General features: G+C 45.1%; 1 protein-coding gene across 3 annotated transcripts; it reads right to left on the bottom strand.

The window, feature by feature from the left end:
- Positions 1–98,974: 98,974 nt before the first annotated feature.
- XPNPEP1 (X-prolyl aminopeptidase 1) lies at positions 98,975–143,688 on the bottom strand. 3 transcript variants are annotated; one of them, XM_070432321.1, is made up of 21 exons: positions 143,590–143,688; positions 136,992–137,080; positions 131,459–131,583; positions 125,543–125,606; positions 124,284–124,388; positions 121,088–121,180; positions 120,622–120,765; positions 118,851–118,946; positions 116,673–116,754; positions 115,176–115,386; positions 113,384–113,473; positions 112,694–112,744; positions 111,414–111,472; positions 111,208–111,285; positions 109,551–109,622; positions 107,520–107,580; positions 105,986–106,055; positions 104,625–104,798; positions 103,710–103,786; positions 102,604–102,702; positions 98,975–99,517 (listed from the first exon to the last, which is right to left on the bottom strand). In XM_070432321.1, exons 1-21 carry the CDS (start codon positions 143,619–143,621, stop codon positions 99,389–99,391), a joined length of 2,001 nt encoding a protein of 666 aa, XP_070288422.1. In that variant the 5' UTR covers positions 143,622–143,688; the 3' UTR covers positions 98,975–99,388. The 3 variants fall into 3 exon arrangements, with proteins under 3 accessions (XP_070288422.1, XP_070288423.1, XP_070288424.1); XM_070432322.1 differs by having other exon boundaries at positions 137,004–137,080; XM_070432323.1 differs by lacking the exon at positions 136,992–137,080 and having other exon boundaries at positions 143,590–143,670.
- Positions 143,689–144,179: the final 491 nt, after the last annotated feature.

Genomic DNA, 144,179 nt, shown 5'->3' with positions numbered 1-144,179 from the left:
GCACACAGACAACTCTGATTCGGTTGGGCTAACTGGAACGTGAACGCTCTACACGAAGCGTATTAAAGGACCCGGGTTATTCTGAGACCCTAGCAACACAAGGGTCACCCGACTCAAAAGCATCCTGAGCTATAATAACCACTTCTCTCCAGGGAATTGTTTAGTATGCAAAGTTGAGTTCAGGGGCCAGAAAACAAAAAAGTTTGATGGAAAAGCAACATTATATCTGCAGAGGGGAACAAAAAGGATTAAGGCGTTCCCCTTGCCTGTAATTCCATACATCTTTCAGGCATCTCATTTAGGCTCAGGGCTTCCCCACTAACTATATAAATGGAATTGATGACTTGATTCCAGCAGAGAACGTAAAGTACTTAATTGGGTTGCGGGAAACGAGTTAAGTCGGCTCGCGTGAATTGCGCGTACTCCGCGGGAGCCGTCTTAAACTCGGTTCATATAGATTTGCGGTGGAGTGCGGGAAACGTGTAAACTCGGGCCAATTGTAACTGCGTGTTACCAAATATTTCATTTCAATCGAACCCATACTTCAAAAGATATAGGCATTTTAACGCGCCATCTTATATTTTGGCGGGAAATTCACCCGCAACCCAAGTGTTAAGGAAATGTTTCAGTCGGATGACACATTATTAATAGTAATGAGGGGTAGAAGTGTTTAGTACTATGTGGCCCTTTATTTGCAGAGAGCTTGGTGGCTTTCTTGCACACATTATTATTCTGATGGTCATCTTGTGCTTGAATGTATTTGCAGCATTTCAACAATAGTGATTATGGGTGACATTAACACTCAGGAAAGCCTGAAGCTGCCTACCCCAGGTGGTTCGGTGCTTTGTTCATTCAGAGAACACTTGCCTCTCCAGCTGAGAACCTTAAATAAACCCAAGTCTCCTTAACCACCAAAGGCTTCTGTAGGCCCTTTGGGGACCTAAGCCCTAGAACTCGTGTCTTCTGTTAGTAGAAACTTTGTTGATGCCCTAGTGTCCTGGACACTTTGACTCACTGAAAAATCTTAAGAAATATGCACCTCTGAGGCTAAGGGAATTCTGCAAAATATAAAAAAATTTGCTTCTACTTTCTCCGTGCTCCCACCTTTGGCCTCCCCAGTGTTCCCAGTCGCTCCTCTCATGTAGGAAAGTGGCCTGGGATTTTGATTCACAGTGGGTGTTGGTAACATAATGTGGTTACTGCTGTCACGTGGAACTAAAATATATGATTGCATGTGGAGGATTTAAGCTAAAGGGATGTTTCTCAAGTGGTAGAATTTCAAATTAAAGCAATGATCGTTAACCACTACCATGTTCTTACTCAGTCCCGGGCACCACATGAAGTTTTTCCCATATTATCCCATTTGTCCCTATATCACCCTTACACAGCAGATAACATGATCCCATTTTATTAATGGGGAAATGGTGATGGCTTACCTCATGTGTCACAGCTGGTGAATGGGGATGCACTCTGTGCTATATTCTTTCAGTTATCTCTCATGGAGAGCTCTTTCCTCTTCTCCTCCATAGGGATTTTTTGATTAAACATTATTTGGGGGAGCAGATGCCTGGAAAATAAATCACAGAGAGCTCATGTGGCTTGCCTTTGCAGTTTCTTCAGCGTACACTATAGGGCATTAGATCAAAGCTGCATGATGGTTAGTTTTACCTGCCATCTTGGCTGGGTTATGGTACTCAGTTATTTTACTCAAACACTGTTAGATGTTGCTCTGAAGGTATTTTGAGACCCTTTACAACCAGTTCATTTTAAGTAAAGGAAACGACCCGCAAAGGCATGGTGAGTCTCATTCAATCAGTTGAAGGCATTAAACACAACAACTGAGATCTCCCCCCCGCCCCCCAAAAAAAGAGAAATTCTGCCTCAAGACTTTAACATCAATTCCTGTCTGAGTTTCCCGCCAGCCCGACAAATTTCAGCCTCCACAATACTGTGAGCCAATTCCTTCAAAATAAATCTATCTGTATCTATAAACTGTCATCAAGTCCAGCCTGAAAATTTCAAAACTCTTGAAAGCACTCAGAGAGCTGCCAACTCCGGGAGCAGCAATGTTGCCTTTGCCTTGTCCCTCGAATGTTATTCTTTCATTCTCAGCATCCCCCGAGACTCTCTGGGTGCCGCTGTCACCTGGCTTGGAAGGTGGGAGACCACATAGTTGCGAGTTCTTCCACTTCTACCTCCATCAAGAGGTTAAAAAGGAAGAGGGCGTGCCTGAGCGGTTGCCACAGGGGCCTGGAGTTTTATGTCACTCTCACATTGTACAGCATGGAGCCCTAATGCAGACGCGATTGTCATCATCACCTTGCTGTCTTCCGTGTGGACAACACCATTTAGAGCCTCCGTCGCAGGGCTTCAGACTTGTGTAGCATCAGACATTTGTAGCATGGAGTCCAATTTAATTGGTTTCTCGGTTGGGTCCTGAGCAAAGATCATCGGAAGAGCTTGAAGATGAGCTTACTTGCCTCTCCTCAAGACAAGTTAGTGAGAACATTCAGCGGAGGGATGTGTAGGAGGCTGAAGCTCATAAATCTGTCAGCGAACTTGACTGACCGTGTACATGAAATTAGGCGAGGCTTTTCCCCCCTTACCCTCAATGTCATTTCGAATTACGGACACTGCACTGTGGCGAGATCAGCTTCTTCTTGGCTGCTGGCCAGGCTTTGGAAAGAAGGGGATAGATTTTATTTTTATATAAACCTGCTTCTGATTCAGAGTTTAAGGTGACATATAGTTGAGCATTAGGTAAAAAAAATTATGCTCAACAGGATATAGTTGGTGATATTGGCAACGCATGGGATTGCATTGATTTCCCATCCAAGTGGGAAACCCGGGCGACACTTTTATTTTTATTCCACTACCCTATTAGTTATGAAAAATTCTCCAAGGAAAAATTGTGTTAGTCATAAGTTCTTTCTCTGGATCTGCACTGTTTTCCTGAAAGACTTGACCTTGAGTGTAAATAATTTACCACTCACTGCATGCTGACTCTGCAGAGCCTCCATGAAATCCTCTGGTTTTGCAGTGCAACAAAGATGTCCGGCGAGGTGGGGAGCAGGAGCCGGAATCGCCACACTCCATTAGCCAAGTTGTCCACCTTCAGGAAAGGGCATCTTTTTCCAAGTCACCTGAGGGACCATGCGGCAGGCCTGCTGGGTCGTTTATATGCATGATTATATTTAATATGCACAAATTGTGCACCAGACAGAGTTATGAATATGGAGAGAGGGAAGATTAGGATGCACCTGTGCTTTTGGGCTGGAATTAGTGGTATCAGTATGAATTCATGATATTAATAGAGAAAGGGATAGACAAAGACATAAATAAATGTAGGTGTGTGTGTGTGTGTGGTGTGTGTGTGTGTGTGTGTGTATGTTTCAACTCTGTCTGCTTGGAATAAGACAGACTTGAGCTTTGGTCATATCATTTCACAGTTCTAACCCTCAGTTTCTTCATCTAAAAAAAGGAAAGAAATGAAAATGGGAATGGAGATATCTACTTCACAAGGTTATTGTGTGGATTAAATGAGATATAGCATACTCATCACGATGTCTGCCATGTACCATGTAACCCAAACTATAGCTCATGTGATAGCAGCAGTACTAATTCCTTATATTTTTAGAGTGTTTATCTAAAATGGTTGACAATATGCACATGCCCAGGACACCTGGGTAGCTCCCATCACAACCCTTGCTCGCCCTGCTTATGTTCTCCCAGGATGCTGAGCCACCAAAACCCAGCCAAGATTCCCCCAGGACCCAGATCTGCCATGGGAGGAGCTGTCCTTCTCAATGGGCCAGGCGAAGCCCAGGAGATAATGGCAGCATCAGGTCAGAGCGTGGATCAGCGAGGTGAGTCTGATCATAACTCTGAAAGCTGCCCCTGCAGAGGCACTGCCTGGCCAACCACTTCCAAGAGAGAACCCATCTCGCTTTCTCTAGTCATGAACTCATTCACAATTAGGAGATCAAATAGCATCCCCATCAACCACCCTAATTTCATGAACTATGTTGAAATGACTTTTGTCTCTGAGGCCTTTCATTAGGGAGGGCGGGGCTCATTTCAAGTGGATAGGACACATCACAAAATGCAATGAAACTCTTTTCTACTTAGTTCACCAAGCTTGGGGCCACCCCACCCATCAATGACACCATAAGCCCCAGAAGAGAAAAAAAAAAATTCAGGTGAAACTCTGCAAAGGGAATAATGGCTGGCTATCAAATCTATGATTCTTTGTTGAACTCCATATCCTCTCACCCTGGGCAGACTTAGTAAAAAATGACTAAATTTAAAAAGAAAAGTCAGACTATATATCCGTTGCTGGGCCTTTAACTGAAAGACTATCTGACAAGAAACCTGAGCTCCCACTCACACAAATGCCCAAGTTCCACGCCTTGCTGATGTGGAGGGCGTTGGGAAGGTCATCAGGAGAGGCTGTGTCCATGTTCTTGACAACTGCAATCTAATAAAGCAGTGTTCTTAGATCACTGAGGAGTCGTTACACACACAGGACACTAATTACACTCTTTAGATTTTTTATGTAACAAATTACATCGTAAGAATTTCCTTCATAAACAATTACTTTGGGGGAAAAAATTACAATTTATTAAATAATAATAGATTATATACAGCTTTACATATTGACTTCCACTATTTTGTTAGGATTTTAGGGAACTGCCTGAATTTTTTAATCATCTCAGTATGTGATCAAGAACTTGTGGGTGTTTTTCCAAAGGCAGAAGAGGCCCTTGGGTTAGGCCTTGAGAGGGGAAGAACAAGTCCCCCAGGGGAAGGCTGGTCTCTCATCTGAAGGGAAAATGCCCACCTTTGGATTCAAAAGAACATGGACTGTGGGTTAGCCAGGTAGGAGCTGGCTCAAATATCAGTTTAATTACCAGCAGGATATTGAAATTCTTGGCATGTGTTGAAAACTTCCTGAGCCTCAGGTCCAGTATCTGTGAATTGTGGATAATAGTTTCCACTCTGAAGTGTGGATGGGAGGATTGCCCATCAATGTGGGGCTTCTGATTGGTCCTAGTGCTCAAAGTTACAGGCTCATTGGACCTTCTGCAAATGGTGACTCAAAGCAGACCTGTCTCATTTGGCTGCAGTTTCTTAAAGAGCCTTCTCTACTTTCCTGGTGATCCAGTCCAATCACTGTGAGAAACTATTTGCTTTTGCAGAAATGAGTTTGCTTTGCCATTTATACACCCCATTTTCATTTGCAGTATAATTAGACCATGGGGAGCAAGAGAGCTGGCTATATATCTTTAACCCAGTTAAACCCAGGCTTGTTTACAAAAGTTCTGCTTATAAATACTTCCCTGAGAATATGTGTTGAGAAGAATAAATCTCCTTGGATATTTTAAAATACTTTCAGAAAGACCACCCAGTGTTCCAACTCTATTTCATAATTTCTAACTTATGACTCTTGTTTTTCAAAGCACATTATATTCACTGTACCATTGAATCCTCAAGGCAACAGGATTATTATTCCACTTTCTAGATTAGGAAAAGCAAATTCAAGAGTGTGTGACTCAGCAGCTACAAAACGGACATTAGGACATGGGGCTATTAGTGCCCAGTGCTGTGTTCCCAGTGCTTCAATTTCATCATATTGTGACCCATAAAAATACTCCATATCGTCCTATCTAATAAAGAGGTATATGCAAATTGACCATCCCTCCAACACACAAGATGGCCGCCCCCATGTGGACACAAGATGGCCTGCAGGGGAGGGCAGTTGTGGGCAATCAGGCCAGCACAGGAGGGCAGTTAGGGGTGACCAGGCCTGCAGGGGAGGGCAGTTGGGAGGGACCAGGTCTGCAGGGGAGGGCAGTTAGGGGTGACTGGGTCAGCAGGGGAGGACAGTTAGGGGCGACCAGGCCAGCAGGGGAGGGCAGTTAGCGGCAATTGGGCCAACAGGGGAGCAGTTAGGCATTGATCAGGCTGGCAGGGGAGGGTTTAGGGGGTGGTCAGGCTGCCAGGCAGAAGCAGTTAGGGGCAATCAGGCAGGCAGGCAAATGAGAGGTTGGGAGCTAGCAGTCCTGGATTGTGAGAGTGATGTCCGACTGCCCATTTAGGCCCGATCCCAGTCGGACATCCCTCGAGGGGGCCCCAGATTGGAGAGGGTGCAGGCTGGGCTGAACCACACATGCCTGCTCCCCCACCCCCATGCACGAATTTCATGCACCAGGCCTCTAGTCTACACTAATAAAAGAGAAACATGGTAATTGGCGTACGACCGCTACCCTTCCGATTGGCTAATCAGCGTATCCTTATGCAAATTAACTGTCAGCCAAGATGGCGGCCGGCAGCCAGGCAGCTGGAAGCGAACGTGAGGTTTGCTTGCTCCAGTGACTGCAGACTCCAACGTTCCCCACCTGACTTGCCGGACTCTGAGCTGGCAGTTTGAAACATTCTAACAAATATAGCCGCTGGGATCTCAGAGCTGAAGTTATACATTGTTTCGATTATAGAACGGCAAACAAACCAGCAGTGGAAGCCTCAGAGCTAGAGCCAGAGCTAAAGCTGGCCCAGAAGAAAAAAAAAAAAGAAAAAAAGGAGTGTTTGGGAGCTCAGTCAAAACCGCCAGCCTGAAAGCAGCCCTCAGCCCCTCACCCAGACTGGCCAGGCACCCCAGTGGGGACCCCCACCCTGAAGGGTGTGTGACCAGCTGCAAACAGCCATCATCCCCTCATCCAGGCTGGCCAGGCACCCCAGTGGGGACCCCCACCCTGATCCAGGACACCCTTCAGGGCAAACCAGCTGGCCCCCAGGCCTCTATCCTATATAGTAAAAGGGTAATATGCCTCCCAGCACAGGGATCAGCGGAGCCACGAGGCCTCCTGGCACCAGATCAGCATGACAGGGGGCAGCGCCCAAACCCCCTGATTGCCCTGCGGCTCTGTGTGTGACAGGGTGTGGCGTCCCAACCCCCTGATCGGCCCTGCTCTGTGTGTGACAGGGGGTGGTGCCCCAACCCCCCTCCCCCCCCCCACGGGCCCTGCTCTGTGTGTGACGGGGTAGAGCCATAACCTCCCCATCGGCCCTGCCCTGAGTGTGACAGTGGTGGCGCCCCAACCCCCTGATTGGCCCTGCTCTGTGGGTGACAGGGGGCGGTGCCCTAACTCCCCTATCGGCCCTACTCTGTGCGTGACAGGGGGGAGCTCCCCAACCCCCTGATGGGCCCTGCTCTGTGCGTGATGAGGGGGGGGGGGGCAGTGCCCCAACCCCCTGATTGGCCCTGCTCTGTGCATCACAGGGGGTGGCGCCGCAACCTCCCCATTGAACCTGCCTTGAGTGTGACAGGGGGCGGTGCCCCAACCCCCCAATCAGCCCTACCCTGAGCGTGACTGAGGGTGGCATCGCAACCTCCCAATCCGCCCTGCTCTGTGCATGACAGGGGGCGGCACCCCAACTCCCCAATCAGCCCTGCTCTGAGCCTGACCAGGGGCTGCACCTAGGGATTGGGCCTGCCCTCTGCCACCCGGGAGCAGGCCTAAGCCAGCAGGTCGTTATCTCCCGAGGGGTCCCAGACTGCGAGAGGGCACAGGCCAGGCTGGGGGACTCCCCCCCACTGCCGCCGAGTGCACAAATTTTTGTGCACCAGGCCTCTAGTTAGGTAATAATAGAATACTTTCAGAATGCTTTGTATCCAACATTTGTTCTTCTATTTCCCCTCCAGACTTCCCCCATGTTTTATTAACTTTAAATATGTTTATAAGAGGGAGTATTCAAACAAAACAACCCTAATTGGCTAGAAACATATTGTTAGAGGAGTTCTTTGGACCTTATCTCCCCATCAGTTCCTGCTGTCCCCACCCTGACTCGGAACTTCATTTCCTTAACTTGTCACAGACCTTTACCCTCTGAGCCTGCACACACTGCTCCCTCTGTCTGTAACTCCTTCTCCTTCACTCTGTGCTATCAGCTGCTGGTCCTTCATGGGGAGGCCTTGAGAGTTTAGGTTTAGAAGTCTTGAAAAATGAGTGGCCAGGGTTCTAACCTTGCCCCTAATACTCATCCACCAGGTGATCTTAGATAAATGAAGCTAATTTTCTGTGCCTTACTATCCTGATCTGTAAAATGGGCTTAATGCCTACTATGGTCGGAATGTGTCCCCCAAAATTGATATGTGGTGACCTACACGCCAAGGGGATCATATTGGGAGGTTAGGGCCTTTGGAAGGTAAGTAGATCTTGAGGGTAGAGCCCTCATGAATGGGTTAGTATCCCTACAGAAGCAGCCTCAGAGACTCCCTCACCCTTTCCACCGTGTGAGCACACAGCAAAGTATGCTTTTGGAAAATAATATGAGTGACTTATAATGAGCAATTGGCTCAGAACAGGGGCAAGGGTGGGCTGGGGCAACAATTCATGGCAGAAGCATAAGTTTCTTCAAGAAATCAGAAGGCGTGACCCAGGACTTAGCACGAAGCAGATAGAGCTTCTGCAGGGCTCCAATTCATTTCTGATGCAAACTCAGAATAAGATGGCACATGTAGGAATAGGGATGCATCAAAATCAATGAAAGAATGTTTCTCTTAAAGAACATTACAAGCCGAAACCGGTATGGCTCAGTGGATAGAGCATCGGCCTGCAGACTGGAAGGTCCCAGGTTCGATTCCGGTCAAGGGCATATACCTGGATTATGGGCACATCCCCAGTAGGAGATGTGCAGGAGGCAGCTGATCGATGTTTCTCTCTCATCAATGTTTCTGACTCTCTGTCTCTCTCCCTTCCTCTCTGTAAAAAATCAATGAAATATATTTTTTTTAAAAAAGAACATTACACTTATGAACCTCATAGTCTATAGTGCACTATTAAGTATTATTCTATTAGCCATTTATGTTAAAAGCACTGATTTTTAAAATATGAGCATTTAAAATATGCCATCATTTTCTAACTCCTCTTGGGAATTTCTCCATATTTTTTATACACTGGTATGCACAGAAGAAAAAAAAAGTTCAATTGGGTTTCCCTCCCCTTCTGTAAGGCATGATCCTATTAGGTGGGACCCTAGCACCAATTAGAGTGATGGAAGTTCCTGAGTGTGATTATTTGTCTGGTTTAAGCTGGACATGCTCTGGGTGCCCTGGGAACATGCAGCTAACATGACTATGATTCTCCTATGAGCTGGGCACATGGGAGACCTATGTACATCAGGTCCATGGAGAACAGGGGCTCTAAGAGTTGGTGATTTGTCTAAGTCATGCTTTCTGTGTCCTACAACATTGTGAGGACAAAGGAAAATACGCTGTGTAATTCAAATACTTTGAAATTTACTGATATCTATTTTATGGGCTAGAATATGGTCCATCTTGCCCACTGTTCCATGTACATTTGGAAAAACCATGTGCTCTGCTCACATTGCTAAGTGGAGGATTCTAGAAATATCTATCAGGTGATGTCGATACAGTCATTCAAGCCTATATCTTTCCTGATTTTCTGGCTACTTTTCCTATAAATTGTTGAAAGAGAGGGGATATTAAAAAAATCCAGCTGTCATTTGCCAATTTCTCCTCGCAGTTCTAACAGTTTTTGCTTCACATATTTTGAATCTCTGCTCTTAGCTGCATAAATATTTAGAATTGCTATGTCCTCTTGATAAATTGACCCGATTATCACTATAAAATGAACTTTTTTATCCATGGCAATATTTTTTGCTCTAAAACCTATTTTGTCTGATATTAATATAGCGGCTTTGACCTCCTTTTGATTTATGAAATGACAAGCCAGAGACTGGAAGGAAAAATTTGCAAAGCATATGTCTAATAAAGGACTTGCACCTAGAATTTATAAGGAACTCTCAAAATTCAATATTTAGAAAGCAAACAGCCTAATTTTTTTTAATGGGCAAAAGTTTTGACCGGATACTTCACTACAGAAGATTCACAGATGGCAAATATGCACATGAAAAGACACCCACCATCATTAGTCACTAGGAAAATGCAACTTAGAACCAAAATGCACCCTCACTTCACACCTATTAGAAAGGTTAAAGTTAAAACGACTGACCACAATCAGATGCCAAGGGTAAGGGTCTGGAGGAACCAAAACTCTCATGCACTGCTAGTGGGAATGTAAAAAATTTTCTTTGGAAAATAATTTGATAATTTCCCACAAAATGATATGATACAATGTAGCCATTCCTTCCTTGGGAATTTACCCAAGAGAGAAGAAAGTTCACACAAATATGAATGTTCAAAAGAGTTTTGTTTGTAATAGCCAAAAATGGAAACAACCTAAATACCTATCAACAGATGAACAGATAAGTGGATGAACAAACTGAGGCATATCCATACCATAAAATATTACTCAGCAACAACAAAAAAGGAATGAGTTATTGATAAACCCTATAACATGGATAAATTGCAAAATAATTAAGCTAGGTGAATAAAGCCAGACCCCACTCCTACTCCAAAAAAGAATACATGCTTCATAATTCCACTGACATAAGAAATGTAGAAACAAAAACTAATCTATAGCAACAGAAAACAAATCAGTGATTATCTGAGGATGGGGTGGCAGGGAAGGATAGGCAGGAGAATCACAAAGCAGCATGAGGAATTGTTTGGAAGCGATGGATATGTTCCGACCTTGTTGTGGTGATGGTTTGACAGGGGTGTGTGTGTGTGTGTGTGTGAGAGAGAGAGAGAGAGAGAGAGAGAGCGAGAGAGCGAGAGAGCTCATCAAATTATACACTTTAAATTAGTGCAATTTATTATGTGACAACTATAACTCAATAAGGCTGTTTTAAAAAATAATTCCATATCTATCAAATAAAAATGAAAACATGTCTACACAATGACTTATAAACAAATGTTATTATTCATGATCACCAAATATTGGAAACAATCTAAATGCCTATCAATGGGAGAATAGACAGACAAAATGTCGTATATCCATGCAATGGAATACTAGACAGAGATGAAAAGGGATTAACTACAGAAACATGCTATGACGTGAATGAACCTCAAAAACAAGATGCTCAGTGAAAGGTTTAGGATCCCATTTATGTGAAATTTCCAGAAAAGGCACAACTATAGAGGCAATGTCAATTAGTGAGGGCCTAGGGAGCGGGGTGCGGTACTGGAGATTAACACTGAATATGCTTTAGCAATACTAGCGGGGTGATGAAAATGTTCTAAAACTGATTTATGGTGATGGTTGCACAACACGCTAAGTTTACTAAAGTAAGTAGTCCTAAATTCTGGCCCACCCATCCTAGGTCTTTCTCAGCTTACGGTGAACTCTCAGATGGGCCTGCACAATAGGAAGCAAAGCTCAATAGAAAACTTAAAAGGAGCTGCAGCAGTTAGATACTGCACGGCGCACAATCAATAACTCCTCTGAGCAATGCTGTTACCTTGAAGATGTGATTTGGGAAGATAGATATTTGAACAATGAGCACATCATAAGGCTATGGCCATGAAAATGAACTGTAGGCATTTCAGAGAATTAGAGAGAAGAGTAAACTTCTCGATGGCTCAGCATGCTAGGTTAGAATCTATCAGGGGATAGAGCTACCACTTCAGTATATTAAGACGTGTAAATGCTGAAAACATCATAAGGGCAAGGAAAGCAGGGAAGTTATAACCTAAGGCTTAATTTTTATGTATGCCATGAAGATAGAAAAAAAGGAAAAAGAAAAAGGGGCAATTTTTTTGTTTCTGAAAGATTTTCTCCTCTCTCTAATGGGGAATATAAATTTCACCTCTAAAATGGAAAAGCAAAGATAAAGAAATAGAATTTTATACACTTTTGTGGCATCCAGTGAGAAAGTTTATGGACAGGAGGAAATTACTTCCCATCTTTCTGGGATTTCTGTCTCACAGACACAGTGTGGTTATCACATTTACATGCAGAGCAAGGGGGGTCCTCAGCTCAGTGAGGGGGAGAGTAGAGTGGCTCCCAGGAGAATGTTTGACTTAACCTCAGAACAGCCTGGTTGTCTAATTGTTATCAGACAAAGTGGGGGGTCCTCTTCCCCACTGGGTGCTGCTGGAAGAAGCAGGGAGACTTCTTACAATATCCCGAGAAGAATTTTCACACACTCACACAGGAGTAGGAGTGATGTTTATTTGTGTGGACTTACATCCCTGGGTTTCCAAAGTCTCATTTCCCTTAGTCCAGTCATAGAAGAAGTGGAGCTGGGGTTTCAGTAAAGCTAGAAGCCCGGAGTTTCCTTTCCATGTTGGGGATGGATCCAGTTCAGCATCAGGCTAGTTTCAGGCCATTAGTCCATTGTGTGTGGGGTCCACATGACTGTGGGCCACACGGGAGAATGCAGGAGAGTGCACCCCACACCATAGAGTCCCAAGGGTCCCGAAAGCACAAGAAAGCCAATTCCTTTATGCAGGGGATTAAATATTGTGAATTGTCAAAGCGCTTGCAGTAGCCATGCCCATTCTGGCCAATGACCTCTGCTCACAGGTCTGGTTGACAGGCAAGTATTGCCAGGAGCATGCCTATGTCTGGCCTTCCCTTTGCTTGTTTCCTGTAGCTAGGCTCATTACAATGGTATCACAATGAGATTGGCTTGTTGTGTTTGCACTTACGGCATAATTCAGTCATCAAAACTCCCCCTAGACCAGCGGTTCTCAACCTGTGGGTCGCCAACCTGTGGGTCGCGACCCCTATGGGGGTCGAATGACACTTTCACAGGGGTCACCTAAGACCATCGGAAAACACATATATAATTACATATTGTTTTTGTGATTAATCATTATGCTTTAATTATGTTCAATTGGTAACAATGAAAATACATCCTGCATATCAGATATTTACATGACGATTCATAACAGTAGCAAAATTACAGTTATGAAGTAGCAACGAAAATAATGTTATGGTTGGGGGTCACCACAGCATGAGGAACTGTATTAAAGGGTCGCGGCATTAGGAAGGTTGAGAACCACTGCCCTAGACAATGTTTGCCTGATGGGAATGAAGGCAGGCCAGAGGCTTCACTTCCAGAGACATGCTGCCAACACTAAGGGTGAAGCCTGGTGAGGGGCCAGTCCTCAGGGTCCTCAGGAATGAAGTGCCTCACTTATCAGGATCTCTGTGACCGCTGCACTTTGATTACCGCTAACACTTAACTAGGAGATTTACTTGTCTTTGCACCAGAAAGAGCGGAGGTGACAGTAGCTGCAGAGGAGGCGGCAAAGGCCCTGGTGCTGCTTCAAAGGAGACCCAACCAGCAAAGCAACAGGAGCCTTGGCTTTTGAAAATCTACCAGGAAAAGCACCAGCTGTGCCGGGGTGTGAACGCTGCCTGAAGTGCTCGAGATGCTATTAATAAAGATACAAAATAGATCCAAGCATCTCCTTCAGATGTACTTTGCTGTTCTATTCTAGGGCCGGGCAATTTGAGTTACTTTCAACTGTTCTATTCAAAGATAGATTATCCTGTTCAACATTGACCTGGTATTCACAAAAAGGTTGTAGCTAACGATGAAACAGCGGCTAATATTCACACGAGGGTAAAACGTTTAGTAAACTGAAAAATCGAGGAAGAGAAAAACATTGAGCAAATGAATAAATAAGGCAGCCGTGGGCAAACTACAGCCCTCGGGCCGGATCCGGCCTGTTTGAAATGAATAAAACTAAAAAAAAAAAAAAAAAAGACAGTACCCTTTTATGTAATGTTTACTTTGAATTTATATTAGTTCACACAAACACTCCACCCATGCTTTTGTTCCGGCCCTCCGGTCCAGTTTAAGAACCCATTGTGGCCCTCGAGTCAAAAAGTTTGCCCACCCCTGGAATAAGGGATTTGCTTTGACTTTTGCTGTAAAGGGTATTTCATTCATCACATGTTGGAGTTAACTACAAAATTATAGCCTAAGTGGACTCATGCTGTGAAGTGATAAAATGCATAAGGTGAATTCACAAATATGGGAACACCCACACATTTTAATTGAATAATAGACACTTGCAGCTTTCACTAAAGTAGATTGTCTCGCTGATTTAAAAAAAAAAAAAAAAGATGGGTTTTGACCAATCAAAGCGTGACTATTGATTTTGCTCATCGTTCTTCTCTGATCTGGATGTAAGGAAACATTAGTCTCTGGTTGTGATACTCATTTGTGATGCACCTGTCACTGGCCTTCACGTTGGAGGCTGGTGGTGTTGATGGTGCTGCCAGCTGTGTGAGCAGATGTAGCTGCGATGTCTGGTGGGTTAGCACCTGCTCTTTTCTTGCATTCTCTGCAGCCAGAGCTGCTGCTAAGGAGGTTTTGTTGTAACCAACACTGACATTTGGGCTCCTGGTGGCCCGAAATGCATGTTCAGACTCAGCTACTCCAGCATCTTACTTTCATACTACACTGGCCTGGTTCTTGCCTTCCTTTCCCACTTGTCTCCAGCATGGCCTCTGTGTTCTAGGGGATATCTTTCATGTGTTGCTTTTCTTTTGACTGCTGCTCACACTTCAACTGTGTAGATAGAAATGCAATGAGTCAAGCTTTCTGCTGGACTGTAGGCATTTCGGTAAAAAATTAGAGGGAAGAACAAATATCATGATGGTTCAATATCCTAACCTGGTAAAATGGTTCAGTACCTCTTTATACTACCTGGATGAAAGCTGAAAATTAAGCCTGTAATTCACCTCTCACAAGTAGGAATAGTCTTTATGTCAATTCTTCCTGGAATGAAGTGGAATATGAAATAAATAAACTCCCTGGGTCTAAATGTCAGGGGTTGTAGAGAATTAAAAGAAATGGACACATACAAAACATCTAGAAGCATGTCCTGTACACAATAAATTCTCATTGAATATTTGCTTTTATGGTTGTTATTCATTTATATGTCTTTGTAGCAAGCAAAATCACCTACGATTCCAGAATTTGAATTGTCTTGGCTAAGGAATTGTCCCAAAATGGGTGAGTTGGGATGCCCAAATGGTTCTCCCTAGTTGAGGGGTCCAAGGCAACATGAAAGAACAGGTTGAAGGCTCTCTAAAAGCACCAGGGAGTGTCTGACCAGTGTAGTTCAGTGGTTGAGGGTCGACCTATGAACCAAGAAGTCTTGGTTCAATTCCAGGCCAGGGCACATGCCCAGGTTGCGGGCTCAATCCCCTGTGTGGGGCATGCAGGAGGCAGCTAATCAATGGTTCTCTCACATCATTCGTGTTTCCATCACTCTCTTTCTCTCTGAAATCAATAAAAATATATAAGTAAATAAATAATAATAAAAGCACCAGGGAGAATGAAGAGGGCAATGGAAGGAGTGAGGGATGGAAATAAGATGAAAACTTCCTCCATTCCAGATTTAGTAGAAAGAGCCAAGCTACACATAAGGGCAGCAGTACATCTGGTGTGTGTTGGAGAGAAGTGGGGATGCTGAGAGGGTGAACCCCTTTCCTCAGAGAGATCATGGCACTTGGATGTGGTCCTGAGAGGTAAATAAAAAAGAAGACACAGACATTGTTGGAACTAAGTTGTGGTTCTCCCTCTTGACCCTGAAGGTCCACTACTCTGACCCCCCGACCCCGCCCACCCGCCTGCCCACAGAGCTGCATCAGTTTCCCTAAGTTATTCTATTTGGGGGAGGTCAAAACTAAATTGATTTGGAGAGGTCATGAGGCTTTGTGCCCTCAGAAATTCACTTTTGAGCAGAGCTGTCTCAAAATACAACAGACAGGAAGTGGTCAAATTCTCATCAAAGTCACATTCCTTTGTACTGCCCACAGTGTCACCAACTCACCTTGGGCCACCACTGTTTGTTTTGGGGCATCGCTATTGGTCCTATAACCTATGGTTCTATGCAGGCCACATAAGGCAATGTTTCTGGCAAGTTTCCTGATGCAATTAAGGCCCCCTTTAAAAAGTTGTTTCCCAAATCCCTTTGAGGGGTTTACAACAATTCACATAAAAGATGAGTGTGCCTGCAACTTACTAATAATAATAATAATGAACAGTTATTGAGTGATTTTCAGGTATGCTAAACATTTTCCAGGCCTTAGTTTATTTAATTCTCATAATCACTCTTTCTGGAAATGTCCCTTTGGAAAAAAAAGAAAGAAAACCAACTTTTTAAAAATTCATTCCTAAAATCTCAATGTTTCCCAGCTCAACTGCTTCTCATAACTATTTTGCTCTATGAGCACTCTCAGCTCTCCCCAACTGCAAGGGAAACATGTACGTTCCAGAAGCTCACAGCACCCTAGTGGGCAAGGCAAAGAGAGAACATGAGGCTGCGGGGCACCCAACCCAGGTTCCAACTCTGTACATGGCTGTAATGATGGGTTTCCCGGGACTGGCCAGAGGAGAGGAGTTGGGAGAGGATGATAAAGTAGCCACTGATCTAAGTCACCCAAGTTGGAAGACGGTCTCCTGAAATGAGTGTGTGGAGGAGCCCAGCTCGCTCCCTCAATACAGCCCCACTTGTTTCTAAAGGTCGCACAAGTTTGTATGCATCCCACAAATGCTTCTATTATTACATTTCTTTCTGTAAATGCTCAGTCGCACCACATGTGCAGAAACCAGTTAGCAAAATGCCAACACAGGCTTTGGAGTTTGTCATTTTAAAAAGCAACCACTAAGAGCTGCTACAACTCATAAAATATGCAATAAGGGGTTTTGGGTAAGATTGAAAAATGGGAGGAAAATCTGTACTCCCAGCAGGCAAAATATTCATGACATTTTATAATAATAATGAAACATAAGACCTCCGTAAGGCAAAACTGAAATCCATTTTACATGTGAAAAAAAATAGATTCCATTTAATTTGTTTAGGTTTCTTTGTTAGGTTTTTATGTTTCTTCTTGAAAAGTCTAAGGATATGAAATTCATAATAAATGGTTGAGGGAAATGTGGAAGAAAGAGCCAAATTTTCCAATAAGACAAGGTAAGGTAAGAAATCTTTATACAAGAATAACTTCACCCTTTTTTCTTCCCAAATTCAAGTTTTACTTTACTTTCAAAAGGCAAAGAGGGAATCCAAGTATTGGCTTTTGATATAACTAGGAACCTAGTGCATGAATTCGTGCACCTTGAAAGAAACTGTAGGTCGCGAGGCTGCAGTAGGCACAGGGGTGGGTCTCGGCCCATCCTTCGCAGCTCCGCCCAGCCCCTCACATCGTGGCCCCCGGCCACCGCCACTCCCACACATTGATGGCGCTGGCCCTGCTCGTACCTGCTGACAGCGTGGAGTGATTGGGGCTGGTGCCAGGTGCTGGCAGCGGGTGTGAGCACTGGGCAGGACTGCGGGACTGCGGCACTGGGGAGCAAAAAATTTTCAGTAAACACCAGAAGCTCACCCCGATGACAGCAACTGGCGCCCCGCCTTGGTCTGGCACCCCCGTTCACCTGCTCCACCATCCTGCCACAGCCAATGCCCGGCATGTTCCATGCTCTGCCGTCTGCTGCCAATACTCGCCATGTTCCATGCATGCCCCCTGGTGGTCAGCGCATGTCATAGTGACCGGTTGTTCAGTTGTTCTGCCATTTGGTCTATTTGCATATTAGGGTTTTATAAATATAGATATCCTGGCAGTGCATACATTAAAGGGAGTAGTATGTTTTTCATCCTAACTGACAAGGTTTATCTAATTCACATTAGGGAGGGAGAAAAGAGGGAGAGAGAGGAAGGTGAGTCTTTTTAGTTTTTAAAAGGAAATAGGATCATTGTCTTCAAATACCAGGTGGATTTGTCCTGTGAGAGATGGACTAGACTTATGATGTGTGCTTAAATAGTGAGTAGTATGTACAATCACGGGAATTCAATAAGGAAAAATAAAATATTGTAGTTGCTGGTTTCATTTTTATCTTCTACTCAATTCTCAGATTCCTGAAGTTGGGGTGACATGCCCCTTATTCACTACTGTGTACCCACTGCCTAGTAAAGAAGGCTTTAATAAATGTTTGAGTGGGGGCATGACTACGTAATGGCTCCAGCTGTCCAGGCCAGGCAGCAGTGAGCTCTCCTGAGATGTCCCAGCATTGCTGACAAGTGCAGGATTAGAGCAAAAATCCAAGTGTGGAATCACTCAATAAATAGCACATGATGCCTAATTTAATTCTGATCTAGGATTCCATTACTGTAGAGTATCTGTCTTGCCTTTTTACACTGATTTTAAGGAAATCTTCCTCTCCACTAACAAAACATGCCTCAAGGAAAGAAATATAATTTTATGGTCCATGGTGAGGATGGAAGCTGTGTGCTCTGGGGTCTTGTTATGTTTCAAGGAGACCTGATGACCCTGTCTTTAGTCCCTTCATCTTCTTCTTGACTAAACCTTCCCTGTCACCTGTATTTCAGAAGACACAGGTTGGTGAGGCCAATGAGAGAAGCTTCACTCCCTGAGAGATTCATTTCCTTCCTAAATGATGCCAAACCATGAGGCTTCTACAGGAAATTGACTATGGACATTGGCCCATAGTCAATAGAATCGTGCTAGTGAACGTTCCTGTCTGTTGCTCCTAAGTGCCATCCAGGTGCTGGATGTGGCTGCCATGTGTGTGTGCTGCTCACGTGGAGCAGCAGGGTCAGGAGATGACAATAAAGACAGCAAGCCCCTCAGAAGATCACTGGGCTCCCGCATCTTCCTCTTGGAAGGGGAAAGTCACACCATTTGGAATTTCTAACAAGCAGAAATATTTTGGTGTTGGAAGATGTACCTAAGTCAGCCACCTTGAATTGACTGTCTCCCTGAGGGCAGCTCTGATGAAAACAACCCCTGCTTGTCCCTCCTGATCTACCTGGAAGTGACTGTGTATCACTGTGAGCATTCTCTGAATCACTTCATCTCCACATGTCGATTGGCAGAAATGCAATATTTACTGCTTTCATTTATTCTTAATTTAAATTTCATTGGCTTTGGGGAGCAAACAGAAATAACAATTTGCAGGGGACAGTGAGGACAGAATACTAAATATTTGTGAAAGGAAAAGATATAAGGTGTCAGAAAACAGCATCTGATGACACAGGGAAATAGAGTTGGTCCTGAAGAATGTCCTAGAACTGCACATGAAATTGCACACAGTCTCTCAGAAGGGACAGGGGAGGGAATAACGCACTTTATCTCATCTAATGGTCACCCTTTTGAAGGTGTGCCAACACAGGAGTTAAATTATTCTGATTTGACAGGTGGAGAAACCAAGATACTAGTGAAATAGTCAAATGACTTGCTCAGTATCATAACCTACTAAGTTTAGAGCATTGATTTTTTAAGCTCTTTGGAATTATGGAAATGATTAAGAATTCTTGGAAAGACATTCTCTCCAAGGTATAGGGAAGGTGTAGGAGTGCCCAAGTTGGCAAAATATTGTTGCTCATATTGGGAGATTCCCAACCTGATGGCCTTGGACTCTGGTAAAAACCTTCTCACCTGAGAATCACTTCCTAGGCTCCTAACGCCATGTAGTTTCTGGAACCCAGTGTGCGTGCGTGTGTGTGTGTGTGTGTGTGTGTGTGTGTGTGTGTGTTGGCGGGCGGGGGCGGGGAGGGGGGTTGATTAAAACTGAAGCATTGCCCAGCCGGCTTGGCTCAGTGTTTGAGTGTCTACCTATGAACCTGGAGGTCATTTTTCTATTCCCAGCCAGGGCACATGCCCAAGTTGCAGGCTCTATCCCCTCTATCCCCAGTGTGGGGCATGCGGGAGGCACCTGATCAATGATTCTCTCTCATCGTTGATGTTTCTATCTCTCTCTCCCTTTCCCTTCCTCTCTGAAATCAATAAAAATGTATTTTTTAAAAATTGACACATTTTATGAATGCACAAAATGAATCATGAATGTCCTTAAAATGACTAACACCTTTAGGCTCTTGATCTGAACTCTCTAGAAAGTCACCCAAGATGTGGACTAAAAGTTTCTCTGTTGCTGTAGACTCAGAGCCAGGATTCCTGAGTGCAAGTCGGTGGGCCAGAGCAGGCCTTTGCCAAAGCTTTCTCCTGTCCATATTGAAATAAGAAAAATAAGAATGAGAGAAGTTTTTATCATGATAACTTCAGGATTTCTGAAATTATGTCTTTCCCACATTTTTGGTTATGAATAAATTTGTAGCCCTTTTTTTCTGTTTTAAAGGGAATGGTGGTGTTCAAGTCCATGTGTGGAATGATCAGGAGTCCAGTCTCAAGCTCTACCACCCACCAGCTGGGTTAAGTGGACAGCATATTTCGCCTCCGGGAACTTCTACTTCATTATCTGCAAAATGGGAACATTAACAGTACCTACAACATAAGTGTTGTGCAGACTGAATGTAAAGAGTTAGTCAGGTATTAAACCCTCAATGTTAGCTAATAGTAAGAGTAGATAGAAGCATATTATCACTATCTATAATATATATAGATTATAATATGTACATATACTTTATATCCTATATAATAAAAGCCTAATATGCTAAGTGTCTAGTCATCCACTCAGCCATTCAACCAATCAAAGCATAATATCTATATATATAAAAAGCCAGCAACCAGAATGCCATAATGACCAGAACAGTCACTATGATGCCCACTGCAGCCAACCACCCAAAGCCCCTCCCCCTGGCTGCTGAGCTCTGATCAGACCCCCACCCCATTTGGGGGAGGGGCCTGCCGGCCCACTGCCCACAGCCCCTCCCCATGGCCAGCCCCATCGCCAATTAGCCCCCACCTCTCCGATGGACCCACGGCCCCTCCCCAAAGCCAGCTCCACCCACAATCAGCCCCTCCCACACCAATCAGGGGTGGGGCTGGCTGGCCAACCTCCCATGGCCCCTCCCCGGGTCACTGAACCCCAATCGGCCTTCCTACCCCATTCAGGGGCAGGGCCAGCTGACCCACCACCCACAGCCACTGACCACCAGGGGGCAGACAGTTGACCAGTCAACTGGTAGGTTAGCTTGCTGCTGGGGTCTGGCTGATCAGGACTGAGTGAGATGGGCCGGACACACCCTGGAGCCCTCCCCGGCCCCAGTTGTGCACTGGTGGGGTCCCTCAGCCTGGCCTGCACCCTCTTGCAATCCAGGCTGAGGGACCCCCCCCCCCCTGCCCTGAGTGCATGAATTTCATGCATCAGGCCTCTAGTATATAAATAAAATGATGGCCAAAAAGTCGGTGATTCTATATAAACTGCTCAAATTCTCTCTCTCTCTCTCTCTCTCATATCTTTTTATAAATTTTAATGTGGATTTTTAGCATCTAAGATTACTTCCCCTGCTAGTTTATCAGCCACAGGCAACTGGCTACAATTGGTTTTTATTGTCAGGTAGCTGCCAACTGTAAGGCTAAAACATGTTTGTCTTTATCAGAGGGGAGAGAAAGTCTTTACCTAGGATGAAAGATAATGGTGATGTGAGAGACAGGGCTATCAGTTGTGGTTTAAAGTAGCTGTGTTTATAAACAATAAGGTCATGCCTACTTCAAGGACTGAACTGCTCTTTAATGTGGAGTTTGCTAGAGATGGGAATAAGGGTTATATTTCTTTATCAGGCACTACAGAAAGTGAGCAAACATCAACACTTTCCCTGAAGGCAATGGGCAACCCTTCAAATACTATAAACACAAATTACTCTTTTAAATGGTCAGGTGTCCTTGGAATAGAGACCATCCCACATAGCCCAGCATGCACTCCCCACCAGCATCCAAATGTTTTTCAAAGTCACAGAGTTTGTGCCTATTACATTCTCAACTGACTCAACCTGATTTTAGATAGCTAGTGCCAAGGTGGACTCAAACTAATTAAATGGAGAAAATCCCAAAACTAGACCCTAACCTCAAACCAACAAAACCCTGAAGTTTTAACCATTTGTAATTATTAAACACATTTCACAGTCAATTAATTTATGTCCCTACAATTACTTGTATGTTGAAAGAGAAAGAATCTTGCTTTTCCACTTTATTAATCTAATAAATGGATCCTGATAGTGTTAGTTGAAAATATGGATTCAGTAATTCCTATTGTTTGTCCATGGAATGAGTTGGGTTTCTAAATATAGTTAAAATTTGCATATAATATGATTAGTCTTCCCCCGCCCCCTTCCCCTCTGAAATAGAATCTTTCGATCATCAGGGACTAGAGAGGAGGGATATTAAAATGAAGAATTATACTTGCATACTGCAAGAACGGCATACATAAATAGATTTAGAGAGAGACACTAACTTTTCTTTAGAGAGTCCATTTAACATCCATTTTATAGATGATCAACTCCTTCACAGTGGAAAGTGTAAGGAGGAAATAGATGAGCTGGGGGAATGGAGAAGAATAGAGCAAGCAAATACTTTCTTTCCAGTGGACTGTAGTTTCTGCATTAGCAACCAAGTTGAAATGAAAGGCTCATCATAATTAAGTGCAGATGGTTTTTTTCTTTTGATGTAAAGCTTTCAATCTGTATTATTAGTACAAGTCAGCCCTTCCCAGGAGTCTTCTGTCATATATAAATTCTGTAGATGTTAGTTAAAAGTGCTTTCTAGCATTAAATACATTTGTTCAATCCAGCATCTCCCAACAGTAAAAGGATGTGCCACATAACAGGAATTTTGCTGCTTATAAAATGGAAAATGAACCTCTACAAGTATTACAAAATGTCACAAGGTGGAAAAGAATGGTTCTATTCACTAAAAATAACAGTCAATTAAAAAGTATTATTATAAGCCAGACAGTAGGCTAAACATATATACAACTGATTTTGGCGGAATTATGTTCCCCCAAAATTCCTATGTTGAATTTCTGACTCCAGTACTTCAGAATGTACCTGTGTTTGGAGATAGGGTCTTTAAAGAGATAATTCAGGTAAAATGAAGGGGTCCCTAACCCAATATGACAATGTCCTTCTAAGAAGAGATTATATCACAGATAACAGACCAAGGGATGAGCATGTGAGGACACAGCAAGAAGACAGCCCTATGCGAGCCAAAGAGAGGGGCTTTGAAGGAAACAAACCTGTCAACACCTTGATCTTGGACTTCCAGTCCCCAGAACTCTGAGAATATAAATTCCTGTTGTTTAAACCACCAAGTTTGTGACATGTTGTTATGTCAGCCCTAATGAAGTGATGTAAGTTATTATGACATTTGATCCCACAAAGAGGAGGACAGCGTTATTATCTTCATCCACCTTCACAGATGAGAAAACTAGAGTTCATAGAGGTTAAATAACATATCACACAACTGGGATTTGAACCCAGGCAGCCTGATCTCAAGACCCATGGCCGAGCGCCTTGCCAATGTTGCCAGCAGAAGTCAGGAGGCCTCACTCAGGTGTTGGAGTCTTAGGCAAATCTGAGCCTCACTCGCCTTTGTTTTCTAATTTGTAAGTTGAAAACGTAGGATGAGAATATATGATGCTTAGGTTCTTCTCAACTCGGACAGCTAAGTCTCTGCAATTGCACATTTACCTTGTTTTTTTTTCTTACAAGTGCCAATAGGGCCTTGAATTTCACTAGTACAAGATCTAAATGAGGGCCATGCTTTTAAAACACCTGCTTGCTCTGACTCCCATAAATATCCAGCAGTCCTTTCTCAGATCCCATTCTTCCTAAAGCTAGACATCTGTGCTGAAGGAAAAAAAGAAGGAAACTTGCCAAGAGATTAACTGTTGTCTGGAGAATTACAAGTAATTTTTGCTCTTTCTCTATTTCCCAACTTTTTTCTGCAGCAAACTTGCATGTGTTTTCTAAAATAAAAATATAAATAGATTTAGAAAAGGAAGATTCATTCCTTCCAGTAATTTGCCTTCCTACTGCATCCCCATAAGTGACATGTTTTCCCCTTTTGCCCCTTTGCATTCTGTCCCAGGCAATTGGTTGGCACACTCCTTGAAGGTGGGGCAGAATCTTGGCATGCTGGCTTATATCTCCATATCCCCTTGTGTTTACTTACTATTTCAGCATTACCAAAATAATATATGCTCCCTAAAAAAAGTCTTTGAAGATGTTTATTATATATTTCTTTACTTAAATTTCTATATTTGAGAATTTGGGCTGAAAATATTGTGCTTAATGACTATATCCTACACTTAGGACATTTTTTTAGCACAGATATCTCAATTAGCATCCACTCAAAGGTTCGGGGCACTTTAACACCTGGATCCAAATTGCCTCGGAGCTTCCCTGCACAGGGGGACACTCCCAGCAATGTGTGAGTGACACCCGCATCCTTGCCAGCACTGGTCACTTTGACATACTTACTAGAAATGTTTTTTCCCAGCCTGCCTGGTAATTAAATTAAATAAGATTTTAAATTTTACAAAGCAAAATATTTGTAGCTTTTTTGTTGCTTTTCACTTAGAGGTTAGTCCCTGTTTTCATTCCATTTATTTCTATTTTTTTCATGATTTTCATGGTTTTAGTAATGTGCTGAACACAAATTTTAACAGGAAAAGCACAACTTATACACAACAATGAATAGGGAATGAAGTGGTTGATTCAGACTTTGTTTTTCCAAGGGCTAACTAGGCATTTCTTTATGTGTCTGCAGTAGCCTTCTGCTTTCTTGCTCACTGAATGAGAAAGGCTCTGTCCTGGGTTACACAGTCTTTCAGAAGTTCCGGTTTGACACCCAACTCCACAGACAGAGAAAGAGAAGTGCTGGAGCAATGTTCCCCGAAGCCCCCTTCTCCTTTCATGTCCTCGTTCCATTGGCTTTTCCCTCTGCCTCTGCAGATGAAAGTGTGGAATGTGTTCATCCCTCTCCTCTAAGAAGCCTTCTTTGACCACCTCCTAAATCAGGACAGATGCTCCAGCCATGCACTCCAGGATATACATTTGCTTCAATAGAGCCTGAACCTCTGACCCCACTTTCTTCTTAATAGTTGGTCTGAAATAACAGCTAGAATATAAGTTCTTTGAGGGAGAGGATTACTAAAATGAATAAAGATGTCAGTGGTTTAACGTAAAAACTAAAGAATAAAGTCTTCAGGAAGACTTTCTTCCCAATCCCACATTCCTATCTTGGGGTCCAATAATTGTCTTAAGACCAAATGATTCAAACCCACAGACATCAGCACATACACTCCGTTTGCTCTTCTCGCACTCCGGCTGATTGTTTTAGGACAGTGATGGCAAACTTATGACACGTGTGTCAGAGGTGACACACGAACTCATTTTTTTGGTTGATTTTTCTTTGTTAAATGGCATTTAAATATATAAAATAAATATCAAAAATATAAATCTTTGTTTTACTATGGTTGCAAATATCAAAAAATTTCTATATGTGACACGGCACCAGAGTTAAGTTAGGGTTTTTCAAAATGCTGACACGCCGAGCTCAAAAGGTTCGCCATCACTGTTTTAGGACATTCCTAAAATCATGAATATGTTTCTTGCCTCTAGGCCTCTATACTCCTGCTAGGAACACAGATTACTCTCTGTCTCTAAAAGCTAGAAAATTAAAGGCCTCCAAGAGAGAGAATCTGATCTTGGCTTCAGATAGTCTGAGATTGTCGCATGGCAATTTGGAGGAGCTACTTAACTTTTCTGAATGTCAATTGCCTTATTTGCAACTCTGAGAATAATAACTACCTTGAACCTTGGATGCTCTCTAATTTGATTAAATGAACTAAAGCATATGTAAAGGTCTGGCCTGTAACTGGTTCTCAACAAATGCTGGTTCATTTCCCTCTTTGACACTGCCCTTGCTATAGCTCTAGTAGACAACTGCCTTAGAATGAAGCCTAGTGGCCAGACCGGTGACCAGCCAAGACCTTTATCCTAACTCGAGGCCTCAATTATGGCCCAGATTTAAACTTTCCCTGAGAAGCAGAGATCTCCTTAAAGGCCAGTCCAAGATGAATAGGTTCTAATCCTGACTCAGGCCGGTTCCCAAAGTAGCTTGACCTCCCACATGGCTTTGATTATAATGAGACTTGTCTTGCATACTATGAATTACCTTAGCCTTCCCTGAGATTAGAAGCTACCTAAGGGTTAAGAGAGTGTCTTGGCTCTTAAACGACCTTACAGCATCTAGAATAGTGCTCAACAACCAGCAGGTGTGTGGTCATACTTGTTGAATTAGATTTCCCAACCACCCATATTCAGAGGAAAAGCATTATGCTGCAGATAGAAAAGTAAGAAAACTGAGACCCAAAAAATCATCAGCATGGTTACCTGACTGCCTAAGAATCAGTCCTGAGTATTCATCTCCTCTGCACATGATGTAGGGGGTGCAAACAGGTTAGCTTCAGCCAAATAACATCACTGCAATTCTTCTTTCCATGGATCAGTTTATGTGTGGCCCACGGTCTCTTGATAGAAGTGTCTGCTATTAAAAAGAAACACATGGGAAGATGAAATTGACCTCTTTGGAAAGATGCTGTCATATCAGTGTATGTCCATGAGGGGAACAGTCTGATGGAAAAGACCAGTATGCCAACGAGTAGAAAGCAGGAAAAATTTCAGGCAGAGATGATAAAAAAAGATCTGGGGTTTAACAACCTTGGACCCAGCCACCTCTGCAGTTCTTGCTGTGTAAGATATTAAATGTGCTCACTGACAAAGCCAGGAGATTTTTTGCAGCCAAAAGCGGCCCTAACCCCAAGCCCTTCAAAGAGATCATAGACCCTTGTATGGGAGGCAACCTTTGCCTGGAGCAAGGTCAGCACAGGCTTCTGGTCTGACCTAAGCTGAGGGAGCACATGGGTCATCTGGTCAGTCTTTGTCTTGATTTAAAGCCTGCACAGGGCACAATGTTCTCTGCGATATCCATGCAGCAATAGAGTGAGATTCAAATCACATGCATGCCCTTAAGGAAATTTAAGTCTCCCCAGCAGCCTGGGAAGTGACCTGCCCACCTGATAATGTGTGTTTTAGCAGACCACTTTGTTCCTTAGCATTGCTGGGTGCACAGTAGGTCCTCACTCAACATAGGCATATTGAGTCATCAATCAAGTAACTCTGAGCAATGTGCTTCCAGACAGCACGATCCCCAGAAGCAGATAAGGTAAAATGCAGGAGAGGAAAATGTAACCCCATGTCCTTTCTGTGGTGACAAATGCACCCTAGTTTTTGCACTGAAACATTACCAGGCCTCGTCTCAGAAACTGGCAGCAACTTGCACTTGGTAGAGTTCAAAGCGCCCGGGTGAACATCTGAGAAACATCTCTTCAATTATACAGCTGAGTTCCATGGAACACCTTCCAAATTACCGTCTTAACATAGTGATTTTTTTTGTATGTGTGCCCTGAACAGATACTTAAGTCTGGAAGCAGCGAAGGAACTTGGGAGAAACATGTGTTTGTGTGTCAGAAATGCTCCTTTGTGATAGTCTGGATTCCTTTGAGCTGCTATGTATTTCACAAACATTGCACAGATTTGGCAGGCACTCTGGCTTAGGCATTGGTGGAACTTTTTTCAAAGTATAAAGTGATGCCTTGCCTTCCACTTTGTTATGTTTCATTTTTCTTTTGTTATATACTAGAGGCCCAGTGCACGAGATTCATGCACTCGATTGGGCGGGGGGGCAGGGAGGTCCCTCAGCTTGGCCTGTGCCCTCTTACAGTCCGGGACCCCTCAGGGGATGTCCAGCTGCGCTCGCCAGCTGTGAGCCTGGCTTCTGGCTGAGCGGCGCTCCCCCTGTGGGAGCGCACTGACCACTGGGGGCAGTTCCTGCATTGAGCATCTGCCCCCTGGTGGTCAGTGCGCGTCATAGCGACCAGTCATTCCGCTGTTCAGTCCATTTGCATGTTACCCTTTTATTATATAGGATGAAACTCCACAGTGGAATCTATACTGACCTTTTCATAGAGATGACAGATGGGCTGAACTATTATTTAAATTATTTAACTCCCACCCTACTCACTTTTACTTTACTTCCTACAATAAAATAAAGCTCTATATTCTGGATTTTCTATTGCTTCTCTCTGCCTTTAGATCCTTTGGTTCAGGTCATTTCAGTCCAGTGTAAAACAGGGAGCTGGAGGGGGACAGATGCAATGGGAGGCATGAATGGAGCATGGCAGGGGCTCAGTCTGGCTGTAACCAATGGCCACTCGAAAGGGTGGTGAAAAGGGACATTAGAAATAAAGGTTAGAATCCTCCACAATCCCCTGTAAGAAATAAAGTTTGGGCTTTACTCTGCAGACAGTGGGGATCCAGAAAACATATTGGAGCTAGGGAGTTGTCTTGGTTGGGTTTTCCCCAAAGCAGACCCTGAGAGGAGGATTTGAATCCAGGAGTTAGTTTGAGAGGCTGTGGGCGGTACTGGGAAAGTGATACAAGCCAACAAAGGAGAATTGTTGAGTTAACCATAGCCTAGATCAGTGGTTGGCAAACTGTGGCTCGCAAGCCACATGCGGCTCTTTGGCCCCTTGAGTGTGGCTCTTCCACAAAATACCACGTGCGGGCACACATGTATAGTGTGAGTGAAACTTCATGGCCCATGCGCAGAAGTCGGTATTTTGTGGAAGAGCCACACTCAAGGGGCCAAAGAGCCGCATGTGGCTCTCGAGCCGCAGTTTGCTGACCACTGGCTAGATGAACACTGTTAGAACAGAGAACAAGGAGGAAGAGGAGGAGGAGGAGGAAGAGGAAGAGGAGGGGGAGGGGACGAGGAGGGGGAAGGAAGGAGAAGGAGGAGGAATTCCTTTCCTTACATAAGGTTTCATTTGTTTATTTGTTTTCCCCCAAGCCAAGTCAGCCACACATAACATGTTTTGTGAAAGAGAGAGAGATGCTTTAATTCCTGACCAGCTGCTGCCACCACAAGGGCCGCTGTGAGACAGAAGGTGCAGGACCAGCCTGGGCCCCGAGGTCTGCATATGCAATGACGGCAAACGGAAAGAGCAGAGAAAAGTCAGCTAAAGCTCTGACTTTTCCCCAACATAAACCAAAGAGACTCCTGGAAATGGAGGAAATGGTTCTGCCACAGAGGCCGTTCCAGGTGAGAATGGCCTGCTCGTGCATGCCTGCTCTCTGGGCTTCAGGTAAGCCATCAGCAATAGACCGAACATGAGTCAAAAGTGCCAGGAATACCATGAGGATTTCGATGTCCACAAAATGGGCTGGTTAAATAACAAATGGGCAGGCCACTCTTAGAAATGACAACGATGGCCTGGCCAGTGTGGCTCAGTGGTTGAGTGTTGACCTATGAACCAGGAGGTCACAGTTTGTTTCTTAGTTCAGGGCATATGCTCGGGTTGCGGGCTCGATCCCCAGTAGGGGGCATGCAGGAGGCAGCCGATCAATGATTCTCTCATCATTGATGTTTCTCATCTTTCTCCCTCCCTCTCCCTTCCTCTTTGAAATCAATAAAAATATTTTTTAAAAGAAAAAGAAATGACAACCATGATCTGTGTTTATTAACCTGGAGAAATGCTCACTCCACATATTGTTCACTGGGAAAACATGGGTAAAAAATAAAATAAGCAGTATTATGACACCACAGTTGTTAAGAATGTGTAACTCTTGTAACAAATAACAACAAAGCATTAGTGATGTTTATCGCTATGTGATAAGAGTGTACAATTTCTCATTTTTTAATCTACATCCTATTGTAACAGTAAATATTGATTTCTTGTATATTTTTTTAAAGCCTAATCAATAAAGATGTTTTTAAAAGATGTTATTCCTCCTCCTAAAGTGCTGCAAATATTGTCCCAGACTGAGAGATTGAAGAAAAAACAAAGATTTTTTTTTAGCAGGAAATGTTAAAATTCTTAAAAATTTTTAAAAATCAGCTTTTCTCTACAATGATATGTGCTATCTCACAGTGGGATAATTGTACTAAGCCATAGGGGGAAATTGGTACAATTATATGTAATTTGTTCCAAAGGTTATTGTCTATTCAACCTTTACCTCTGAATAATATCAGCAGAGAAATGTAACCTGTGTAACTTTTTTGTCTTCTGATCAAGAATTACTGCAGGGATAATAGATTATTTTTCCACTTATTATGGTATCTATTATTTTCCGCAGAGTCTATAAAAAAATGGGGAGAAATTTCAATAGTGTTGGCATACAATACAAACTATTAATAAGAACAGAGGTCATCCTAGTCAGACTTAAATTATATCAAAAAGAAAAACAGTCTGTTAAGTGCTGGCAAAATTGTATTGCAGAGCCAATCAATTTCCCTAGAGTTTTTATTAGTGATTAATTAATACTCCCCCAAAATGCCTAAAGTTCTTAAATACCATGGATAGTGAAAAAAATTGAGGAGCCCATAGCAGGAAGCAGATGGATCATCTACTTATTTTTCAATTACAGGTGACATAGCGGGCACAAAAATCTGCAAGTCATCTATCCGTGCATTCCATGGCTGTTTCTGGTACAAAATAAACCCATTATTTCATTAGGGCAGCATTTTATAGCAACCAAAAATGATTTAAAAAAAAACATACCGTGCAACATGCAGGTCCTGAATGGAACCCCAGGAGAGAAGAATGCTGGCCCAACCAAAGGCAGCTGAGGGAGGAGGCTGTGTGGGAGCAGGCTATGGGCACCGTCAGCTGCCTCAGACAGGGTTGGGGAGTTTTCCTTCTCAGGTGGTTGAAGCCAGGCTTGATAATCTGTGTGTTTGCCAGCCACACCTGTGTATGGTAAAATATCACCCAGGTTACTGATGTATAACAGCATTTATTACACCCCATTTTGGACCGTGGAACTCATGGTGCTATAGAAGGCACTGCTCATTCTTGGCTCCCTGCATCAGAGCAAGGGGATCTAAAGAATATGTTAGAGCAATACTAGCCATAGTATTCATAGTATGGCTTTGCGGTCTATCTTGTTTACCTTCCTGCTTAAAAATCATTCCTTAGAGACTGGATTGGTGATTCTTAGAGATTGTCTGTTTTCCTTTTTGCATGAATCTAGATATGATTTCACAATGTGCCTTCAATCTTCAAGAAAACCCTATAATTAAAAATGTATTCTCTTCCAAATAAGTTCAAATGGCTCCATGACACCAGTTGCTGTATAAGAAATGTCTTTAAGAAAAACATCAGTTTATCATGTGTTGCTATGAGCAGATGTTCAGTTTGTGAAAGAATGTGTTGCTTTTATTTCTCCATTTCTGTCACTTCCCTGTCCCATTATCCATCTGGTAGCTTTCTATGAATACCTTAAAAGCCATGAGCACCTTTGGGGACACACAGTTAGGATCATTAGATTTTCAAGGCAAAAGACAATTTCCTTTAGGAAAGTGATATAACTGAAAGGATGATTTTCTGTCTGAGAACATGGCAGATGAAAGGCAAAATGCTGGGATGTAGGAGTGAGTTGTTCTCTGAGGTCAGGCTGCTGGGCCTGCCCCCAGCTATATCACGTCGGATATGCAATGTGGGCATGTCAGGCCTGGTTCAGAAAACAAACAGCTTATTCCAGAATGTCTTCATCTTCATTAACAAAGACAGACTAATATGCATCAAATATTACACTGAGTTTGGCCCTGTCAGGGTAGCTCAATTGGTTAGAGCATCATCCAGATACACCAAGGTTGCAGGTTTGATCCCCGGTCAGGGCACATACAAGAAGGAACCAATAAATGCATAAATAAGTGGAGCAATAAGTCATCGTTTCTCTCTCTATCCCCTTCCTCTCTCTTTCAAATCAGAAAATAAATTTTTTTTAAAAATCTTATACTGAGTCAAAACTGGATGTTTTTTTTTCCTAAAATTTTTAAGAATGGCAGAGTTTTAAAGTCATAGAAGGCAAACAGAAAGAGCAGAGAAAAGTCAGCTAAATCTCTGGCAACTGGTTTTATGGCTTTGTTTGTTATGAAGGTAACATTTTTTTAACACTCTTATTCTATCACTAGAGACTAGTGCAAGAATTCGTGCACGGGTGGGGTCCGGCCAGCCTGTCCCAATGGGGGCCATAGGGGCCAGGCTGGGGGGGGGGGGGGCATGGGAGGTTGGCTGGCTGGCCCCGCCCCTGATCGGGCCAGTTGGCTGGCCACAGTGGGCGTCATAGCAACCAGTCTTTCCGGCATTCCAGTTGGTCCTTGGCTTTTTATATATATAGATTAATGATTTGTGAAGAATGAAGTCTAAATGCTGAAATTGTATGGCCCTGGCCAGTGTTTCTCAGTGGTTAGAGCATTGGCCCATGCACCAAAGGGTCATGGGTTCGATTCCCAGTCAAGTGCACATACCTGGGTTGCAAGTTCCATCCCTGGCCCTCTTTGGGGTGTGTGTAGGAGGCAACCAATCGATGCGTCTCTCTCATATCAATGTTTCTCTCTCTCTCTCTCTCTCTCTCTCTCCTTCCTCCCTCTCTCCCTCCTTTCCACTCTTTCTAAAACTGGAAAAAATATCCTTAGGTGAGGATTAACAAAAAAAATTTTAAAATAAATGCTGAAGTCATATGGACATTATTCAAATGGTTGGAATGTGTTCTCCCAGGAAAAGTTATGAAAAATGAAATGTCAGTGTGGGACACTGCATTTGAGTGTATTCTGAAAAAGCGTGGTCTTGAGTGGGGGCATGTTTTCTATGTTCATAAGTAATTTAAAAACAAGTTGAATTATTTCTGAAGTGGGGAACACTGGAAGGCTCCTTATACAGAAACGGAGCCAAGGAAGTCAGTTCAGCATATATGCACCATGGATGCTCTGTGTGCATAAGGATCCTCCTCCACCCTCTCAAAACCAAAAACAAACAATTACAAAACAAGCCTGCCACAAAGCCCGGGTTGGAGAACATTCCTAATTGAAGAATAAAAATAACGACTATTTCCTGAGGCCCCATTTTGTAAGGGGTACTTCAAATGCATGATTTTTAATCCTCACAATAACCCTGTAAAGTAGCTTCTTTTACCCCATTCTGTGAAAGGGGAGGTCCAGAGAAATTCAGTAGCTTACTGCTTCCCACCCTCTAGAAGTGATGGATTCAAGCACAGGGCTATCTTATTCCACATACAGGATTCTAATTAGGGTTGTGTTTCTACGTACAAAGCACAGACGCACAAATAATAACAATAATGTTACTCATATTCAGCCCAAGTGTTCTGGGCCATAAAGCAGGAGAGAGGAACTCCAAATGAAGACAAATCCTGGATTGTGTAAGTTGATTTTCACAAGGTGTGATTTTGAGAACAAGTTTTGACCATATTTCATCAAAATAAAGTCTATATTTTTACTCCATAAATAAACTCCAAGTAGCAATGCATGAAAACTATTACATTGTGATAAATTTATTGTGGCCAGAGAGAAATGTATTCAGAAACAAATGGAATAAATTCACTTCAGACAGATCCAGAATACTGATCTTACTTGGTTAAAGAATATTCCTTTACTTATTAGTCTTACTGACAAATGTTACATTTTACTTCATATCTACTAGTAATATTTTCCATCAGATTTCAGAAATTGTGTGATAAGGCAAGGAATATGGCAACACGTCATTCATGGTATAATGAACATCCAAAAGAGTATACGATCTTATGTTCTGGTTGAAGGCTAATTAAAGCCAGGTTAGGGAATGGACAGACTTTCATTTAGTTTAAAATGGAAGGTTGTAAAAGTAAATATGACTGTGGAAGTAAACAATATTTAGAATAGTGCCTGGCACACAGGACGGACTTAATAAATATTTTATGGAAATTGATCGAAGGACAAAGCATTGTTGTGTGTTATGTGGAACACTTTGAAGGTCTTCAAGTTCATTGGGCATAAACGAAATTTCATTATCTTGCAATTTTATAATCAAATATGATCTATAAAAGAGTTTCTATAAAACATGCAGAAGGAAAAAATCCAAATTATTCTCATAACTTTGTTTCATTTTAGAGTAGATTGGCGTAGCAAAAACAGTTAAATAAAATTCTCTAACGTGCCCTAGCTGGTTTGGCTCAGTGGATAGAGCATCGACCTGTGGACTGAAGGGTCCTGGGTTCGATTCTAGTCAAGGGCACATGCCAGGGTTGCGGGCTCGATCCCCAGTAGGGGGCATGCAGGAGGCAGCCAATCCATGATTCTCTCTCATCATTGGTGTTTCTATATTTCTCTTCTTCTCCCTTCCTCTCTGAAATCAATAAAAATATATTTAAAAAAAAATTCTTTAACAAAAGCCATTATTGTCTACTCTATAGGAAGGTTTATATGAGAGGTAGTAATGCATACCTTTTTCAAGTCATTTTTTATAATGTTTATTTTAAAAAATTGTTGTAGAAAATAATCCTCACTCTAACACTGTGTTTCAGATTTGAATGGACTCTTTAATTATCTAAAGATTTCCATGTGGACAATAATCCTAAACTGAATGGGACAGGACACTGTGCTTTGATTAACTTTGATTTTTTTTAAATAAAGGAAGGTTTCAGAAATAGTCTTATTTTAGTGTTATTTACATGAACTAAAATCAGTTTTGTGACAGGAAACACACAATATAAAATGAGGTTAAGATTGGTTTTAAAGTAAGACAGTGCCGCTGCCTTCTGGCAAATAACAGAAAAAAATATTCAGTTCATTTTTGATAAATTATTAATGTCGTTTCCTGGTGTGTGTTTTTAAACAAAATTGTTAACATTTGTGACAGAGAAGAGAGAAATCAAAGCACGACTTCCTTAGCTAGCAGCCTGGTGTAAGAAGGAAATTGCCCTGCTTCCGAATACATTTTGTTAGCAATAGGTTGTTTGTAATCCAAATAAATGATTGATTTCTCATTGCATGACTGTGTTTTTAATGACTACATGGGAAGATTATAAAGCACTGATATCCTTCCTTTTTCTCTCACAGCTCCCAGATCACCAGCATTCTTACCCTGAGTCAGGTTTTGTTCAAGAAGCTGCATTCTGTTGCCCATATTTTGCAACAGCTCTTTAGTGCCGAGAACCCACCAGACCAGTGGTTCTCACCCTTCCTAATGCCGCAACCCTTTAACACAGTTCCTCATGCTGTGGTGACCCCCAATTTCATTGTTACAAATTGAACATAATTAAAGCATAGTGATGAATCACAAAAACAATATGTAATTATATATGTGTTTCCCGATGGTCTTAGGCGACCCCTGTGAAAGGGTCGTTCGACCCCCAAAGGGGTCACGACCCACAGGTTGAGAACTGCTGCAGCCAGACGGAAGGCACCACCTGGCTAGGAGTTGGAGAGATGATAGATGGAATCCTCATCCTTGAGGGGCTTCTAACCCAGCTGGAGGAAGGGGCCAGTACTTACAAGATCAGTAGCAGCCATGCCGTGTGGGCTGAGAGCCAGCAGAGAGGGGCGATCTTTCTCCAGTGCCTGCAAGAGAAGAACCCCAACTCCATTCAGCTCCGGGCACTGAGGGAGGAGCCTGGGAGGACTCTCATCCAAATGCCTGTTGTAACAGGGCAGGTACCATGCCTTTTGCTCTTGTTACCTTTTTTTTTTTATAATTCCTCTTAGAACATTATTTTGACATTCTGGAAGTTTGGATGTTTAGTCCCAAGATCCTGGGTTCTCTTGCTCTAATATATATAAGGGCAAATGTAGCTCACAACCTATAGGAAAACAGTCATGTGCTCTGGCTCCTGAGTATGACAGAGAGTGATAATAAAGTAAGAAAACACACAACTAAGCAGAACAGGGTGTCTCATCTCGACGCTACTGACAGATTCTTTGCTGGGGATGGAGAGTTGAGGTGGGGGGGGGGGGGGTGGACAGGGGACTGTCCTGTGTATTGTATGATATTAAGCAGCATCGGTGACTTTTGCCCATGAGATGCCAACTGTGACAACTAAAAATGTCTCCAGACATTGCCAAATGTTCCAGGGGAGAGAAGTAGCAAAATGATGCGCAATTGAGAACCACTGGGCTAGCATGATCAGCTACACCTCAGGAAGTGAGAATGTTATGCTGATGGAGGATTCTAGCCAGCCTCAAGAATGAAGCAACAAATAGTGCTGAGAGACCTCAGCCACACAAATAAACCATCGGGATTCAAAAGGCCAGCAACTGCATCTCTTATTCCAATGAATAGTTTCAATAGAACATACAAGCTTTCTTAGAGGCTTCTGTAAGGAAGCTTATCTGTATTCTTAATTACGTCACACCCTGACCCACAAGGCAAATAGTGAGCGGGACCCTCTGCCTGGAGCAGAGGGACAGGTTGGACAGACACCAGATTCCTGAGCCCCACGATGGCTTTTATTCTTGAGACCTCTTCCTCCTGCCACCATAGAAAGGTCTCCCTCCCTTCCCAATGTAGAGGATTGGGGTGTGCATTCATTAGAAGAGGCGCTAAGACTCTTACACGTTTGAGTTTCTTTTAGAGAGTGAATCAGTGCAGCACTGACAACCAGCCTACAGGGGGAAAAATTTTTTTTAAATAAAAAGAAAAGTAGAAACTGCCCTACTATCATTTGTAGAAAGCGGAAAGCTTCTCCTCAATCAAATCAGTTGCCAGCTCTTTGGGGAAGAGACTATATTAAAACATTTTTGAAGGAAAAAAATTATTTTGGCCTCATATAATAAGTTTTAAATATTAGGCTTAGATAGCATCTTAGTTTTTAAAAAAAGTGTTTGGCTATAAGTAACTGAAAATTGACCCCCTTGGCTTAAATATTTAGTGAATTTTTTTCTCATAAAAAGTAGCTCATCAGCCATCCAGGACTAGTATAATAGTTCATTGATACTATCTAGGATCCATCAGGGTGCCAGACTGTTCCTTCCTTTCCATCTGTCAACCTTAGTGCATGAGCTTTTGTCCTCATCATTGTTACCTCATGATCCATGAAAGGCTGTGATGCTCCAGACTTCACATCTGCATTCCAGCAGGAAGGAGACAAAGAAAGGGATGGAAACAGCACACTTCTGCTTATGACTTATTGGCCAGAACTGTGTCATATGGCCTCCCCTTTCTACAAGATAGATTTGAAATTTGAGGGTTTACATTTTAGAGTCTCTGTGGTAGGAGACAAATATCAAACCAGCCAATCTACAGGGTCTATCAGAGGGAAGTTCCACACAACTTTGGAATTTTCCTCCTCTTCATTATCTACGTTTTTCTTTCAAACCATATTTTAGAAAATTTTACTAAGAAATCCTGATCCTCTAAAATGATATTTAAAGGCCAAAGTCTCTGCTAATACTTTGTCAGTCATCTCCCACATAACGGGAGGCGACATAAATCTCTGAGTGCCTTTTTGCTCTCTATCTGGTTGGCCTTATTATTCCTTATCCAAAGGCTGGCTCAGTCTAATTGGTGACAATCAATACAACTAGTTATTTGTAAGTTTATGAACTTCATTTCTTCCTCTGATGAACTTTCTGCTATTGCTCTTCTAACTTTCAGATGGTCAGATGGATTTGAGTAGAGAAACATTATGGTAGTATGATGGACCAAGAGGTCGGGAGCCTTCAAGAGAGCACCTATCTCTTGCTCATTACCTGCTCAACCTGATCCTGTTCTATGTCAACATTGACCTTGTAGGCTCTCTGTCCTTACCAGGCAAGACCTTCACTGTGGTGCCAGGTCAGGTCGGAATCCAGATTCTAATTTGATTGGAGTTTCCTCTTGTTCTCCTTGCACTTGAAGTCCATTCCTGGGCCCCTTCCCACTCCAAGCCTCCTACCCCTCCACTTTCTCTGTGTTATAAGCTGGAGGGGACCGGGATGGTTACAAATATTAAGATAGCCTCTCCTGTCTTGGGAGCATCTTCAGGACTGAGAAAGCCACAGCCGCAGCCAATTCTTTCACAGCACGGCCCTTTGGAGCCTTTAGACTTCTCTCATGCAGTAGATACAACATGAAAAGCTTGCTGCCACTTAAAAACAAAATAAGGAGCCTGAAGACTCTGTCAGTAGCCTTTGTATGCATTTAAAAGGCTAAAAGCTTTTAGTAAAGGCAACTCTGATGAAGGCAGCTGCTCTTTTTAAAAGACCAAATCAAAGGTTAACATCTTGGGGGAAAGGCCATTAGCCATAGAAGTGTGTGCACATTATACTAGTGATGAGAAACGAGACAGCTCCGTTAATCAAGGTACGGGTAGAGTCAGCTGTCCCATTCATAGGCTGTTCCATCACTCCACTTCCTACCCCAACCCCACCTACACAGAGGAATGTGCTAGAAGGCCCTGTGTGGGTCTGCATTGGAATCAACAGTTCAGCTTAAAGCCATAGGCAGTCTATTAAATATATCTCAAAAAAACTAGGAGGTGAGTAAGAGAAGCAGACAAGGCAATGGGAGGTGATGGGAAGAGAGCAGACTTTGGCATCAGAATACCAAGGTCCAAATCCTGGCCACCACTGCCTGCTGAGACCTTAGACAAGACTTGGCCTCTGGGAACTGCAGTGCCCTCACCTCTAAAGAGAGGAATATGGATTGTTTAGGGGGTTAAAAACAATAAAGTCATGTGTACAAGGTGCCTAGTAGAATCCCTGATACAAGAAGTGGTAGCAATTATGAAAAACAATTACATTTTACCCACAGGAGGCTCAGAATTCAGATTGTAGCAGTTGCACACATACTGGGATCAGAAGCACGGGTGTGATTTAAGTCCTCTGTTTTCTCTCCTTCCACTGGCCTTTCCTACACTGAAGGCAGAATCACTTGCTTCTGTGTGTGCTGGGGACTCAGGCTCCTCATTTCACAAATGCTGATTCGTGTTACTTTGGGTTATTCCTCAAATTTTTCATTGTTGAATTTTGCATCTTATTTTCTTCAGATCCTTTTGCTCATAATTTTGTTTTGGTAAAATTATAATCACTTTATAACTACTGTGTTATACTTTTACAGTGAATTATACTGTATTATACAGTTACAGGGCATTGACTGATATCACATTGAGGCATCAACAGTTTTACTCAGCATAAAACTCATCAAGTCCTGAACACTGACTGTAGATGGCCTGTAGAAGCCAAACTCTCTCCATTACTTTTGCTGTCTTTCTAACACTCTTAAAGGGGTATTTTAATGGCCTAGGTCAGCCGTGGGTAAACTACGGCCCGCCGGATCCGGCCCATTTGAAATGAATAAAACTAAAAAAACAAAAAGACCGTACCCTTTTATGTAATAATGTTTACTTTGAATTTATATTAGTTCACACAAACACTCCATCCATGCTTTTGTTCCGGCCCTCCGGTCCAGTTTAAGAACCCATTGTGGCCCTCGAGTCAAAAAGTTTGCCCACCCCTGGCCTAGAGTCTAGGCATGCAGCCCACCAGCCACAAGTTTGACATGCTTGGCCTAGATAGACTCATTAGTAACCTCCCAGCCAAAGAAGCCAGAGAGGAGGTGGGATGGTAGAGCTACAGTGCTTTATTGGAACCTGGCTCAGGACTGGCCTCTTGTCTAAAGGGTGAATTTCTGTTCTGTTCATTCTCCCATGTGGCTTGGCTATCTGAGTCAGATGTGCTGAGTTCTAAGTCCAAGTCCAAGTCACTGAGAGGACCAGTGTCAGTTCCTCCATCATTTCTGATACTTAAGTTTCCTAAACTTTAAGAGACTTGGACTGGATGTTGTAAAAGTTCTTTACAGCTGTGTCTGTAATCAAATCAAATGCAGTTACCCCTTAATTAGTTACAGACTAAACCATCACTAGTTTAGTGTACATTTTAAAATGCCTTCTGTCCCTCAACTACTGGGAAATTGTCATCCGTGTATATAGATCGATGTTGATTACAATGTGAATGGCACCCCCTAGAGTTTTTCAGTGCACATACAACCACTGGTGGTGGCCAAAACAAAACCTCATTATCAGCTAGCAAGTGGGCAGGATTAGCAGGGTCACTGGGTCACCAGTGAGGGAAGAGAAGAGAATGTCAGGAAGGTGGACAGTAGCCCTGATGGAAGATGCCAGTTATTTGAACAGGGAAATTAAAGAATTTTTTAATTAGCTACAAGATTGAAAAGACAAATATCACACAAGTAGCAATTGTAGGAAGATCTACTGCTCCTAGGGATGGGGAATAAAAAGAAAAAAGGGTAGGAATAATTAATACTGAAAAACTGGAGGAGGGCTCCATGCAGTTGAAATTCAAACCTTTAAGGGTACCGGTTCTATGGTCCCTGAAGAGACTACTGCAAGGCTGTTTCTGAGAGCATTGGAAAAACTGCAAACTGGATGCAGCTACTACTACAGAAAGAAAGCAGGAAGCCACAGGAAATAAGAAGGAAAGAGAAAGTCTCTTCTTTTTCCTCCAGCCTTTGAGAATCCATCTAAACCAGAGGTTCTCAACCTGTAGGTCGCCAACCTGTGGGTCGTGACCCCTTTGGGGATCGAACGACCCTTTCACAGGGGTCACCTAAGACCATTGGAAAACACATATAATTACATATTTTTGTGTGATTAATCACTATGCTTTAATTATGTTCAATTTGTAACAATGAAAATACATCCTGCATATCAGATATTTACATTATGATTCATAACAGTAGCAAAATTACAGTTATGAAGTAGCAACGAAAATAATTTTATGGTTGGGGTCACCACAACATGAGGAACTGTATTAAAGGGTTGTGGCATTAGGAAGGTTGAGAATCACTCATCTAAATGAATAGCGGCCCAGCTGGCAAAGCAGAAACACAGCCTGCAGGATCTCAACACAAGCATCACAAAGAAGAGCACAGAGAGCTCTTTGGAGCTGACGGGTAATAAACAACACATCAAGTTAGTCCTAAAGCAGAGATGACAGATTTCATCTGTGTGCCAGTTCTAATCATGGCAGCATATTGTGATAAGAAGGAGTCTGATGTTATACTTACACAACAGAAGAGAGTCCTATGACAACTGAGAATGTCTTTCATGGGCAGAAGGAGGGGTGACATAGGGTTGCCATCACTGGCCCTGAGCCACCTGACTGTCCCACGCACCCTTTGGGCATCTGGCTCTGGGGATAGAGACCTGAACTCCTTCTCAGTAGCAGCAGGTGCCCAATCTCACTCCATCAGGCAGAGAGGGTGCAATGTGGAGCAAAGCAACTCAGGGATCCTGACAGTTACAGGTTTCTTGGCTACGCTTGATCAGCTTTAGGGAGAGGGAGAAGGAGAAGGAGAGGGAGAGGGAAAGGGAGAGGGAGAGGGAGAAGGAGAGGGAGAGGGAGAGGGAGAGGGAGAGGGAGAGGGAGAGGGAGAGGGAGAGGGAGAGGGAGAGGGAGAGGGAGAGGGAGAGGGAGAGGGAGAGGGAGAGGGAGAGGGAGAGGGAGAGAGATCATCATCTTCATCTTCAGGGAGTTCTGGTCCCAGGCAATCTTTTCTCTATAAAGAACTTAACTCAACCTCAATGTACTAGTAATGCCTATCTACTGGCCCACTTCTCCGCCTTTCAGAAAGACAGGTCTCAAACTCTTTCTCCACACGCCATCCTTTCAGATGTTTGAACCAGCCGACATATCCACCAGATCTTTCTTCTCCAGGGGAAGTGGCCTTAATGCCTCCAGCTGTTCCTTACATGGATGGTAGAGAGACATCCCTGCCCTGTCCTCTGAGTTCATTTGGACCCATCTCAGCCCTTCAGCAAGAGTGGCCCGAAATCAATACTCCAGATGTGGTTAGGATAGCACCAAGGAACAAAGCAGAGAATGCAGCTGGCTCTTTTTAAGATCCCGTCAACACTTGTGATGGCCACATCACACTGAACACTCCTATGGGGCACTTCCTGTCTTTCACCTGAAATGATCCGCAGCCATTTCACCTCCAGGAGAAACAATTTTCATTGCTTCAAACTTTGCTGAGGCAATATATGCTACAGCCAGTGCAAACTATTGGGAGGTTTCTATAGAGGAGAAAGCAAACAGCTTTGTGAATGCTTAAATAAGTTAGAAAATTAAGCTCTGACTTGCCTGTCATAAATGTATGCTCCAATGAAAAGAAGCTTAAATCAATTTGGGTGTTTTCACTGAGCTGTAAACTTTGTTATTGTTCCTCTCGCACAATATAGTTGCTATAAACCATATCTAAGTGTGCAGAAGACATTTACTTCCACAGGGGTTTTGAGTCCAATGAGATTTTATAAGTTGCTCTGTTCTACCTTTTAACTACATTGTAATTTAAATTCATTTTTAATCATAGCTTTAAGAAGTATCCCAAAGTTTGAAGTAATGTCATTTTTTTATCATTTTTTTTACTTTTCAGTTACAGTTGACATACAATATTATATTTATTTCAGATGTACACCCCAGTGATTAGTCATGTTTTTAAAATACATACGAAAATTTCTCAGTCATTGTCTTTAACTATTCCGCTTGCATTATTTCTTTTAGGTTCATTTAGTTGCACTATAATTTCATAGAGTTTTAGAGTGGCCGGGCATATGAGATGATTCCCAATTAACGAGGCCCTATTTCCAGACACATTATCAGGAGAATCTACGAAATAGCGGGGAGTTTTACAAGAACGGAAGTCTTCAAGAAATCACCTGGTGAGAATTCCGTAGCTACAAACTTCTGAGGGTTAAAAGAAGAGAGGTAACTAAAATTAAATATGGGGAACTCGGGGATGTGATATACAGGAGAGCAGGAGAAATTCTGTCACATACAGCACCGGAGGATGGAGGAGCTGCCGGAATTAAATATCAGCCTTCAAATCCTTATATTCAAGGCGAACCCTCATTTCCAATGCATTCATTTTGAAGGACTCGGGGGCGTGTCACTAAAGAAGGAAGGAATTATTTTCTGGGTACAAAAGATAAAAGTGAAAAGTCACATATATATTATTCTAATGAAAAAAGCAGAGGTCTCTAAAGATTGTGTATTCATTTTGTATTGCCACTGTGACAAATGACTCGGGTTTAATTTAAACAACACAAATGTGTCATCTTGCCGTTCTGTAAGTCAGAGTCCCACATGGAATCTCGCCAGTCTAAACTGAAGGTGTCGGCAGGGCTTTATTCCCTTCCGGAGGTTCCACGGGGGGATTGCTTTCCTGGCCTTCTCCAGCTTCTGCAGGCTGCCTGCATTCCCTGTCTCACAGCCCCTCCCTCCATCCTCCAAACCAGGGGTCCTCAAACTTTTTAAACAGGGGGCCAGTTCACTGTCCCTCAGACCATTGGAGGGCCAGTCTATAGTTTAAAAAAAAAACTGTGAACAAATTCTATGCACACTGCACATATCTTATTTTGAAGTAAAAAAGCAAAACGGGAACAAATACAATATTTGTATTTGCATGTGGCCCGCGGGCCGTAGTTCGAGGACCCCTGCTCCAAGCCATCCGACCTCACCTGGGAAAGGGTCTCCACTTTTAGGACACGTGATTGCATTGGGCCCACCTGGCTATGCCAAGGTTCTCTCCCCATCTCAAAGTTCTTAACTGAATCACATCTGAAAAATCCCTTTGCCACATAAGGTAGCATATTCATGATTCTGGGCATAAGGCAGGGGTGCTGTTATGCTGCCTTTCCCACTGTAGAAAGCGAAGACGAGACAATGCTGCAGGAAACAGATTGCTCATAGGGGACTTCCTCAGTTGAAGATTATTCCCTCCATCTCATGTACTTCCTCAAGACAAAATTCACTATGCACCCAAAGACTGTCAACAATAACATTCCCATTTTCAAGGTTTCAATCTTCAATTTTCGATCTTAGTGCTTCCTGTAGATGCTGTGTGTTTAACTTTTTAATAAGCTATTGACTCTGTCCTCCTTGTCTATGCTAGAAATGTTTTTATTTGCTAAATTCAATTCCTATGGATTTTCCAGACTGCAAATGTCCCAGTGACTCATAAAAGCATGAACACACATCACCAGACTTCCACCTTCGTGTCAGTGTCCTTACTTTAAAAACTAAAAGGGCAATGGACATACAAGTTTTTATTGTGTTTCTTGAACAAAACTGGAGATGGTCATTTCTCTAAGCACCACCAAGGGAGAAGAAAGGAGAATTACCCCTTAGAGAATTGCCAGAGGACGCTGGACTCCTCGCTCTAACCTTTTTGTTTTCCTTTTTTCTTTTCTGTGCGTGCTAGTTTACAAAGACTTCCTAGACCAGAAGCATAAGGACTTCTGGGAAGAACTTGCATGTGCTCAGCTGCTTGCATATGTTTTGTGCTTTGGGATATTTTCCTGTGACCTTGGCTCTGCATAAGGAAGGATGGGAAACTGAGACTAAGACACAGGACGTTTCAGAGGAGACCACATGATGAAAACTGTTGAACCCTTGTGGGAGGTTAAGAGGTCAGGGGTGGGTGTCAGGTATCACAAAGGCAAGCTGAGGGGCGGTGCTTTCAGGCAAGGGAACAACATAAGAACAGGCACCTCCTGAGGAAAACAGAAACCCACACTACACATTTTCCAATTTGCACTCTGATCAGACATGGGTGTTAGGAGGATAAGATGGGGAACCAAGTGTCTAATCGGTGGAAACTCTACAGATAGTTGGCATCTGTTATACTTTTGGTCTGGTCCTTCCTATTGGAAATCTTCTGGCCCCCTCTCCATGTGATTCAAGTATGGCAACAATCAAGGGGCTAATTGTACATAACTGAGAAATTGGTGAGAATATATGCCAGTCAGCCAAACAGAATTCTTCCTACAGATGGACCTTCATTCTAGAGCAGCGGTTCTCAACCTTCCTAATGCCGCGACCCTTTAATACAGTTCCTCATGTTTGGTGACCCCCAATTTCATTGTTACAAATTGAACATAATTAAAGCATAGTGGTTAATCACAAAAACAATATGTAATTATATATGTGTTTTCCGATGGTATCAGGCGACCCCTGTGAAAGGGTCGTTCAACCCCCAAAGGGGTCGAGACCCACGGGTTGAGAACTGTTGTTCTAGAGGATTGTGACTGTTAAGGACCATTTAGGGCCACAGCTCTAGAGATCTGCTTGCCACTAGCAGAAGAGAGAGCTTGGCAGAGAATAATCCAAGCAAGGCTCTCATAGACAATGGTCAGAGATAGACTGACCTTGACCTGATGGTGTTGTTAGAATGCCTGGATCTAACCTAACCTGAAGGCAGTCGTTGGCCTTCCCCGCTTTGTTTCGTTGCTTTCTTGCTTTGACTCGCTAAGTCAGACATAGGTTTTTGGTACTTATAACCAACACAATCCTGATTAACACAAAATGGAAGAATGGATGGAACAAAATGTAAAATCACAAGTCATGGGCAGGGGCCCACCAACAGAGGGACCGGATAAATTACTGAGAAGTCGTCCCTTGTCCTGCATTATTTTATGAGGGGCAACTCCTTTGACTTTCCTATCCAATCAATAAAAGTTATGCTTTTAACCCCATGGAAGACAACTATCAAAGTCTAACTAAGCTGAGGGAGGGACTTTGAGATCGTTACAAAAGGTAAAAACATTTATTATTAAGCATCCAAAATGAGCACTGTTTTATCTTTTTTACATGGAGACATTGGAGAATTGTACTTTGCAGTAACTGAACATCATTTATTTAACTCAAACCATCTGTTTTATTTTTCTTTTTTACAAGACATTTCACATCCTACTGCTTTTGAGAGACCTGCTGTCTTCCTGGCCTATAACCCTCTCATCTCTTCAATTTCTTCATCACTTCATCATCTGTCAGCCAATCCATTTTCCTCTCTTTTCTTTCCCCTCATTTTCTGCCTCAGAAACATCTAACTAAACCAGGCAAATGACTCCTAGAAAATTATCTTCTAAAAGGAACATAATGTATTTTTTATGGATCCACCAAATGACACACTCTCTATTCCTCATCCTTCTCTCATGCATAGAGCAGCGACTTGCCCGCCTTCACATCTTAAATAGAAGTAAACTTTGTTCTTTAGCTCTGGCTTCTAACAGCCATAACTTCTAGTAATAAAGGTTAGTATATTGGGTGGGAAGGGAAGTAAATTTAAGGCAATGAAAATGGTCCTTTATCATTCAGGACAGATCTTGAGTTCTGTGTAGACTGTAATTAAAGAGCTTCAGAAACCATAAAAACATAAATAAGATTCCTTATAAAAATATTTATTGTAGCTAAGACTTTTTTATTATATTACATGTTCTTTTTATTATTTTATTAGATGAGCTGAGAATACCCCCATAGGCTTTGATAAGGAGTTTTCAGAAATCACCCAGATGGGAAAGATTGGGTGAATAATGGTGGGGTCCCTGTCAATGCAGCTCTGCCCTCAGGTATACATGGGAAAATGGAGAGGACTTGAGCTACCAAAGCTTAAGTTTGGCCAGAATGGATCCCTGATAAAAGCTATCGGCACTGGAATCATCTGAGCCAGTTCACGAGTCTGGAGGAGAGTAAGCACAGTGGAGGTGAAAAAATGTAGTTGATCCTTAAAAAGAATCAGTGATGGTCAGCTGTCCTGGACATCTGCTGTAGTCTGGGCCATGCATGCAAGAGGCAATAGGCTGAAGCAGGGCAGCCTTCTGGCCAGGTTACACTTTAGAAAGGGTGAGGATGATGGTCTGCTCAGAAAGATTCTCCCCTGGGATGAGATTCCTTCCAATGAAATCCCAAAGATTTCTTCTCTTCACAGATTATAGGGTTTGGAGGTATGTCCTTTAGAGAAAGACACAAACTGGAATGGGTAATGTCCTCCTCCTCTTGCCCATAATGCATAAGGAAGATGGGGCCAATGAGAGATCTCAAGAGCAGGAATGAATGAATACAGGGAGAGGCGCGACAGGCAGGGACATGCAGGTGGCAAGAACACTTAGAGCAGATGCAGGACTGGGCAGGTGTCTGGTGAAATCGGGGTGAAATACAGATCTACAGTGTTGAAGGGGAAAGAATGAGGAAGAAGCACCACAGAATGCTAACTTGCAGGGACAGGAATGTGTGGAAGCTGGGAGGAGTGTTACTCAAAACAAACAAACAAACAAAACACCCAAAGAAAGGCCAAAAAAATAAAAAGCCAACACCAATGTCAAAGAGCTTAGCACCTATACTTTCTACTAGGAGTTTTATGGTTTTAGGTCTTATGTTCAAATCTCTAACCCACTTTTATTTGATTCACGTGTATGGTGTGAAATAGTGGCCCGGCCTCATTCTTCTGCATGTGGCCGTCCAGGCACTGACTTGTTAATCAGGGAGTGACGAATATCTTTCACTGGGGAATGTAATTATGATCTGAAGGCTGGTATTTTAAAATCCACCAACACAATGGTCATAAAAAGGTCATAAAAAGAATTAGCAAATAGTGGCCTTCGTAGGCTATGGTTCCCTCTCGCCAGCTTTACCTAACCTGTCTTACTGACCCAGAATGCAACCTGTCCTCGGAAAGGGACTAGGTCTGGCAAACAAAAATATGAAGAAACATATTTCTTTGTTTTTTCATCTCTATTTCCCTCTGCTTCTCTCTCTCTCTCTCTCTCTCTCTCTCTCTCTCTCTCTCATCTCTCATCTCTCATCTCTTAAATGCTACTGAGTCCAAGACAGTGACTCCTTAATTCTGTTACATTATTTTACAAGTATCCACACAGGCAACGATGCTCTGTACAAATCTCTAACTTCCAATTCTAAATTGCTAGGACACCAAAAGTGATTAACTTGAACCAAGGAGCAGCCAGTTCGCTATAGCCAGAGGGCCTGGGTCACAGTCACCAGCCCACTCCTCCTCATCGGTGAGTCAGTGCCAGTGAGGAGACCCACTGAAGAGAAATGGAACAAGAGCTACAAACAGGGCCCCAAACTGCAAGAGACCCACCTAGCTTTTCCACTATTCAAAGGACTATCAGTACCTCCCACAGAGGTGCCCACTTATACATCAGGTCAAGTGAGATGGGGTCAAAGTGTCAGTGCTGGACACAGGAAAAGCTAAATGGAACCAGTTAGGGAAATGACACGATCCACCATGTCACACTAACCATTAGGCCAATGGAGACTCTTGTATTGCTCACCCCATACTTCCTCTTCACCCCTTAATGCATTCTAATTTTAATTTGGGTCAAAATGTTCCTAATCAAAGGCCATGCACAAATATCTTGGCCCAGACCACAATGCTACAAAAGTAAATAATGTATTCATTAATAAACTTTTCTATCATTTCTGCACTGAGAGTTTATCAGCCTTCCCATAACTGAAATAATGAATGCAAGAATATTTCTCCACACGTAAAGCAAACTGCCAGCTGACATTCTGTGTAATATCCACTCCTCACCGCTGCCACCCCACAACCCCTCCCTCCCCTGGCCCCGTTGCACAGATAAATTCTACTGTCATTTGTATAGCAGCTCTTGTACAAATCTGGATATTTTATTATTTGAGATTTTGCATTGACAAATTTCCAAACTTAGCTTGTTTTATGTTCTTGCAAATCATCATGCTGGGATAATGAAGAATGGCCGGGAATGGCTTAGCAGATGCTGCGGGAACGTGTCACCCTTTGTCCTCTTCCTGACTGCCTTAGCCCCTCCTCCATTCCATTTCCTTCCTAAAGGGCAGAAACAGTATTACATTGAGTTTCTACAACAGGGATGACAAATAGGTTACCTCTCGTGAGCTGACTCTAGTTCACAGTGCTGCCCAGGCTCTGTGTAGAGAAAAATTCTATGGTCTGGTGTGGGCTCAGTTGACGAGACTACTGGGGTTGATTCATGAGGACTGCCATGGGCAAAGGAAGGAAACATATCAAGACACATGTCAGATGGTTCCTATCCCTGTATCTTTCAAAAGAGACCAAGGGGCAAGTCAGCGTTTATAACCCAAAACTGAGATCAAACCTCATGGAGCCAGGTGTCAGGGAGAGTCCTGTTGCTACTCTACCGGCATTGAACTATGTGGAATAGGGTACAACCTTGGTATTCTTGAGCGATATCATTAGAGAATTTTGCAAACTCACAATCTTGAAATTAATCTTAGCATTTTAGTATAAACAGTGAGCCAGGCGCTATTCTAAGCGCTTTACGTGTATTTCTCTTAGTCATTCTCACAATAGTCCTATGAACTAAGCACTGTTAATAATTCCCTTTTACAGAAGAGGAAACAGACGTCGAGTAGTTGGGTACCAGGCCCATGATTACAGACCTGGGGAGGGTGGAGCTGGCAACCCAGGTCAGGCCGTCTGAGTCAGTGCTTTCAACCCCTACGCTGTGTGGCTCCAGAGGGAGGGGACTGGCACTAACAAATGTGGATGCCGGATGGTCAGGTAGCATGATGAGCTTCCTAGCTACAGACGGCTCCTTCACACCAGCCTCACGGCTATCATGACTCAATCCTGACGAGGCACTGCCTCCTCCAAGTTCCCAAAGCATTCTAGAGGGTTCCTGTGGTTATTCCTGAACAACCTAGAGGGTTGCAGGCAAGTGGTCAAAACTTGGAATGCTATAGACAGAGCTCCCAGAGGCTCTTAGTGCCAAGGAGCATAACAGAGACAAGCGAGAACAAAAACATTTAGGTCCCTATTTGTTCCCAATGATAGGACCTTTCAATAAAAAATGCCAAACTGTGGCATGCTACAGGAAATCAGGATGCAGTGGGGAGGTAACCCCGTTTCTTCATGCAGGTAAATATTTTATGGAACTCATTTGTGTTTATCATTTAGGATGTATCTCACTTCTCTCTGTTCATTTGCCTCTGGTTTATTTTAAAGTATATTCTTTAGGAATCGCATTCCAAAGGAGCTCGTGAATCAGGACACTGGATCATAATAAAAAAGATGACAGCCTGTTTCTAGCAATGGGGAAAATTGCTGGAAGGGATAAAATCCATACACTAGACTTTTTATAAGAAAGTGATTAAGTCATTACAGAGGCAACACTAACTGAGTAAAATCGCCATCTTAGAAATTTGAACTAAAAGAGATGGAACCATTTGATGCAGGCATTTGAGATGTTTGATTCAATCCCAAAAAAGTGAACATAAACTACATTCTCTCTCTTCTATTCCAAGGCCTTTAGCATTCCCAAAATTATATTTTCAAAAACACAATTTTTGAACATAAGGAAAAGGGGACCTCAGTGGATGAGAAGCCATTAGCCATCCTAAGAAGATGAAAAGCAGGGGAATGGACTGAAGAAGGAGACCATCGCCCAGCAGAGCTCAGACATTGGCAAGTGTTAGGAGTGGTTCCTGCTCAAGCAGATGGAAAACGGAGCCTCCAAAGCTGTCTCAGTGGAAGGTAGTTAACAATTTACAGGGGGATGCCCTGACTAGTAAAGGGATCTAACCGTGAGCTTCTCTACGCGGGCAGCTGTCCTCATGCATCTGCATGTTTGTTAATAGTGCTAGAGGCCCAATGCACGAAATTTGTGCAAGGGGCTCTGCCCTCACAGCCCCGGCTTTGTCCAGAAGGTTGTCCGGAAGGACATCCAGTCTAATTAGCATATTACACTTTTATCATTATAGACTAGAGGCCCGGTGCACAAAAATTTGTGCACGGGGGGGGGGGGGGGGGGGAGGGATGGGGGTCCCTCAGCCTGGCCTGTGCCCTCTCGCAGTCTGGGACCCCTCGGGAGATAATGACCTGCTGGCTTAGGCCTGCTCCCGGGTGGCAGAGGGCAGGCCCAATCCCTAGGTGCAGCGCCTGGTCGGGCTCAGAGCAGGGGCGATTGGGGAGTTGGGGCGCCACCCCCTGTCATACACAGAGCAGGGCGGATGGGGAGGTTGCGATGCCACCCCTAGTCACGTTCAGGGTAGGGCCGATTGGGGGGTTGGGGCACTGCCCCGTCACACTCAAGGCAGGGTCAATGGGGAGGTTGTGGCGCCACACCCTGCCATGCAAAGAGCAGGGCCGATCAGGGGGTTGGGGCGCTGCCCCCTGTCACACACAGAGCAGGGCCGATCAGGGGGTTGGGGCACTGCCCCCTGTCACACACAGAGCAGGGACCATCAGGGGGGTTGGGGCTCCGTACCCTGTCACACCCAGAGCAGGGTCAATCAGGGGTTTGGGAAGCTCCCCCCTGTCATGCACAGAGCAGGGCCCATCAGGGGGTTGGGGCGCTGCCCCCTGTCACGCACAGAGCAGGGCCCATCAGGGGTTTGGGGAGCTCCCCCCTGTCACGCACAGAGCAGGGCCCATCAGGGGTTTGGGGAGCTCCCCCCTGTCACGCACAGAGCAGGGCCAATAGGGGAGTTGGGGCACCGCCCCCTGTCACGCACAGAGCAGGGTCCATGGGGGGGGGGGGGAGTTGGGGCCCCACACCCTGTCACACACAGAGCAGGGCCGATCAGGAGGTTGGGGCGCCGCCACTGTCACACTCAGGGCAGGGCCGATGGGGAGGTATGTCTCTACCCCGTCTCACATAGAGCAGGGCCCGTGGTGGGGGGTTGGGGCGCTGCCCCCTGTCACACACAGAGCTGCAGGGCAATCAGGGGGTTTGGGCGCTGCCCCCTGTCACGCTGATCCCGGTGCTGGGAGGCCTCGCGGCTCCGCTGATCCCGCCCGGCAGGGTCACAGATCCGGGTCCCAGACCGCAGACAGCCTTGCCTGCTGCCGCCTGCCTTCAGTATGCAAATTAGCCGCCATCTTGTTGCTTCAGGGTGGGGGTCCCCACTGGGGTGCCTGGCCAGTCTGGGTGAGGGGCTGAGGGCTGTTTTCAGGCTGGCGGGCAACTGAAGCTCCAAACCTCTCCTTTTTTTCTTTTTTTTTATTCTGGCATTTATTTACCTTCTATGGCTGTCACTGGAGCTGAGAGCCGGCTTTCTCTCTGAGGCTCCACTGAAAGCAGGTTTCTGGCCTTTGTTTTCTGTATTCGAAACAATGTTGCGACTCCAGCTCTGAGATCCCGGCTGACTGACAGGAGCTTTCTGGGCTTTTGTTTATCTTCTATAAATGTTACTATGTTTCCAACTGAAGCTCAGAGGCCGGCGGGGAACGTTGGAGTTCTCTGTCACTGAAGGAAGCAAGCCTCCCTGTTCGCATCAGCTGCCTGGCTGCCGGCCGCCATCTTGGCTGACAGTTACTTTGTATATCTCCCTGATTAGCCAATGGGAAGGGCAGCGGTCGTACGCTAATTACCATGTTTCTCTTTTATTAGTGTAGATGTTAGGTAGAGAAGAATCTGAGGGAGCTTAAAAGAGCGGAGAACTAAAGTGTAACTATATTGATCCACTGAGAATCAACATAAAACAAAGAGGCAGTATTTCTAACATGGTCATTAACGTCAGAAGAAGCAAATGCTTTTGACTTATAAGAATTCAGCCTGCAACCAAATCATAAATGGCTTAAAGACAACAAAACTTCATTCTCTCATGATAATAAAAAGTCTAAGGGCAACATTTATCTCCCCAGGTGGCTTGACTCAGGAGTCAAATGACATCCTGGCTTTTCTCTTCTCTGTGTTGCCCCCTTTCTCATCTTGACACAATGGCTGCAGGACTTCCAGGCAGCCTCTGTTTATTCCAGGAGAAAAGAAATAGCACATCTCTTTCCTGGCCACCCCGGGCAAGTACTAAGATTAGTTCTCATTGCTTCAAGTTGCTTCTATGACTATCCCTGCCTGTAGGTTTGTGGCCAAGGGAATGGTGTGTGCCCACTGGCTCAAGCCCAGGGCCCATGCCCACCTCTGGAACAGAAGATGGGCTCAGCCTCATCCAAAGCACACACTCTGATTAGACACCAAAAGGAAAGGAAACTAAAGCAAAAATAAACACATGGGACTCCATCAAACTAAAAAGCTTCTGCACAGCAAAGGGAACCATCAACAGAATGAAAAGACAACCTACCAAATGGGAGAAAACATTTGCAAATCATATATCTAATATGGGATCCACATCTAAAATATGTAAAAACTCATACAACTTAAGAGAAAAAAACAATCTAATGTAAAAAATGGGCAGAGGATATAAATAGACATGATTCCAAAGAAGACATGCAAATGACCAATAGGTACATGAAAAGGTGCTCAGCATCACAAACCACCAGGGAAATGCAAATCAAATCCACAATGAGACACAACCTTGTACCTATTAGAGTGGCTAATATCAAAAGGACAATAAATAACAAGTAGTGGTAACGTGGATAAAAAGAAACCATTGTGCACTGTTGGCAGGAATGTAAACTGGTGTAGCCACTATGGAGAACAGTATAGATATTCCTCAAAAAATTATAAATAGAACTACCATACATACGATCCAACAATTCCACTTTGAGGTATTTTTTTTTTTTGAAGGAAACAAAATCACTACCTTGAAAAGATATCTGCACTCCCATATTCATTGCAGCATCATTGACAGTAGCTGCAACATGGAAACAACTTAAGTGCCCATCGATGGATAAAGGGATAAGGAAGTTGTTGTAAAGATGAAATCCTGTCATTTGAGACAACATGGATCTTGAGGGCATTATACTAAATGAAATAAGTCACACAGAAAGACAAATACAGTATAATCTCACTTTTGTGTGAACTCTTAAAAAAAACAAAACACTGAATTCACAGATATGAGAGAATAGATTGGTGGTTGCCAGAGATGCAAGGTTGGGTTAGGGAAAATGGGAGAAGGGGATCAAAACATACCAACTTCCAGTTATAAGGTGAATAAGTTTGGGGGATGTAATGTACAGCCTGGTCACTATAGTTACCAAACCATATTATATATTTGAAAGTTGCCAAGTGAGAAGATATTAAAAGTTTTCATCACAAGAAAAAGAATTTGTAACTGTGTGGTGATGAATGTTAATTAAACTTATGTGGCAATAATTTTGCAGTGTATACAGACATCAAATCATTAAAATTTAAAATAAAAAAGAAACATCTATCTGTAAGTAGAGCAGCCGGGGTTCTCCAAAGGGAAATGGAGTTACTCTGTACTAAAAGAAGGGAAAATGAAAGCTGGGTAGCTAAAAAAAAAAAAAAAAGAACAAGAAAGGGATCAGTAGGCCCAGCATGTACATGAACTTCCTGGGTTCCAGTTTGGTGTAAAGCAGTGCAAATGAACAATTGGACCTGGTTAAGAGGTGGAAAGAGGAAGGGAAAACTTGATTTTTCTAATGTTCCATGATGGAGAGAAAAAAAGAACATAAGTTGGTCTTGTATGGATTTTCCAAGTGATCTGGGATTTAACGTAAGAATAACTCAGTAATTCAATGCAGCCAAGAGAAAGGGTGTGAGCCTATGCCTTAGTCTTGTTTACGATGAATGAGACTGCCAGGTGCTATTTCAACAGCAGCGCTTTAGGAAGCTAAGCTTTGCGGATGAATCCTGCTGCACGCGTGGATTACCACAGAGGAACGGCTTAGGTTTTCAGAGCCAGGGAGTGATTTCCTAAGGCCAGGTTAGAAAGTTAAGTGGAGACGGGTAGATCTCTGGCTTTTGCCCTCCTTACTTTTCACGTCTTCCTTCTATTGGCACAGGATTTCGGTTGTTCTCACAACTGCTGCATTCAGATTTAGCTCAGTTTAGCATCTATAGAGGGTGATGTGGAGAATGTGACCCCACCTACAGGCACCAGGAGGTCAGTTCCATCGTTGCTATGTAGCAATGCAGGCCAAGAAGAGCAAGAGTTCCGATATTTCAAGAGAAGCGTTAAATCCATAGTTTTATATAAAATCTTTTGACTTTAAAAATTCTGATCCAGCCCTAGCCAGTTTGGCTCAGTGGATAGAGCATTGAGCTGTGGACTGAAAGGTCCCAGGTTTGATTCCAGTCAAGGGCACATACTAGGTTGTGGGCTCAATCCCCAGTAGGGGGCATGCAGGAGGCAGCCAATCAATGATTCTCTCTCATCATTAATGTTTCTATCTCTCCCACTCCCTTCCTCTCTGAAATGGATAAAAATATATTTTAAAATATATTTTAAAAATTCTGATCCATATTTAAAAAAGAAAAAGTCTTTGCAGATCAGTAAAAAATCTAGAGAACCCTGGCTTGAAACTTATGCATGTACAAGGGGCCCAGTGGACGAATTCGTGCACCTTGAAAGGAACTGTGGACCACACAGCTGCGGTGGGCACAGGGGCAGGTCTCCGCCCATCCTCTGAATCCCCGCCTAGCCCCTCCCTCTGTGGTCCTCTGGTCCCATCTGCCAGCAGCCCCGCTCCCGCCATTCCCATGCATTCATGGCGATGGCCACGCTCACACCCACTGACAGCGCAGAGTGATTGGGGTCAGTGCCAGAAGCAGGTGCGAGTGGCAGCTGCTGCCTGATAGCCCCTCAGGAGCAGGGGGAGGTGGAGAAGCCCTGAGGGGTGATCAGGGCTGGCAGCCACCACTCACATCCGGCAGCAGGTGCGAGCACCCAGCAGGACCCAGGCACGTGGGAGCAAAGAGTTTTCAGTAATCACCAGAGGCTCGCACTGATGACACCTGCTCTACCATCCCATCGCGGCCAATGCCCACCATGTTCCACGCTCTGACACCTGCTGCCGACTCCCACCATGTTCTGTGCTCATACCCTGGTGGTCAGTGCAGCAACCGGTTGTTCGGTTGTTCGGTTGTTCAGTTGTTCTGCCATTCGGTCTATTTCCATATTAGTGTTTTTTATATATAGATAAGTAGAAAGTTTTATTATTAAAAGGATGCCACATACTAGGTGTTAGGAGGTAGATACTATGAATTACTAGGAGGTAATTCAATTAACCTCCTAGTGCATCCATTTTCTAATCTTTAATAATTCCAGCCTTATTGAGATATAATTGACATATAACACTCTGTAAGTTTAAGGTGTGTAATGCAATGGTTTGAGATATGTGTATATTGCAAAATGAATACCACAATAAGTTCAGTTAACACATCCATCACACATCATTACATTTTCTTTGTATGTGGTGAGAACTGTTAAGATCTACTCTCTTAACAACTTTCAAAAATTCAATAAAACTTCACTTTCTCTTCTAGGCCCTCTCTTTGTGGGGCACGGAATTTACTGCATTTTTATAGCAAATAACTATTAACTCCTTTATGACTTTGGGCAGAATAGGCAGTATTTTCTACTTTGTTTAGCCTACACTAACAAATGCCTACAAATATTTTTTTAAATAAAGGCAAGGGGAGACTCAGGGGTTCATGAGTTGAGTGTGGGAGTGAAATTGAGCAGGCCTGGCGTGATTACTAAGACCACTAGAGATGTTTATAGTGCGTCCTCATTCCCCTCCCAGTGACTACAGAAAAGGTGGCTCTTTTTCACAGAAATCCTGCTTGTATGGCAGCAATGTTTCAATTTTTAAATGGAAACTAAAATACTTTTCTATTTTGAAGTATGAGCTGCCGATGTACTTAGATCTTATGCATTTGCACGATCACTAAGAAATGATCATTTTTCTGAAGTCTTTTCTCACAGTTACCCTTCTTCCACCACAAACAAATCTGATAAAAGACAAACCTCCTGTCATTAATAAAAGATACCCATTTGCACAGTTTGTTTATAACACCCCCCCCCCCACTCCCCACCCCATCCCCACACCCCCAACCCCTGCATCTCTGACCTGTGTCCTGGCCTGTGATGAATTTCCGATGACAGGAGTAGAGCAAGTATCAGGAAGCTACACAGATATCTAACTGGCTTCATTTATCCTTCCTTTCCCCCTGGACAGAATCCAGAATAGAAAGTTGATCACATCCAATAGTTAGCATGCTAATCGAAAAGCCAACATAAAGACTGCATTTTAAAGGTGGGAGGAACATGTTGACCCCAAAACAAAACTGACACTCACCATTTAAAATAAAGAACCACATGCATAAGATTGAGCCCACTGTTGAACTATTATGAAGGAGACGTGTGAGTTCCTTCCCACTCCAAAGTGAAAATCTAAACTCTTGATACTTAGGCAACACTTTTCTGAGAGCCTCGGCTCTTCACTGAATAAGGGGGGTCTTTGATTTCCAGAGGACACACTCCAGGCTCCTCACATAGAGAGCGGTCCTGCAGTGAAGTGGAATTCATCTTATAAACATGAACCACTCCACCCTCATCAGACTGAACAGGTTTCTCACTGCTTAAGGGTGGGCTACTCAGTGATTCTCTCCCAAAGAGTACAGGGTGGAAAGAGGGAAAAGGGTAACTTTCCAGCAGAGAAACCTGGCAAATCATGGGAGAAACATTAGATAAATTCCAACTGTGGATCATCCTACAAAATTCCTGACTGGTACTCCTCAAAGCTGTCAAAGTCATCAAAGTCTGAGAAAAACTGTCCAGCCGATGGAGACATGACAAGCAAATGTAATGTAACATCCTCAGGGATCATGAAATAGGAAAAAAGGATAAAAGGTAAAAACGAAGGAAATCTGAATAAGGTATGGCAACTAGTTAATAATAGTATCAATATTAGTTATTTAGTTGCAACAAATGTACCATACTAATGTAAGATGTTATTAATATGAGAAATTGGATATGGGGTATTTGAAAAGTATCTGCACTATCTTTGCAATTTTTTCTAAAACTATTCTTTAAAAATAAAGTGTATTTTTTCCTTTCTTAATTAATTTTATTGTGGTAAAGTTGATTAATAAGATTATAGGTTTCAAGTGTACATTTCTATGATACATGATCTGCATATATGGCATTGAGTATTTTTTAATCTTTATTGTTTAAAGTATTATATGTGTCCCTTTTTTCCCGCCATTAACCCCTTCTAGTGACTTAGCAGACCTTTATTTTCTCACACCTCCAGAAGCTGGAAGTCCAAGATCAAGGTGCCATCAGGGTTGGTAACTGATGAAGGCTCTCTTCCTAGCTTGCAGATGGCCACCTTCTTACTGGCCTTTCCTCTGAGCTTGAATAAAGAGAGAGACAAAGATCTCTGGTCTTTTCATCTTACAAGAGTACCAGCAATATTGCATTAAGGTCCCAATCTTATAACCTCATTCTACCTTATTTATCTCCTTAAAAGCTCTTTCTCCAAATATAGTCACATTAAAGGTTGGGGCTTCAACATACGAATTTTGGAAGGACACAATTCAATCCATAACAACATGGAAACGTAGCATAAGTCATTTAAATCATGTAGTAGAAAAACCACTAGTTTTGGAGTGAGAAACCAGGCTTACTAGAGAATAAAGGCTACTTGCCATCTCTAATTTGTTTCTAAAATTAAAAAATGAGACTAAGAACAATGCCCATAAGTCAGAGTTGTCATGAAGGTAAAATACAAAAAGCATGTGAAAGTGCATTGTTGCTAGCAGCCCTCAATGATGTTAACTTATGGACCCACTGGTTCTCGAAGTGCTACAAAAGGGTTCAAAAGAAGGAGGCAACGGGCTCCTATGGTGTTGCCATCCATAGAGCAGCCAGGACAAGCTCTGGGCATCCCAGAGTGTGAGCAGCGGCAGTCTCTGCATCTCTGCGGACCCAGAGCGCAAGCCGCTGTCCCTCTCTGAGCAGGTTCCTAGGACAGAGCTCAGTCAGGGGAAGTCTGCACGCTGGGCATTGACCGCTGCTGCTGGAGGGAATTTCGGAAACTAGATTGAGGCAATTGAGTGCTGTCAGTTGCCTGGACCCAAGCTTCTCAACACTGTGACCTCTGCTTAAAGGATTGATCAATGAATGGATTGGATCCCCCAGTGGACAGGATTTTGCTTTGTACAAGTGAATTTCAATAACGAAGGACAGAATTTCTTTGATCCATGCAAGTCCTTTATCTCCAAGGCCATGCAGCCAGCCAAGGCAGAGCCAGGACCCGGCCCAGGCCTCCTGGTTTACAATTATTCACTGTATCAAACAAATAGTGCTGAACACCAACTGTACAGGGTTCCAAGAACACAAGAACATAGCCACATGCTGTTCCTGTCGTCATGGAGCTTATGCTCTTGAAGGAGACAGATATTAATAAAATAATTACACATATTTTTTTTAAAATGAAATTATTACTGTGGGAATATACATATGGTGTGATGGGAGATTGCAGGGGGTAGCCCTGAGGATGTAAGTGACCTGTGATCTAGGATCTGGAGGATGAGTACCAGTTAACTAAGAATATTGGGAAAGAGAGAGAAAAGGTGGAGATCATGAGTGTGGACAATCAGAGGTGAATGAAGGGGCGGTAGCCAAATGGGAGTAGGGGGAGAAGAGAGGGAGAGCGGAGAGAAAACTCTAGAAAGCCTTGGCTATGAAGAGGAGGGGAAATACAGGGTGAGCATGTGGATAACTTGCCCCTACAGTTTGCACAACTGTGGCTCTGACCATCCAGGGTTCCTACATCTCCATTTCCTACTTCACAAAAGCGTGGGACCTCAGACCGTAAGTTGTCAAAGGGGAATCCCCAGGGCTCAGCTCCCAGCATCCACCCTGGTTCTGAAATACAGGTGGACATACTGCATCTTGTCAAATCATCTCAGGGAATAAGTTCCCAGGAAGGCCGTGGCCCACAGTCAGGAAGCTGCTTGGAAGGGTTCCAAGGATGAGAAGAAAACGTTTGCCAACCTCTATCTTTATTAACAAAATCGCTACTCCGGGTACCGTTTCCTATGAAGAAATGTTTCTGTTAATGCAGGTGCATTCACCAGTAACAGATCCACTGTCTTACATGACAAGCAATGGTGACGGATCTGCGTTAATAAATACTTTGTTTCATTAACTCAAGCTGTCTCCTTCCTTGTTAACTCACTGAATCCCGCCACTTAGCACCCTGCCAGAAGCAGACATATCATTATCCCCCAAACCTTGCTTTCCTAGAGCCCCTTGTTCTGTTAGTGCTTGAGCTCTAGGGTGTCACTTTTTGGTGGCAGTAATTTAGCATCTAATGAGCAGAAGTAACCCCTCCCCCACTCCCCCGGCATCACAGAGGCTCAGGAGCTAATGCTGGGGGGCGGGGGGGGGGGGGGGGGGCGGAGAATGGGAGAGATTTTGTAAAAGGAGCAAACATGGCTCAGACCTAGAAATAAGGCCGAGAAAACAGGCTCTTGAGTGTGCTTGCGAAGGAAATACAAGGAAGGAATGTTCAAGGCTGGTTACTGATGCCTATTGGACTAAAGAAGGGCAGCTGGTGCCATGGTAGTAGTAAGAATAAAGTGCTAATCGTAATACTGATGGTGGCCCCGATTTATCAAGTGCCACGTGCTGTGTGTCCCATGCACTGGGCCAAGGGCTTGCATGATGATCTCATTTGTTCATTACAGCAGTGCCATGAAATGGCTCAGATAATCCAACTGCTCTGAACATCAGTTGATACATCTTCACAATGGAAATTATAATGACTACTAAGGTCACACAGCTAACGTCAAGCGTTAGAGACAAATTTTAAACCCAGGTGTATCTGACCCGTGAGAATAAGGTCTTTAACCATTGTGTCGGGGACTAGACCAGCAATGAAGAGCTCTGGTGTCTTTCTCATATGTGGCAACAAATAACCGATGTGGCTCCAACCAGAGAGGTAAAATAACTTTTCCAAGATTCACATCTATAAAATGGGGAGGTTGGGCCGGGTGAATTCTCTTCTCCTCGCTGAATTCACTGCCATCCTCACTTGCCTTTCTTCCTAGAAATTGCTTGAATTGTGGGTTTTAAACCTCTCGTAACAGGGTGGGTGGTTTTGAGAGATGGTCCATGCTATTCCAGGAGTAGAAAGTACAGTTTGTACCACAATCCTTGGGAAGGTGAAAGATCTGGTCAGCCCCGTTGAAGTTTTAGCTGTGCTAATCACACCTCATCCTCTCCTCTCAGCTCTAGCCAACTGATAACAGAAAATTAAAAACAAGAGCCAAATAAATCAAGTAATAAGAATACAGGTCAAGAGCTGTGAAGAGTGAGATTTTGCACTGCCTGCAAGCTAATAAGTTATTCATCGATGCCGACAGAAAACCCAAGATTCCTGGGTCAGAGGAAAGCAGCATGAGCTTCGCACTCCCATCAGCTCCCTTGCCTCCAGGTCCAACAGGGACCACGCTGAGCAGCCTGGTTGATGCTGTGTGCCCAGTGAGTCTGCAGTGCATCCACATAACAGCTGAGGAGCCCAGAGTTGGGGACACCCCAGTCTTTTATAAGGAGTCTATTAGCAAACCTACCCAACCTTTGCCCCAAAGAAAGACATCATCTTTATTATCTTGGGCAGCAAATAAATCTGCCCTTTGCTTCTGGGGGAGTGGAGGATACTATATTTCCCAAGGTTGTTTTCTATATAAACATCCTTAGAAAGATTGTTCCAAACAAAAGGTGATACAAGACATAAAAAAACACACACACATAAGAGTCTCATGGATATTGTTACTCAACCATATTTAATACTTACATCTTCAAAGGTAGAAAATGTATAATCCACTATAACCAGGAAATAATTGGGAAAGAGGCAAGTTGAGAGGAGGGTGAGGTATACTGATTTCACCATCTAAATATATAAAAGCCTAAGCAACCAAATGACTGGTCGGCCACCAGGGGACAGATGCTCAATGCACGGGATCAGGCTCCCTCCTGTCTGGATCAGGCCTGTGGGGATCGGGCCGAAACCAGCTATCTGACATCCCCTGAGGGGTCCCGGATTGCTAGAGGGCGCAGGCTAGGCTGAGGGACCCCACCGGTGCATGTATTCATGCACCGGGCCTCTAGTTGTTCATAATAAGGAGTCAATGGTACTAGCTAAAAATTACAAGCGTAAAGATTTTTTTTAAGTGAGGCCAGATATACTTGCAGTTGGAGAATAAGGCATGCAGCACCCTGTGTAAAGGCAAAATGCCTATTTACCCGTGAAGTTTCAACTGAAATATTACTTCCTTGCAGAGGCCTTCCCTGAACACAGGCCGGGGTTGCTGTCCTTGGTATCATCACCCGTAGCTGCCAAGGTCACACAGCTAGTTAGTGGTCGAGCCGGTGCAGAAGTCTGTACTCTCTGTTGCCCAGCTCTCTGTCCACTCACTGATGTATCTAATTATATTCCGTTCACACCTGATAGTACATCATTTTGTTTTGTCCTCTAACTTTCCATAAATGCAAGCCTTAATTCTCCAATGCTCTTCTAAACTACCCTGAGAAATATGCTTCCTGAGGATAGCCCCCAGGATCTAGCACGAAACCAGTAAATCATTCAGTACATGACACTGAACATCAATGAACGTTTGGGGAGCAGACCAACCACACTGCCCTACAGGACACAGGTAACTGATTGAAGGAGAAATGCCAGGACTGACTCTACCTCCTGACAGCAACTCATTATCTAACTCTAATGAATTACGTGTGAAATTTCTGAGGTTACAAGGGGAAGCCACATACAGATGGTGAAATAGCTTTAAAGGGTGAATAATGCATGCTCTATATATTTAATGCATGAGAATGCAAACGCAGAAAATTACACAAGAGAGGTCAAATTTCTATTCCCTGCAAGGAGGATGCTTTCTGTCTTCTCACCAATGAATGAATCACTGGTTATTATATATTTTTAAACATCTAAGCAGCACCCCTGAGATCCATAAAATCTGCTTTCCTCTGATCTTTCCGTTGCGAGCCATTCTGCTAGTCGTGCGTGCAGAAGCAATGCTAAGGATTTTGCACCCTTCTGAAAAGCAGGCGTCACAGCTATAGTTCCTAATAACACTGGCTACCATGTTGCAATTAGAGGAAAAATAAATCCACCATCATCATGACAGCCTGTGCCACTGAAGCCAGGATAGAGATGGCTCGGAGAAAAGGGAATCTTTGACAGTGTAATTTTAACACTGTCAAGTTATTCAGCTTCTTTCTTAAAACTCGGGTAATACTTCACACAGATATTACTTCTGCCATCAGAGATCACTTTGGAAAAAAATAATAATTTAGAAACTTTTACATCTTTTTTTCAAAGGCGAATACAATCTGTACATTAAATGCCATAAGCAGAGAGCCCTCTCGCCGCTGGAGGAATTTTGTGTGATTGCTCCCGGTGGCATCATCGACATAGGGGATCAGAGAGAAGGGGGGAAGAGCCAAATCAGGAGCTCCCAGGAATCTGGAGGCCAGTCAGCAGCAGCCCATGCTGTGACTTTTATTTGGAAAGGAGACTTTTCCTATCCAGCAATAATAGTCTCATCCTTCACTTTCAAATTTAAATAAAAGGTCTTTTTCTTGCGAAGACTTTAGCCTTTGGGTTGAACCTTATTGATTTTTGATGTGATGTTGGTGACAATTGGGTTGAGCGAGTGCACCGGTAATGTTCTTGGTGCTTTACACAGGCTACCTAGTTTAATTCCCTTGAGTACCACCTGGTGGGTAATATCATTAGTCCCGTTTTACAGATGTGAGAACTGAAGCACAAAGTAATTTGGCCATGGTCACACAGCTCCTATGAGTCATAGCTACTGTAACCACTACACTTCCCTGGTTCCTAGCAACAGCTACCAATTAAGTACATGCCAATCGGCCCCACGGTAAGCATTTTCTCATTTGATCCTCAAAAAAATGTGAGGTAGATCTTTCGTATTCTCATTTTATATGTGAGGCAACTGAGGATTATAGAGATCAACAACTTATCTATAAATACACTGCTCCCATTACCTAATGTTTAACTCTAGACTGAAACATGTAATAATATAATAAAGGGCATTTAATTTTGACCACCTCCTGGGTTTAAACTTTTCTTGTTTCTTTCAGTGGCACCTCATCCCCGATTTATCTCAGGTTGCATGGACTTTGCAGTTAGAGGAACTCAGTGGGCCCTGGACAAAGTCTTCTGGCTCAGGGCCCAACCACACATGACCTGCCGACTGGTAACTGTGCATCTCTTAAGAAGAGATTTAAGTGAAATCTTGATAAACACATCAGGGGATACAGAGGCTGGGTGAGACGGTGGCATTGGGGGTGGCCTCACTGGGGCCTGGCTTTTCCATGATGCGCAGTTACACCTGCGCAGTTACAGATGTGCATTAGAGGGAGAGGACTGAGCATCCTGATGCAATCAGCCAAGCCCTTGTTTTCTGCGTCTCAGAGTGCTAACCCTGTGAGGTTGCCCCATCTCTCTTCTCCAGTACGTCTCTCACTCTTTTTTTTTTTAAATATATATATTTTATTGATTTTTTTTTACAGAGAGGAAGGGAGAGAGATAGAGTCAGAAACATCGATGAGAGAGAAACATCGATCAGCTGCCTCCTGCACATCCCCTACTGGGGATGTGCATGTCTCTCACTCTTGCATTATCTCTATAGCAACCAGGAATCCATCCATGACCTTGAGGGTATGTTTCTCTGCCTCTCTGCCTGTCTCAGAGATAAATCCATTAACATAAGTTTGTCATAACCTGAAGTTTTCCAGCACACTTTTGAAGTACCTTAGTGATGAATCCTGCAATTCCAGAAATGAAACTGTCCTCTTTCAAACACATACTATCCAGCTTGTCACCTGAGCTGAGTAAGGTCATACAGCTAAATAGGAGCCGGTCTAGGCCAGAGCCCAGGTCTGCACACTTGCAGTGCCGTGCCCTTCCTGGCACAGGGCATGATGCCCCAGGGCTACCCTCTACTTGTAAGTTGGCCATCACAGTTCAGTAGAGGGATGACCAGACAGAGTTAGCTGGCATGGGGCCATGTCCTTGCTCTTCCACCAATTTCCTGTATGGCCTTGGGAAAATCATTTAACCTTTAGCCTGAGCCTCCACAGCTGCAGACGGAAGGGAGATAAATCCTTCATGATCTAACTGCAGCCCACAAGCCAAATCCAGGTTCCCTTGTTTGTGTAAATAAAGTCTGGTTGGCATGCCCATCCATTTTCCCCCTGTCGATGACTGTTTTCATGCTCCAATGGCAGTGCTGAGTAATAGCTAATGCAGAGGCCATATGACCCACAAGGCCAACATATTACTACTTGGCCTTTATGGGGGAAAAATTTGTTGACTCCCACAATTTATATGATTGTGAGAATCTAATACAGTTTAATAGTGTATGCGAAGGCTCTTTTAAACTACGAAGTGCTATACCCACATTTTAAAAATCACTATTATTAACAAAAAAAGTAGTAACAGCAACAGTAAATTATAAAAGATCATTACAATAAGGGCTATTAAAGTCTTCTTTGGTTGAAATGTGCCATCTCCATCATAGAATTGGTTGATTTGTGATCACCTTGTTATTGTGGATAGTAATGTGTTTTTACAGAACCAGTGACACCTGTAGCAGACTCTATGGATATTCGAGAAATAACTAGGTCATCTATGAATAAAATACAAAACAAATATTTTCAGAAGGACACCCAGGAGGGCATCTGCCCTCACTTCCATCACTAACCTGACTGTCCAGGTGGGCACCATCCTGTGTTATAGGCACCTTTCAGGACTGTGTGATGGAATTAACATTCGCCTAGAACAGTGGTTGGCAAACCGCGGCTCACGAGCCACATGCGGCTCTTTGGCCCCTTGAATGCAGCTCTTCCACAAAATACCACATGCGGGTACACACGTACAGTGCAATTGAAACTTCGTGGCCCATGTGCAGAAGTCGGTTTTCAGAAAGGAGATAGAGGAAACAAGTATACAAGACGAGTGTGGATGGGAGAGTTGGAAGGGGTCGACCTCAACGAATGTACCTCACTCAGATTGAGGACATTTTTAGCAAAGGCTAGCTTAGGAGTACCCTAATTAAGTTAATAACAATGTACCTACCTATAAAATTTAAGTTCAAAAAATTTGCCTCTCAAAAGAAATTTCAATTGTTGTACTGTTGATATTTGGCTCTGTTGACTAATGAGTTTGCCAACCACTGGCCTAGAAATACTGACTTGACACACATTAGCCTTTCCTGTTTAGCTCTGTTGCTCTAAATGTACTAAGCTTTTCCACTGGCATTTTGAGAGGGAGATTGGTGGCCCAGCGTGGTTTTGCCCTGGCATGTGCTCCGGCCATTAGACAAGGAAGACAAATTGTTCTCAGGATAGTGTGAATATTAATGATGTCCAACTCACTGCCGTGGTAATGACATGGCATTTCATCCTAAAAACCTCAGACAGTCACTGAAGGACCTTGGAAGAACTCTTCCTCTGATGGAACCTCAAAGTGGAGAATGGGTTGGTGGACGAGAACAGATGAGAAATAACTAGGTCATCTATGAATAAAATACAAAACAAATGTTTTCAGAAGGGCACGCAGGGAGGACACTCAGATGAGGACACTGACCAGGAGGCTGACGGACTAGTCCAGGCAGGAGACCAGGGTGGTGTTGACTAGAATTGACGTGGAAATGGAGATAAGCAAACCGCCAATAACCAGCTGAAGCTGGAGGTGATACAGAAAGAGGGGCAGGAGGTAAGATAGGCACCAGCTTCAAGCCACACAAGGGCAGTTAGTGAGAACCCAGCCAGATTTGTGTCTCCCTCGAATTCATTGCCTGCCCCTATTTCAAAATAGGCCTAGAGGCCCATAAAACCAACTCCAGCGAGGGCCCTTTATTCCTTTCCAATAAAACTTAAAATTTTCATTTGATCCAGTGAAATTCATAACAACATCTTTTTATTTCCCTCTTTAAAAGGCCATTTACATGGTCTAAATGTAATAACTATTTAGTAGTGATAAATATATTCCTACTTAAACAATTATTTTATTATATGTTATCAGCATTAAAATGTTTACAGTCTGAAGTCTGTGGAGGAAAGAAATTATTTTATTTATAGGAGTTGGGCTGAAAAACAGGATCTTCCTGGCATAAATAAGACAGAAAAAACCACGATGAGATGAGATGGGATATGTTAGGCTCTATGGCCAGAGCTCCTGTCTTTGTATGCAAATGTGTGTGTGTGTGTGTGTGTGTGTGTGTGTGTGTGTACAGGGCAGTTTGCAATGAAAGATAATAAATTCCTATGCAATATGAATTCTCTCCTGTCCCCCTCACTAAAATATTCCTCTGAAAACTCTTTTATCAGAAACCCCTAAATATTAAAGGCAAATACTCCTCAGAGAAGTGAAATAGGAAACTTTGATCAGCTACAAATGACTCAGTGGGAACATACACTCCAGATCTGTCATCTACAACAGCTGAGGATAAAGCATCAGGTCCAGCCAAGCTCTGATGCTTTGATAGAGGGCACATCAAAATCATAAATTGGTACCTGGCACTTCCGGGCATCGTGCTGGAAATATCTAGGGCGCTGGGGACTCCTAGGCTATTGGTTGAGGGAATAGTAACCAAAAACCAGATTTCCAATTTCACAATTTTGCAGAGATCAGCGTGACTCCTGGTCAAATCCTGTGTTAAAATTGTGCTTTATTTCTGCCCACATGGACAGACTCCAAGGCTTGTCTCAGCCCAGAAAGTAATTGTATTCATACGATGAGAATGGGGCTCTAATAATTTGGGACATTCACCTGACCTTGGGAGTTTGTTTTCTGAGAGAAATGGACGTGTATGGACCTAGCCACAGTTTTCTTTTTCCCTGTATCAGCTCAGCATCACTGTCTATGGGAAGAGGCCGGCACAGGGGACGAAGTGTAGGCTGTCTGTGGCCATGTAGCAAGAAGAATGATCTCAATGATGCCTCCTTCTGTTCAACCATTCAACAGCTACCTCCTGAGCACCCAGCTACACTGGAGACTGGAGATATAGCAGCAAACAAGAGAGCCCTGGTCCTTATCTCTAGAAGATAAGACCCAGGAGTGGACCAAAACCGAACTTCAAGCTGTTAAGTGAGCAAATTCTCCACATGAAAAAAAGATCAAAGTGGTGGTCAGTGACCTCAAAGGTTTACTGTCTAGACGGGATGAAGAGACAGGGCAATTTAGACAACAGTGTAAGCATTTCACAGTGAAGGAATCTGTATCTAAAAGGAAGACACAGCTTGAGGAAAAATGGCACATACACCCTGTCTCCAAGGCATGTGGCCAAAGATGAGGAAGATCATGGGAGTGCGGCAGGCCCAGCTCCAGGGAGCACCGGACACCAATCCTGCACTGGCTTCCTGGCTCTTCTTCCAGCCAAGTGCTCCCACCCAGGTCTGGGCTGCTCCAGACACTTCTTACAATGGCTGAAACTCTGCACAGGGGGTGATTTCATGCCGCGTAGTGCTTCTTTTGCTTCTTTTTCAATATAAGTGGCACAACTCTTTGCCTCAAGTTGTCACAATGATAGGGGCTACATGCCTCAGTCATTCTAATGCCTTGTGTTTGAAGAGCACTTTGAAGCTATTTCTCCTCCAGAGTGCTTTATAGAAGAGCATATTGGTTTAGAATAGAGCCTGTGCTCTCCTTCACAAAAGGACCAAGTTTTCCTTGTTACAACCGTATGTGGGGACTGGGTAGGGGATGAGAGTTACTGGTCATTGCATGATACCAGACACTGAGCAAGGAAGAGGAATGGGGCAGTATTCTATCATAACCAAAGGAGGGAATAACTTGCTACTCCTTTTTTTTACAAACTGTCTGATGCTAATGACAGTAATAACCAGTCGACTAAATAGGGACTGATATACACACATATTAGTTGAGTCATAATTCCAAAGATGCCCAACGTCATTAAATGGCATATGGAAAGCCCAGAAGTAGTTTACGGTAGAATTAATATTACTCTTGCATTAAATACCTATTAGACATCTGGAACCAAAAAAAAAAATGATAGCTAAATATTACTAACATTATCCACATCCATGATTCTAAATGCTTTAATAATATGCACATATGTGTTAATTTATGCATTACAGCTTAACAGCTTGTACGGAAGGGTTGAATCTAATCCTGACATTGTTCAGATGGTACACTAAGACCCAGATGGGTTAAATAGCAAAGTCTAAGAGTTAGTGAAAGAGCTGGGACAAGAACCTGGCTCTCCTTATTCCCCCAGCACAGAACCTCCAACCTTCCATCAGTGAACGTTAATGGCGCTAAATCGCTGGCAATAACTCACAGAGGCAGTGGTTCTCATTTAAACGTCCATTTCGATTTGAAGTTTAGAGATGATTTTGAAATAAGCTGATTTTTCATTCCAAGGCAACCAGGGAGGGTTGTTGCTTTCCCCTCTGAGCAGGATGAGAGGTGGGGAGTAGCTGCCTGCTCTATGCAGGATTAGTGAACCATGAGTCCCCCTTGTTCAGAAATACTTTATAAAAATCATGCCTATCCTCTGTCAATGGTGGCATCAATGCTGCAAAGAAATCAGAGTAGGGAATGCCTGAATCATGAAGCATAGAAAGCTCAAAATAAAAGAGCGAGGGCTTTAACTTCCCTTGGAATATATGATGGAATGAAGCACTGGGGTGCAGTTTGGTTGGTTGGTCGGTTGGTCTGTTTGTGCACCAGATGGTAAAAAGCAGCCATATCACCTAAAACCCCTTTCATCTGGCCTAAGTTTATAGGAAAGAAAGCCATTCTGCCAGGTATAAAACATAAACTATTGTGCACTCACCCCCTGTGTAAGGGACAGTGGTGACCTGAAGTACCTCTGTCCATAGGTGCCTATGGTCTATTTGAAGGGACTGTGTCACCATCCTGATGACAGCAGCAGGAAGCTAGATAGAATGGCTTCGCCACAGTGTAAAAGAACATTCGAACACTTGCCCTAGAATCTGACTCTGTGTAAATTAGACTCTTGATTTTGTGTAATTCATTTGTATTCCTTGAGTTTCAAATTACTCAGAAGGTTGTTGTTGTTTTTTATCGTTTTGCTCCAAGAAGACCCAGAAACAACATAAGCAAAATGAACAGTTAAGCAAACAAGTATAAAGAGGATTGCCTCCTTAAGATCTGCCCCAGGTTGGGAGAAAAGATCTCCATAACATACACACACACACACACACACACACACACACACACACACACACCACATACACACTTACACACCAGGGTACTGGCATGATAGAACTAGAAGCAAAAAGCAAACAGTATTACATTATTTTTTTTAACTTGTCTGGGGTGGGATGCATCTCTTTTCTTCCAATTACAACATCCCAGGAGCTGCCATTGGGTTTGTTAAAGTGCCTTGGTTTCCTGATGAACATCTGTAAGTCTACGACATAGTGCAGATCAGAAAGAAATAAACCTCTGGGAGGAATATGGCTAAGAGATTGCGATATGGTGACCCATTAAGAAAGGCGACCCGCATTAAGGGGGATGAAACTTGGAAAGAATTGCTGAAAGCCACCTAAGTCATTAGGTTCCTTCACACAATAAGTTGCTCTACACCAAAGAGAGACATTTGCAACACAAAAGCCCCTGGAAAGGGGAAAGTTCCAAATATCTTCACAGCTGTCTCCCCTCAGGGTTTAGGTTTTGCTCCAGAGCCGGTTTCAGTCTTATTTCAATTGAAGGGCTTTTACTTGATGTGAAATGCACTGCGATTCCATCAGGTAGAATCCATTGAGGGAAATGGCTTCCCGCAATGATGTAGGATTCATTCACTCACATCTCTGTGCAATTTAGAGGAAATAATCCATGGATTGCATCACTCATTTAAAAGCCACTGCCATTGCTGCTTGTCAGTGTAATTTTAAGCCACATAGGATCATTAGTTGGGAAAACATATTTGAAAGGATATGTAACTAGTGCTCTCATTGGAACAGTATGATTTATGTTGGAGAAACATAGCATTGGAAATTAAACTTTTAAGCATAAGCCATTCTTAGGACTGACATCTGAGCCCCTCTTCTCCCTGGACATACCACAGTGCAGCCCAGAGATGGAAAGGTGTCCAGAAAATGCAAGGATATTTCTAGGGGTACGGAACACTACTGTGAAGACATCCACAGTACAACTGTAAAATTATTGTAATGGTAAAACATCTCCAATGAATTCCTCAGCAAAAAGCCAAGAAGGTATTCTCAAGCTTCATTAGTCTATTTGCTGTTATTCTATTGGACCATTAAGCGGCCTTAGCTTTCTTTCTCAGTTGGGTGACTTCTTTGAGGGTGTTCAGTATCTGGCTGCTGATAGCTTCCTTGGCCATGAGTTAGGAGACAAAAGTGCTGATTACATCTCTGCCCACAATGCTGACACTGCCCTCTTAGAGTCCTGCCCTTGACTTTTAGATCACCACTTCTTCTCCCTGTGAGAGTAAAATTCAATGTGAGATGGAACTCAATATGAGATCCATACGTGTCATGAGTGGTTTTACCATTTAGAAACATCAGTACAGAATCATATACTCTGTATTCCTTACTACCCAGCATGAGCATAGCCTTGCAAATCTTTCTTAGGAATGAAATAGAGTCTGCAACATATACATAAACTACGTAAGCAGAGTGATGATGGAAAAGGCAAGAGTGAGTGGAGCCACATGAGTTTAACAGAAGGAAAATGTTATGATTTGCTTGGGCATCCATCAGAACTTCAGTTTTCTGGATTGCACACAGTAGGAAGTACAGAGAGATGTTCAAGGATGTTGATTCTCGTGGTGTTGACTTCATGGCCTTCCCCTGATTCATTCATTCAATCTCAGCAAATCATTACTCGGAGTTTTTAATCTTTATATGTGAATCTGAGGGCATAATAGCTAACAGAATTTTGAGGGCTAAGGTTAATATGTGAAAGTACTTAGTATAGTGCCTACTTTATATTAAGCAAGAACAGCTACCATTAGCACCATTAATAATAACGTTACTATTATATTTCTTCCTATGGACTTGATTCATTTTTAAAATCAGTTTATCTCCCCAATGTACAAATAAAGAAAAACAGAGACTCCCAGCCATAGCTGGTTTGGCTAAGTGGATAGAGCATTGGCCTACAGACTGAAGGGTCCTGGGTTCGATTCTGGTCAAGGGCACATGACCAGGTTGTGGGCTCGGTCTCCTGTAAGGAGTGTGCAGGAGGCAGCCGATCAACAATTCTCTCTCATCATTGATGTTTCTATCTCTCTTCGTCTCCCTTCCTCTCTGAAATCAATTACATACATATATATATATATATATATACATATATATATATATATATATATATATATATATATAGCGATGTGTCTGTTTGTGTATATATTTATTTTAGGAGAGGGAAGAGAGGGATGCAACCATTCTTTCTAAAAGTAAACATGTGCAATATGGAAATTCAAAGTTCATATCCTGACATGAAGCATAGTCTTACAGAGTGGTTTCCAGAGAGCAACACGACTGGCACTTATTTCTTTATCTTTGCCACAATCCTTGCCAAGCAGGCACACTTGTTTCACAGCCTAAGTTCCCTCCGCCCAGCATTTAAGGAGGTAGGTGTTCTTGCAGGAAAAGCAATAAATCTACAGGAGAGATACCCATAATGTCTCATTCAAAATGCTGAGTGTGAGACTTTGGTGGAAATAGAAAACGCCAACTATATTGTCACTAAGCTGTTTAGAAACTAGTCAATCCAGTCCTGATTAATGAGCATTTCCTACATCATTGACACCCAAATTTCTGCCACTTCTTCTCTTTTCCTGTTTTCTAGACCACACAGGCAGCAATCTGGTTGACAAAAAGAGTTAAAAAAATATATATCAAGCTGAAAAAACAAAGGAAGGACAAAACTCTGAAATATGAAAGGTCTACTTAAAACCTTAGCCCACATATACTAGTAAGTTCAAATGTCTTTCAAGTTATTTTTCTTGTACCTCTGGACTACCAGTTAAGTCTGTTTTTCCTACTCACCAGTCAAGAGTAGCATCAGTATGAGATACTTAAGTAGAAAGGGAGGTGGGAATTTTGTATATTTAATATTAAGATCAGACCCACTCCTTTACAACAGTGTTTCTCAAACTTTTTTTTTTTATCATCCCCCAAAGGAGCCCTTTTTGACAATTTTTCCTAATGGTCCTCCTCCAATGAAAATTTAATATCAGAGATGTACTGTATGTCTATGTATTACATTTTATCTATACATTGAAAGAGTAAGCGTGTTGTTTTTTTACCATCTGCCTCCTGCAAGAACTAATGTTTGCCCCTTCAGGGCATTATCTTTCTGATGAGAATGAATGATCTATAATGTTTTCTCCAAACAGCCCATACCTTTAGCATCACAGAATCTCAGAAATAAAAGTATTTCCACCAGTATTGTTCCACTAAATGAAATGTTCTTACCCATTGATTTGTAGTCAACTCATCTAGGAAGCTGCTTTTAAAATACCAATGCCAGGCTGGATCTAAATTGAACTATAGCGAGGGGGGGGGGGTTCTTTTTCTTTTCAATTTTTTTAAGCCAAGTGATTGAGGTGCACACTCTAAATTTTGAACCACTCATCAAGTCCAACGTTTATCTAATAACTTTTTTCCATCACCATTTATCCTCCATATGCCCTTTCTACCTCCATCCACCCTGCTCCCCTCCCCTGAAATCACAATGTTTTCCATGTCCATGTTCTGATTTTTTTTTTTATCAATTCCTCCACACACCCCAACACCCGACCCCAGCCCCAAGCTGTCGGCCTGCTCCCTATGAGTCTGTCTCTATTTTGCTTGGTGGTTCAGTTTGTTCATTAAATTCCACATATGAGTGGAATCATACGGTACTTGTCTTTGACTGACTGATGGGCTTCAAGGACTGTGGCCTGGAGAGGTGTAGAGGGACTGTGCCCAAGTATGAGAGGTGGTCACCCATGCACAGGAGATCTTAAATTCCTGCCTTTGGGCATCTGCACATCTTTTGTCTGAAATCTAGACTGGCCCAGAGGGGAGAGGTGGACTTGATAAGGAAAACAAATGAGGTTGGTCGTATGGATCTTTAAGGGGAAATTTGCAAAGTGCTCTGTAGATGGAACAGAGACCTTCAAACCTTGGCCTTTCTCTTCAATGGTTCGTTCCTTCTCTGGGTGGGAGTGGGGGTGGGGTAGAAGGCATTTCTTTCCCTCCGATACTTTGTGTATGTGTGTGTGTCAGCCCACAAATAAATGTTCTTTTGCCAAAAGACCATAATAACGACAACAAAAGCCGTGCATTTTGATCCATGCAGATCGGTGCCCTGCTCTCAGCAAGACCTCCCTGCTACATGAGGTCTGAGGAAAGCAAGGCTGCCCAGAAGCGGCTGATCCTCCCCCAACATTTTCCTGCTGAGGCTTCCACAAGTGAAATCTTGCTTTTAAGAAAGTGCCATCCCAAAGGACAACCCCATATTTCTCCGTGACTTGAACCATGTCATTACTGCCCAGAGAATGAAGAGAGAGGGAATTTACTACCTACAAGACCTCTCAATAAGTCACTGGCCTCCGCAGAGATGTGTACCCATAATTTGTGGAGAAAGTGATCAATCACTAGAAAACACATCCTGCCCATTGAAGGGAGCTATTGGCCTCCAGACTCCTGTGAGCCCCTCCCACTGAGCTGGGTGGAGGGTCTGGGTCAAGAACACCTGGTACTACCTCTCTCTCCATTGGTTTTCAGGGCTGTCATTGCCTGAGAGGCTTCAAAACCTGTAAAGGGGCTGGGGTTTGGAAAATAGGTTTATAACCGGGAAAATAGAGAAAGAAGAGACTATACTTCATCAGGTCTGCCCTAAAGGGAGAAGATTTCAGCTATTTCTGCAGGTGATGGGGAAGTATGCTTGAGTCAGCTAGTTTTAGACATGGGACTAAAATAAGATTTGAGATTGAAGACATACAGTGTGCGTTGGCTTATGTAATCCACTTGCGAAATAAGAACAAAGTGCAAGACGGAGACTGAAGGGACAATAAGAGAGCAAGAGAAGGACAGCTGTAACCAAAGAAGGAAAGAGTGAGTATGTGCTAATGAAAGAGCCAAAGGACGATAGAGGAAGCTGCAACCTCGAGTCATCCTGGGTCTGTATTGCTCAGCAGTCCAGCTATCTTGGCCCAAACCTAATATCAACCTCATTTGCAAACGCTCAGGAGCAGTAAGGGATACCAGTTTCCTGTCTCCTGTTATGTATGGAAAATGGAAAAACCCAGGCACCAGGGCAGCTTGGCAGACCTTTCATATCACACTGGCAGCCCTGGGACCACTGCGTCCTGACCCACAGGTCCTGTCAGTGAGCCCCTTGCCCTCTGGAGAGGAGGGAGGCTTTGGCCACGAGGAGACACTTGGAGATGTTTCCCCCTCCTGCTTCCTCTGAGGCGTTACCATAAGAGCCTCTATGGACTGAAGTAAGAAGTGTCCCCAGTATTGTTTCTTGCACTCAGGGCTCCTAGAAGAGGACGCTTCCACTCCTCCCCTGATACAATCTGCTTGCAGAGATATCGTTTACAACAGGGGTGAGCAACCCCTGGCACGCCAGTAACTTTTGCTGGCACGCAAAACCCTCTCTTAAAATCTTCCATTTACAATTTTTTTCTTAATATTGACTTTTTTATTTTTCAGATAAATTCAGTGTAGGTGCATCTTAGATAAATAAATAATTTTACATAACATGTATACATTAAAAAATAAATGTATTTTTCATCATCATATACTGTGTTTTTGTCGCTCGAATGAATTTTATTATTTCTTCAAGGTTCTTCACATACGTACACCTTACAAGATATCAAGTAGGCGTAACATGTTCTCAAAAAATTAGGGTTGGCACTCAGAAGAATTTTGAGTCAGAGATTTTGCTGGTTTTGGCACGCACTCACAAAATGGTTGCCCACCCCTGGTTTACAACAAGATGTCAGTGCAAGTTTTCCCCTCTGTGCTTTCACATATTTACTGGGAGCAAGCCCTAAGTTTAAAAGAATGACTTGCTAAGAGTGAGACTTGCGTTCATAGCCAGCCTTGTGAGTGGCCTGGACCCCAGCGAAATCAGCCTTGCTATGGCCTGTAAGACATTGAAGGGTCAAGCCTCTGCCCAGGTCTTTGAATTATATCCTACCACTTGCAACACTTGTTCCACTCTCCGAACACCTGACCACATCATCGGCCCCAGGGCCTTTGCACACATTCGTCTTTTTCTCCAGAGCTCTCGCCCACAGCTCTTCACATAGTTATTAACCCAGCTTAGTCTTTATATCACAGCACAATTGTCACTTTTTCAGGGAAATCCTCCCTGCCTGCCCAACAAGGGCAGGCCTCCCTACTAGAGGCTCCCCAGCCCCACGCACCACTCCTCCACAGCACGCATGACTCATTCTTTCTTTGTCCTAAAGGCCCCTTGACAGTGTCCAGCTACCTAAACAGGACCAGTGTGGCTGGGTATAGTGGGAAGGGGGGGTGAGCAGGTCAGAAAGGCCAATGAGTTCGGCCCATGAAAGTTTAATTCAGGATTTTATTCTAAGGACAATCAGAAAACTCTGGAGGGTTTTAAGCAGTGAAGAGCCAAGATCTGATTGACATTGTAAATGATTACTCCAGCTACTGTGCAGAAATGGAGGAGGTCGGAGGCAACCTTAGAAGCAGGAAGATCAGCTGGAACACTGCTGTGTGAGGGAGAGATGGTGGGATTGTGCTAGGGGTAGCCAGAGGTGCAGAGATGTAAGTGGATTTAGTGCACACTTGGGAAGAAGACACCGAGGATGTGTTCATAGGCTGAATACAGTGTTTGAGGGAAAGAGCAGAACTAGTTTTGGTGCCGAATAACTAGTAAACGCAGGCCTGTTTATTGACAGGAGGAAGACTGGATAGAAGTCGGTAAGTGAGGGGGATGGGTGTTGTTTCAGTGAGTTAAAATTAAAGTCTCTTAGTTGCCCAAGCAGAAATGTCAAGAGAGCAGATGGAATTGCTGGGGAAAGGTCAGAGCTGGGACAAGATATTGGGCAGTTATTGACCTACGGAGTCAGGGTTGCTACGTGAATACAGGGGAGAGAGGGGCCGACATCGGTGTTGGCAAGTGAGTGGATATACGGAGCCATGGAACCTAAACTAAGTGAGAAGGGAAAGGAAGACCTGGGAGCAGGGAGAATAGGGAAAGTCATAGGCGGAGGATTGAAAGTCACCCGAGGTTGTGTAACTGATAAAGCGGGGGACGTAGGGGAGGTCAGATGGGAAGGGAGGAGACGGTGGTCAGAGTGGATTTAAGGAGGCAGATGCCTCCACTTCAAGCTCAGCTAGTTTACAGGTTCCACCCCCCACCCTTTGCTATGCTGGTGGGGTTGCTCTGCTCCCTTCCTTTTGAGGCACTAGTCACCCGTGCATGCTGCCGCACACTCTGTAACTTTAACCCAGCCTGAGGTGCCTGAGGGCTGCCTACACACTGACCATTAAATGGGCACTGGAGAGGCTCCAAGGCCTGTTGTGAACATCTTCCCACAGCACTTCTGCTTGTTGCTCTGTGTGATTTCTCACCCGGCCGGGCCCTTGGCTCCTGTACCCGTTGCTCTAGTCCAGATTCCTGGGTCCATTGTCCACGGAAAATCACGCCTTCTGCTCGGGGATCCCTCGGATGGTAACCACTGCTTAGTTCCGAGGAGCTGAGCCTTTGGCCGGAATGGCACCCCAGCTCAGTGTGCGAGGTTCTCCAGGAGGGAGAGGACTAGGAACCCCCCACAACTCCCTCCGCCATCCCCTCCCAGGTAGGCCTTCTCCAGCTGACGCCCCCTCCACGCTGACCAGCTCGACACTGGAGAATATGTTCCCCCCATTGGCTTTGTACGCATGTCCCTCCCTGCACACCTCAACTGCCCAGAGGAATGTTATTCACTTTTGTATTTTTAACATCTTTTTATGGATTTGGGTCTCAATCTATTTGTTTTTACATGGAATTTGGTTGTTTTTCTTCCTAACGTCATGGCTCTGGAGCTCCCTCTTCTGCTGTTTCTTTGAAATAGTCACAGTATCTTGTCGTCTCCCTTTTCTGAAACTCTCCTAGTTCTGGTCTCTTCTTCCCTCATCTGAACTTTGTTTTCTGTATCTCTATTGACCCTGTGCTGCTTGCTTTGGCTCCTAGTCCCAGCAGTTTCTACTCGCTGTGCAGCCCTGTCTTGGAAGGGAGTTTTGTCTGGTTAGTGTTGAGAGTTCCAGGAGCCCGGACTTACCAACCAGGCCCCTTCAGAGCTCACCACTTGCTCACAGACCAGCAGAGTCTAGAAAACAACTCACAGTTTCAGCAACTGCTCTCGAGTTGTTCTCTAAGGCTCCAGTGGGTTCCTGTCGGCTTGTTTGGGAGGCTGAGGCCACGTCAACGCCGTGGCTTTCCTTTGCTTTCTCCAGCACAATGTGAATGACTTCCCATCTAGCAGTGCCGGTGGTCTGGCCCCGCGCACCTATATTTAGGGTTCATGACGATACTTTGTCAACTGGCTTGTTGGTAGATGTCAACTCTAGATTTGAGGAAGTTGGTGTGTTTTTTCCCACCTAACTGCTCCATTTAGTTTTATGGGTGTACTTGAAGAAATTACAAAACTATGCCACCACTGCCATTTCCCCAGCCTTCCTCAGGTTATCTGTTTAAGCCTTTTAACAACCCTCTGAGGTACTTACCATTATTATTTCCATTATATAGATGAGGAAACTAATGCCTAGAGAGGTTAAGCAAATTTCCCAAGGTCAAATGTTGTAAGCGGTAGAAGTCCCGGCCTTCTACCTGTGCAGCACACACTCCCACCACCCTGCAAGGCTGCATCTACGTGTCACTAAGCTATCAGGAGGAGCAATGAAAATTGGACAGATGAGCAACAGGGCAAAACTTGTTCTAGGCTGAAAGAATGGGATATACAAAGGCCCCAAGTCTTTCTACTTTTGAGGAATTGTAAGAAGCCAGTGTGGCTAGATACTTGTGAGACATGAGCAGATATCATGAGATGATGCATACAAAAGAAGCCAAAATCAATTATTCAGGACACTACAAACCACAGAAGAGATTTTGGATATTATCCTGTATATAATGCAAAGTCATCAAAAAGGCTGTAAGTGATAGGCAACATTCCAACTGAGCCCAGAAGAGGGCTCACTTTTAAAGAGCTAAATTAGGTATCTTTGACCCTGAACAATGATGTGACCACAGAGAAAACAAATGAATGACATGATGTAGTAGTGCATTCATTGCCCATGAGGAAATAAACCAAGAGAGGAGTAAAAATATTATCCAGGGAGGGGCAGAGTCATGAGACAGGAAGCTAGACAGCTTGGACTGGGGGCCAGATTGGTAAGGCCCTGAACAGCCCTTGCTCAGCGAGCTCCTGGGAGCAATGGTCTTTCTTCACGTCGGTTGCTCCTGGGAGACAGGTGGCGACAGAGCCAGAGAACCTGCGACCCAATTAGAGCTAAAGAGAGCCACTGCCTGCGGTGGAAGAGAGCAGCACATTCTTTCAAGAGGCTGCGTCCCCTCCTACAATTTCCAGGGCTCTGCATCGAAAGGTCAGCCGCACTCACCTGTCAAGATAGTTTGGATAATTATGACTCTCCTTGCTTGCTATTCATATCAGTTGCCTTTTGTTATAGTCACTGAGGCTTTGTGAGCTGGCTTTGTAATGAGTTTTCTATAAGGTAATAGTCTGCACTTTCCCTATTCTCATTCAAACTTCAGCAAAAGTGCCAGGGGAAGATAGAAGAAAGGATGATGCCTGTGATTCGGGTGTTATTTTTATCCACATCACATGAAGGAATGTTGCTTAAATGCTGTGGGACTGTCTTTCTTGGATATTATCATATGTTCAATAAATATATAAAACAGAGTCACTTGTCCAGTCACTGATGATTGAATTTCTAGAGCTGATCTAGGTTTCCATTTTAAGCTCTGCCTTCTTATTTTACGTTTGGGATCATTGGGAATTATTTGTGGAAAGGCCAGCAGATGAGAGGGCATAGGCCAGTGATGGCGAACCTTTTGAGCTCGGCGTGTCAGCATTTTGAAAAACCCTAACTTAACTCTGGTGCCGTGTCACATATAGAAATTTTTTGATATTTGCAACCATAGTAAAACAAAGACTTATATTTTTGATATTTATTCTATATATTTAAATGCCATTTAACAAAGAAAAATCAACCCAAAAAATGAGTTCGCGTGTCACCTCTGACACATGTGTCATAGGTTCGCCATCACTGACATAGGCTATAGGCTGCAGGGAGTTCAGGATAGCGCTGGTCAGCCAAGGACTGTCATGTGGAGATGAGTTACAGGCGTGAACCATTAGCAGCCAACACCTGCAGCAGCAGGGCGTGGAGGGCAGCACCCTGGCTGAAATACCCCAGGTGGGGCACCAGTCACATCTGCTACTTAGGGCGTAGGTGGGACCACATTTTAAATATTTCTAACAACACTTCTGTCTGGATAAAAGGATATAGTCAGCAATACTTTAGTCTTTTCAAAAACGTTAACAAAGGCTGTGACATTTACCTGCTCTGATATTTGATCTTAGTGACGCAGCTCTGGATTTGGCCTCAGCCCTAAGGCTGTGCCACACTTTGAAATGGTTAAAAGTAATTTCTTTTTCCAACCTTGAAAGTCCCAGGCACTCGATGTCTCTGTGAATCTGTTTGCAAACCTTCTTTCCTGAGCTCATCTCTTTCTTCACTGCTTTACCAAAATAAAGCTAATATCAACCAGCTCACACTGTCAAGTTCTGCTCTACAACTGGCTAACCCAATGCTCAGGAACACCCCCCATTTTCCAGATTACCATGGGCGATCCTCTTACAAAAAGTTTACCAGTACACAACATCCTTCCGATATCCTATAACAGTTCCCTCAATGCCATCTGTCCTCCAAGAGGCCATGCAACGATTTTAGATAATTCTTTGGAAGGGTCGTAAAGAATTGGGACCAATGCTATAATTAACTCAGCATCAGTCCCAAACTGGACCAATGAGAATTCTTTTCATGGGGATGGAGAATAGAAGTTACCCCTGTGGACCAGACCCAGATCCTTTCTGCCATGTGACTGTCTGCAGAGAGCCCGTCTGCCGATGCGGACACACGCAGCAGAGGAACAGAACAAAGCACACATGTGAGAGGCCCAAGGAGGGTCCCATGGATTCCTGTCACTGTGCACGTTCCTCATGCCAGCTCATTCCAGAGGCTCCGCTGTGTTGCTTTGCGTCTATGAGTCCCACTTCCCCATCTTTATGATGGATTTCCATTTTTGTTTTACCCTGCTTAAGTGGTTTCCTGATCCTTGAAATCAAATATTCGCAACTACTTAAGAAGAACATGATGTTCCTAAGACCAAAATCATGCATCATCCTTCATATGGTCCAGCCCCCCAGCCCCAGCCCTAGCCAGTGTATCTACGTTTGCCTACACAGCAAAGGAGGCTGATCTTCAGAGTATGGATAGTGGGAAACTTGTGTTCATACTTCACATTTGACCATGATGGTGATGATGACGATGATGATAATGATATAGTCTGATTGGACAGACATGTTCTATAGCAGTAATGAGCCAGATGTGCCATGGAGACTTGGAAAAGACTCTTAAAAGACCATTTACTACAAAAATGAGGCAACTTCCCTCCTCGTGCCCATAACTCAAATTCCTTGTAGAATCACTTGCATTAATGCTGGTAATAAATCCTAGTTGGAGGGATGGCATTTGTTCTTGTAGTATTTTGTTTTGTTTGCAATAGAAACTTTGGAATCAGAAAAAGTTGGATGAATTCAAGATACACAACTTATTTATTGTGTATCAGATCCTTATATTAGTCAAGTTAAAATCCACCATTGAACTAGAACAGTTCTTGGGCAATTGACTTAGCCTTATTGAACCCTTCTATGCCTTGGTTTTCTCATCTGTCTAGTGGAAATAATAATGTCTACCTTATAGAGTTATTGTGAAAATTATAATAAAATCATTTGTGCTTACTAGATAGTGTAAGTCCCTTTTTTGTCTCTTCTGCCATTTTCTCCTTTGACTTGTGTTAAAACATTGCACACAGAAAACCCATGGGTAAGCTCCTTTTCATAGGAAAAATGAAGGACATCTCCTCGTGTCTTTCCAGTTTCTAGTGACCTTATATTAATCAAGTTAAAATCCACCATTGGATTAGAACAGTTCCATCTCTCTAAAAGCCTTTGAGGATTGTGTAACATATTTCCCTAGAATGTTAGAACCAAAAGGGCCCTTAGAATTGGTCCATTTCATGTAATCCTTTGATTTTATAGATGAAAAAGCAGTGACCACAAAAGTTGAGATGACTGGGTTTAAAGCACAGAGTAAAATCTATTCTAGACCATCTTCCACTCTGTTATTCTACCAAACATAAAATTGAAGACATCACAATTTTTTCTTGGTTAGTTTAGCTTCTGAAAAAAATGGGGGCCCTGGCCGGGTGACTCGGTTGGTTGGAGTGCCATCCTGTACACCAAAAGGTTGTGGGTTTGATTCCCTGTCAGGACTCATACCCAGGTTGATTTCCAGTCACATCACATAAGGGAAGCAACTGATCACTGTTTCTCTCTCACATGGATCTCTTTCTCTCTCCCTTCTCTCAAAAATCAATAAACATTTCCTCTGGTGAGTATTTTTTTTAAAAATTGGAAAGAATCTGATTCTCTTCCCACTTTATCTTGGCTCTAGATCACGTATCTACGTTTTTAAATCAGCAGAAAATGGAATAGGCACGATGTCTTTCAGAGAGCACCGAGAGCAAAACTATTCTACAGAGCTCAAATACGCTAAAAGCAATAATCTTTGTGGAGTTCAGTAAGGAAACACAAGAGTCCTCCCAGACCACCCACCTGGTCCTGCATTCAGGAACACCCAGCAGGAGACCAAAAACATGACCCAGAGGGAAGCTAATTAAGGCACATAACATGGGATGAGGCTGGGCCACCTGAATTATCAATAACAGTGTTTGTTCAAACAACTGTAGCATTGAGAGAATAAAAAGTAAATAAAACTCCACTGCTGTAGTTGATTCCAAGAGAGGCATGCTGTGGTTTCTTTGATGCTTCACCAGAATATGTTGCAACAAGCAACCAAGCCTGAAAACTTAGAGCTGTGCAGCTGGGAGGTCAGCCTTAGGACCAAAGATTTCTCCATGTGTGGCTTGGATTCAGAACAAGACTGTTTTCAAATGTAAGATGCATACAGCAACCATATCCGTACCATGCACCGAGGTGGCCAGGACAGGGGCAGAAGAGGACCCTGGTCTCCTTGATCTAACTGGAGGGTACAGACCACTAGAAACATCCAACCTCAAGGCCAGGGGAGGGAAACAGCAGTGAGAGCAGGAGGAGTCTAGCTGAGAAGAGATGCCTGGGGTGGAGGTGAAGGAGGACTTTACTTAGGAGATGAAGGCCTGACTTTCTCCGCCTTCCTGATCACCTCCTCTAGGGCCAGTGGGTCTTTTTTTAATTGAATGTATTGGGGTGACATTGGTTAATAAAATCATATAAATAAAATCACTGTACAATTCTATAAGACATCATCTGCATATTACGTTGTATGTTCACCACCCCAAGTCAAGTCTCCTCCCATCACCATTTATCCCCCCATTACCTTCTGCTACCTTCCCCCTTCCCCCGCCCCCCTTCCTTCTGGTTATCACCATACTGTTGTCTATGATGTTTGTGGGGGTTTTTTTTCCTCTTTTCTTAACCTTAATAGTTCAGTTTGGGCCATTATAGTGTTATCCACTACTGACCTCTCTGCATTCCTACTCAGAACTTAGGGGAAAATGGGGGAATGAGCTCTGCTTCTGTGCCCCTGCCCTGTGTTCCTAGCACCGGCCCAGCCTGTATGGGAAGCTATTTGCCAACTCACTCTTAGCACAAGATGATGACAGTGATGGTTATCATGGTTCTGCTTGCCCACTTTTCAGGCCCCCTGTCTTCCTCTCGGTGAACACTGTTCACTCTCATTTCTTCATCATCACATTTCCAGTCTCTTTTCTCCCGGAATTACTATTTTACTCATGTGCTTCAGTGACTCCAGCAACTACTGGGCATTCTATCCACCAGTTCCCTTTCCTTATGTCTTTGAATGATGCATCTTCTGGATAATTGATGATTTGTGCTTATATATGTAATACCAGTGAATCTCTTCACTCTTCTAATACACATTTAACTTGGACTCAAATATCCCAGTGAGCTACCCACAATATAAGAAAAATAAAGAGGTCCTCTAAAAGCCTTTTAATTTTCCCAAGACATAGGCTGTGGCTGTTATCCTTAAGTACTGTTGTGTTATTTAACAGTGCACTGGCTGCTGTGAAGAAACAAATGTATGTTCCCTTCTTGATGTGCTAACAAGTTAAGGCAGAAAAACAAAAACAAAAAAGAAAGTCAGGGAAAGCACAACAGGAAAGGAAACAAAATACTGAGGAGATTGGCAATTACTTTGTGAGAATGTTTGAGGTGTGTGTTTAAGGAGGGGTGTGTTTCTGAGCATGCGTTTAATAAATCTGGGAACTGACCATAAGGTATCTGTGAGGGCCTTTGAGTGTGGCTTTGATGACTTAAACCTGCAACAAACTAGTTTCCAAATGGAAGAGGCTTCCTCTGCTCAGTTAAACAGTTGGTGTTAATTGTTCTCATCACTTAGAACGACCACCCACAGGTCTTGAATCCTGGTGGTCACTCTCTGGTCCTTCCCAGGTAAGTCTCCCACCTTGCTGTAAACAGGCCTTCTCTGAGCATGGGTTATCCCTACACAGCCATTTTTCTTTTCTTTTTTTCAATTGAGTTTTCTTTTCTTTTTTTTTATTGCTTAAAGTATTACAAAGGGTATTACAGATGTGTCCTTTTTTTTCCCCGCCCTTGACAATCCCCTGGCCTCCCCTACCCCCCAGTGTCTTATGTCCATTGGTTATGCTTACATGCATGCATACAAGTCCTTCGGTTGATCTCTTACCCCCCTCCCTCCTGCCCCCCAATCCTCCCTGGCCTTCCCGCTGCAGTTTGACAATAGATACAGAGGCAGAGCTGCCTCAAACTGATTGTCAAACTACACAGTCATTTTTCCTCCAGAGAGGAGCAAGTTTCCAATGTGCCCAAAGCACTAGCAGGTTCTGGGGATGTTGTGGGGAGCAAAGAAAACCAGGTCTCTGTCCTCATGAAGTTTACAGCCCAGTGGAGTGGACACACATGTATGCCTGTGTGACTATGTGTCTCATTATACCTGCTGTGGAGACAAAGTCCTGAGAGCCCATGACAGGGATGCATGTTCAGGAGAAGTTTTCCCTGAAGACCGGAGGATTAAGAAATGGTATGAGAGGTGAGTGGGGATTAATTAGAGGAAGGGCAGGCGACTGAGGGGGTAGCAGCATCTGAAAGCCCATTAGCACAGTGGGAGTGATGCATTTGAGGAAATGGAGACGGTCACTGTGGCTAGAATGCAGGCAAGACTGGCCAGACGTGGGACTGGAGAGCCAAACAAGGACCAGATCAGCAAGGACTCGTAGCTCACATGGACAATTTTGAATTTTATTCAAAGAACCATGGGGAGTCACTGGGATGCAGAAAACAGTTGGATTTGTGGTTCAGTAATTATTAAAAACTTAGCAATGAATGTTTCAATCCTGCTGATCTTTGGCTGATATAAAGAAACAGTTCTTTGAATATCTCTCCAATTTGTGTACGTCTTTTTACAGACAGAGGAATGTCACGGAGGCCCTTATCCTCCCTACACCCACTGGTATCTCTGCTCTTTGCTGCCCCCATAGGAGGTATACTGGGGTGAGTCTCCTCCTGTTTGGGCTCCAAAGACAGTAGAGCCCTCTTGTGTGCTCTGTGGCTGCCCTCTTGTGTTTCCTTCAGAAATCTACTTTGAATTTTATTAGACCAGAGTTCAACAATGGGGCAGCATGGGAATGTGAACCAGGGAAAAGGGTGTGTGGGAAAACAACAGCTAGGTTACAAGGTGGAGGAGAGTAGAGCTGTCCGCCTCAGCCCCACTTCCCAGTGCTCCCAGGACTGGTGTTAAAAACTTGGGTTGGCCCAAACGGCCTGGCTCAGTGGTTGAGTATTGATCTATGAAGCAGGTCACAGTTAGATTCCCGGTCAGGGCACTTGCCTGAGTTGCTGGCTCGATCCCCAGTAGGGGGCATGCAGGAGGCAGCCCATCAATGATTCTCTCTCATCATTGATGTTTCTACCTTTCTCCCTCTCCCTTCTTCTCCGAAATCAATAAAAATATATATTAAAAACAACAACAACAACAACAAAAAACTTGGGTTATTCAGATTAACAAGGACAGCTATGAAGTTTTGAAATAGATTAAATATCAATTTGAAGGGAACAAGCTAAAAATCAACCAAATCCATAGAGATTATGGAAATCAACATCTTGAGACCCACTTCAGCTTAGAAGGGAAATAGAGAAGGAAATTCACAAAATTAAGAAGGCACTTCCCTGTTGATCTGGACCAGTGCTGCCTCCTCGGATTCATTTTGAGGGTCATTTCCCTGACTGGTCCTCGAGTTGAACAGATCCTGCCACAGCCTGCTTCCTGTCCCTCCTCATTCCAGCCAATACCTACTCTCCATGCTGTCTGTCTCCTAACTACTTGCTTTTCTCTTTTTAAATTCTTATTGATTTATGAAATATAACTAAATAAAGGGAAATCTATGAAGAAATTGTACACAATAATATGCCAAGAACTTCCCAAGAGTCGGCTCCATGACATGGTAGAATGACTTCCAAGGGAAAGACGCCTGACTCTGCCATATCTGAATGTACTCAGCAGCTACAAAACATCATCTAAAATACTAACGGGAATTTTCTCTTCTCGTCTTACTTTTTCTCTAGGCTGAATTCTCTAACTCGTACTGAAATCAGTTCTAGCCACAGACGGCAAGATTCACTGCTTTCCTTTGGCCAAATTCATTAGGAACCAAAACAAAAGCAGAGGAGGGGAAGATTCAAGGTTCCCTTCTTCAACTATCAAGAAACACCCTGGGCCCAGAAGAAAAAAATCAATGCAGGGTTCTCATTCTCTGCCTGCTCTTGATTTCATGATCAAAGGAGAAATTCTCTGGAAATAGGAGGCTAAGTCCTGCTAGCATTTCGTGGTAAAAAAAAAAAAAAAATTCTGTTATAGCCCTAGCCCAGTGGTCGGCAAACTGCGGCTCATGAGCCACATGTGGCTCGTTGGCCACTTGAGTGTGGCTTTTCCACAAAATACCATGTGCAGGCGCGCACATACAGTACAATTGAAACTTCGTGGCCCATGGGCAGAAGTCGGTATTTTGTGGAAAAGCCACACTCAAGGGGCCAAAGAGCCGCATGTGGCTCGCAAGCCGCAGTTTGCCGACCACTGCTAGCCAGTTTGGCTCAGTGGATAGAGTGTCGGCCTGCAGACTGAAGGGTCCCGGGTTTGATTCCGGTCAAGGGTATGTACCTTGGTTGCAGGCTCCTCCCTGGCCTGGGCCCTGGTTGGGGCTTGTGAAACAGGCAACTAATCAATGTGTTTCTCTCACATCAATATTTCTATTTTCCCTCTCTCTTCCACTCTAAAAATTTATGGAAAAATATCCTCGGGTGAGGATTAAAAAAATAAAAAAGTTCTATTGTACATAGCTTGCTGTAGTGTCTGCATATAATTTTCATCCATCAATAAGTAATGTTGTGTCCCCGCCAATAGCATCTGTTTTCCCATTAAATGTTTATGGCAATTTCTGTGAAGTCCGTGTGTTTTTTTTCTATTACAACTTTGCAGAGCATTGCAGAAATCTTTTTAAACTCAAAATATGTGAACTATAAGCATTGCTATATCAGGGCAGATCACTGTCCTTACCACCTGGCACCCTAGGGTCCGAGGAAAGGTTGTGGTATTTTATATTGGCTTCATCAGATAATCATATCTTTGACTTTCACCCAAAATGTCAATTAAAAAAATCTATCATGATGTGATAATCCAATAGTAACTCATGCATAGAGTACCTCTATTTTATAAGCTTTTCACAAATATCTACTCTCTGTTCTTTAACTTGTGTATTAAATCCATTTTCCAAATGAAGCATCTGAAGCTCAAAAAATGGGAAATATGTTGCTTCATGAATGACACAGAGATAGCAAGGGCGGATCTGTCTCCAAAACCCTGGCTTCTTCCCACTCTACCATGCTGCTCTTCTGGGTGCTTTTGGGAACCTCAACCTAGAAACAGATGATATTTTGTAGATGCTGAGTACATACTCTATAATGCCAGATCAAAAAACCACACATGCAAATAGACATGACATACAGTATTACTAAAAATGGTGTTTTAATCAGTGGCCCAAGCTGATTAAAGCCAATGGTAGCCCTAGACTTCACATCTCTATGAGCCAGTACGTTCCTATCTGGCTGGCGTAGTTGGATGGAGTTTTCTTTTGCTTTTTTTCTGTTACTTGCTACAGAAATTGCCCTGATATACCACCACTAACAAACCCAGAAGAAAGGTATAGTTTCCTAGGTTGATCTCCATAGCAACATAGACCAATCAGAGTTATAGATCTTTTCGAGCTGGAAAGGAACCCATTGAGTTTCTATATATGAATAGTATATATATAGTGTATATATATATATATATAGAGAGAGAGAGAGAGAGAGAGAAAGAAAGAGAGAGAGAGAGAGAAAGAAAGAGAGAGAGAGAGAGAAAGAGAGAGAGAGGCTCAGTGAGACAGGGACAAGGACAGAGCAGGATATTCACACTTGAGGAGACTATTCTACATATGCTTTCATTCGGTTTGACAATATTGAACTTTACCTGAGCCCTGTGCTCCCAGAAAACAGGGACAGTTAAGAAATTCCCCTAACATTTTGTTTCATTACACAGTTCACCACACACACAAAAAAAACTATTCTTCCCATGTGACTTAGATAAGACTCAAAGTCCACTCTTTCTCTTGACTCCCCTAAGACATGGGGGTGGCTCCCTTATTTACCTTCAACCAGGCCAAACACAGACATTTCCCCTCCTGTCTGAACCTGTGGACAAGTATGAACACAGTCCCTCCAACCTTCCTTGTCCTTTGTCTCCTGGTTAATTAGCTGAGATTAGAATTGTTTGCCTCCCCCCGCCCACCCCCCCAATGTAGCTAACCACAGAGAAGAACATGTCCTGGTCCAATAACTGACTGAGACTTGTCAAACAACCCCAACCATAACTCAGCTCATCTGCAATTTATTACTCTCCTTCCCCTCCCTTAAAAGTTTAAGGCAAAAGCACACTGTGGAGACATTCTGATCTTCAGATATGGGGCGCTCTTTTTATTGCACTAGCCTGAATACAATCCATCTTCTTGTCTGGTATTTTACTTTTCCCTCCCAGCTTTATTGAGATATAATCGACTGCTTTTTGCCTTTAACAATCTAATCTGCCCAAGTTTTACTGAACCTCTAACACACATGCGTGGATAACTATGACACTCTTCCTCCTCTTAAGATGTCAACGTGGAATAGAGAAAAGATACATGGACCTAAGTAATCCTAGTACCTGGCAGGCTGTAGCAAGTGCTCAGACAGGTCAAGTGTGCCAAGGTAACTGTGGAGATGGAGAGAGGAATTCCACCTTGGGAAGATGGAATTTAAAAATGGGTCTGGAAGAGCAAAGCAAATCTTCCCAATGTGGGGTCTCCTTCTGGTGGTACTGAGGGGTGAGAAGAGAGTTCTAAATCCACTTGCAACAACTCTCCCCAAGCCATCGAAACACAATTGAAGTAAACCCAGTGTCCTTGATATGCTTCAAATATGATCCCTTCAAAAAGAAGTATTTTCGAAATAAGCCAGTCAGAAAAAGATAAGTATCACTCATATGTGGAATCTAATAAAATAAATTGTTGATCAAAATAGATTCAGATACATAGAACCATGGAAAAGACTGATGAATTTCAGAGGGAAGAAGGTATGGGTAGGGAGCTGGTGGTCGGGAGAGGAGATTAACCAGGGAACTTACATGTATACATGCATAGCCCATGGACACAGACAATACTGTGGTGATGGCTTGGGAGGGGCAGGTGTGGAGAGGAAGGGGTCGATGGGAAAAAGAACACACAGGGGACATCTGTAATACTTTCAACAATAAAAATAAAATGTTTTTAATCTATTGGTGCCCACTACCAACCAGGTTGAGTGTTTCTGTGGAGAAGATCATTGGCAGACACAGGCTGCTTAAGAGTCTGAAAATTACCAGAGCAGCCGAATGAGATCAACTGACATGGGACAGGGTATGTCGTCTCCAGCCAGCCTCAGGAAAGTAATAAAGAGACCCAGTGCTGAACTGATCGCTGCGGGAAGGTTATTTACACAAGCCCACGCTAGTCCTGCCAGTGAAAAGTGGGTTGAAAAGAATAACCAGTTAGTAGTTCAGCATGATGCTCTCCTTGCTTTACAATGCATAGGCTCAGATTGTAGCAAATGGGGTGGTTTTCATCCCTTTCAAAAGTGAGGGTGAGGGAAGGGGAGAGAAATTGTGAGACAGAACCAGATTGCAGAAGGCAATCTATCATAGCTTCCAGGGGATCACAAAGGACATCGACTTTATCATAAATCATAAATGTGCATAAACTTAAATGCACATTACAGTAGCTGAAGCCTAACCTAAATTGGTGCATTTTTGTTTCAATAGCATTTGATTGTTCGTGTGATGTTATTACTATGATCATAACTATTGCAATTTGCCAGTGTATAGAGATGGCTTGTCCAAAGAGATGAAGCTTTGAATCAAGAATAGCGGAGGTGATTTGCTGGGAGCGCCCGTGGGGAGGGTAATTGGTCAGGGAGCATTCCATTCAGGAAGCTCAGTGTGTTAGGGAGAGCCTGGCCACTTACCCCTGGGGAGAAAGATGCTGTGGGGAGACAACCATCCTTAACCCCAAGCCTTGCTGTTGTTAAACAGCAGCAGGGCCTGGATAGTCACTTCACCCCCACCCCCAATTTAAAAAAAGTGTCACAGATGGTGAGAATAGCATGACCACAGGCAAAGAGACAGGAATAGAATGGGTAGGCAAAGACCATGGGACAATGGGACCAACCTGATCAACAAGGCATGCTTATGTTATGGGGCTGTGACAGGTGGAGCGGGAACATCGGAAATGCCCATTTTGAGGAAGGTCGTGACAGTTGCCTCTTGTGAGGTTGACCTGAAAAGGTCAGGAATGCTATATAAAAGCCTTACCTTTCCATGACCCCATCTGCAAAATGCTGTGACAAGATGAGGTGGTCCGTTGAGGACAAAAGCACCTAAGCTTTGGGACCAGCCCCAGACTGGGACCCAACCCTACCTCCATCATTTATAAGTAAGACTGAGCAATATACCTAGATGCTCTGAGCTTCAGTTTATTCATATGTCAACTAGAGGTAATTATACCCGCAGAAGAGGTCATATAAAGGCTAAATGACACTGTATGTGAAGTGCCTGGTACAGTCACTCAAAGACACTGGAGCATGTGCCATTCCCCACACCCACTGTAAATCAGCATCGCTCTTAATTAGGCATGTGACACAGCACTGATTAGTAATAATGACGATAATAACGTTGCTGATTGTTCCTGATTACTAAGCATACTCCGTCACAGGCACAACGCTAAATGCTTTTTCTGTGTTATCTCATTCAATCCTCACAACCCTGAGAGTGAGACAATCCAGTACAAGTGTGTCCTTGTAAAAGTTTTCCAAGGAAATTATGCTCAAATGATGATCAGATTTGGACAAATAAGAGCTTCTCTGTCGTGGAGTTGGGCACAGTCATGAAAACAAATGCTCTCCCTCAAACCTGAGCCCATCAGGCTCCGGAAAATGTGAGTTCATTCCGTCACAAGAAGTGGTGAGGGGAGGTGGTTCAGGGTCCAAAGAGCATTGACTGCTGGTCCGTCAATACGTGAGAAGAAAGCAGTTGGGTGAGTCAAAAGAGCAGCATAGAAAGGAGACTTTGGTCCTAGGTGCAGATTTGCTATAAATTGGGTCTTTTGTGTGACCCTCAGACAAGTCACTTGACCTCTCTGAACTTGAGCTTCTTCCCTTGTAATAGATATGTTTTGTCAGGTAAAATATAAGGATCTTGTCCCAGAAGGGGGCATGCAGGAGGCAGCCAATCAGTGATTCGCTCTCATCATTGATGTTTCTATCTCTCTCTCCTTCCTCTCTGAAATCAATAAAATATATTAATATATATATATATAGAACTTGCTTAGATCAATGGTTGTAATTCCTGGTTTACACGTTAGAATCACCTGGGAGAGTTTTTTAAAAATAGGATGTCTAGGTTTCTACTGAGGCCAATTAAACCAGAATCTCTGGAGAGTGGATCTCAGGCATGGAGTTATTGGTGTTTTTTTTTAATTCTCCCACATGACTTTAATGTGCAGCCGAGTTTGGAACTCAGTGAGCTAGGTGATTTTTAAGAGCTCTTTCAGGTTTAAGATTCAAAGCACCAGATATTTGATATAAGAAGATGGAGAAAAAGTAAATAAATGCCTCATTGCTTAGACTGAAACAGGTCAGTGAACACGATATGGTGCAAACAGAGGTGTGGCTGCCTGGGATTTGGAGAAACTATTTGAACAGATAAGCCCAATGTGGAGAAAAGACATATGAGTCTGAATAAAGATGGTGAAATTGGTAATAAACTGAGAGACCAGCAACCTGGCAGATTTACTGAAGGTGTTTATCAATAAATATTTGTGGAGCATTTACTATGTATGGGCCAATCCCTGTTGGATTGTGTAGCTGAAACACAGGTACGTTGGACATGGATGATTAGATATGAGATAACAGAAACACTATCACTGAAGGCATTAATCACTTCTCTGTGGGCACCAGGAAATGCCTCATGGAAGAGGTGGTGTTTGAATTAAACCTTGAAGAATGGGTGAAGGCATGTGCACATGAGCTCAGGTTGGGATGGAAAGCACATTCAAGGCAGAAGAAGAAGAGGGCAAATAAAGCTTCACTCTCAGCAAAACTCAACTCTTTTTTTCTCTCCACGCACACTCTTTCACGTCTCCATACTTTTAATCAAGGTGTTCTGCCTGTCCTCTTTTCTCTGGATAAGTCCGATCATTTTTTAAGAACAGCTGAGGTTGACCGCCCCTAGGACACCATTGCTGAGGCACCAGCTCTGTCTCCCAGTGTTTCCCCGAGCTCTCCTCCCTCATGACATTGACACATAATAGCCCCAATCCTCCTGTGAGCTCTTTGAGGGTAAGGATGTCCTATATATTCGTTCATGGTCTTGTTTCCAATGCCTTCCACATGTCCTGCCTCTTAATGAGTCTTAAATAAGTATATTTTTAACTGAACCGAAAAAATGAAGCAATCTTTTTTAAAGAATAAATCAGATTATGTCATTCTCTAGCTGAAAATTTTCAAATGGCTTTTTATTTCCTTATAATAAAATCCAGACTCCTTACTGGCAGTGATTTGGCCCCTGGATATTTTTCTAACTTTATAATCACGATATTTTTTCTAACCCTTTTTCACTCTGTGCATACAATAAGCCTTGAAAGGATCCACAGGTAAATGAACTGCCTGCCAAAACAAAACTTAACACTTCTATTCAGGAAGACGATGACACACCACGGCATCCAGCATACAATCAAAACTTTCCAGGTATGTGGAAAAACACGAAAATGTGACCCAAATTCAAGAGAGAAATCAGTCAATAGAAACAGATACAGAAATGAAAGGGGTGATGGAATTATTAGCAAGGGATTTAAAGCAGCCATTAGAGGTGATAAAATAACATGCAAAAAAAAAAGTCTGTTACTCTTAAAGAATGCAGGGAAAGAGGGGAGAAGGAAAAAAGAACTCATGACCCAAATAGAAAAACAAACAGCAATATGGTGAACTAATACCCAACTAAAGGTAAGTAGATTAAACTCTCCAATTAAGGGGCAGAGGCTGTCTGATTGAATAAAGGTAAAACAGAAAATAATCACATGGTAAATGGCAAATGTCCGGTTCACCAGGTCTGATAAGTAACAGGAGATAAGACTGGGAAGTTTGAATGGAGCCAAATTATATTGGGTCATAGATGTCAAGTCCTGTACTTACTACAGACACTTGTGTTTTCTCTGTGCAAATAGTTAGCTCACCCTGTGAGATGGAATGACCTTCTGGAAGAACAGGTATAAAGCCGACTTACTTTTCAGAATGTTTTATTTGATAAAGAAAGTACGTCTTCATCCCATCTCCTGATCTTTACTTTCCTGGACAGGAAACAGAGTGGCTGTGGTCATACCTTTCAGCTGCCCAAGCCCGCAACACATAAATAAGCCAGGTGATGAACAAAACCACCTGTCAGCTGCACACTATGATCTTTCCTTTAAAAGTGAAAATGTACTTGGAAACTGAAGAAAGTACCAAGTCTAATCTCCCCTTGTCATTAAATCAATAAAAAAAATTAAAGACAACATTACTCAAAACTGTGGTTCTTGGAAGATTGTCGTTTTTTATTATTGTCGTTATTATTATTGTTATTTCATTTTTCAGTGGCCAGCGAGTATGAAGGTTCCTAGAGTTAAAGGCATGGCCAGATATAGGAAAGATATTGCTCTTGCCTGAGTTTCATGAAGCTGATATCAATCTATTTCATAAACTCCAGGCTGGTTATTGCTTCAAACACAGGCTTTGGCGCATTAAATGTGGCACTGACAGGAATACAAATAAGAGATTTCCCAATGATACTGAGCACGGGGGCTGGGGAAGGACTGGATTTCCCCCACACCTGGAGAAGGAAGTTCAGGAAAGGTCACCAGGCAGCCAGACTGACTCAATGAATGAATCCAAAGGGACAGTTTTTGTTACTGTTTTTCCCAGTAAGAGAAGAAAGTACAAAAGATTTGATTGCGCTCAGAAGGTTGGACTTGGGAGGTTGAAAGGGTCCAGACCTCAGAGTCAGAAGATGTGGAGTTTACCCCAAATTCAGCCCCTAAATGGCCCACCTCTCTGGGCCGCAGTGAGATCTGTATAGCAGTTCATCTCCGAAAGTCCTTTCTGACCTGAAATGTTAAGGACCTATGAGGGGCAATCATTCATATTTGGAAAATACTTTCCAAAACACTGGTTGTCTTGATGCTAATGACAACCTTGGAAGGAATGAAGGGGGTAGTGGAGTAAGCTGAGGTTTAATTAAGCTGAAAGACATACAATTAGCTAATGAGTTGCTAGATCTGGTCCCAGGTCGCATGTCTTCTGGCTTCTAATCATGGGTTCTTTATCCCTCACTGCCTTTCAACAAAGAGAATACAAGACCTATTTAAAGGGGACATTCATGCCCGGCCTGTGTGGCCCAGTGGTTGAGTATCGACCTATGAACCAGGAGATAATGGTTAGATTCCTGATCAGGGCATATGCCCGGGTTGCAGGCTCAATCCCCAGTATGAGGTGTGCAGGAGACAGGCGACCAATGATTCTCCCTCATCATTGATGTTTCTAGCTCTCTCCCCCTCTCCCTTCATCTCTGAAATCAATAAAAATATATTTAAAACAAATAAAGGGAACATTCATGCAAAACAGGGAAAGGGTGCTTTTGAGTTCTTCAGAAAGGATTTGGATCTGGGACCAAACTGTAACAGCATCAAGACTGGAGTTTACCCTACTCCCGGGTATATACTCAAAAGAATTGAAAACAGGTTCTCAAATCATCCTATATAATAGAGCTAATATGCAAATGGCCATCATGCCCTCACGCCAATGGGAACCAGCCAGGCACAAATGAGCTCACAAGAGAGGAATGAGTACCAACCAGCCAGGCACAAATGAGCTCGTGAGAGAGGACTGGGGACCAGCCAGGTTGTGGCTCGGGAGAGGGACAAGCCGCCCGCCCCGCGGTCCTGGGTGCCTGCAGCTGGGGTGAAGCCACCCGCCCACGGTCCCCTGTGGCTGCAGCCAGCCCGGGCGAAGCCGGCCCGGGTCCTGAGTGCCTGTGGCCAACCAGAGGAGGGAATCCTGGGTCCCGGGTGCGGGGCGAGTCAGAGGTAGTTAGGGGCGATCAGGCAGGCAGAGGAGTTAGGGGCGATCGGGCAGGCAGGCAGGTGAGGGGTTAGGAGCCAGCGGTCCCGGATTGCAAGAGGCAGTCGAACATCCCCCAAGGGGTCCTGGGTTGAAGAGGGTGCAGGCCGGGCTGAAGGACTCCCCTCCCCCCATGCATGAATTTTGTGCACCGGGCCTCTAGTTGTACATAAATGTCATTAGTGTTGGGATAAGAACAAGTCCTTATGTTATAGAGCACGTAGATAATATCTCCACAGATGATGTTTTAAGGCAAAATCCTTAACTTCCAAAGTCCCCCCCCGCCTCCCCCCCCCCCCCCCCCCCCCCCCGTAATCTATTCTTCTCTTGCCTTTCCAGGCTAATCCTCACCACTCCTCTTCAAGAGCTACACTCTCCAATTTTTCCCTGCACCTGCCCACACCTTCCTGCCGCCCTGTCCTTGCTCTCACTGTTTCCTTGGTCCATAATTGTATCCTCTTCTGTCATATAAACACATCTCCATGGTTCTGAAAAGCCAACTCTGATCCTTTGAGCTGAATGACTTCTCTCTCTCCTCTAAACACTTCCCTCTTTCTCTTCTGCACACTTTACTTCTCTCCAACACTGTAACTATTCCCAAACTCGGCCTTATTTCCCTCTTAAGTGGTGCACTCCTTTAAGAGGAATCGAACTGTCACAGAACATGGATTTAGGGATTCAAACCAATCTTATCTTGATCTCTGGGGTGCCAGGAACCCCTAATCTTTATCTCAAATTTAAGATTAAATGGCTCAATACACAGTAAGTGCACAATAAAACTTGTGGCATGTGATTTGTTTGTTCATTTGATTTCAAGCCCACATCAACATTAAACCTCTTTTCCACCAATTTATTTGAAAACTGGCTTCTGGAGTAATATTTGCTGCCCAAACAAATTTGCAAAATAGCCAAGCACCTCCATGAGCATTTGTAGGGGAATTTCTCCTAGAAAAAAAAAGTGGAGGCACCAATGACAAAGACTCAGGATTGTCTCTTTCCCATTGCTCAACTCTGGCATCACCAGCACCCTAGCCTGGGAGAGCGGATCTTTGTGGCATATTTTTAAAGCCTCCAGGTGGAAATGCTGAACTGAAAGAAAAATGCCTTCATTTCGTTGCTCTCAACCCTCACTCAGTTGACTACTGAACACACACCTGATCATGGCACGTTTCAGCCGTGAAGTATTTACAGCACAATCAATGCCTAAGGCAGAGGATGTAGTTTTATTCATTCTACCGCTGTGAATTCTGAATGCAGACTCCAACTGTGCAAGAAAACCTTCCTAAAAAAACAGTCCTTCATCTCCAGAATTTGATTTTCAATCTGAAACATGGTGTTCTCCAGACATGCCTGCGATGACATAAACACACCGAGGCTGTGGCTCTGTCCTGCACATTCTGCCCTGTGGCTGACCCGTTTCTGAGCAGGTGACCCTCTTGCTGCTGGTCCTGACATGGTAGAGCCACCACATGAAGGGCTACGTCTAAGTGCATGTTTGTTAAATGAAATAAAAAATCTCAGCTGAATTCCCCAGAGCTCATAACAACCCCCCGGGACCGTTTTTGATGTCCCCCAGAAAGTGCTGACCACATCAGTGAGTCTGTAGCCCTGGGAACCACAAGCACCTGGGCAGGAGACGTGAGTTTGAAGTGTGACCGGCCAAGAGCCTTTCTTTGTCGGAGACTGAGAAACTGTCTCACTAACTTCTAGTCCAGCGGTTCTCAACCTGTGGGTCGCGACCCCTTTGGGGATCGAACGACCCTTTCACAGGAGTCACCTAAATACATCCTGCATATCAGATATTTACATTACAATTCATAACAGTAGCAAAATTACAGTTATGAAGTAGCAACGAAAATAATTTTATGGTTGGGGGTCACCACAACATGAGGAACTGTATTAAAGGGTCGCGGCATTAGGAAGGTTGAGAACCACTGTTCTAGATGCTATTCTTTTGCCTCTTTAAATCATGTTGCCTCTGCAACTCTCCTTTCGCCAGCCAATTCCACAACCATCCTCTTCGGGGCTCTAGCTTTCCTTTCTCACACTGTATAGTAGTCACTAGAATCAGTTCATTGGGTGCTCAATCAATATTTGTTGAATAAACAGAAAATTATTTGTGAGACTTTGTTGCCACTTGTGAGGTATTGTGCTAGAGATGACATTGTGAGAATATAGCCTCTTACACCCATAGGGTTCACTGTCTAATGAAAAACAGACCACCAGTCAATCATGACAAAATAGAGGCTAGCTTGCAGATGCGATAAATACCATGCAAAAGCAGCATGACACCTTCTGGGGAGACGAAGAAAGCACCAGTATTAACATGTCTCGTCTAAATTGGTGAATTGCATGGTATGTGAATATCTCAATGAAGCCACAATTTCAAAAAGACAAGTGTCTCACATATTAGAAATGTGAGCAAGTGAGAATCAAAGGCATTCAAGAATTGATCTTTGGCGGGTCAAAATATATCCTATTATCGTGAGGCCACCTTACAAACATAACCTGAGAACTAGCCGTGTTCTCTTGCTTCCTCCCACAGAGCAAGCTGGAATCAATGATCCTTGAGAGAAAAGGAGAAAGGAGGGGTGGTGAAAGGTTGGCAAGATTGTCTTTCGGCATTTACCCTATCAAAGGCAGTAAAATGTCCTCTGCTGCCACCTGGTTCTGAATGGTAAATACATCTCCTGCCCTGGTAGTTGGGGAAAGTAACAGACACTGCCAACCATGCTTTGGTGAATGGCCAAGCCAAAGCCATCCAAATCAAAGAAGTGGTTTAGGATTGAATGAGACTAGTTTTAAAAAAGACCATAGCCATACAGTGGCATAGTCTACAGTCATGAAAAAGAACTAGATCTATATGTACCAATATGGAACAATAACCTAGCTAAATTGCCAAGTTATAAAAGCAAACTGCATATGTACAGAAGGACCCACTTTTTGTACAAGGGATATGTGTCAACATTCTTTTATACGTAGGCACACTCTATATGTTACTGAATACAAAGAAAGAAACTAGAAAAAATATATAGCATGTTATTAAATATAACATACATATTTACATATTAACTACATAGCATATATATTAACTGTATATAATTTATAATTAGTGGTTCTATGGGTCCATCTTAAGTTGGGCCCTAAAGAAGCACAGCCTAAAACAAGGATGTGCATGTAAGTAGTTTACTGGGGGATGGCCTCAGGAAACAACAGTGGGGAAAAAAGAAAGTGAGACACAGAAAGGAAGAAAAGGGGTGTGTTATTAAACGAGTTATCATAGTGGGCAAGTAGGGCTCTACCCCATGGGAAAACCGCAGGAGGCGGTATGGCCCACGCCTCAGACATCCCCGCCAGGGAGTGAGGAAGTCAGTTTTCCCATCCCCAGCCATGACGGTCTGAGGTCGCAGGGCATTAGCTCTGCCAGCCCTTTGAGCTTGCCCGTGTGCAAGTTAAGAGAAACCCCGTTGTCTACAAGTAATAAGATCTTGAGAACTATGGTGCTATAGGTGAGGCTAGGCCCCGAGGCGAGGGGCCAAGGTTAGGCTTCAAGGCTCCAAGGCTAGGCTAGGCTCTGAGGCTCCAATGTTTTCAAACATTTGTTGCATATTAATGACATTTTAAAATCAGAAAGGAAAAACTGATAATAAAAACACTCACCAAAATATTAGGTTTTCTAAGAAAAAGAGGCTTACCACTAAGGCAGACAATGTGCAGGGAGCCCAGGTTCCTCACCCAAAGGCGGCCTTCGGTCGAGACAATGTCTCTTCCAGAGGCCACCGGCACAGGGCCGCCAGCGCCGCAAGGAAAGAGACAGCTGAGACAAACCATCGTTGGGCTTTTATTCACTGGTCATAAATAGCATCTCGTGAGCATCAAGGTGATCATGGGTAATGGACTAGCACCTGGACCTTGGCCGTCAGAGCACTCTGCTTCCCCATCGCCGGTTGGGAACTCGCTGCAGCTGCTCCACGGCTCCCGGGTGGAGGGCTCAGCTTTGAGGGGACCCGGCCTCGGGTGCAGCAAGTTTATTCTTGGCTCGTTCTTGCCAATTTTTTAAAAATCATAAAAGATCAAGTGTTTGCAAGAAAATATCAAAGAGGATAAGAAGATTTTCAGTTCTTCTCAAATGTCTAAAAGTAAAAAGGAGAGGTAAGAGAGGAGAGGAAAGGGGAAGGAGTCAGGGGCTGCGCAGTGTCTTCCTTTCCCCGGAGCATTTTCAGAAACAAACACCAGCAGGTGTTAGTGCTGCTTGGAGATGGGCTGCGTCTCTCTGATGAGCCACTCGAGCGCTTCCTGGCGGCCCTGTTTCTGCAGCTCCTTCCCGATCACGTCCCTGCAGGTCTGGTGGTAGCTGTTGAGCCAGTCACACTACGAGAGAGAGAAAGACAAAGGGACACAGTGCGTTCATCGTCTCCTTTACCAAAGGCTGCACAGGCCGTGTGAGGGGCCCACGTGCTGAGCGCACCAGAGGAGAATAGAACTCTCCCCCTGCTCACGGACAGGTGACTCCTGTGTCTATTTCTCCGGAAATAGACGGGATGAGGCCACATCGCTTATGGTGAAAAATGCTCCCAGAACAGTCTACTACCCGTGGACTGGCAGTGGCTAGGAGGGAACCATAAACACCTAATGGCAAGCAATGCCTTCAGGCTTCTCTAAGTGCAGAGTAACTTGCAACCAGAGTAACTTGCAAACAGGACCCTGGGAACCAAACTCACAGGCCATTAGAAGAGGGAAGAGTCTGCACCCACCCAACAGGCCTTATTCCCCTACACCTAAGTTATCTGAGGGTGCTGAGGGGGGAGAGAGGACCTGGAAAACAGTCCCTGGGCTGCTGTGAAGACGCCTATTAAGAGACACACGTGAGGCTGGCCTGCTCACATGCTCACTTCCTATCCTGTATCCACTGACAAAGCTGAATCAACTAGGATGTGGGCCTTGTAAGTGTGGCCCAGGACTGTGGGACTGCAGGGCGGGGCAGGGAGTGACTAACTGCCAGACTCTCCTGTGGCCGCCACATCAGGAGATAAGAGATTAAAAAAAAGGAGGTAGACAGGACTTGGTGCCTGGTGAGGCTGATCACTGGGTCTGATAATGAGTCCGGCAGCTGTAAAAGGTGAGATGGCCCCCTTGTGTGGGTGGGGTTTGGGGGATGAAGGTTGGAGTGGAGTTTCTACCTTGAGGACAACAACCCACTCCCTTCACTGCCCATGAAGTGGGCCTGCCTGGACACTTAGCTGCAGCGAGGCTGGCAAACTGGCACCACCATGGGTGTGGTTGCCGTAATGAGCCAAGCGCTATTGGGGAGGCAGTGTTGTTACAAACCCATGGGCTTTGAAGACTGCAGTCTGGACCAGGTACCGAAGCCTGGCTAAGGGGTCAAGATGGGCACACAAGTCTTCAAGGCCCAAGGGCAGACAGATGGAGTGATACTGCCAACTGGCCTTGGCCCATCAAGGGCTCTGATCCCCACTGATAAAGAGCCTGAGGGCCCTGCTGGGAGCTGGGGAAGGAGGTAGAGTCAAAAGAAAGCGAATGCTGTGTCTGCAGCAGGGCCAAGCAGGGCTGCATGGCAGCCTGCCGCCCAAGCAGCTCAACAGTGAAGGCCACAGCGGGAGCCAGCCGTGGACCACAGCGGAACCCCCAAGGCCCTGTGGGATGGGGAAGGAGGAGGAAGGCACCTGAGCAACCTCCCAAAGGCCCTGACAGTCTGCAGCTGCCCATGTTCACATCCAACCAAAGTCCTCTGCTGCCATCTGGTGACAACTGATGGGAATGCTGACCCGACCCCCAAACTCCGCAAAGTGACAAGGAAGACCATCAGTCAGGGAGACAGTAAAAGGCCACAACCAGGTATTTTCATCGCCCAGGGAACAGAATCTCGTTGGGGAGTTTTACTATGCCTTCGAACTATGCCTTGAACACCCTGATCACTAAACTATTCTTTTTTCCAATTAGTTTTTATAGGATATCTTCTTACCTTAGGACAACAGTTATTTAACATATCAAGCAGAGCACATTATCTCTTTTAGCAAAAGGGTCCCTTTCCCATTTACCTCTTGATAAACCTGGGCCTTCCGACACAACAGTGACTTACTCCTGGAGGGTCCCTAGCCAAGACCCCGGAAGCTGTGCCTAAGGGCCACCCACAAGAGACTGGTGCCTCGGGGACAGAAGCCTCTAAGCAGGGTGGCTCCTGTGCCCTCTATGTGTTCTCGTCCCCTTTCACCTAAGTCACCCCCGACGGGGGCTGGGGAAAAGCCCTGGACCGTGGCAGGCCTTCTGGCTGAAGAGACCCACCTGGCCCTGGGCTATCACAGGTGCTTTCAGTTCTGCATCGTCTACAAGCTGAATAACCTGCATCTGCAGGGCCCGCTTAGGTCCTGTGAGTGGGAATGCTTGGTTGAACCAAGGCACCGATGGTCAAGCAGAGGTGCCCGAGCATAGAGGAAAGCTAAGCAAAGGTGGGTGACCTTTCTCTGTCACCCATCTGTGAGCCAAACAAGGCAGGAAAGGCGTCTAGCTGGGAGGATCCCTGCCACAGGCCCACGGAGGCAAGCACCAGGCAGGCCCCATGGAGAACATGGTCCTGCCTCCAGAGACACTCAAAGGCCCTGGGATGAGGCCAATGGCTGCCTTGGTCACAAAAATGTCTTATTTCTCCAGGAGCCTCTATGCCTGTCCTGCCTTTGACTCCCGCCAGTCACTTGCTTTTAGACGGCACTTCTGACCGCCTGCCTTGTTCTAGAATTTGTGTCCTGGCTTGTCTCCCTTGGCCTGGGAACTGTTTTGTTGGTTGCTCCTGCCTCGTTTTTCACCCTTGTCTCTGCTCTGACCTTGATCACCTGCCTGATTCCTCAGCCCTACTCCAGGGTCCTGGGCCTGCCACTTCCCTGGCCTCATGAGCCTGGGAGCCACCCTAGGATTTGAAGGGGCTTCAAGGCTTGCAACCCTGTGAGCTCGATAGGTGACACCACTGGGCTCCTGCTCTGTGAAGGGTGTCACCGCACGGAGTGTCGGGGAGAGCAGGCACCACCTCTCTGTGTGAAACTCAGGCGGACAGTAACAGAGTTGCTTCTCGTTTCCTTAATGCCTCAGGTAGCACAAGAAAACAATCTGTGTGCAAGAGCCCACAGGCCCCACCACCGTCTGGCTTTTTGTAGGGTAGACACGTGGCCCACGTTTGCTCAGGCAGCCATGGCTCCTGCCCTCCTGGAAAACAAGGCACCAGGCAGGCGTCCCCCTGCGAACCTACAGCCCCACAATGGGGGCGGGAGAAGGACTATCTCCACCCAGAGGCCCAACAACTACAAGAAAAGCACCTGGTGCTCAGGAGACCCGGGATTAGCAGACTCAGCCCGCCCCGACCTCGGACTTAAAAAGTGAGAATGCAGACGAGTATGAGGTAGCTCTCCCCTGCCCCCACAATGCCCTCCCCAGGACTCCCTCGTTACCTCTTTGTCTGTAAGAGAATCCACATCTATCATTTTGGTCTGTATCGGAACCAAAGTTAGAGGTTCAAAGGTCAGGCTTCCCCGGTTGCTGAAGTTATACTGTGGGGTAAGGAAGGAAACAGAAGTTTTGACTCCTCTTTACCACAAGGCACCACCGTGAGGTCACCCCACCAGCGTGGCCAACCCTCGGAGCCAGGTGTAGCTGACAGGCATGACAGACACGATGGACACAGCTGAGGCCACAGCCCACTGTCTTCTGTGACGGCAGGGGAGTGGGGGCAAGGAAGGGGGGCATCTAGGCTCAGGGGCTTCCCTGGTTTCAGTTCTCAAGACTCTGCTGGGGTATAATTCCCCAAATCATTTGTTAAATTGTCAAATATGTGGCCAGCCTTGACCCAGCCAGGCCCGAGGTAACAGATGTGCCCACTCTGAGCGATAGGGAACAGCCGGGGCGCCCAAGCACACTGGTCTCTGAACCGGGCAGGTCTTTGGGAGGTAGGTGAGCAGCCACTTGCGTGGACAGGGACTTCCGCGTGGAAGCAGAGAGCAGGCCCCTGCAGTCAGCCTCACCGGAGGCATGGAAGCCACTCCCCTCCACCTGTTCAATCCCCACAGTCACCATGGAGGAGGAGCAAACAGGTCTTTCAGGTAAAGCTCACATCTATAGCCCCGTGACCTCCTGGTGATACTGATGGGGGAGAAGGTGAACATCTCTCTTCCTGAGGGCAACACACCTGCCCCACGGCCAGCCCCTGGGCCCCACCCATGTGCCTCGGCTTTACCTGAGAAAAATCCCCCAGGGCTTTAGTGAAAAAGAGTTTCCAGGCCTGGAAACTGATTCAGGGTCTGAGAGGGGCCTTTACACAAGCATCCGCCCATCAGAGGAGACTTTCTGACAAGACGCTGCCTCTGGTAAACTCAGCCACAAATCACGCTGAGCAGGGCCTGCCTGAGGCTCCACCGATCCCATTCTGGCTTTGCAAAGGGTGAGTCCCAGGAAAGTCCCCGGATATCAGGGAAAGGAAGCTCCAAGCATAAAAGTCTTCGTCCTCCCCACTTAAGGAATAAGGAAATTTTAAAAGTAAATAAATACATCAATTACTCACCTTGGTCTTCACAGGAACCACCAGGACCACATTCTCAATGCGAATTCCAAAGGCCCCGTCCTCATAGTACCCTGGCTCTGAAGCAAACCAAAGCCCAAATGAGCAGCGGTCCAGGAGGGAGAGGCACACAGGGACGCCTGCCCACCCCAAACAGGGGGTAAAACAGGTGAAGGGCCCACTCAACCGGACGCAAGAGCTCAGAGATGGCCCTTCTCCCATGTGGCCCCTTCTAATAAGTACCTGAAGTACCGAAAGGTTTCGAGGTTCCAGAAAACTGGCTGCAGGGTAGGGAGGACAGTAACTGGGGAGCCACCACGTAAATCCCAATGCTTATGCGAGAGGCATAATGACGCAGGCATTCAAATACATTCACAAGAACTTGGTGATGATATGGCAATAGGCAATATATTATGAAAACAGAGCCCAGCCTGCATGGCTCAGTGGTTGAGCATCGACCTATGAACCAGGTCATGGTTTGATTCCTGGTCAGGGCACATGCCTGATTGCAGGCTCAATCCCCAATGGGGGCATGCAGGAGGCAGCCGATGGATGATTCGCTCTCATCATTGATGTTTCTGTCTCTCTCTTCCTTCTTCTATGAAATCAATAAAAATATATTTTTAAAAAAATATGTACATATACAAAAGACCAAAAGCTAACATGTTGAAATATTAAGTCCTGTTTCCTTGGGTGGTCAGATTACAAATGATTTCCTTTTTCTTCAGATGTTCCAATGTGTCACTTTTTCTACAGTGAACGTGTATCATTTTTATAATCGAATAAGGTGTTTAATTCAAGATGACAAGGGGAAATTATTTCCAGTTTAGTTTAAAATAATTAAAATATAAGAAACAACAAAGGGCCTTCACAGAGACTAGAGGATCCATGCTCGCGTCCTAAGGGAGGGCCGCCTACCGTCAGTGACAATCATGCCCGCCTCCAGCGGCTCGTCGGAAAACGTTTTATAACTGATGCCACAGGGGCCCTCATGAACGTTCAGGAAAGACCCCACACCGTGTCCCGTCCCGTGCAGGTAATCCAAGCCCGAATCCCACAACGCTGAGCGCGCAAAGGAGTCGAGAAGGTGGCCTGAAAGACACATGAAGAACCACTTGAGACCTGCACAGCACTTTTCAATTCGCAAAACATTTTAGCCAAGAGGCTTGTTATGTTTGGCTCCAGAAGGTGAAACAGAAACCAGGGGTAAAAGTTACTAGAGGGTTCAGATTTCAGCCCAGCACAGGGAAGAACTAATGATAAGAGCCCCCGAGGAGGGCAGCTCCCCAGCCAGGCAGCGCAGTCTGAAGCTGGAGGATCTATCTGGGATGCTGGTGAGGGGATGGCAGCCCGCAGCTGGTGAGGGTGGCAATAGAGCCTGGCTGGTGTGGCTCAGTGGTTGAATATCAACCTATGAACCAGGAGGTTATGGTTTGATTCCCAGTCAGGGCACATGCCTGGGTTGCGGGCTCAATCCCCTGTGTGGATCAAGAGGCAGCCTATTGATGATTCTCTCTCATCACTGATGTTTCTATCTCTCTCTCCCTCGTCCTTCCTCTCTGAAATCAATAAAAATATATTTTAAAAAAGAAAAAAGAAAAAAAAAAGAGCTGCACTAGATAACGTGGACATTCCCTTCCCAGCTCTGGGACCCTGAGGTTTTAGAATTACAAAGCTGAGATTCTAACCAGACTCAAGCAAGCAGGCAGGCACGACAGATGAGGAAACCGACCCCCAGGCAGACGAGCGCAGGCCCAGCCTAAGCAGATTCAAGGCCCAGGTCTTGTTCATTCCCCATTCAGTGCCCTGCCCACCAATCCTCACCAAGGAGGTACATATCTGAAGTCAGGGGCCCACTAAAATAAACCCCAACACGTGTCCTGAAAGAACGCACTGGCCCAGAGCTGAAGGGCAAGCAGGAGGCTACACGGACATCCTCTGGCCCTGAGACTCATGCCCTGCTGACCTTTCCTGGAAGCCAGCAGCCTGTGTCACCCAACACCATCCACTGTCACCCAACACCATCCACTGTCACCCAACACCATCCATTGTCACCCAACACCATTCATGGTCAGGAGTGAGGAACACAGCTGACACCAGGCCAATCCCATGCCTACTTCTTGGGAGGCCCTCTGAGCTCAGTCGGTGGGTGCAGGAGACTCACTCCCTGGCTGGGGCTGGGGGCTGACACCGAGAGAGAAGGCCTTCTTTTCTTCCACTCGGATGTGTTTGACGCCTGGATGGAAAAAGGCTGCCATGTGACAGAAGGAACCACCTACCTTTGGTTCCGGTTGGGAAAATGGCTGCGCTCACAGCTATGTGGCCCTTGAGGACATACGTGAAGCATTCCTGCCAAAGAAAACCCAGGGGGCATGTTGCAGAGCAGGCACAGGCACACGATCCTGTGGTTTTCTGGTACTTCAGAAAGCCTTGCCTCTGAAAATTTGTCAGCAATACCACACAGAAGATCAAAGTAAAAAAAAAAAAAAGTCTGGTGGAAAAAAGGTTGGCCTTGGAACCAATTTTCCAGAAAATCTTGGAATTAAGTTCAGCAAAGAACTATGGGAGAGATGGCCCCCCAGGTCTCCCCCTTATCATGAGCATTTGGACAACCTCAATGTCATCTGAGCCTCGGGAAGACTGGAAAAGTAACAGCCAGTGCTGAGGACATGAGCTAACATTACCGAGCTACTCCTCTGTGCCTGGCACGATGCTAAACACTACGTTTCATCCCACATCTCATGCCTGGGCGCTACTGTCATCCACACTCACAGAGACCGGAGGTAGCAGGCCGGGCCATGCAGTTCCGAAGTGGTAGCATCTGGCCTCAACCAGGCAATCCTGCCTCAACTTCTGGGCTCCCTACCACTTGCTATACCCGGGTTTATCCCTAGTGCCTGGACAAGAAGAGGGCTGTTTGGAAGGTCAGGGGCTTGCCACTAAGGTGCCGAGTCAGGACTCAACCCCACACTCCTCAATCTGGTCTGGGGCCCTTCCCACAGCACAAGGAGAGTCACACACAAGGTATCTGGACCCAAGGTCAAACTCTTCTCAGGTGCTGGTGCCTACAGAGAGACAAGGCAAGGGACCAAAACTATGAAAGCTGCCCCAGTGCATCACAGAAAACCCTCCTTCCCGGGATAAACTTCCTGAGGGGTTCCCCTGCGAGATTCGCTCAGAGACTCAGCCAACATGCACTGAGCAGTGACTGGGACCCAGGAACTTGCTTAGCTCATGGAACCTTCTCGACCAGCCTTGGAGGCGGGTGCTTTTATCCCCGTGTCTATGGATGGTCTAAGTGTTTCATTCCAGGTCACAGAGCCAACAGGTAGCAGACAGGATCTGAAGTTCTGTCTCCAGACTCCTGGTATACCTCTCTCTACCTCACAGCTGCTTCCTCCTCTCCTGACAGACAGACCAGAACCTGAGCAGCGTGTGCCACTGCAGAGGGTTCCTAGAGAGATGAGCCCAGACACAGAAACGCTGAACTTGAAAAAAAATCTAGATACTGTTTATAAAAAGCATGGATTTCAGTAACCCACTCCCATCCCCAAAGAGATTTCCTGTCTCGAGGCCAAAGCCATTTAAACTTGAATCTGAGCTGCTCTGACCTTAGCAGACAGAATGCTTTTAAAAGTTCTCTAATGATTAATTAACTGGATGTCATAAAACAGATAAGCCTGACTCCACAGTAATGGGCTATTTTACTATCCCACACATAATTTTTACTTATTTATACAATCCCTTTTCATAAAAACAATGCTCTTCTTAAGAAAGCAGAGAGGGCCTCTCGGGTTTTCTGCTCCACCTTACCTTCTCATAGGCCGTAGGGGTCCCAAAATGCATCGTCCGGGTCACATCTGTGGTTCCATCTCTTTCCAAAAGAAAAGGGCAAGTTAGTTTTCAGTCAAAATAAGCTTTTGCTCACATATGAGACAGGCAAGGGTGTGGAGAAATTAGAACCCTCATGTATCACTGGTGAACTTGTAAAATAGTGCAGCCACTTTGAAAAACAGTTTCCAGTTCCTTCAAAGGTTAAACCTTGAGTTACCCTATGACTCGGCAATTTCACCCCTCAGTAAATACCCAAGAGAAATGAAAACATACATCCGCACAAAAACCTACACACAAATGTTCATAGCAGCATTATTTACAATGTCCAAAAGGTAGAAACAACCTAAATGTTCATCAACTGGCAAATGGATAAACAAAATGTGCTGTGTTCACACAATGGAATATTATTCAGCAACTAAAAGGAATAAAGTACTGACACAAGCTACAACATGGATGAACCCTGAAGACATTATGCTAAGTGATAGAAGCCAGACAGAGAAGTCCATACAATTCCACTTATGTGAAATGTCCAGAATAGCCAAACACACAGAGACAGAAAGCACAGCAGTGGTTCCCTGGGGAGGGCAAAATGGGAGAGTCTGGAATGGAAATGGGGTTTTTTGGGGGGTGATGAAAATGTTCTAAAATTGACTGAGGTGATGGTTGCATAACTCGATGAGTATGCTAAAAACCATGAATTGTACACTTTGAGTAAATTGTGTGGTGTGTGAATTATGTCTCAATAAAGTTGTTACCCAAAATAAAATGAGACAAAGTGTGAATGCAAGGATGGCCCAATGCAGTGGGAGCAAACTCAGGCCCTGACTCACACGCTCTTGGTCTACAATGAGAGGACTGTTTCATGGGAGACAGCACTGCTGGGATTATGAAGAAAGGCAGGGGGAAAAAGTAAACAGGAGCCTGTTTCTAGCAAATGACAGCAAACTCCAATTCCTCTTACCAGGACAGCAAGTTTGACATAAAAATACCCAAATGCATCTCTTTAAAGATCCTAATCCACAGCCCTGACACAGAAAGGATAACTTCCTGAGTCCTGCTAAAAATGTAAAAGCAAACCAGAGTTTACATCCCATGCCCTACGTGCTAGGCTGCGGTCTCCATGTACTTGGCTGAGCTCATTTAATGAGGTTCTCCATTAGCCCTGGTCCCGGTGGCAGTGGGGAATGGACCATGAAAAGGCCTTGCTCCTGCTCTCTTACTGCAGACAACACCTATTCCAGCTCCTTCTCAGGGGTTCCACATCAAGACGCAACCAAATTTTGAGTTCTCCTCTGAGAAACTATTCTAAGGGATGACGATGAAAGCAGTAAGACATGAAGAAGGAAATTCAGAAATTCAGGAGCAACCTTCATTTCTCATTCATTCATTCAAAGTCATGCCCTCACTTCCCAAGGCCCTGGACCTCTGCAAGGCCAGGGAGACAGCAGGAAGTTCACGGGCGGGGGCAGAAGACTTTGCAGTGGTTCTGAAAGCTCGCTTTCAGTTATTTATTTAGTATTTAACAATTTCCGGCCAAGGGCTTAATGTTTCTGTCAAACAGTCTTTTGTGGAAGAGAGTCAAAACTGAGCTATGTCAACCAGGGGTGAAAAACAGGACAAGACATGGGAAAGACCTGGGGGGTAGGCGAGGCCAGTGGGGAGGTCAGTGGGGGGGGGGGGGGGGGGGGGCGCAGGGAAGGAGACATATGTACTACTATTTGTAATACCTTAAACAATAAAACAAAATTAAATTTTAAAAATCATAGCTATATGTTCTTTAAAGCAAACTGATATAGAGTTAATAAACTATTCTAGAGAGGAAAAAAAAAAGACATGGGAAAGCCTTCATTAATGTCCGATTCAGAATGAGATGACCAGCTGAGCTCTCGGCTGGAGATTGGCCCATCCCCCTACTCAAATGCCTTGACTCAACAGAGTGGAGTTCTTCACATTGAACCATCCTTGCATTCACACTTTGTCTAGTTAAGGGAACAGCCCCAGTTCACTTACTTGTATTGAGCACCCGAGTCAATGAGGTACACCTCATCAAGCGACAAGGTCCTGTTTGTCTCAGGGACCGGCCTATGGAAGTAAACAAAAAATTAATTACTCCACAAATATATTCACTTGCTAAGTTCAGGAGGAGGGCACATTTCATACTATTCTTACAACTTATGTAAGTCTGAAATGATATTTTAAAAGTAAGTTGCTCAATAACTTAATTATTCCAACTAATATTAAACTTTCACTATTTAAAGACCCAGTCAACCTATTTCCCCAACTAGAGAAAGAGCTAAGAAAAGGAAGAATAACATACTTCTTTATGCCTATCTCCATTTGTGTCTGACACAAAATAGGTATTCGAGAGATCATTGTAAAAGCTACAAAAATAATTATCAATAGACACAATGGGGCCAAACTAGAGTCTTGAGAACTAGGCAGAGAGAACCTAGAGTCGCTTATCTCTGGGTGTAGGCCCCTGTCTCAGCTCCATGTCCCTCCCTCAGTGCTCATCCCATCGGGTGCCTCCCCACTTGCTTCTCAGACCACCAGACAGGCAGGTGAATGGCTCCATTTGGGAGAAAATCTACAAGGGATTTTTGTTGCGAAAAGGGATGGATCATGATGCTCTTATGCCGCAGCACTTCTTTCAAATGAGCATGAGGTATTTTTAAAAAGTGATCTCATTTCCTCGTGCCTTTTTCCACATAATGTCACTGCCCTGAGAGATGCTAAAAAGGGATGGGAGCAGTCCAGGGCTCCGCCCTGCCGCTGAGAGAGGTGCTCCTTTATTTCCAAGCACCACCCCCTCCTTGGCAATGAAGGAGGAGAAGCAAATCCCCACCCTTGCTCTGAAATGTTTTAATGTGTTAATTATCTGGAAATTCTAGGATAGTGTCCAGCCAGGAAATTTATCACCTAAGTGAAACATAAGACAAAAGCTGGAGTCCTTTTGACATTTTAATGTTGGAACAGAGGCATGCATGCGAGAGAACTGTGCAATCACGCCTGTGACTAGCTCCCACGCACAGCTTCAGAATTTGCCCCAAGACCAGAAACTCGAAAAGGAATGATCAAAAGGGGGTGGGGGGCCTGTGCCCCAGGGCAGCACCCTGCACCTAGCAGCACCCCTCTTGTCTGGCAGGGATGCTCGGCTCTTGGCCCATGGGCTCTGGCGGGTCTCCTGGTAAAATCCCCAAATGCTGGGGTGCCAGGCTTCAAGCCCACAGAGAGGGAAAAGGAGGTGCTGATTACTTCCCCATCCATAACAGGGTGTTCCACAACGTAGTGATAAGCTTTTTTAGTATGGAGTTTTTTAGGACTAGTGCATCAGGGAAAGCTGCCATTATAGGGAAACACACACACACTAAAAAATTCTAATCATCAAGACCCAACGGCTCTGAACACAGCTTCTGCCGCCTCAGAGAGGAGGGAGGGACAACTGTTTGACTACCCGTGAAGACGGTCAATGCCATACATCTGAGCCTAAGAGGAGGTTCCCGGAGGCAGAGACTGGGGCATTTAGAGAAAATAAGACCTTAAGGTCTTACTGCCCATAGAGGAACAGTGTCAGGGGACACACAGGGGTGGGCAAGGGGCCTCCCCTGCTCAGCCCCTGTGCAGGAGCAGCCGCAAAGCCAGGCAGCGGGCTCCTCGGCGGCCTTACGCGTAGTGAATGATGGCACCGTTGGGTCCCGTACTGGAAATCGTTGGGAAGCTCAGGTCCACAAAGTCAGCCTGTTGCCTGGAGCAGAAAGACACGCGGAGCAGAGTGGCAGTTTGTTACTGTGCCGAGAATCAGGGCCCTCCCAGCCTCATTTAACTCGCCAAGGAGATGAGCACAAGGTTCCCGGGACCCTCACAGACCCTCACCTGCGAAATTCCTCCGCTTTGTCGGCAGCTGAGATCTCCGTCACGCCACCTTTGGGCACCTAACAAGGAAGTGACCGGCCATGTGTCTCCTCCGTATTAAAGAGGGTATACTGAAAGCTTACTTCTTCCTCAGCGCCCATGTCCCACTGGCCAATGTATAGGACGCAGATTAGGTCTCATCTTTAACGAGGAGAGCATTTCCAAAGGCTCTCACCAAAGCCACCCAAGGTGAAGGGTTTCTATCTAGTTTTTCCACTCACTATTTTATACCCCAGGGTTACATCTGGCACCTCCCAAAACTTAATGCATCTAAGTTTAACAAATTCTAAAGCATCCCCTCCTAAGAAAGTCATCCAAAATAAATAATAACGATAAGTATGATGAGATTATTACAGGGTTACTGATAATAGCAAAAAAAAATTCAAAACAATCTAAACATCTGAAATAGAAGGAATGGGTAATTAAATCAGTCTAGCCACTAAATGCAGTCTCCATTTAAATCATTGCTTAAAAGCCTCAAAGCACATGGAAAATGCTCACACTATGATGCCAAGTAAATAAAATAAACAAAACAAAATCTTATTTGCATACTGAGAATTGTGTGAAAATGATTTACAATGAAAAAATGATTTACACAGATGAACAATAGCCAGCGGAGAGAAAAATAGTCACACTGGTGGCAATAAGGATGGTATTTTCTTTTTCCAATTTAAGGTACTTTTAATATTTAAAGGGAATCTGATATTATGCAATAATAGCACAAAGAAACAACCCTCCTGTCAACCACGGGGAGTGAAAGGGCAGGAATTAACATAAAAAGTTTAATGGCTTAAATTGATGTTCGAAATGTACACAAAGAGCCTGGCCGGCTTGGCTCAGTGATTGAGCATTGACCTATGAACCAGGAGGTCATGGTTCAATTCCCGGTTGGCGCACATGCCTGGGTTGCAGGCTTGATCCCCAGTATGGGGTGTACAGGAGGCAGTTGATCAATAATTCTCTCTTATCATTGATGTTTATATCTCTCTCTCCCTCTCCCTTCTTCTCTGAAATCAGTAAAATATAAAATAAAAAAAAACACACACACACAAAGAATTTTTAAACACACACAGAGCAAATTTCCAGAAAGAAAAACAAAACTATTAAAAGAGAGGACTAAAATCAGATCCAGATCTTAGACACCGTGAACACCAGAGCACGGAAGGTGCCTTGGTCAGAATCACACATATTAATTCCTGGACAATCTGTATCCATTTATTAAACAAAGACTAAAAACCAACCTCTTTCTCCAGCCAGTTAAAGAGTTCACAGAGGGCAACAGCATCTTTAATCTGTGCAAACAATAGAGACATTTTTTAAATATTGCCGAAAATCAAATCGCAGTTTCAGAACCTAGTCCTAACAGGATACAGAGAGGGCTGTATCTGCAGGGCACAACCCATCAGCAATTGGGACTCGACATGCATTTCCTGCGACAAGTCTGCAGCAATTCCCCTATCAGGGACAGGCTGCTCTGCTGTCCAGCAGTTCAGGTACAGCGAGGAAGCCCCCCCCCCCCCCCGCCCCTCCCCTCAGAGCACACGCAGCTCCCTCGGCAGGTTCACTCCTATCCTACAGGGGCCAGAAAAGACAGGCCACTGCCGAAAGCTATCTCTGGGCCCCAAATCTTTCTAGACCCTCCGTTGGCTTTGAAACACAATCTGGGTCCTTTAAGAGGCTTCGCCTTCTTCATTTTCATCTTCGTCATCATCACCATCATCTAAACTATCATCGTCAATATCTCTTTTTGTGTTGTACGTTATAGTTTGTCAAGATCTAGCCCATCAAGTGCTTTATCTCATTCTCTCATTAACTCTAGAAGGCTCAGAGAGGCTCCAGCCTTGTGCCAAGCTCAAGGCCACAGAACAGGTGAGGAGCTGGGCCTTCGGACCACCACACATCCCCTCTTCTGCACAGGCTGCCTTACTCACATGAGCTCGCCTCATGCCTTCTGATTCGGCAGAATTCTTCACAGCTTTGGCAATGCAGATGGGGGTGTAAGGCATACAGCAGCGATGCTCCTAGGGGCAAAGGGCAGTAGGATGGGAGATCGAGGTTGGCTCCCCTCACCCAGACCAAGGCAACCACCTCTTCTCCTGGCACACCACACTTCAGACAAACCATTGGAAGAACTTCCACTCAGGACCCCCTCAAGCTGGCCAAGCCATGGGATCCAAGGACCTGCTTCTATTGGTTGATGACTGAGCAGAATGAAAGGGGCTTATGAGCTCATCAAAAAAGATGAAGTAGCCCATCCGGCGGTTGAGCATTGACCTATGAACCAGGAGGTCAAGATTCGATTCACTGTCAAGCACATGCCTGGGTTGTGGGCTCGATTCCCAGTGTGGGGCGTGCGGGAGGCAGCTGATCAACGATTCTCTCTCATCATTGATGTTTCTATCTTTCTCTCCCTCTCCCTTCTTCTCTGAAATCACTAAAAATATATTTTTTTAAAAAAATGAAGTACATCAAACAAGGTATTTCTTTTCTATCACCTACCCCCTGAGCTCTTTGAGACTGCTGGCTGCCAGATCAGCAAGATACTGCTTTTCAAGCTTCCATAGTTGTGGTGAGAGTTCCCTAAGGGATCAAGGTTAGACTGAAATAACCCCTTTATTGCTGCACAAAGGAGGCTTTTTCCAAGGTCTGGGGACACACATGACTGATGAGGGAGGGCTCCTGCTCCTTCCCCTTCTCGCTCAGGGCTCACACATCAGTACTATTCATGTTCTGACCTTGAAGGGCTGGGAAAACCCTTCCCCATTTGAGAACAAGTTTGAATCCAGCCTGTGTTATAGGGAGAGGGGATCAGGACCACCTCACACATACATAGAGCTTCTCAAAGGGCTTTGCTCCCTCCACTCTTGTTATTCTCTCACACACAGAGAAGGCAGGCGTGATCCCCACTTAAGTCAAGGAAGAAAAGCTCTGGGTAACTGAGTGGCTCACAGTGTGACGGTGGCAGGGATGTGATGACAAGCCAGGTCTAGAGGCCCAGGCCTGGCCTTGTCAATGGCCACCTGGTGACCAGAGGCCCAGGGAGGACAGAACGCTGACATTTCAGGTGGTTTGGACTCCAGTCCTGCCCCGGGCCCCAATTAAAATGAAGGGACAGGTATCGCCCAGCAGAAGCTCAGTCAAGGGCAAGGCTACCACTATTATTTGACCTTTGACAAGTTGCCAATTCCCAAAGCTTCTCTGGGCCTCAGGTCTTCTTACTTATAAGATGTTGGGGGTGTGGGGGTGGAGTTATGTTCCCCAAACTTCAGGTTTTCTCATACCACCTGCACAGCTCTTACCCTGGCTGCCTACCCCCTGCTCTCTCATTTCCTTAAAGCTTTTCTTTAAACTATCTTTAAATCAACTTTGTTTCTTAAACTCAACTTTGTCTTAAGAAATACTCTTTATATCACGCTATCACATGCTGGTTATATTTTTCCTAGCACACACTAAAACACTTTGAAAGCGGATACCTTTAAATAAACCAAAGTATTAATGTGTACCAACTAAGACCATCTTTCATACCACGCTCTGGAAAGCACAGGACCTGGTGGGCTCTAAGGGCCCTGAGACTCTCAGGATGGCTCCGACCCGACAGCCAATCCTGGGCGTCTGCCTGACCGACCTCTGCTTCAGAGACAAGGCTATGCGATGCCAGAAGTGGGAAGGGGCCGGCCCGTGGAGTGTGGCAGAGTTTATCTGGGCTTCAGTGGGGCTACCAACCTTGGGGATGGCCTCGCTCACAGCGTAGCTGGCCTTGTCGCTGACCCACACCTTCTCCTTCGGGGAGAGGTTGGTGCACAGAGCCTTGAGCTCATTCAAGATGGACTTGTAGGGAAGCACCTGGATTCTGTACTCAGCTTCCAGGCTCAAGTCAAGCAGCAGGTGCTCCTTCACGCTGGGGGCATCTATGCGGTCACCGTCAATGAAGAGCCTGCAGAGGGGCCACAGGTGAGGCGACAGAAAGAGGAGGGCTCATGGATGGGAGCACAGACCCACAGGCAACAGGCTCGGCCCTCTGGTAATCAACACCAGGCAAGCTCCCCGTTCCTTTCCCAAGTCCTGCTCTGCGGGCTGTGTACACTGTCCCAGTGTGTACTGTCACCATCCACCCAATTCCCCAAGTCAGGACCTGGGCACGGTCTTCCTTGATGCCCCTCCTTCCCTCCTTAAGCTCTTTAGACCAATAGCCTAAAAGGCTATCATATCTGTCCAGCTTTAGCTCCAGCCTGTCCCAGTCACTGCCCTCGTTCAGGCCACTGGCATCTCTCAGCCTCCTACCTGGTTTCCCTGCCTCCAGCCTTCCTTCCCATCCTGTTTATCACAGCCAAAATTCTTTATAATTTATAAGGCTGATCCCTGTGATCCCACAGGGCCCTCGGGACATGTGGCCTCTGCTCACCTTTTGGCCTTACACTCTATGTTCCAACCACACTGACTCCTCTGGGTCCTCCACACACACTGTGCTCTCTGCTGCCCAGAGGCTCGGAAATGCTGTTCCCCATGCTCAGATCACCACCATTCACCTAGCCAACTCACATGAACCCTTACTCTCTGCTTTGCTCTCCCCAAGAGGCTCCTGACCCCACGTTTAGCTCAGGCTCCTCCTATAACACCTGTATCCATCCTACTGACCAGCTGGTCCCTACTTAGGTGCCCAAATCCCCCGAGGAGACACTATCTCCCCAACTCTAACCCGGGACCTGGTCTGTCTCATTCACTCCAGCACCCAATAGAGACCCTAGCACATAACAGGCGCTCAGTAAATATGTTGTCTGCATGCAAAAAGCCATCCCAATAGAAGAGTAACGGCAGGAAGGCCGCAGGAAACTTTACAAGATCAACTATGATTTGAGGAGGTGTGACTCAAGGGGTCTTCCAGAGTCATTCTGACCTCCAAAGTGCCTGGGTTTATTTGCACGTGAACCCAGGATTGTGGCCTGAACAAGACTTTGCAGCAGGAATTTGGGGAACTAACCTCACTTGGTTTTGTTCGGGTGTCCTTGCCTACTTATTCTTTTATCCCATAATACTATGGAGACTTTCCTAGATTTCAAATCATCTGGGACAGAGGCAGGATATAAATACCTGCTGTTAACAAAGGCAAGAGGGGGGAAGGGACAGGGGGCAGCAAGGGGAAGAGCAAATGAGAGGCAGAGGCTGGGGGGCCCAATCAGAAAGGGGACACTGGGGCTCCGAGGTGCTGTGGGGCAGACTCACTTGATCGTCTCTAGTCCTATGATTGCGTAGGAGAAAAATACCGGATTGTGCTCCACATCTGATCCTCTGAGATTGAACAGCCCTGAAAACACACACACACACACACACAAAAACAAACAAGTCCCTGTCACCGCCTGAGGGGAGATTTGAAGGGGTGCCTCGCAGGGGAGGTGAGAGCTGTGGCTCGCAGAGGAAGGGCTCAGCCAGCGGCATCTCAGAAAGGCAGGCACCTCACTTCCTGCTTCCACCTCTGGGCTGCAGTTGCTCGTGTCCGCCAAACGAGGGCGCCAGAACTGTTTCTTAAGCTGCCGCCTCGCTGGCCCAAGGAGGGAATTGGAGGAGTTATTAGTCAGAAAACACAAGAAATGCCCTTCAAACAAAGAGTGGCAATGGTCCGCCTGGTGGTGACCCGCCAGGCCTGACCGCAGAAAACCTCTGGCACTCCCAGCTAACGGGGAAGGAGCCAAGCACTGTCTCCCTTCCGAGGGTGCAGAACTGAGACCCACCCAGGAGGCCCTCAGGACAGGGTCACGGAGCCCCGCGGAGGCGGAGCTTCCCGGCAGAGGAACAAAAGCATGAGTCAGAGGGGCCCACGATGAAACCTGAGCCTGCGGCCCACCCAGGGGTTAGCCCTGCAGCCGCTGGGTAGAGACCGGCCCACAGCCAGCCTCAGGGGGTTTGGTGAGGTCACTGCTGTCTGAGAAACTAGAAGGACAGGCAGAGAGCACAGCTCTGGTCCCTGGGCCTCCAGTTGCCTAATGCTCTCTCTCCTGAGGGCCAGAGTGCTACGAGACCTGGTGCAAAAAGTGCTGCCTCTATTTTAAAAGAACGGCTTCTCAAAGTAAAGCAATGAGGCAACAGTTCTTGTCTATCAGACTAAACTAGCACTTTAAGAAAAAAGAAAAAAAAAATGGTGCCTGGGCTGGCCCAACTGTGGCACGAGGGGCCTACTCACATGGCCCTGTACAACCTTCCTGGCAGGTAAATGGCAAGGTTAGGTCGAGGCCTACCGCGCACATATTCTCTATTCTGTAATACCACCACTGAAAGCCTACCCGAAAGAGGAAGAAAATGATCAGAAACTAAGACTCACATTTTGATGCACCAAGATTTTGATGGAAGCATCATATTAAAATCGTGGGAATATTGGAAATAACCAAAGGTCATCCTTAGGGGAACGGTCAAGTAAATAGTGGTATAACCACATGCTAGGATATCTAAGAATCCTTTGAAATCATGCTTTTACATGCTTACAGTATACTGATACGTTTTAAAAAATCAAGCTACCAAATTATATATATGCACAGAATGTTCAAAGTGATTATCTCTGGGAAACAGGATTATTGGTGTGTGTTTTTTCTTCTTTCTACTGCCTCTGCATTTTCCACAATGGGAATGTGTGGGTTTTTAGTAACAAAGGGGAGAAATTAGCTTTATCTGTTACCTTCTCGGGTGCTGAGGTTATTAAGTTAATTAGGGATGTAAACACTGATACAGTTGACAAAAGTTTAGGGCTGGGGACTATCAGAGCTCTCACTCATGAGAAAATAAAAAGTGAAGGCAGTGCCTCTTCTCAGCTACCCTGGGTCAAATCTAGTCAGAACACGGCAGACAGAACAGATGCCTTCAATTCTGGGAGATAACAGAAGGTACTGAATAATTACATGCGGGTCATTCAAGGTTTAAAATTTGAGAAACGGCTACTCTATCAAAAGGCTTCACGGAGACTTTTTTCAGTTCCTAAGTTTTCTGAGGTAGAAATAGTTCTAGAATATTCTCACTGTAAAGAACTTAGGGCACCACAGGATAAGCAGATAAAGTAAAAATGTCTCCTATGACAGCACTTGTCCCCCTGTAGAGAGACATGAATGCTGGCAGGTACACAATGTGCGGAGCAGAGTTCCTCGCTCACAGGTGTCCCAGTCCCGGGAAACTGGCCAGAGGTGGGCGCCTCCACAGATTCGGCACCAGCCTCGGTGAAACACTGCTCAGGGCCAGGCTACCCGCCCTCCCCCGCTCCCGGTAACTCCTTCTCCATCCCACTTGGCATATGTATAACCATTTGGTGACACAGTCTCCTCGTTATTCCCTGGCCACTCAGAGAGCTGCGTGGCCTGAGAACACGGATTCCCAGAGAGCCAAAGGAGAGATGAGGCAACATGCCCACCCGGCACTCACACGCGATCTCATCCAGGGCGGTGACCACAAACCACACCACGTTCCTCTCGGCCATTTTCAACCGAAGGTCCGCAACCTTGTCCTTCCAGGAGATGCCTGCAAAAAACACACAGGCTTGCCACTCCAGCCCTAGTCCCGGGACCCGCGTCCCAGACATTCTTAGCCGGCGCCACATCCCAGGGAGCGTGTTGTGTGAGCAGACGGAAACCTGCAATCAAGCCCTACACAAGAGGTGACTGTCCCGGCCACTTGACCCGCGAGAGCCCTGATGACCTCGCCAGCAAAACGAATTCATGTGTTTATCCAGCAAATGTCTGTGAAGCATCACACTTCCCAGGCATAGATACCTGCCGGGCCGTGCTGGTCACTGCTGTCACAGCTCTGAGCTACACCCAGTCCCTGCCCTCACGGGGCTTACAAGTCTAGAAGGGAGGACAGGCAATTAAACCAGCCATTAGTTGCACTATAGTATAAAAATCAGTGCAACAGAGGAAGCCCTGGGAGCATTGAAAACACACTCCCCTGCAGAGAGAACTCATCCAGCCTCAGAGGTCAGGGGAGTATCATCCACCACTTACATTCCTGGAGCAGCAAGGCTCATCTGTCGGTGCTAGGACCATGGGGTCCTCTGCAGCCTGACTCCGTGTGACTATCGCTTCCAATCACACCTGCCCTGTAGGATAAAGGCTCCCTGCTGCTCCCCAGGGTTAAACCTCCCCCCCTCCCCACCACCACCACTACCATCACCCATCATTAAGCAGCACTTGTAACTCTGGTTACAGCCACCTGTGCACAGGAGAGGCATCTGTCCTATTCACCCAGCACCTCGCATGCTATCCTGCACTCAAATGTTTGCTGAACAAAAGTTTTACCAGCAACATTTGTTCTCCCCTCTCCCACAAGCAATAGGCCAGAGCCTCTGCTTCAGTTTTGAAAAAAAATTCAAAATACGCTGATGGAAAATGTTTAGCTGACCTGGGCCCCTCAGTGGACCCATCCCCCCACAATCTGCTATACCCTCAGCGAGGGCACCGCAAGGAGAGAGAGCTGGGGCTGCCCCCACAACCAAACGCCCGCTTTGAAGCTCAGCACAGGAATGTGATTTAAAACTTGGCTGAGAGTCCCGGCTGTAATGCTCTCTTCCCAGGACCCCTCTGGGCAATCTGCCTGCATTCCAGACATCCCCCTTCCACCTCTCCTCTCTGTGTCTGCAGCAAGGCTCCCTCCCCAGCAGCCCCACCTCCCAGGCCTTCCCCTCTGCGCCCCTCACTGTCCCATAAACCCACACTTTCATCCCTACAAACTCACAGAACCTTCTCCTCACTCACCACTATTACACAGGCCACTACCCACACCCCAAAACCTGGGAAGTAGAAGGTACAAGAGGGCAGGGGGCCTGGGAAGGTAAGCCCACAAAATGCCAGCAGAAGAAAAGGAAGTGGCACCTGGAAACCAGTATAAGACAGCTTAAGGGACAGTGAGCAACTAAGTGGTAAAAACAAAATGAAATAAGCAAACATCTTAGCAGCACCCAAAGTCTGCCCCAAGAGCTTTGCAGGAATAAACTCTGACAAAGTAAGTGGTGAGTAGGTGGCAACAGTGGAAATAAATAAAGCTTCTGCTTTCGTCAAATGCCCCACTGGACCAGGGCGGGGCAAAAACCTCCCATCACTCAGCCTTGACTTTGACTCAGAGGACCAGGATGAAGACCTGGGGACAGGGGGAGGGGACGATGGCAGGAGGCCCTGCTGGGCGCAGCTGCAGTTCTGACCTGTGTAATCCAGGCCCAGAGTGAGGAGGGGCTTGCACGGGCGCTCAGGACGGTCTGTCCAGATCTTGTCCACTAGGTTCTCCTTGACAGGAATGAGGTGGTGGCCGGCGCTTCGCAGGACCTTGGCCATCTTCTTCCAGTAATCTGAGGGGAAGCACACCGGCCCAGCCATGAACGGGATGCCCAGAACAGGCAGCAGGGCCTGGAGAGCCCGGCCACCTCTGAAAGGCGATCCTGCCGGGGCCCTGCGCTGGGTGTGTGGGATGAGAACTGTAAAAGGACATCTTCACCACCAATGGCCTCCCCTGGCCTCGATGCCAGAATTCATCTCCTCACCGTGACCTTTATTGCGATGTCGAGTCGTGCTGAGCCCACAAATATTCCACAGCCCCCGAGCAAGCAAGGAGGGCAGAGAGGCACCGAGAGCCCACTTCCTCCCCCGAGTGGAAGGCGCCCACGCACTCACCTGTAGGAATGATCAGGGGGTCCACACCAACCCTGGATCCTTCCGGAAGCACACTCACCAGCCAGTCTTCCTGAGTTGGTGTGTCCTTCAGACCTACAGAGGGAAGAACTGATGAGAAACAAGTCCCAGGGGGCCCAGGCTCAGGTCTCACCCTGAAGGATGCAGAGTATGACCGCAGGGTGGTCACTGAGCGCCTCTAGGGCGGACTGGCAGGACTGGGAAATCTGACCCTCCCTGACCGCGGGAAGGCTGTGGGAAGTGTAAGACGGTCTGTAAGGGAAGCGTAAGGTAACGGTGAGAGAGAAGAAGGAAAGCAGCAGGATTCTCATAAAACCCTGGTGAAAGTGGCATCCTGGGAAACGCTGCGTCATAGGTACACTGTGTCAGAGTGAATATCATCTCACCAGCCCTCAGTCACTTCATCGAAGGCTGGTCACTGGGTGAGAATGTGGATGGCAATAGGGTGAAGGCTGGGGACTGGGAGCTCCCCTTACATCCCACACCAGGTAAGGGGAACACACGCCAGGTAAGGGGAACACACACACCAGGTAAGGGGAACACACACACCAGGTAAGGGGAACACACACACGAGGTAAGGGGAATACACACACAAGGTAAGGGGAACACACGCCAGTTAAGGGGAACACACGCCCCAGGGCCCTCCCATCATCTGGAAGGCAGCATTGAAGAGAGCAGAGCCTGTCCCCAACCAGGCCTGACTAGAGGGCTACGCACGCGTCTCAGCAGCAAAAAAATCTTTCCTGAGATCCCCAGGGGGACACACCACCATCATTAACCAGGCTCCAGGGACTTCCCAACTCCAGAGAAAGCAGCCTTTCTGTTTCTAAGAGACTACCCTTAGGACACCAAGGAAGCTTCAAGATATTCCAGTTTTTCTTTCATCCAAGCCATCTATGTTTGGGATGTATACGTTTTCAGTCAGACTTTGGCTAACCAATTAATAACTTGGTAAAATATATGCATATTTAGAGTGAAAGTGCACATATTCTACAACAGTGCTTATCTTTACTAGTTTCTCTACTGAGCACTGATAACCTCGTAACCACAGAAGGGAAGTTCAAAGGTTTAAAAGGAAATGAGCTCATGAATAAGTTCTACAAAACTTCCTGGAAGCTGGAACTGGGTTGTTATTTTGCTATTTGATTCCTTCCTATTTTTTTCCAAACCGCTAAACAAGCCATTTTTGAACGACGTTTCTTTAATGCCCTGAGCATAACTTTCACAGGATGAAATCGTGTCCTCCCCTGGCAGACAGATACTTGGCAAAGCCAAAAGATGAATCACTCAGCAACCAAACCCACCAGAATCTCCCGACAGGAGAGTCGCCTGAGGAAAGGGGGGCTTAGGGAAGAGAAGTCTCAGAGAAGAAACTAGAGCGGGGGCTTGGAAGGAACAAGGCCTCATGCCTCTGAGCCGCCACACCCCACTTCAAGGAGTGGGCAGACAGTATCGCTCCTCGGACACCTGACCCGCAGCGTGCTCCCAGAACTCACAGCTAGAGCTCTGGGCCCCCAGGAGAGATCCCCACACCTCAGGGGTACGCCAAGCGATCCACTGGGTGCAAGCAGGGAACATGAGAGATTCCATTTGTATTTATTTTTTCTACAAAATAAAGAAATTAATCTTTGCTCAAATTTGAAATACAGATGGACACTAGCACATAGATATACACATATATTAAGGGTGCATGAGCCATTAACAGAGGCATGCAATTAACAGTTTAGAGGCTTAGTGGCCTGTCCATTTATAATAGTCCCACAGCCCCAAATGCCTGTGTGTATGTGCATGTGTGTGTCAGAGAGAGAGAGAGGGAGAGAGGGAGAGAGAGAGAGAGAGAGAGAATTACGATAAATCTATAAATCCATTGCCAGGACAAAAATGTTCCTCAGGCTCCCTAAGATAAACAACACATTATCTGTGTATATGGAGACTGTGGGCCCCGCACAAGCACACACACACCCCTCAGTAGGCTAGCTGCTTGGATCTTGGTGTCACCTCAACTCAACTCTGCCAACAGCCTCTGTTTCCTGAACTGGGAGTCTGCTTTCCTCTTTACTTCTGACATCAAACAAGAAATGTTAGGTATTTGCCTCCTCTTCTCTCTCCCTCAGCCCTGGCAGCCCCCTTTCCCTCCTTATCTTCTACTCTCCAAGTTCCAAATTCAAGAGAAAGAGACCTCTGTACAGCCTCTAAAACCATGTTCCTGAAGACTACTTTAACGCAAGGAAAATTCAATGAAAAACCAGAGTTTTTACACACACACACACACACACACACACACAACTTATTAGCCAATAAACACTGAATTCTACGCCTTCCATATATTATTTCTTTAATTTTCACCGTTTTATGTGGTACTTACTATTGTTACCCCCATTTTACAGATGAGGAAACTGAAGCCCTGAAAGTGGAGTAAATTGACCATGAAAGTTCCAGACCCGTGCTCCTGCCCTGGGCTCTTCTCCAAAGCTGAGCTGCCAGAGGTGAGTCCAGGATCCTCAGCGGGAGAGCTTCCTAGTCTCTGTTGCCAATGGCGCCTGACCTTTATCTGACTCCGAATCATGAGGCAGCAAAGAACAGTGGTCCCAGCACATCGTCGAGCACATGGCAAAGCCTGGGATCTGCAGCAAATCAGCTGCCCTCTCTGGCCCTCAGTTTCCCCCACTAAAATGAGTATCCGGAACCGGAACCTTCCAAAATTGCAGACACAAGGATGCTATTTTCTTGGTTTCCCTTGTGCCATGCACTGGACTGTGTCCCCTCAAAGTTCGCATGTTGAAGCTCTAACCCCCAATGTGACAGTATATGGAGGCAGGGGTTTTAGGAGGTTAAATGAAGTCACAAGGATGGAGCTCTAATCCAACAGGATTGGTGGCCTTTGAGGAGGGAGAGGAGACAGGGACCAAGCCATGTGAGGACACAGTGAGAAGTCTGCAAACCAGAAAGAGTGCTCTCACCAGACCCCGATCATGCTGCCCCCCTGATCTCAGACTTCCAGCCTCAGACTGAGAGAATAAAGTTCTGTTGTCGAAGCCACCTAGTCTCTGGCATTCTGTACGGCAGCCCAAATAGACCAACACACCTTGGATTCTAAAAAGGATCCATGACCCCATTAGAGGGTTAAGATCCAGGAGGCCTGGCCAACTAAGGTTGGGATGGCCACGCGTCTACGCACCCATCCTCATGAGCGTCCAGTTGCTGTCCATCTGCTTGGCCGCCTGGAGAAAGTAGCGCCCATCCGTCCACATGGCTGCATGGTCTTCTGTGATGATGGCTGTGCCTGGAGCAAGGGAACAAGGACATGAGAAAGGTTTCTGACAACTGCCCGAGAGCTGCACAGAAGGAGAGCAGACAGGCAAGCACGGTGTGAGCACCAGCTCCTGTGCAGCTGGCCACCCCACCACCACCCAGAGGGCAGGTGGCCTTTCACTCCAGGGCAGCCTCCAGGCAAGAGAAGGCAAAGCCCTCAGAACCAGCTGTGGGCCAGGCTCTGAAGGAAACAGCCCTGCGGCAGCCAGGCTGCCTGGACCCTGGTACCTGTGTGGCATGAGTCAACGCCAGGAGAACAGAGGACTGGGATCTAAGGCCAAAATGGGCTCATAATCCATGAGATGGAGAAACGGTTCCTGCTCAGCAATCACAGTGATCCACTCCACCAGACACCCCGAAAGAGTGGGAGACCCCCCGGGCCCCCAGGAGTGTTCGTGATGGCTCAGTAGGAGTGTGTGTCTCCCACCTCCACCTGCCTTCAGTTCCCACAGACCTGGCAGACCTCAGGGCTTTCGGCAGAGGTGTCAGCCAGTCCTAAGTGCCAACCAACACAAGCACTTACATCAAAGGAAGCAACGGGCCAACTCCGAGGAGAGAGGGGCTCTTGCCGAGGCTAGCTAGCTTAAGGGTGCGAGTCTGAAATGGGGACACCCTAAAACTCAAGGGCACAACAGCTTTGCGAAAGTGAGGGCAAGGCACCAATGAGGCTCAGCATTAACCTTTGCCATTTACACCGGAAGTGAAAAGAAAGAAATCAAAAGCCAACCACCTGGAGAACCGAGCAGGACCAGTAAGCGAAGGTGGGGGTGCTGGGGGATGTGAGGGTCCCATGAATTATTTGCAGTCCTGGTTGCACAGGTATATTCCGTTTAATTGATATGATTTCCCATATTTCTGTTATATTCAAGAAGAAGTTCCAAAACATTTTTTAAATAAAAAACTTTAAAACTCTAAAAGCCAAGGCATCAAGGAAAGGGTCGCTCCCAGGGGACCGCAGGGAGCTGGAGGATGCTGGGAACTCGCACGTTTCTGCAGGGGCTCGATGGGGAACGTCTGGTTTGCATTTTCCTTTTGGTGCTTTATCGCAGGCTGAAACTCGTTCCAGTTATTTTTGGGAGGCGAACAAAAGTGTAGAAAGAACAGAGAGAGAGTTTAGCGACTCACCCGCAGAGCCATCAAATCCAGAGACGAAGGCCCGCCGACAGTCGCACGGGGCAATGTACTCACTCTGAAAAACAAAAAGGGCGAGGCATTGGACCCGTCAGTCGCACGCTGGCGCCGCCGGGCTCAGCCCTGTGCGAGGCCCACAGAGACTACACAGGCTGGCGAATCCTTGGCACCTGCCTTCAAGGGACAGACAGGCTGCTTAGAAGGCAGGCTGAACATTGGAAAAAAAATGAGTGCACAATACAGAAGACCCTAATTAATGAAGGGCTCAATGAGCTTTTCCCATTTGTCTCTCGTTTCTCATCTGGAGAACAAAGCGAATCCAGAGAAACAGATCAAAACTGCTCTTCCCTCACCAAGATCTTACTCAAAAAACAAACCAAGAGTCTTCCCCCTTCCCGACACTGACATTTAGGCATCTGTTATTTTTTGAAAAGTAAGGCTGGATTTCTGTCTTCAGTGCCAACAATTCTCTAACTTAAACCTCTCTGGGTATTAGCTTGTTTCTGCACTTCCTGTGTGTGTCCCTTTTCCCAGGTAGCGTCAGCAATTGCTCCCACGCAGACAGACCCTGACCCTTCCTGTTAGGGAAAGAGGGGAAACGCTTCCTCCAACCGGGAGGCGTTAGCAAATGAAACAAACGTCATGTCCAAACCCAGGTCCTCCGCAGAGGACAATCCCTTGCCTCTGAAGGGACAGGGGTGGGGACTGAAGAAAGTCAGAGGTTCTCAGTCCTGGGCAGAGGGTATGAGGCCAGTGTGCAGCTTCTGGAACAGTCAATGGGACACAGGGAGTTAAGGCCGTTGCCCTGACACATCTAGTAAGTGGCAGAGGCAGGATTTGAGCCTGGACTCTGACGCCTTCTGCCATGCTGCCCCCATAGGACACATCATCTCATCCTCACAAGGGCTCTCCAGGATAAGACCAACGGCAAACAAGAAAACGGAGCGAAGAACGGAATCTTTAAGTAACCTGCCCACTGCCCGGTCAATAGCAGGGCCCAGATCCGCTTCAGACAAGAGCTGTGGCTCCTCCTCCTGTTAGCAGTTTCTCCCGAGCTAAAGAACCTGGCAGGGTTAGGAATGCTCTGGGTGGAAAATGGGGCTTCTGGCTGGACCCCAAGCCATTTTAGGGGGTGCCCGTGATGTTAGGGGGAAAAGTGCTCATGTTCCACTCCTGCTGTGAGTGAGAGCTTCCCTTTCACCAAGGCAGCCACAGCACCTCCTCAGACCAGCCACAAGCCCACCACCCAGAGAAGAGCCAGCAGAGAGAATCGTGATGGCAGGACGAGGGGCTCTCCGCCACACCGGCCCTCCAACGGCCCCGCTGAGTGGTCTGCGTCGAGTCTCATCACCTCCCTCGGCCTCAGGTCCTCATTCCAAGAAGGTCATTTCAGATTGCTGAATGCAACAGCAGGCACATGTTTTATCCCGAAAACATAAAGTAACATTTCATACATAGCACTAAAGACACAGAAAGAAATGGTGGTCAACAGTATGAACTGGAGAATCCTCATTCGTTTATTAACCCAACAATCATTGGTGCAAGACTTAAAAAAAAAAGGCAAAATGGGTGGAGAGAAGTCACACCCTCCTCCTAGGACTGCTGTAAGGAACAGTCAGTTAATTTTTAAAACAACTCTCCAGAAACCTAAGAGCGCTGCACATTTGCAGTGGAAGAGGTAGTATTCATGTCTGCTTCCGGAATGGTGAAAAGGCATCTAAGAGGCTGGGAAAACTAAGTCAACAAAAATAATTCTTACACTAAAAATCACAGTGCATTATGGTGAAGACACAGGGGGGACACTATCGACGACAATGAGGTACCCCTGGCTTGGGGCTCTCCCACCTGTGACACACAGTGAGGACACTGGCTTGGGCTCTCCCACCTGTGACACACAGTGAGGACACTGGCTTGGGGCTCTCCCACCTGTGACACACAGTCAGGACATTGGCTTGGGCTCTCCCACCTGTGACACACAGTCAGGACACTGGCTTGGGCTCTCCCACCCGTAACACACAGTGAGGGCACTGGCTTGGGCTCTCCCACCCGCGATACACAGTCAGGACATTGGCTTGGGCTCTCCCACCCGTGACACACAGGGAGGATGCTGACGAAGGTCTGGCAGAGAAGGTACTGCTGATCTTGGCCCAGCTGGACTCCTCCATGCAGGGACACGTTTCTAGAGGATGCACCTCCCCTATCTGGGCAAGCCTCAGAGGAGGGACAGGCACCCATGGGGGTTTACCTAGAGGTGCTCATCAGCAAAGGCAAGAGGAAGGTTTCTCCAAAGGAAGGTAATATATACGGTGTCCCCCCAAAAATGTATACACACACTTTGAATAATTATAAAAGCAGTGTGTATTAAAATACATTTCATTTTCAAAATTGAGCTATCAGCTGTTAAAGTGTGTATACATTTTGGGGGGGACACCCTGTATTAACAGCAGGTGGACATATTTGGTTTGGGATCAAGATGAGGTCTGGGGCAAGAATGTCTAGACATGACCTAAGTGGTCAACCCGCCAGAAAGACATCGCCTATGAAGCTGTTACCTCCACACCAACAGGCTCAACAGAGGCCAGACAAGCAGTAGGCCCAGGCCTCCTACTCTTCCCCCAGCCATGTGCTGGCAAAGCCCAGGGACACTCTCCCTTGAGAACAGCAAAAGGTCAGAGCATGCAAGGAGCAAGGCACAGCAGCACAGCTGTTGGCTTCTTCCCCAAGCCATCCACTTCTCTGCATCTCTAATGTCAGTATTCAGGCCAGGCCTCCATCATCTCTACCTGGACCACTGCCTACAGGAAGCATGTCAAACTCACGGCCGGCAGCACGCCTCATTTCCGTGGCCCGCCAGCCGCAAGTTTGACATGCTTGGCCTACAGCCACTCTTCACACACTTGGAGTGAGCTTTTCAAACTGCTGACCCACTAATCCAGGTTAGACTGTGCATAGAGACAAGGGCCACCTGTCCCCAAATATGAAGGTAACTTCCTGTCTTTGGCATCTTCTTTCTTAAATGAAACCAAGTCAAGGTATGTGGGGAAAATAGCTTCATGCCCTTTCCTTAGTGTACAGCTGCTGAAAGGGGGCTTCCCACCCTGGACTTCACCTCCCAGGCCCCCTTGCTTTTAGGTGGGGGTGTCACATGACTAGTTCTCACCAATGAAATGTGAGTGGAAGTGATGTCTGGGTCAGGGCAGGAAACATGGGTGTGTCTTCAGCACATTCCTGCCCCTTCCTCCAGCTAGGATGTTGGTGTCACAGGATGGAAAGAACCTAGATTCCTAAATCATTCTTCTTCCTGGTGGAAGAAAGTCACCCACCAACCAGGAACACTCACTCGGGACTGCTACATGGGCAAGAAATAAAGCTCCACAGAACCAGGCCACTGAAACGTCAAGATGCATCACCACAGCCAGCATCACTCTAATTAATAGTAGATAAAATCACTCTGGGATAAAAACCACCACCTCCCACCCCAGGGCAGAGTCTGTTTAAGAAATACAAAACAAAACAGGAAGCCGACTCCAGGAGGAATGGGAATAGGATCCAAGGAGTTTAGGAAAATCTGATTCATGTCTTTCAGAAGGAGGAACCATAAACACAGCCAAAAACTCCGTTGGCAGAGGCACCCCGGACAGAACGTGACCCTTTGACTAAGCCGATCCCAAGAGGATGGGGAGGGTGAAGACTTCGGATTTCTCAAAAGCACGCTGGCACAACCCCAGCCCCAACCAACGCTCCTCTTGGTTTGGGGCCAGTGGTGCCCACCAATCTCAACGTTGGACTTAGATGGTCCATGAAAGCCTTCAGATTACCAGAGAGAATGAACAACCCTTCACTGTAAAAGTCCCACTGGGCCCAAACTCATTAATACCACACCCTGTTCAGAGTTTACACAGAAAAAAAAACCCTTAAGAGTTGCAGAGAAGCAGACCCCTGGAGTGCCAAGTCCTTGCGTAACTATGCATTTGGGGTGCATTTTCTCTCTAACACAGAACAGTGTGTGGGTGTCTGTGTTTGTGTTTTGGAAAATACAGAAAAGACAGACTTCAAGATTCCCCTTCATTCTCCAACACTCTCCCACCCGTAGGAGAAACCCCAGCAACCCTGAATCTAGCCTGAAATGAAACAGTTAGGAACAAGAGCCACAAAGAACAGTGGCCTCTCTATTACTGAGGAGGCTGCTGCGGCAGGTCGCACACAAAGCCAACCTTCCTCCTTGTCCTCCCAGTCCTGGCAGGGACCCAGAATCCCACTTAACAGTCACCCAACCATGCCCCACCTCTCCACAGAAACCGAAACAAGGAACTCACGGCTTCTCATTTCTTTCTGTGGGTGGCACAAGGAACACTTGGATTCCAAACTTCCCAATGCCCTCTGCCATTTGCCTGAAGGTCCAATCTCTGTTCTACTTCTCCTCCGAACCCTTTTCCCCTCTTCTTTGCTCCTAAAGCCAGCACCCATATCCAAGTGCTCTGTACCCCCACCTCTGGGATCCTGCAAGAGCCTAACAGGTTTCTCAGCTCCCAGTGTTTCCCTTCTCCAGTCCACACAACACTGCTCCCTCTCACAGATCATGTCACTCCTTTGCTCAAAGACCTTCAATGGGCCCCTACTATCGAACAAAACCTAAACTCCTGACCCTGGTGGTGAAGGATCCCCATGACCAGTCATGGGTGGCTCATGAGTGGCCTTGACCAAGCCCCTATTTTTCCTTCTTTTTCAAGGTTATCATTATTCATGTTCTCCTACACCCATGGATTTGCTCATGGTACTTCTTATACTTCTATCTCCAAGCATTTAAATTCTACCTGTTCACATTCCAGTTAAATGTACTTTCTCCATGAAGCCTTCCTTGCCAGCTTAATATATTCCCTCTCAGCTAAGAATTCAGTCCACACTTTATCTTTCTACTAAAATATAAGCACAGTGAGGGCAGGAATTCAATCTTAAATTCATCTTTGCAACCCTATAGTACCATGACCACAAAGAGAAATGCAAACATTTGCTGACTCAAAGACCGAAAGGAGGAGATCCTAGAATCCTTTCATCCTTCTGCCTTTCAGCCCCATAACATGAGGTCTCCATGCCCTCCAAATCCAACTCTCCCATATTTATTTTTTTTAATCCTCGCCCAAGGTTGTTTTTTTATTTTATTTTATTTTATTTTATTTTGAGAGAGAGAGAGAGAGCGAGAGAGAGAGAGACATCAATATGAGAGAAATATTGATCAGTCACCTCCCATACATACCCCAATGGGGGATTAAACCCACAACCTAGGTATGTGCCCTGACTGGGAATCAAACCTGCAACCTTTTAGTGTATGAGACAACATTTCAACCAACTGATCCATCCTGCCAGGGCCCTCCTATATTTAAATAACTAGTGTTCTCAGAGGTAAAGGGCACTTACTGAGTTGCTTTCATTAAAGATGGAGGTTGGGGGGAAGGAGGGAGTGATACTCAGAATCATCCCTAAAACCTACTGGGTGAAGATCAATGACGACTTTACAGATGCTCTTCTGGCTGTCAGAGGATGGGACTGTCTGGATGGAGAGAAAGGAGGAAGCACAGACAATTCTGCTAGGGACAGAGTGTGACAGAGGAGATGGGTAAAGTGTGTCAGCAACAGAAAGGTCCAGACTTCTACCCCTCATTTGTCCACTAATTCTTCCACCATTTATTAAAAGCTGGCTATACTCACTGGAAACAAGGGAGCCAGAACCAAATCAACAGGCATTCAGTGGAACCCCACTGGACACAGGTCCCTATGCCAGGCCCTGGAGGACATGCTTAGTTGTGGGTGGACAACTAGAATCCAATAAACACGTTGGGTCTGGGGGGAAAGAATGAAATGAGAGGAGAGACTGATGCGTTCCATCACCACCAACCCATCTCTACTCAGTACCTGGTGGGCATCCCCCGACGGGATGATGTAGGCCTGGATGGGCTCTGTCACATACTCCAAGTTCCTCATGGCTTGTCTCAGCTGCCTCAGCAGCTCTGAGGTTACCTTCGGAGGCATTCTGCCGTCTGCAACAACAGGAGAGTTTGTTTCAAAACCAGCCTGCCCCGTGCAACTCGATGACTATGCAAACAGAGCCCCAGAGAAGCACCCGCTTTGTTCCACCCCATTCCCGGAGGCAGCTTCAAGATGAACACGCCGCCATTCGACCAAAAACAAAGCTGCCCCAAAACTCTCCGGTTTACAGTTTTTAAATACCACTTCCAAATAGCCACTTGTGGCAAGAAAACTTGAGCTACTAAGACTAATTTCCAAATGGATTAGTTACCTCTTTCATTTCTAGGATTTATGCTAAGAAGATCATTAAACAAGTACACAAAGGTGTAGGTGCTTATCTGTGTTTATAGTAGTAAAAATATGGAGGGAAAATACATGACTGGTTAAATAAATTACCATCCATCCAACAGCACACAATCAAACCATTCAAAATTACATCGTTTCAGCCATTATGAACAAAGCTGCCATAAACATCCACATGCAGGTTTTTGTGTGAACGTAGTTTTCAACTCCTTTGGGAAAATAGCAAGGAGCATGATCGCTGTAAAGAGTATATTTAGCCCTAGCTGGTTTGGCTCAGTGGATAGAGTGTCGGCCTGCGGATGGAAAGGTCCCGGGTTTGATACTGGTCAAGGGCATGTACCTCGGTTGCAGGTTCCTCCCCGGCCCAGGCCCTGGTCAGGGTGCATGCAGGAGGCAACCAATCGATGTGTCTCTCTCACATAGATGTTTGTTTTTTTGTCTTTCCCTCTCTCTTCCATTCTCTAAAAATCAATGGAAAAATATCCTGGGGTGAGGATTTTTTTTTTAAATGTATATTTAGTTTTATAAGAAACTATCAAACTGTCTTCCAACCTGGCTGTACTTTTTTGTATTCCCACCATTAACAAGTAAAAATTCCTGTTGTGCCACATGCTTGCCAGGACTTGGTGTTGTTGGTGTTGTTTTGGATTTTGCCAACCCATTTTTTAACAAACAGAATATGTTTTACTTAACTAAAGATGTTCTGGTGCACCATGCTCCAAGTAATGGAGTTACACTGAGGCAACTACACCACAGCTTATCCTCCAGGGCAGTCACCCTCACTCACTGGGGCTTGTACCCGATTAGGTATGGACCCTCTTTTTGGTCCTTTAACTTTTTCATCTGCTTCATTCTCCTTCATCACCAGCACCTTGGGCTTCCATTTATCAGTCGAGATGATTTTCTCCAATAGAATTCCCTATGCCGTACTAGACCGATCTTGGGACTCACTGAACAAGTGCCCCATTCATAACCTGCAGCCAGGGCAGCTTCAGCCACAGGCCTCGGCCTCCACCTCCGGAGTCTCCGAAGGACAGTCGTACTCAAGGAGATGGCCGCTGAAAAAGATCCTAGTCACAATTCAAGCATGTCCATGTTCTGTGCATTACAGCTGCTTCTGAGTACTTCTCAGCGGGGCACCCTTTCCTTGTATCTGATGTCCTGAACCTGTAACCTCTCACTTATCTGAGAGAGAGGGAGCAGAAGTACCGAGGCTGACCTAAGTTTATAGGTCAACACCTCCACTGAGTTCAAAATGAAGCCCACTGCGACCTCATCAGCTTGTCAGCATCTGAAAACGTTATTATGACACCTTCCAGGAGCTTCTAAATAGACTTAACGCGTTTCCAAACCATACTTCTGAGTAACTTAATTCTTAGAGTCAAGAAAAAATGTAGACTTCCTTTGGACCAGTACTTCAACCTTGACTGCATATTAGAACTACCTGGGGGACTTCTGACTTAATTAGTCTGGAGTACAGCCTGGGCATCTGGAATTTTAAAAAGCAAATATATGATAGAAGCCAATATATTTTCTTTCAAGACCATTAATTTCTTTATAGGACCTGGCTTCCATTTGGGCACGCTCTGACTTAAGAACTTTGATGGCACTGACTGGGTGTTTATAGCGTTGACTGTGGTATGCGTCAACATTACCAGCCACTAACTTCATCAGCAAAGTCAACAGAACCAGTGGCAAGCACAAAATCCTCAATTACAAACTGTAAACCATCCGAGGCAAATGGAGCCAGCCAAAGACAGCCTCTGCTTCCTGGGACCACAATCCCTCTCCTCACCACCACCTTCTGACCTCCCTCACCATCTCCTGCCTCCTCAAAACCATCAGCAGCATCAGCTTCACTCTATGACAGTGGCATTCTCACACTTCCCTCCACAGCGCCAGCTGCCCCCATCACCACTCTTGATACTTCCCCTGCTCCTTCCTCCTCACCCTTCATGCCCTTCGCATTTGCATGGTGTCCTTGATCAGATGCAGCCACTTCTTTGTCACCTATATCAGACACAATGAAAAAATTCCCAATACTTCAGTGGCTGAGGTAGTGTGTGCTGTGGCCATGGAAGTGGCTACCACTCATGTAAATGCAGTGAGCAAGGTGTTGAGACAGCTGTGGCCACAAGGACAACAGGTCTTGAAAATAACTGAGTGGATGAGCAGCTAGAGCTGAGGAGGGGGGCAAAGCTAGCACAGGTATAAGACCCAGCCATTGGGGTGGCAGCAGTTGAAAAGGCACTCAAAGATGGAGAAGATGAGGCCCGGCTGGCGTGGCTCAGGGGATGAGTGTCAACCTATGAACCAAGAGGCCACAGTTTGATTCCCAGTTGGAGCACATGCCCAGGTTTTGGGCTCAATCCCCAGTAGAGGACATACAGGGGGCAGCCAATTGATGATGCTCTCTCATTACTGATGTTTCTCTCTCTCCCTCTCCCTTCCTCTCTCTGAAGCCAATAAAAATATATATATTTTAAAGATAGAGAAGATGAAAGGCATGGCTGGCGATCCTCAGAGGGTAATTTTTATAAGGATTAAATGGGTTGCTCTCTATAAAGCATTTAGAAACAGTGCCTGGCACATACTAAATGTTAATGTGCTTGCAATCTTTAGAGTGAGTGCATAATTAACGAACTCTGACAGCAATGTGATAAATGGTGCCACAGGTGTACCTACTGCCTCTCCTTAAGGCAGGGACCACATCATCTTCATCTCCGATTCCACTACCTCTAACTCCATTAACACACATATGCTCACTCAAAGATGGCTGGATGGGCATCACAACTGTGTATCTGTGATCTTTTCAGACTCAATGTAATGAACAATAACGAACCTTCCATGAAAGCTAGGATCTTAGCAGATGCCGTATTACAGCATCTGTTCACTCCACATCCCATTACTTTTCAGAAATGTCAGAAGCAGCCAAGAGCTAATCAGGGTGTGCAGGGAAGTGGAAAGCCAAGAGCAACAAACCTAGTCCATGATGTAACATTAGCCCATACACTGCCAGGTATTTTTAAATCATGCTTTTAAAATGAATGACTCATTTAAAAGTCTCTTGCGTATGTGGGTCTGCTTTTAGAATTAAGTTTCTAAACCTTCAGCCTTTATCACAAACTAGACTTTTCACTCCTTGGAAGTACATGAAAAGCACACCACGTTAACCTCACTGGGTGGCTAGAAGTATTTAACATGACAGCATGTGTGAAAGCAACATGCACAGCATACGGTACATTGTAGGAGCCTAAGAAATAGGATTTGAATCTGGATCTGAAGCACCAGCTGGGATTTCTACAAGCCTTGTTATAAGAGTAGAAAGGGATGCTCACTCTCCCTCCCTCCCGGGAAAATGCCGTAGCCTTTCCCTCCCCTCTCTTCCTCCCCCACAGGCACACATCTCCTAAACTCTAAGGGTCCCCACAAGCTTTGCAACCAGGGGAGCAATGGGCAGCAGCAGCTGGTCCTGAGCTAAGCCCCTGAACCTGTCTCCAAGGCCCCTTTTCTCTGACTTCCCAGTGAGCCAGGCAGCCCGGGCAGCCTCATTTCTTCCCTATAGCTTTTCTAGAGAGCCAAAGCAGCCCCGCCCAGGCTCTCTCCCGTTGCTTCCTCTACCCTAAGCCCTTGCTTGTTTCACTGTCTCTAACTTTAATAAACATACTCTGAAAATAAAAAATAAAAATAAAATAGAAGGGGCTGTTGTTCTCCAATTTCAGCATCTTAACACGTACACAGATACAAAGCTGCGCTTCCAGCATCTGAGCAAGGGCCAAGGGCTTTCCATGCATTAGTGGTTAATTCTCATAATAATCCTCCAAGGGAAGTTTCACTATTCCCATTTTTCAGATAAAGAAACAAGAGTTAAATACTTGCCCAAGTCAACTGGATCATTAGGAACCAGAAGCCAGATCTAATTCCCAAGTCCATGTTCTATCATCTAAGGCAGCGGTCGGCAAACTGCGGCTTGCGAGCCACATTCGGCTCTTTGACCCCTTGAGTGTGGCTCTTCCACAAAATACCAACTTCTGTGCATGGGCCACGAAGTTTCAATCGCACTGTATGTGCACGCACGTGGTATTTTGTGGAAGAGCCACACTCAAGGGGCCAAAGAGCCGCATGTGGCTCTCGAGCCGCAGTTTGCCGACCACTGATCTAAGGGATCATAACAGAGGCTCTCTTAAAGCGTTCTAAGACCAATGGAATCAAAACAAGTGGGTTCTGGTTTCCAGTTGGGATCTGCAACCTCAGACTACTGAACCCCCTGAACCTCTATTTCTTCATGTATAATAAGAAGAAAGGGAAGTTCTCTTCACCTCTAAATTTGCTAGTTCTATCACTTTTCCCCTTTCATTACTTCCCCTTTTCCCCTCTCCTCCCTCCCAAGATGGCCCAAAATGTGTTGCATGATCTATATTTTTAAAGAAAAAGGATTAGTGCAATTATAGCACTAATCTTCCAAAGAGAGATTAGTCATGGTTTCTTGTGAGCTTCGGGGATTGATTTTTCACTCAGCTAAAAGGAAACATTTCGGTTCTCCTGGGAAGTCCATAGAAAAGCACTGGCTTATGGGGGCTAAAAATACAGAAATGCGTCACTTTTTAGAATTCAGGTATCTGGCAACCGAACAATGCAACTAACCAATTCTGGGGAGAAGATATAGTTCTAGAAATGTTTCACAAAAAGATTTCCCTGAATGCATATTCAATTTATAAAGCACAATAATAAGTATATTATAAGCTTTTCTCATTTCATAATCATATGATGAACATTGAAAGCTAATCTCTAAGGCAGCCAATAGAGGATTATACTAGAGACTAGAAAAACTAGACTAGTAACTTATCACAACTACCCCTGGAATGAGAAATGCCATAACTTTCATTCTCTAACTTACTACTCTTAAAAAAAGTAGCGAGTACTTAGAAACAGTAGCCAACTACCCAGAAAGTCAAGAAACAAAGTGATTTTTAAGTTCCAGATACAAATCCTCCCAACCTCAGCCATGATCAATTATTAACCCCTTACCTTCTCTTTTCTCCCACCTTGAGGCTAAGGCAAGGGTAACTAAAAATCCTTTTGAGATGTCCCATCTAATAATTGGCAAAATTATTACCTGTGTCCATACCTGGGTCTCCTGAATATATCACCTCGTAAGGTTCAATTATTCTTAAATTTTTCAGCTGAAAGTCACGGTGGCTCGCCCTTAAGAAGAGAAAGAACAGGATATTGCAGACTTTGACCACAGTAAACGTGGCAAGGCTTAGTCAGAGAGGCCATCAACTTGACTGAGCAATTTTCCTTCGTGAGTCCAAAGAACTCTTACCCCAGGATCAGTAATGAAATAAATGAAAACCTCAGATAAAACATCAGCATGACAGGTAAACCTTTTCAGGCCTACCCTATAGTTCATGAATTTTCATCAGCTGTGTCTCACCTCCTGTTTAACTAGGATAAAAAGACTTTATTTGCAATGACTGTCACATGGACAAATTCTTGGTTCTTTTTCAAATTTCCCTGTTCTTTCTTCATGGTGCCCTATTCTTTTTTTTTTTTTTCTTTATCCTCATTCAAGGATATGCTTATTGATGAGAGAAAGAGAGAGAGAGAGAGAGAGAGAGAGAGAGAGAGAGAAATATGTGAGAGAAACATCAATTGGTTGCCTCCCGTATATACCCCTGCAACCTGGGTGTGTGTCCTGACTGGAAATAAAACATGCAACCTTTGGTGTAAGAGATAATGCTTCAGCCAACCGAGCCATCCAGGCAGGCCCATGGGGTCCTATTCTTTCACTATGGTTTCTGTTCCCTTTCTTAGCTTTAATTATTTGGGGCCCTTGTTTTAGAATTCATTTCAGACTTTCCACTATGGTCTGGGGACAGTAATTCTCAAGTTTGCTGGGTCTACTGGCTCCTTTCTGGTGGGTCATTCCTTGTGAGTTTTGTAATCTTTTAGTAAGAGCTTATCTTCATTAGAAAATGAGATGTGTCCTGGATTGTACAAGCATTTCTGTCATTGTCATTTGCTTCTGAGACTAATTTTCATGTTAACTTCTTAGCTAGGAGACTCACACACAAGTTTCCTGCCCCATAAGGGGATAGTCTGACACCCTGGACCCCTGGAATGAAGACCTATAGCATCTGATAACCTCCCCACGGCTCAGTTCCAGCTAAGTTCCCCCAAAATTCAGACTTTAAGTTCCACTAGTATAAATTTCTGGTACCTGAGGATTTTTCTTTCAAGTCCATTCAATCAACAAATAATTTTATTGAGAATCTTCTATAATCCAGGCCCTATTCTAGACACAGCAGTGAACAAAGCACACAACACCTCTGACCTCAGGAGGTTTACATGGGGTTGGGGGAAGGGAGGTTAGTGGGAGGGAAGGGTAGGAGAGGAAAGGCAACAGACACAAAACAAGAATCCAATGTGTCAGGTAGTGAGTATGTGTTCTATGAAACAAGTCAAGTGGGGCAAGGAGAAGAGAAGGTCAGAGACATAAGAGGAAAGTTCTCTGATATGGGTTTGTCAGGCAAGGCCTCTTTGCTAGCAGATGACATTTTATCAGAGACCTAAAAAAAAAAAAAGTGAGTGATCAGCCCTCTGGATTGTCTAGGGCAGGGGTGGGCAAACTTTTTGACTCGAGGGCCACAATGGGTTCTTAAACTGGACCGGAGGGCCGGAACAAAAGCATGGATGGAGTGTTTGTGTGAACTAATATAAATTCAAAGTAAACATCATTACATAAAAGGGTACGGTCTTTTTTTTTTTTTTTAGTTTTATTCATTTCAAACGGGCCGGATCCGGCCCGCGGGCCATAGTTTGCCCACGGCTGGTCTAGGGGAAGAACATTTCAGAAATGGAGCATAGCAAGTGCGAAGGCACTAAGGCAGGCATATGCCTGGTGTACCAGAGGGAAAGCAAGGAGGCCAGTGTGCTGGGAGATGGGAAAGTAAGTGGTTAGGAGACAAGATCCGGGAGGCAACAAGGAGCCTGTTACAGGCTACAAAAGGGGTTTTAGTTATTATTCAGCTATGAACTTAAAGGGAATTTTGTTCTAATTTTACCACATTTTTATGTGTTAATAGAGGGAGAGGTGTTCACATTCGCTCAGTCCACCACACAGCCAGAACCAGAAGACCAGACATTGTCACCAATCACTCCAGGCCTGCTCTCAGATAGCTGCTACTGTCATTTCATGGCCGGAATGCGATGTTCTTTACTGGGGGAACCATGTATTCTTTCATTCAAAAGTAAAATATCTCAATAGTTCTTATAAATATAAATGCAAATGTCCTCAAAAAATACTAGCAAACTGAATCCCATCTATATATATAAAAGCCTAAGTGACCGAACAACTGGTCAACCAGTTGCTGTGATGTGCACTGACCACCATGGGGGCATATGCTCAACACAGGAGCTGCCCCCTGGTGGTCAGTATGCTCCCACAGCCAACCTCCCGTGGCCGGCCAACCTCCCGCGGTCCTTTCCCCCTGACCGGCCCCCATCGTCCCTATGGAGACTGGGCGATTGACCCTGATTGCAGGCCAGGCCGAGGGATCCCCACCCATGCAAGAATTCGTGCACCGGACCTCTAGTAACATATAAAAAGGATCCAAGTGGAATTTATTCCATGAACACAAGATCGGTTCAACACAAAAAAAAAAATAATGTAATAATATACAATATCAATAGAAAAAAAGAACAGCCGTAGCTGGTTTGGCTCAGTGGATAGAGCGTTGGCCCACAGATTGAAGGGTCCCGGGTTTGATTCCGGTCAAGGGCACATGCCTAAGTTGTGGAATCAATCCCCAATAGGGTGTGCAGGAGGCAGCCAATCAATGATTCTCTCTCATCATTGATGTTTCCATCTTTCTCTCCCTCTCACTTCCTCTCTGAAATCAATAAAAATATATTTTTTTTGAAAAGAAAGGAAAAAGAACAAAAATTACATGAGAACCTCAGTAGAGACAGAAAAAGCATTTGACAAAATCTAACACCCCTTCATGATAAAAGTACTCAATAAACTAGAAAAGGAATTTCTCAACTTGATCAAGAATATTACAAAATCCACAGCTAACATCATCCCTATTGTTAAAAGGGTGAATGCTTTCCCTATAAGATCAGAAACTAGACAGACATGTCCACTCTTGCCATTTCTAGTCAATCAGGCAAGAAATTGAATTAAAAGACACTCGTGTTAGAAAAGAAGTAGTAAAACTATCTATTTGCAAATGGCATTATCTTGAATATAAAAAATCCTAAAGAATCTACACAAAAAAATTAGAATGCAAGATACAAAACCAATATGTAAAAATCAATTATATTTACATATACTTGAAATAAACAATTCAAAAATGAAATTTTAAAAAGTTCATTTACAATAGAATCAAAACAATAAATACCTAGGAAGAAACTTAACAAAAGATATGCAAAACCTACACTACAAAAACTACAAGACATTGTTGAAAAAAATCAAAGAAGACCTAAATAAATAGAAAGATATTCTATGTTCATGGGTTGGAAGACTTAACATTGTTTAAAATGGCAATACTCCACAAAGTAATCTACAGTCAATGCACTACCCATCAATTCCAGCTAGCTTCTGCGCAGAAATTGACAAGTAGATCCTAAAATTAATATGCAAATACAAGGAAACCAGAATAGCCAACACAATCTTGAAAAAGAATGAATTTGGAGGAGTCAACCTTCCTGATTTCAAAGCTAATAAAACTACAGTAATCAAGATAGTGTGATACTGACATACAGACAGACTTCTAGATTAATGAAGTAGAATTGAGAGTTCAGAAATAAACCCTCACATTGACTGTCAAGGGTGCCAAAACCATTCAATAGAGAAAAATAGTCCTTTCAACAAATGATGCTGGGACAACTGGAGAGCCACATGCAAAAAAATAAAGCTCACACTATATACTATATACAAAAATGAACTCAAAGTAGATCATACATGAATGTTTTCTTAGAAGAAAACGGTCATAAATTTGCTTGACCTTGGATTAGGCAATGATTTCCCAAATATGACATCAAAAGTACAAGCAACAAAAGAAAACAGATATACTGGACATCGTTAAATGAATGACTTTTATGCTTCAAAGGACACAAGTGAAAAGACAATCCATAAAATGAGAAGCAAATATTTGCAAGTCATATATCTGGTAAGAGTCCAGCATACAGTGTATATAAAGGACTATTACAACTCCAGAAAGACAAAAAGACAAATACCCAATTTTTAAATGGTCGAAGGTTCTAAATAGACATTTCAATTTCTAAGATATACAAATGGTCAATAAGCATATGAAAAGATTTTCAACATCATTATCCATTTGGGAAATGAAATCAAAACCACAATGAGATGCCACTTCACATCCACTAGGAAGATTATAATTTAAAAAACAAACAGACAATAACAAGTAAGGGCAAGGATGTGAAAAAATTAGAACCCTCACACATTGCTGCCAGAAATGTAGGTTTGGCAACAGCCCAGAGTTCCTCAAACAGTTAAACAGAGTTTTCCTATAACCCAGCAATTCCACACTTAGATATAGAAATTGAAAACATAAGTCCACATAAAAACTTGTACACAAATGTCCATAACAAGATTGTTCATAATATCCAAAAATTAGATCAAAGAATTTGCTCAAGGCCTCACAGCAATTTGGTGACAGATTGTCTAGAACTAGAGGCCAGGACTCTCAACTGGACTCAATGCTGTTCCCCTTCCCAAGACTTCGTCAGTCTACACTTTCTCGACACCATGAAGTGCCACTGGGTGGGTAAGGGAAAAGAAGGGTGCAGAGAACTTTGCATAAGACAGTTACAGCACATTTTTCTCCCTCTCTCTTTTTAAAGAAATCCCAGCAAGGTTCTTGTTACCCTCGACCCTCCCCCAGCCCATGATGAGAATCTATCACTCAGAATGAGGCAAAAAAACAAGGACCACCAAGATCCTCAATCATACCCCATGAGGTGGGGCAACGGTAGAATGGAACAAGTTCAAGGGTGGAGATGTGGCTAATGTTGTCTTAGTCTACCCAGAATCCATCTCTTCTTCTTTTCATGAGAGCACCTTCGTTTTCTTTTTGAGAATGTCTCTTCTCCAGTTTCAGTCCACAGAGTTGAGATGAGTCACCCACCAAGTTCTGGGACCCAGATCTGGTCAATCCATCCCTCCAGCCACAATGGCTGGTTCGGGATGGTCAAAAGGATCAAATCAGCCCAGGGAGACTGAGATTTCTGCTCCAACCAGTAAGTTCTAGGAAGGCTCTATTTCTGCTGAGGCTGTCAGCCTAGAACTGCTATTGACCTGCCATGAGGAAAAGCTGCCCATCAGTGAAGCCAATACTGAAGAAATCAGAGCCAAGAAATGCAAAAGACTCAGCTGCACCAGAAGCCAGCTCAACCCCTTTCTACCTACGTCAATTTGAATTCAGTTTCCATCACCTAAACTGCATCACTTTTACACTGAGTGGCACTTAAATTCTGCCAGGAGGGGAGGTGCCTGGGGCAAATGGTCTCCCTTCTCTCAGCCTCTGGTGGCCTGTAAGGTAAAGAGGTTCTATCAGCTGATGTTGAAAGACCATTCTGCCCCTCCAATGTTGTGATTCGATGAACCCAGAAATGACCACCTTGGTCCTCAAAGGCTCTCCTACTACGGCCTAACTCATCATTATGAGCTTGCCTGACCCCATCTTCAGCATGGAACCTGCAGGCAGCTCCTTCCTCATGAGGTTTGCCACATCTCATGCCTAACGGGCTGCAGCAAGGCCACGTCCAAGTCAAGGTCGGCTTGTGATCTGTCGACTCACAAACACAAGCACAGGCCATGGTCTGTGTTCAGCAAGTGAGCCTGGCCATAGTGCCAAGCGCGTTCATTCAAATTTCAACGGGTTGGAGGATGGCTGACCGACCCCATGTGGATCTCCAGGGAGTCTGGCTTCTGGTCTTTGTGAACACTGCATGTCCCTCTCTCTGTCCTGCTCTGTTAGCTGCTCTGATAAGTATACCCTGGCAGCAGCCTGGAGAGAGGAGGGGGGAAGGAGAGGGGGAGGGGGGCGCGCTACTGGCTGAAATGTATTTAATGTGAGACTTGGGGATTTATCTGGGGAGAAGACAGGACATGTTACTGATGGGAGTCCCCAGGAGATGATGTCAAAGTATGGCCTTACACAGCCCTCTGCAACCATTTGGGTGGGGAGGGGCCCGCGTTTGCCTATCTTTGTTGCGGTGACAGATCAGTCCAGCGCCTTGCATGTGTCGGTACTGTCAGGGTTGTAAATTGAGGATTCGATTCCCAGGGTCCCTGGGCGAGGGCGGGGACTCGCCAGAGGAGCCAAGGGGCGTCAACTTCCAGAGACAGCGTGGCCTTCCTGCGGGCCGGGAGGGCCACAGTCACCGCCCCCCTCGGGCCGAACGCGGCCGCTCCGCAGACAGACACACTCATCAGGGGCCCGGACTCGGCATCGGGCAGCCTGGGGGTGCCCGCGGCCCCGCCAGAAACAACCCGGAACTTGCCGGCTGCAGGGCGCCCTCCCCCAGCTCTCGCTGGGGGCTCCAGCCAGCCCGGGCCTTCCCCGGCCCGCAGCGGGCCGCCCGCCGCTCTACCCCCGCGCGACCCTGCCCTGGGGACGGCCACACGCGCACCGGGCCCGGGGAGCCGCGCGCGCCCTCGGCCGGCTCCCGGGCGCTCTCCTCACCTGACTCGCGGTGCCTTCCTGGAGGCTGCCATTCGCGGTGACGTGCCCCAGCCCACGTCAGGGGTGCACAGACCAGCTGATCACCCGCTGGAGGGATGGAGGGAGGGAGGCCGGCCGGTGGGCGAGTTGCTAGGCGCGCGCGCCCGCCGGCCACGCCCCCGGCTGTGTCGTGCGTGCGTGGGCGCCGCGGCCCCGCCCACCCGCAGGGCCCGCCCACCACCCAGGTCTGGGCGGTGCGGTTTCCACCCGGAGTCCAGCCTGCAGGCACCTGCAGTCTGGCCTACACACAGCAGCCAGGTCAGTCCTTTGCAGCCTGAGATCATGTCCCTCTGCTGCTAAGCGCTTGCGATGAGTCCTCATTTTTGGGGGGAGAAGGGAGGGCGACCTAGGGATTCAATGACAGCGGTTCTCAACCTGTGGGTCGCGACCCCTTTGGCGATCGAACGACCCTTTCACAGGGGTCTCCTAAGACCATCCTGCATATCAGATATTTACATTACGATTCATAACAGTAGCAACATTACAGTTATGAAGTAACAACGAAAATAATTTTATGGTTGGGGGTCACAACATGAGGAACTGTATTTAAA

Source organism: Myotis yumanensis, unplaced genomic scaffold (genome assembly GCF_028538775.1).
Source record: "Myotis yumanensis isolate MYYU_CA2020_CCGP unplaced genomic scaffold, mMyoYum1.0.hap1 SCAF_13, whole genome shotgun sequence".
In the NCBI taxonomy this organism is placed as follows: domain Eukaryota; kingdom Metazoa; phylum Chordata; class Mammalia; order Chiroptera; family Vespertilionidae; genus Myotis; species Myotis yumanensis.
The sequence above is the reverse complement of the archived record's forward strand: the minus strand, read 5'-3'. Positions and strand labels throughout refer to the sequence as shown.

Excerpts from the sequence above, each read along its gene's own strand:
- XPNPEP1 (XM_070432321.1), bottom strand. The coding sequence starts at position 143,621 with ATGGCAGCCTCCAGGAAGGCACCGCGAGTCAG. Across the intron at positions 121,181-124,283 it reads CTGGACGCTCATGAGGATGG|GTCTGAAGGACACACCAACT; the intron begins GTGCGTAGACGC and ends TTCCCTCTGTAG. Across the intron at positions 118,947-120,621 it reads TCTGGGCCTGGATTACACAG|GCATCTCCTGGAAGGACAAG; the intron begins GTCAGAACTGCA and ends TGTTTTTTGCAG.